Here is a 135,453-nt window from a genome sequence, read left to right as displayed (position 1 = left end):
GGCCGCTGTAAGGAGCCTGGGTTGTGCGCTGTAAACCCAGGGGGTGCCACTCACGTTCGTGCGGCTTGGGACACGCCCCTCGGGGCCAGGCAGTGCGCCACCTGCTCAGCCTCCCGGGCAGCCCTGCCGGCAAGGCCTTGTGCACCTGACACAGCAGGACCAGGGACCCCAGCGGAGGCTGCTTCCTGGGAGTAAGAGGTGTGTCCTACAGACACAGCCTTGTGTCCAAGGCCCAAGGGATTGTGGTCTTAGGACGTGCTGCTCCGTCTTTTACATAAAGGTTCAGAAGATTCACAAAGAAATGAAGGTTCAAAAGATAAATTTCTCCAAAGACCTTGGGGTTAGCCTCCCCGAGGCTGTTTCCCTGCCCATAACATAGAGTGAAACACCGCTCGTTTGTTTATCTCACAGGGTGACTGCGACCATTGAGTCCAGGATGAAACTGCTTTATGAACTGACCTTGACTGTAGACCCCTCCCCTCCCCCACCCTGCCTGGCCCTTCCTGCTTTCCGTAGGACCTGGATCTCAGCAAGGGCTCACGCAGACACAGATCTGGGGCCTTCTCTGAGGTCAGAGGCCAGAGGGTCCTTCACCAGACACAACCCTGCTCCCGCACACCAGCTGGGGGAGGTGGAGAGGCGTGAATTGGGGAGCCCCCACCCCAGTGGGACCCTGCCTCTGCCCCGGTAGGGTGACCCTGGAGGTCATCAGCCTCTGAGTCTCAGGCTTATTCAGGAAATGGGGATGCCAGTATCTCCCCACACGGGTGTGCTCCAGATTACATGGAATAAACCGGAATGCCGGCCTCAGTGAAACGGAAGGTCTAAGGGACACAGAAGTGTCAATTTCTCTGGATTTGTTCACCGAACTTGTTTGCTGGGTCTGGCTACAGTATTTTCCTTTTCTGAATACGATCTTATTAAATTAAGATTTAATTTTATGACCTTGGCTCTGATAAGGGAAATCTGTCACGTGAGTGCCACATTTCCCACGCATGACCCAGCATTCACCCCTCGGCCTTCTGAGACTGTGCTGTTCTTTGACAGGTGCCTGAGACAGGCCCAGCTCCATAATGACTTAACGAGAAACAGACGAGGCAGGAAAGTGGCTTCCTATCCAAATCCTACTGTGGGCAATGAATACACTTACCCTTTAGACAGCGATGTCCCCCCTCACAGACCCATTCTCTGCCCACTGAGCCGTCTCTTTATTTCCCCTTTTCCCTAAAATGTCCCTCTCTCGACTGCCGCGATTTGGTTCTTCCATGTGTCCCGCTCAGAAAAGAAAAGCTGCCACCACCCAAACAGCACACAGCCGTGACAAAGGACGAGGAACTCATCAGGAGAAATAATGAGAGCTCGCTTCCCGTCGGCCTTGGCAGTCCTGTCGCATTAGGTGGCCTCCGGCGTTGCGTGAGCTACAGCCTTCCTCCCCTGTTGGCTGGACGGCCCCATTGGAACTAAGCTTTCCCCTGGCACCTTGGCAGGAGGCTCGGTCCAGGGAACAGATCTAGGGTCAGTGTTTCCCGCTCTCCAAGTTCTAGTTGCCATAGCAGCCATCATGACCACAGGACAGGGCTGACAGGTTTTTTTAAGTTTATTATCTTAAACCGATTTTTTTGTTGACACCAATGATCTTGCTTGACATCCAAATCCCAATCGGACCCTGGGAGGACACTGTCTTTTCTGGACCAGCCTCTAAGGCAGAAGGTGAGACCCGCGGACCAGGGTCGCCGAAACGTAAGCTGCAGTAGCATGTCCGCAGGGTGCTCTGTGGAAGAACATGCAGCAGACTGAGTTTTCTTTGCTCCTGCGAGGACATGAGAAAAAAAAAACGAGGGACAGAAATAGAGAGAGAAGAGCTGGAAACGCGTGGAAGCAAGAACTCCGTGGGCAGCTGGCCCCTGAGGACAAACAGGAACATGAAGTGCTGTGAGCACCTCGGTGCTGCATCGACCTACTGGAAAGATCTGCCACAGCCACTGCTCTGTGTCCGGGTGGCTTTGAACTTTGAAGGAGGAGTTGAGAGTGGAAAGGGCTGCCCTCTTAGTTTGGGAAAAACAGCAAATATGAAGGCAGCAAAGCTAGAACAAATGATTTGGAAAGAAATCAATACCAAGGTAAGCATGAACATCAAGCTCTCGGGGAATTTTGCGAACAATTAGAGAAGGTTTGGGCCTCCACTATTATCAGCATTTCTAATCCACTGCCTCTGATTTTAAGGGGCAGAGACCCCAGCTGAATCTGGCTCACATTCCTTATAGCATTAATTCCTGGCCACAGGTCTTATTATCCCCATGTCAAATTGTGGGAAACAGAGACTCAGAGATATTACATGCCTTGTTTAAATCCACATGGCCAGAAAGTGTCTGTTTCATAGGTAAGGAAAGTGATATTTAAAAAGAGCTGTGTGGCCCTAGCCAGTTTGGCTCCGTGGATAGAGCATCGGCCTGCGGACCAAAGGATCCTGGGTTCGATTCCGGTCAAGGGCACATACCTTGACTACAGGCTCCTCCCAGCCCGAGCCCTGGTCAGGGCTCCTGCAGGAGGCAACCAATGGATGTGTTTCTTTCACATCGATGTTTCTCTGTCTTTCCCTCTCTCTTCCACTCTCTCTAAAAATCAATGGAAAAATATCCTTGGGTGAGGATTAAAAACTAATCCTATATAATAAAAAGGCTAATCCGCAAATTGTTCCCTCGACTGGGAGTTTCACAGGGAGTTGGATAGGGGGCGGGGCTGGCCAGCCAACCTCCCTCGTCAACCTCCCTCGTCAACCTCCCTCGTCAACCTCCCCCTCCAGCTGGCCGGCCCGATCAGCCTCGATTGGGGCAGGCCAGCCAGACCCCACCCGGGGCCTCTAGTAAATAAATAAAAAAGAGCTGTGTCTTATGCTGAAGAGAACAGGGAATGCAATTTGTTTTAATTTAAATTCTTTATTGCTTAAAGTATTACATATGTCTCCTTTTTCCCCCATTGACCTCTCCCCGGCTGCTCTCACCCCCAGCACATGCCCCGGTGCCCCCCCATCTGTGTTTATTGGTTATGCTCATATGCATGCATACAAGTCCTGTCGTTGATCTCTTACCCCCCCACTCCCCACCTTCCCTCATAGGTTGGACAGTCTGTTCGATGCTTCTATGACTCTGGATCTGTTTTAGTTAATCAGTTTATGTTGTTCATTATATTCCACAAATGAGTGAGATCATGTGATATTTATCTTTCTCTGACTGGCTTATTTCGCTTAGCATAATGCTCTCCAGTTCCATCCATGCTGTTGCAAATGGTAAGAATTTCTTCTTTTTTTTTTTTACAGCAGCGTAGTATTCCATTGTGTAGATGTACCACAGTTTTCTAATCCACTCATCTGCTGATGGGCACTTAGGCTGTTTCCAAATCTTAGTTATGGCGAATTGTGCTGCTATGAACATAGGGGTGCATATATCCTTTCTGATTGGTGTTTCTGGTTTCTTGGGATACATTCCTAGAAGTGGGATCACTGAGTCAAATGGGAGTTCCATTTTTAGTTTTTTGAGGAAACGCCATACCGTTTTCCACAGTGGCTGAACCAGTCTGCATTCAGAGAATACAAATTTATTAAAATAGATTTGATTTCTGAACTATTCCCCAAGTCACCCGAAAACCGCCCTTGGAAGGGGCCCTGAGAGAACAGACTGTCTCTTGCCCTCAGCATCCTTAGAACTCACCCCTGTATCTGGGGATAATAGATGCTCGTGGGGTTATGGCCTGGTAAAGCACCTGGAAGTGTTTAATGTGAAGAGAGGCACAAGGTGTGGGGTGGTAGTTTTCAATGAACCAATTAAACGTCTACAAAAATCTGCTATTGCAAGAAATGTGACCAGAGGCTGCGGACGCATAGGGGCAGAGTCTTGCCCTGAAGGACCCAGCGATGCAGGGAAGAAGGGGACAGTGCGCAGGATGGCCTGCTGGGTGTGTGAGCCCAAAGAGCTGGGCTTGGAGGAGGGAGGGCCCCTTGGCGAAGGGCAGCCGGATTTAGAGATAAAATAGAGTGAGGTCCAATTAGCAACCAGAAGGTGAATTGAGTGTCTGAGACAAAGGTATTGAAATCAGAGATGGCAGACAGATTGGCCTGGCAGAGCACCAGCAGCAAAAAAGGGCATACAATCGCTTCACACCCCAGACCCAAGCTTGCGAAGTTTGTTCTGTAGTTTCTGGGAAGACTGAGCAAGAGGGGCAAGATGACAGTGATATTCTGGGAAGGTTAACTGGTCTGAGGGGTCAGGAGCTGAGGGAACCGGAAGTGGGACTAGTCAGCAAATGTAATTAGTCAGGCCTGATGATGAGGGTGGGGCCGGGAAGATTCCACTGGGAAACACTGTTCACGCTTTGGTCTGGACTAGGTGGGGTCAGGGGTCAGGGAGGGGACTGCAAGGGAATGTAACAAAGCACTCAGATAGGAAAAACAAAACAAAGACTCTGGTTAAATATGGTTTATGCAAATGCTCTTTTTAAAAAAGAGCTTGAAGGAAAGTCCCTCCTTTGTTATATTTCCTCTGCATGAACCTATCCTTTTATTCTTAACATAGGATTGAGTCAAGGATATGGTCGAAATGGCTTTGGATTCTCCCAGGCAAGTGGCGGAGACTGTGATGGGAAAAGTCCCCAAACTAAGGGCTCCTAGAGATATTGGTTAAATCAGCTCAGGCCCTGCACTGAAGCAATCTGAGTTTAGTTTCAGAAACGCACCTCTGACAGGGACCCGTTGCAGACTGGAGATCCGTCTCCATGTGCTGGGAGCCTCTGAGAATGCCTGTCCAGTGGGCACTGCTGACAGTGCCACGTGGATTTAGAATTAACATGCAGAAGGCGCGTCTGATGATGCACGTGACTTGCACAATTGTGCTAGTAACTTCTTGAGCATTGTATGAATGCTCTGGGTCAGTGGTCGGCAAACTGCAGCTCGCAAGCCACATGCGGCTCTTTGGCCCCTTGAGTGTGGCTCTTCCCCAAAATACCACGGCCTGGGCGAGTCTATTTTGAAGAAGTGGCGTTAGAAGAAGTTTAAGTTTAAAAAATTTGGCTCTCAAAAGAAATTTCAATCTTTGTACTGTTGATATTTGGCTCTGTTGACTAATGAGTTTGCCGACCACTGTTCTGGGAAAATCTGTGTCTCTTTAGAAAGCATATACCCACATGAGTCTTTTCCAAACTTTTCTATAATGAGGAACACTCATTAAAGTTAAAAAATTGTAGGATAGTAGTTACTTTTGCTACCCACTGATTGAGAAAACACAGATGTATGTATGTGGTTAATTAAGGAAAAAATACTCCTTGCCTGGAGGGAAGTTAAGACTCAGAGGTTGGAAATCACTGCTTTTCTAACACTGCAATATCTTTAAAGAGCCCAGCTTTACAGATGACTTTCATCTTAATCAGATTGTATATTCACCACTAATTCCAGGCAAAAACACCTGTGCCTGATGTCATGGATGTACATACATATAACATTTCACTTAACAACAAACAATTCTACTACATGTGGAACATGTACAAAAAAGATCATAGGATAGGGCCTATTCAATAGGCTATAAAGCAAATTGATAACTTTCAAAGAACTAGAATGACACAGATCAAATTCTCTCCTATATAAGTTAATGATAAAAATTAACTTTAAAACTCCCTGTATGCTTAATATTTTTTAAACATTTAAATAACTCATAATTCAAATAAACACAAAATTTGAATTATTATAATTAAATGATATTTAAGATACTATGTCTCAGCAATTGTGGAGCACAGAAAAAGGAAATGTCTAGGGAGACATCATTTTAATGCTCATATTAGGAAAGCAAAGAAGGCTAAAATTAAACACTCAACTTCAGAAGTTAGAGAAAGAAATGATAAAATAAATCACAACAGAATAAAAAGAGGAAAATAATAAATTTAAGAGCAGAAATTAACATATATAAACAGAATAATAGAGGATTGAGAATAGATGAAGTGATTAAGGAAAAAGAAACATGGTTAAAAAATACAAAATTAGGAGCACAAAAAGCTATATCTAAAAATATCACAGATGATTTTTAAAAATTAAGATCATATTAAGAACAATTTAATAAAAATATATTTGGTAATAATAAAAATAAACAAATTTGCTGAAAAAAACTTTACTTGCCCAATTTACCCCTGAAGAAAGAGTAAGTCTGAATGGTCTCCTAGAGTCATTAAAGAATTTGAATTTAGAGTTAAATTCTATCAATTAAAAAAAAATAAGCCCAGATTTTTCTGAATATATTCAACAGTTTATAGAGCTATAAAATGAATCCTGATTCCCCAATTTTTCTCCAAGGCCAAAATATCCTTGATCCAAAACCAGAGAAAGACTTTGCACAAAAGAAAAATTATACTGCAATCTCATTTATCCTATCTAATAAAGGAGTAATATACAAATTGACTGTCACTCCAACACACAAGATGGCCACCCCCATGTGGACACAAGATCGCTGGCAGGGGAGGGCAGTTGGGGGCAATCAGGCCTGCAGGGTAGGGCAGTTAGGGGTGACCGGGCCTGCAGGGGAGGGCAGTTGGGGGGCCCTAGGCCTGCAGGGGAGGGCCTGGTGGGTTTGCACTTCTCCCCCATGTCATACTGCTCTAGGCTGAGCCACTTCCTCGGAGCAGGAGAGGGATCAGGGATGGGCATCTGGAAAAATCTCTGAGGTTAGAGGTCAGCACTTCCCCTTCCTGCTATTGAAGTGCAGGCCCAGGCTTTGCCAATCCCCCTCAGCCACAACCTCTCCAGCCCACAGGTCGGCCCTTTGGTGCGCCAGCCTGGGAATACCCCCAAGCCCTTTCCGAGGTCACCTCCTGAGAAAATTCTGGGGAAACCTGTGGGCCAGGGCCCTGATTCGTGCACCACCAGTAGCCACAGCAAATGCAAACAAACAAGACGCGGGCACCAGGGCGTGCTGGCATAAGGGGCGATAAATTTAGCTTTCAGCTTTGTAATGCTGTCAAGGAGCATGCCAACAAACTCGATTTTCCCCAGAAGTGGCTTGTTATTGCCAAGCATCCTGTTCATCTGATAAGAGAGGAGACCCGGTTTGTGTTCTGCCACACACCGGGTTACTGTGGATACTGGCTGAACAGCCATCCCGGGATGCCGGGGAGCGATGGGGCAGCATGAACTTGATAGTCCTTAGCTCCGAGTCTCTGACGCTGAATGAATGAAAAATACGCACACAGTATACACACTGGCATGCCTCGTTTATTCAGGGAGCTGGCCCTCCCCTTATCCCTTGGTCCCTGTATTTACTGGGTTTTAGAGAATAGTGAACTTGGAATTTTAAAGGCTTGAGCTTAAATCCAGGTCCTGAGTGTGTAGCTCCGTCTCATTTTCCATGGCTTTGAAATGAGAATACCACCGGCAGAAGGTCTCTCAGCTAACAGTATCCTTAAATTGCCCTTATGGACCCCCAATAGTCCAATCCTGAGAGGGTCTGATAAAGGGTTCCTTTGTAATTTTTATGAACTTCGAAGGATACTGTGGGGACCACAGGGCTCCCGCACTGCACTGTTTCAGGGACACCACTTACGTTGTAGTCCACATGAACGGTGCCCCTTGGATTCTGCAGAGCAGTGGCTCTGGATACTATTAAATGATATTTGTACAAAAATACCTCCTATTTATTTTTTAAATATATTTCTATTGATTTAGAGGGCAAGGGAGAGGGAGAGAGAAACATCAATGATGAGAGAGAATCATTGATCGGCTGCCTCCTGCAAGTCCTACACTGGGGGTCGAACCCACAACCCAGGCATGTGCCCTGACCTGGAATCTAACCATGACATTCTGGTTCATAGATCGACACTCAACACTGAGTCATGCCAGCTAGGCATACATACTATTTATTGATAAACTAACACAATTGTCTCAAATCCATATTACAACATTGCAAGAAGGGATTATCTCCATTTTATAGATGAAAAATCAGAGGCTCAGAAAAAATTCAATACCCCCACCGCACTCCAAATAACGGTCAATAACTGAGGATAAGGAAAGAAGGTTTGAAATCTGCCTGATTCTAAAACTCAAGGTTTTCCCACTATTTTGTCAGTATCCAATACCTTTGTAGTAAATGGGTATTTTTTCACCCATTCAACAGATACTTTTTAAATGCCAGTGATAATAATAGTCAACAACTATGGAACATACTCCGAACCAGGCTGAGGATACAATGGAGAAGATCAGCCTTGTCCCTGAATAGATGAAGGTTAGTGGCAAATAAGACAATAGCGAATACATTTGGGCTTAATATGCGACAGACCCTGTTCTATGTGCTTTATGTAATTTAATCCTCGCACCGAGCTGCTGAGGCAGGTGCTACCTGTGTCTATTCTACAGAAGCTGAGGAACAAGAGTAACTGGCTCAGGACTGCCCAGCTGGTCAGCGACGAAGCCGGAGGACAGCGCAGGGCATCTAGCTCCGGAGGTCAAGCACTCACCCTCTGGCAATGCCAACCTTGATCACGCCAACCATTATTTCGCGACTGCTGTGACCAACGCCACAAAGTAAAGGCATCGTGTTAAAGCATATAATATTGCACTTATTTATTTATACTCAAAGGGCATTAGTATCTCAGTTTTTATTCAGATCTACGTATGCCCTTACACAGAGAAAGAAGTCTAGGCATAGTATGCATGTGTGTTTGCATGTATGTACTTTTTAAAAAAAAATCAAATTCTTAACCACTATCATCTCTGAGTAGTAGGGTTTCAAGTGATTTTTAAAAGTGCATTCTTATTAAGGTGATTTGCATTTGCACTTGACCTTCATGTGTGCTCTTTTGGGGAGCCCTCCTGGCCCTCGTCTGCTCTTCGCAGGGCTGGCTCTGGGGGTGGGGGTGAGGAAGCAGTGGCAGATGGGACAGCCCAGGGACTGAGGGAACAAGTGTTCAGAACAAAAAAAGAGAAATCGGGAACTTCCATCCTAGAGCACATATTTATTTACTTTCAGACTATTTTCCCCTGGCGAGTATTAGACACTTTCCACTGTGTCTGATAGGAAACAGAGGTGCATTTCCCCTGCCGACCCCCTTCCCCTGTTTACCAGGGGCAGCTACATGCGTGTATCAGGTATTGGAGGCAGAGGTTGTCTTCTTAGAAGAAAAATACTGAATGCTCTGGTTCCATTGGCTGGACTCAAGGAATCAGCCCATGTTGCTGTCATCTGTGGAGAATACACCGATAACGTTAATAAACCTAGTGACCCAGCAAACCTCAATTCTGAACCTTTTACTCCAATTCCACCCCCACGCCCCTCGCCCCCCCCCCCCCCTCCGCCGCCTCCTGCCCCAATTTGCCCATTCTTGAAAATGACTGATCACTTCTTTTCTGGAAAGGCAAAACCATGATCAAGCCAGAATGCTACTCACTGTCCGAGCTTTTCTGAAGCCTGAAACACACACACAAAAGGGCGCATGTCCAGAATGTAGAGCTTGGTGCGTTTTCACCAACTAGACACATCCATGTAGCCAGCCGCCAGAGGAGCTCTCGCCAGCGCCCCCCTGACGCTCCCCTCAGCGCCTCTCCGGCCATGGCCTGACCCTCCGCCCAGGGCGGCCCCTGCTGATCTCTAACAGCTCAGACTGATGCCTCTGCTTTTGAACTTTAGCTATAGAGACTTTCCATGTCCTCCTTCGGGGCTCGTTGCTCCCAGCATGGTGTCTCTGAGACGCATCCATGTGGTGGTACAGAGGTTGTTCTCCATCCCCGCTCCATAGCAACCTACTGTGTGTGTACACGTTTTTATCAGGCATTCATTTTCAACACAGGAAGCTAAAAATACTCAGGTACTGATGTCAAGGCGTTCTTTTTCCAATTTCCTAACTCCCTCGAGTGGATTTTCCCAAGAGTTCTGCAGGGAAACTTTTACTATAGGAAGAAAGATGTTGGATTCCTGTTAAGTCTGGTTTGTTTAGATTTTTCCACAATGGGAGGTGGAATGCTGCCCGGGAAAGGCATCCACTGCTTATCTCCCACATTTACCAGTTGGTGTGACCGACTTCCTGTACAATCCCCTTGGTGCTTGAAGACAGGAAGAGACAAGAGACACTGCTGTCTCACCGCTCCCGTCCTGGTGCCCAAACCAAAGCTGGGGCCAGCCCCAATTGTGACCTCGTTTACCCTGGCCTCCGGGGCTGCCCCATTCTCCCAACCACCGTCTGCCTCTCCGATGGCTCACGAAGGAGCGTGTGGTTATGGCCCTCTTCTCCCTCAGCAGGTCCACACCACCGAGCAGTGATTTCGCTCCGTGGGTTGCAATGGTTTCTCCATCGCTTATCCACACAGCTGGGATCTTAGAGACAGCATGAATAAGGCCATTTTCCTAGGCTCTGACATGACCCCGTGTGCGCTTCTGTCTTTATAACAGAGATGCTTGGAGATGAAGTATCTCCTAAGGAGAGGAACATAAGATGACTGACCTAGGAAGACCCAGGGACCCCCGTGAGAATATGAATTTCCTCAGGCAGTGGGAGGCAACGTGCAGTTCCATACTCGTGTAGGGCTGCTGGCACCACCAGCATTCTTGGGCGGGATCATGTGGCTGCAACGGTGAGGTTGGTCCTGTGCATGGGAGGGAAGGAGCCCAAATTCTGTGCTTTCCCTCTGTGTCTCCCTTGACAGGTGTTTCTTGGTCGCATTGGGAAACTCAGCTTTTCTCATTCTTCAAAATATCAGTCCGATCCCATTTCTGAAGAATGGTTGTGGCTCTGGGTACCGAAGTGAGGCAACTTAGAGGAGAAAGCCAGACTGTGGCCAAGTCCTACTCAGTTGTAGGGCAGGGTAGAGCTCTGTGTCATTGATACTGTGGTTACTAAAAAGAAAATGAATTAAGTGATGGCACTGGAGATGAGATAGCTGCTGACATTTTCACTTACCCGACAGTCTTTCTAGAAATCCCGCAGCCTGACTCTCCAACTCTGGGGTTTTTTGGAAACTGAGCCAGCCCAGGGAGGAGAGCTTTGGAGGAGAAGCTTGTGACACTGCTGCCGACTGTGCCGAACACCAAGAACACCGCTTCACGCAGCCTGGTGCCCAGATCACATGTTCTCTGTGCGTGTTCAGAAGCATCCGTGGTTCCCCAGAGGCCCACGGAGGAACGTACGGTGACTGAGCTTTTGTTTTCGGTCAAATGGGGTCATGGTGACATGGAAAGCAGGGGGGCTTCGAAGTCAGACTCTGCGGCCTTGGATTTAAGAAGTGGCTCTAGCACGCCCTGGCTCTGCAGTCCTGCACAGGGCAGCTCACCTTGTTTAAGCATTAATTTGTCAAATGGCACTCACACAGCTTGAAATCAATATGTCATACTGGTAATTACCGATCTGAAGGGAGCTTCTCCCCCACATCAGGACTGTAAGGGTGGGGACCTGTGTCTGGCTCGTTGCTACATCCCGCCGTGCTTGGCAGTGTCTGGCACGTGCTCAGTACACATTTACCAAGTTGATAAGAAGCGCTTTAATTGAAAAAAGAACCTACTGGGGTTTTTATTAAAATTGCATTAAATCTATCCACCAATTCTAGGAGTATTTGTATTTTTAATGACTCATAAACATAATATATCTTTATATTTATTTTTCCTGTAATGTTTTCAATAACATTTTATACTTTTTTTTGCTATAAAGGCATTGCACATTTTTTGTTAGATTTATCCCTGGGTATCTGAGTTTTTTTTTAAATAAAAACATCACATTTTCTAATTCTTTGTGTTGACACTTAGAATTGCAATTTAATTTTGTATATTATTTATTGAGTTACATTAAAATTTTTTAATTAGTTCTATTTAATTTATCTGTAGATTGAGGTTTCTACTCAATCATATCATTTGCAAATTATAACTATTGTATTTCTTACTCTCCAATTCTTATGTCTTATTTTTCTCTTTTATCCCTTACCGCATTGTCTAGGACAACTAGTACACAAGAAGTAGAAATAGTGGATTCTGTTTTGTTCCTGATCTTAAAGGGATGTTTCTGGTGTTTCGCCATGAAGTTTATCATTATAAACATATAGGTTTTCTTTGTAGATACCATCCTTCACATTATGGAAGCTCCCTATCCTCCTAGTCTTTTTTTAATGGAGGTTGAATTTCATTGAACATACTTTGTGCGTTGAGAAGATTACATGTTTCCCTTCTTTAATCTGTTAATAGGGACAATTATATAACCGATTTTCTGATGTTAACCGTATTTTGCATTCCTGGGATAGGTGGGTCACGGTGCACTATGCAACCTCTTCGTTGTTTACATAGGTCACAGGGAGAAAAGTAAACTCAGGGAAGCTGAGTCACTTGTCCAAGGCCACACAGCCTGAGCTTTTGTAAAAAGCGGGTTATTGAAACCTTGTAGTTCTGAGAGATGTAGACTAGAAGTGGATTTGGCCTAGAAGGTGCTTAGATATTACCAGCGACCTCTGCATTCAGAGAGAAGCACTCTGCCCCTTGGGTAATGGCAGCTGGAACGAACCTTGCCTGGCAGCCCTGCTGTCTGGGACCCAAGGCTCCATTCAGGGTCATGCAGGTCCCCATCGCCTCTTTAGTAAATCCCCAGGGAGGACATTCCGCAGGACAGCCCCCTCTTATCAGGATCCAGGGCCACAGAATTATTTGAGGATTAAAAAATGAGACTTGATTTCATTTCTTTCAGCTAAGTGACTTTATGCAGTTGCTGTTTTCCATGCTTTGCTGTTATAATCTGTTGTTTGATATCACAGTGGGAATGTAAATGTATTTTAGTTAATGACCCATTTTGATAACCAAAATATTTGGATGTCAAATGTTCCAAAATACACATGGAATTTCTATTATTCCAGCTTCTATGTTCCACTAGCATTCCCCTCTTCGAATTTAACGGTTCCTAGCAATGTGGCCTCCAGCACAGAGTGACGAAACAAGCAAAGCACTTTTCTAACAACGAGCCACTGACCGCCTGTGCAGGGCAGGCAGCTAGACAGCCCAAGGGCAGCCCTGCGGGTGCCCTGAACCTCTGCCTTCTCATTTACTTCCCACCCGTGGAGCTGCCGCCTCCTGCGCCTCCCTGCTAGCCACTGCACCAGAGTCCCCCCGCCTGCAGTGTGGCAGGAGGCGACACTGAGGCACCTTTGGGCCAGGTGCTCATTTTCTGTGTTACTTCTCAGAACATAGCTCCATAGCAACCTAAGCCATTAGATTAGAGAAATTAGATTGTTGTTGTTGCTGTCAACCAGCGTAGCCAAGTTTCTTAAAATTGGCAAAGCTCGGTGTTCCCCCTGGTGGTCAGTGCACGTCATAGCGACCGGTCCTTCCGCTGTTTGGTCGATTTGCATATTAAGGTTTTATTATATAGGATAGCCAAGACATAGAAACAACCTAAGTGTCCATTGACGGATGAATGGATAACAAAAATGTGTGCACGCGTGCACATACACACACACACACACACACACACACATACACACACACAATGGATTACCATTCAGCCATCATAAAGAATAAAATCTTGCCATTGTGACAGCATGGATGGAGCTCGAAGGCATTATGCTTAATGAAAAAAGTCAGGAAGACAAATACCATATGATCTCACTGTATAAGGAGTTAGATTTTATAGGACCAGAAAATGAAATTAGGAACCTAGATTTTTAGTGTTCATTACTTTTTGTGTTACTGAAAACTGTAAAGGAGATTAGAGATACATGCTGAGGTGGCAGCCCTCAAACGTTCTCTACAGAAGGCGAGACCACAGTGTGACAGAATGGTTTATACTTTTAGGGGAGGTTCAGCACTAAGCCCCGCCCCCCTCCCAACCTTGGGGAGTTCACTGCTGAGGCCAGATGAGATGTAGGATGGCCCACACACAAGGACTTTCTCCTCATCCCCCTGGAGGCCACGCTCAGGGTGGGCTAGTCTCTTCCAGGAACTGAAGAGGATGTGCCAGCTTTCCCTCCCCCATGCCACCTGACATCAGTGGTCAGTGAGACCGGGGGTCCTGTGGGCAGGGGACATGCACCCCCCCCACCCCATCAGCCTGGCCTAGCTCAGGAGACTCACTCTGCATCACTACCCGGCACTATTTCTCACCAGGGTTTCTCCCAGGCAATGCCTTGTGGGGGATTTTCCTAGGCACATAGAGACATGGCTGTGTATGACCTCTTTCTGGCCAGAGGTCATGGCGATCCTCCACCAAGAAGAAGCTGAAGTTTCTTCCTAATTCTCAGCTGAAAAATGCAAATCTTAGCTCTTAGAGCCTCTCACGCCTCTTGCCCTCCTCCCTCTAAAACTTGACTATGCTGACTCTGCTATTCCGTGGCTCATCGTCCGCCCCACACCCGTGACTCTAATACCTGAGCAATTGAAGGGTATGGCCGAAGCAGACAGGGGCAAGATTTCTTCCTTTGTGGTGCCGGGTGTGGGGGCTAGTTCTGAAACTGCTCTCCCATGGGGAGACTTGGGCTCAAGAGAGAAAATGAGCCCTGCTCAAGTGGCTGAGCAGGAGCCCAGGATCCAGGCGGGCACTGGTTTGGTTCCCGGTCCTGAAACTGTTGTAATTTCCTAGGGACAGAAGGGTCTTTGTTCTAATGAGGCGACTCTGGTGGCTCCTGGATGGGGCTGGTCACCTGACAGGCCATGATGAGAAGCTTGGAATTTTCAGTCCCACCACAATCCTCCAGAGAGGAGGGAAGCTTGAAATGGAGTTAATAATCCATTAGGCCTATGTGATGAAGGCTCCATGAAAGTCCCGAGACCTTCCAGGTGGGTGAGCGGGTGAGCACATGGAGGTGTGGGGAGAGTGAAGCCCGAGCCCTTCGCACAGTCCCCTTCCGCCTAGATGCTCACCTGTACCTTCTATCACATTGTTTTTTTTAAAAAAATACATATTTCAGAGAGGAAGGGAGAGGGAGAAATCATTGACCGGCTGCCTCCTGCATGCTCCACACTAGGGATCGAGCCTGCAATCCGGGCATGTGCCCTGACCAGAATCAAACCCAGGACCTGTGAGTCCACAGGCCAATGCTCTATCCAGAGTCAAACCGGGTAGGGCTATCATACCCTTTTACAATGAGCTGGTAAACAGTAAGTAGTGTTTGTCTAAACCTTGTGAGCTGCCCTAGCAAATGAGCTGGACCTGAGGAGGGTCATGGAAACCTCTGACGTACAGCGGATGGGTCAGAAGCACAGGTGACAACCTGGACTTGAATGACCTCTGAAGTGGGGGCAGACTTACTGAGCCCTTACCCTGGGGCCTGAGCTCTCTCCGGGTGAATGGAGTCAGAACTGAGGTAAATGGTGGAACACCAGCTGGTGTCACGGGATGGCCTGGTGTGAGGAGCGCTGTGTGTCAGTGTGACAGGAGAAACCCAGGAGGACTGGGTTCCCCACACAGAACAACACTGAAACTCTCGGGTGCTTAACCCCTTCCTGTTGCTCTACCCTCACACCCAAGTTTTATTCCTAGTTAATACCTGTGGATGACAATCAGGGCCTATTCTCCTTCTCACATACTCTCCCTAACCTCTCCTCGTTGATAACTGTACTATGTGTACAAGGTTGCCAGAAATCTGGAAATACAAATGAATACATATGAATGGTTTGTTGATATTCTATTTCAGTACATTATAAATAACTAGAGGCCCGGTGCACAAAATTCATGTACTCAGGGGGGTCCCTCAGCCCAGCCTGCACCCTCTCACAGTCCGGGAGCCCTTGGAAGATGTCCGACTGACAGCTTAGGCTGCTCCCTGCAGGGAGCAGGTCTCAGCTGGCAGTCAGACATCCTTAGTGCTGCCGTGGAGGTGGGAGAGACTTCCGCCACTGCCGCTGCACTCACCAGCCGTCAGCCTGGCTCCGGGCTTCCTGCGTTGAGTGTATGTCCCTTGGTGGTCAGTGCGTGTCAGAGCGACCGGTTGTTCTGCCGTTTGGTCAATTTGCATATTAGCCTTTTATTATATAGGATAATTTTTACTTCTATTTGCCTTTCAGTATGCCATGAATCTTTTATAAGGAAACATATTACTTTTATATTTTCATTTTAGCAAAAAGCTTTCTTTTTTAAAAAATACATTTTTATTGATTTTAGAGGGAGAGAGAGAAACATCAATGATGAGAGAATCATTGATCAACTGCCTCCAGCATGACACACACTGGGAATTGAGTCTGCAACCCGGGTCTACGGCCTGACTGGGGATCGAACCACGACCTCCTGGTTCATAGGGTGACAATTTACCACTGAGCCACGCCAGCCTATGAAAATTTATTTTTATTAATTACATTGACAGAAGAGCTACAAAATTTATATTTTATTGCAATAACTCCAGCTATAGAAAGAGAACATCACTCATTAAGCACAGTTTAAGTATAAACAAGTCACCCAAATTAAAATCTCAAATAATGCTTTTTCCTGTCTCTTCTTGCAGGAAGGAAAGCAGATCCCCGGTGGCGATTGCGCCTCTTGGTCAGACACTTCACTTTCATCCAGGGCCAGGAGCACAGAGCTATTCAAGGGTTTGAAAATGGGACTCGACTTGATTACTTCCAGCCCAGTGATTTTATATGCGGCTCTTTTTCCGATTATTTATTTTATTACAATCTCTTGTTTCACGTCACAGCTGGAGTTCATATGTATTTCAATAAATTACGCATTTTGCTGACCAAAATAGTTACAAGAAAAGGAAGCAATTTTTAAGCGTATGTGTCCACTATTAAACCTAGTTTAAAATGACCTATCTGCTTACGGGATTCGCTCAGGGCCCCGGGCCAGGGGAAGGGCCCGGTCAGGCGCAAAGCCCTCCCTCCCCTTCCTTTTGGCTCTGATACTATCTGGGGCCTCAGGGTGTTGATTCTCACACCTCCCCCTGGACTCTCTCCTCTGAGGCCTCCCTCATTCAGTTCCCAGGGACACAACCCTCAGCCTCACCTGGCCCCTACCGGCGCTGGTTCAGACCTCTCCTGCCGTACAAGGCAAGGCTCTCAAAGGAGGTCAGACATTTCTGAGTCTGAATTTAGGAATCTATCATAGCGGCAAATTTTTTTTTTTAAAAAGGGAAAAATTCTATATTCTCCTGACCCATAAGAAATTCACTATAATTGAAAATATTACTCTCTTTAAAAAAAAAATAGTGTATGTGCAGTGTGTGTGAATGTGTGTGTGTATGTTCAGTGTGTGCGTGTGAGTGTATGTGCAGTGTGTGTACGAGTGTGTATGTGTAGTGTGTGTATGAGTGTGTGAGTATATGTGCAGTGTGTGTATGTGTGCAGTGTGTGTATGTGTGAGTATATGCGTTGTGTGTGTATGAGTTCAGTGTGTGTGTGAGTGTGTGTGCAGTGTGAGTGTATGTGCAGCATGTGTGTATGTGTGAGTGTGTGTGCAGTGTGTGTGAGTGTATGTGCAGTGTGTGTGTGAATATATGTGCAGTATGTGTATGTGTGCGGTGTGTGTATGTGTATGTGTGCAGTGTGTGTGAGTGTGTGTGCAGTGTGTGTGTGCAGTGTGTATGTGTGTGAGTGTATGTGCAGTGTGTGTGAGTGTATGTGCAGTGTGTGTATGTGTGCGGTGTGTGTATGTGTGCAGTGTGTGTGAGTGTGTGTGCAGTGTGTGTGTGCAGTGTGTATGTGTGTGAGTGCATGTGCAGTGTGTGTGAGTGTATGTGCAGTGTGTGTATGTGTGCGGTGTGTGTATGTGTGCAGTGTGTGTGAGTGTGTGTGCAGTGTGTGTGTGCAGTGTGTATGTGTGTGAGTGTATGTGCAGTGTGTGTGAGTGTATGTGCAGTGTGTGTATGTGTGCGGTGTGTGTATGTGTGCAGTGTGTGTGAGTGTGTGTGCAGTGTGTGTGTGTAGTACGTGTGTGTGTGTGCAGTGTGTGTGTGTGTGTGTGAGTGTGTGTATGTTGGGAGGCAGGATAGAATGCTTTAACCCCTGCAATTCCTCTGCTTAATCTGCTCAGTAACAGAATAGATGAGACGTCCCATCTGAGCCCTGACATCGATGTGGGATGTAGCTTGATTTTATTTCACTCTTGATTCATCTTTAATGAGCAGAGAATAAGCCACCGAAACCCAAGAGAAGGGTGTCAGGAGCACTTTCCAGTAAGCACTTTCTAATGAGTGTAATGATAAAGTCCAAATTTTAGTGTAGTGTTGTTTCCACTGAACTTGAATTTGAATCCTATCTTTTCCACTTATCAGCCCTGTCATCTCGAGCAAGGCATTCAACCCTCCAAGCCACAATTTCCCTTTTAATAAAAGGCGAGTGCTACTACTCTCCAAAGATGGATCAGCTGTGCCAACGGGATCTACCTCTTCAAGGTTCGGGAGGACTAAATGAGATGGAGCTTCTAAGATGCTTAGCACAGGGCCTGGCCCAAGAACAAGGGCTCAGTATAGAACGCGAGGGCTCAGCGCCGGCAGCTCATACAGTTCACACCTCTGCCTCGCTTCCTCTGAGGCTTGTCAATCGTCCGCTTGTGGTGCTCGTGTGTGAGCAGGCCACCATTGAGCTGTCTTTCTAGGGTTCTGGAGTAGGTGATAACCCTTCTGTGGTTATGGCAGCCTCTGGTAATCGAAGGGCCCCACACACAATATGCTTTGAAATAGTAAAAATACTTTTAATGAGAAAAACCACTTCCTAATTCCTCTGCCGAGCGTAGAGTATTTGCTGTGTGTTCTGTCCAACCACTGAGCCTTACAGAGAAGCCAGCTTTTCCATTCAGCCGAAGGGTCGTGTCCTCTACGAACCCTTTCCAGCCGCCTCTCCACCATCAGCCTGTTAGCTGGCCTCTCTCGGGCTCCCACAAGAACACGTGCATATGCTGCCTCCTCCATGCCGTTCACTGGCTTTCCAGGCCCGTCTCCCCACTGGTCTCTGAGCTCCCTCAGGCCAGGGGCGGGGTTTCCCTCATCTCTGTGTCTCCAGGTGATGGTACCAAGCAGGTCCCACAAACACCTGTAGGATGAGTAGAGGGATTCTTGGGTGGGGCTAAGTGTACATAAACATGGCAATTCAGAGTGTGTCCTGAGAATCCGACTCCTATGTGGGTGGGCAGTTGTGAAAGTTCATACTTACTGTCTGAGACCTTTGCCAAAATGACGAATTCCCTGGCCTTTCCTTCCCTTTCAAAAACTGGAGAGCAAAGATAGAGACAAGGAAGGCCTGATTGGAACACCACAGCCCAACATAAATAGAATTTCAGCAGGAAGGGCTAGCAGTTCCCCCAGCTTGTCTAAGATTCCCTCCAGAGCCCTGGGGGAGGGCTGGCAGCTTGGGCCACGTGGCCCAAAGGGCTCCTTTGCTCGGGAAGTTCGATAAGGCCACTTACGCTGTGGGGAGGTGGGATTTATCACACATGCCTCATCTCCATGTTGTGTCTATAGGTAAACATCTCCTTGTATATTGGGCTTTATTTTCAGTTGTAACTTGAGCATAAACATAATTTAAAACATCAGAAAGTTTGTGATATGTTATTATTATTTTTCATTTGAATTCTTTATTGTTGAAAGCATTACATATGTCTCCCTTTTCCCCCATTGACCTCTCCCCCACCACTCCCATCCCCATGATATATTATTGAATGAAAAAAGCATTGTACTGAATATACAATTTTATCCCAATTGCACTGATGACAGTATTATGGGTGATTTTTTTCCATTTTCTGTGTTTTTCTGAAAAAGTTTAAAAACAAGCATGTATTATATTAACAATAAGGGTGGAGACTATATATGTATTTTAAGTTCTAATGGGTCATCCTACAGCTTATGATGTAGAAAGTTCTGTAGTCTTCTCTGAGTAGAGGGACCAGCTGTGCAGGCGAGCCTCCCTGAGGACTTAGCTGCCTTCTGATTGACCGGATGACACATGGTGCCCGAAAGACACCTGGCGTCGTCTGGGTGCCCACCTCTCCAGCCTCCTGGACGCCCTCCAGCCACTGAGGCTGTCGGGAGGCTCCAGGCTGCTCCCCTTACTGGCCTAGAATGTTCTCCTGCCAGTGAAGTGATGTTGATGCTAACTAAGACTTCAGCTCTGAGGGCACCGTCAAGGGTCTTCCTCAGGGCAAGTTCCCATCATGCCCTTTCCTTGAGCACACCTTTTGCTTCCTGCGTTTATTGGTAAGATTTTTCTTTAATATCTTAATGCCCCCCACCCCCAAATAAAGCAGCCGTGAGCCCCATGATGGTTTTGCTCATTCCTGAATCCTTGGTGCTAGCACCTGCCTGGAGCCTTGAGGGACTTCAAGTATTTCCTGTGTCTAGACTGCACCACTGGGATAAGATAAACAGAGGGCAGAGGGAGGCGGGGGGAGACTTACGGTGCCCCCCAGAGCCATCAGGCCCATCAAGGAATCCGCAGTGTTCATGTCTGTTCTCTGTGAGATGCTGCCAGGGACTCACATGGGCAGCGCCCCTGCCCCGGGGATCTGTAGTCCACTCTGAAGACAGGAGAAAACCTATATGAACCAGATGACACATCTAAATAAATTTTGTTGGAATTGTAGGTTTCATGGCCACGTAACTGGAAACCACCTAAATGCTCTATGGAGATGTTGTAGTAAAATATAGAAATGTTTAAAAAAGTTTTAAAATGTCTAAAAAATGTTAAAAAGGTTTTAAAAGGTTTGAGTTAACTTTCTTGAAACTTAAAGTGTGATATTAAGGACACATTCCCCACTGCCCTGAAGCGTGTGTACCCCATAAGTAAGGATTTGAACTTTGATTACTGACTCAGAGTGACTTGCTAAGATAACCATATGTGTGGGTGATGTACTCTCCCTAGATAACTACATGTAACTCCTCGCCCTGTTTGAGATTAACATGTGTGTATTGACATAATTAATAGCCACCTGAACTGCTGCGGGTCCGAAACAGGCTTTAAAAATGGGTCCTGACCAGCCAACAGTGCTCGCCTGTCGAAACCACCACAAAACACGTCCTTTTGTCAGTCGGGCAAGCGACGCTGCTCCACGCTCCTCTCCCTGCCAGACCACGGAAGAACGGCTAGTACCTCCCGATGACTGAGCTCTCGGGTGAGGAACGCCAGCCCCCTCCATCTGGACTGGACCAGCCCAGCTGCCGGACCCCAGAGGACAGCACCACCGGGACCCCATTAAGCCTGTACCTGCAGCATCAGGAACTTGTGTGAGTAATAAAGTGCTGTGTGATTTGCAACTGCATATGTTTCATGTGGTGTAATTCCTCCGGCAGCTAATTGAATTGAATTATTTTGCGTACACTTAAAACTGAAATTAAAGCTTCTGGTCTTTTCGGTCCTAGGCCTGCCGTTGGTCCTGCTTGTGTAGAGCGGCCTCTTCGCTAGCAACTGCTTGAATGTCCCAACACCTGCCCAGTTGAAGTTCATCTCAAGGGACGCCTTGGATAACACCCCAGATCCTTTCCCGGGAGCTACTTGGGACAGGAGACCATAGCCAGATGAGCAAATGGTGTTCAGCCTGAACAGCTTTGAAACAAAGTCCAAGAGTAATTTCCTCCCCCTCCTATTCCCGGGATCTTTTCCTACTTCCCTTAACATTAAATATCCAACTTAAAACACAGTGAGTCCAGTTTTAGAACCTTCAGCCTACTCGCACCTTCCCTCACACCCAGCTGAGAAACTAGGAAAGGGAAAAGAGGCCGTGGAAAAGGGCTGGAGTTGAGAATGAGAGCAGAGGAAGTGGAGGCGAGTGGAGCAAAAGCACAGGGAAACTGGACCTCGCCCTCGGCGCCCTCCGCGAGCCAGGGATTGTTCTGTGCACTTGAAGTGCAAGCCCAGCTAGCTGTCCCAACACTTCTGTTGGTGACTGTGGGTGACTGGTTTCCTTGTTTATGAGTACGCTCAGGGAACTGAGTCATGGGGGTAACTGGCCCAGGTCACAGAGCTGGGGGCTGGTGGAGCCCAGCTGTCTGTCTCCTGGGGGTGGGAGGGTGGGTGCAGGCCTAACCGTGCATCACTGCCTCCAAGTCTCCTGCCCCCTCTCTCCTTCCTTCATCATCCCCTCCTTCACCAGGCTTTGTGTTTCTACCATGAAATCATGCCCTTCCTCTCGGCCCCACTTCCTCACTGCAGACGCAGCTCCCAGCTCCTTCAGGCCTCTTCGTCTCAGGCCTCCCTCCAGACCTCTCTCCCTCCAGGTTTAGTCCAGCCACGAGATGCCCTCAGACGAGCTGGAATGCTCCTGGGGGAGTGGAGGCAGCCCCACACTGCAAGCCAGGATTCCGAGAGGAGAAGCCGCAGGGACGGTTTTCTGACTTGACAGGAAATATTTGGTATTTGCTTGTGTTGTCAGATAGCAAGTCTGAAAAGTGACAGTGACAGCTGACACGGGCTGAGTGTCCTTAGCGGTTTCACCTGGGGCTCCAGCGGTAGCCGCTACCAGGATGGACTCATCCTCACCCAGCAGCTCTCAGGGAAAGTCTGTCACTGCCCTTCTGCTTCCCAGCCCAGTCAACGGAGGCAGTGGACGTTTCAGTCACTTGCCTAACGGAGAGCCACACTCAGCCAGGGAGGAGGCACACTCAGCCAGGGAGGAGGCACACTCAGCAGGGAGAAGGCACACTCAGCCAGGGAGGAGGCACACTCAGCACGAGGAGGCACACTCAGCCAGGGAGGAGACACACTCAGCCAGGGAGGAGGCACACTCAGCAGGGAGGAGGCACACTCAGCCAGGGAGGAGGCACACTCAGCCAGGGAGGAGGCACACTCAGCAGGGAGGAGGCACACTCAGGAGGGAGGAGGCACACTCAGCCAGGGAGGAGGCACACTCAGCCAGGGAGGAGGCACACTCAGCCAGGGAGGAGGCACACTCAGCAGGGAGAAGGCACACTCAGCCAGGGAGGAGGCACACTCAGCAGGGAGGAGGCACACTCAGCAGGGAGGAGGCACACTCAGGAGGGAGGAGGCACACTCAGTCAGGGAGGAGGCACACTCAGCAGGGAGGAGGCACACTCAGGAGGGAGGAGGCACACTCAGTCAGGGAGGAGACACACTCAGCAGGGGGGAGGCACACTCAGGAGGGAGGAGGCACACTCAGCAGGGAGGAGGCACACTCAGCAGAGAGGAGGCACACTCAGCAGGGAGGAGACACACTCAGGAGGGAGGAGGCACACTCAGTCAGGGAGGAGACACACTCAGCAGGGGGGAGGCACACTCAGCAGGGAGGAGGCACACTCAGGAGGGAGGAGGCACACTCAGCAGGGAGGAGGCACACTCAGGAGGGAGGAGGCACACCCAGTAGGGAGGAGGCACACTCAGCAGGGAGGAGGCTCACTCAGCAGGGAGGAGGCACACTCAGCCAGGGAGGAGGCACACTCAGCAGGGAGGAGGCACACTCAGCAGGGAGGAGGCACACTCAGCAGGGAGGAGGCACACTCGGCCAGGAGGAGGCACACTCGGCCAGGAGGAGGCACACTCAGCAGGGAGGAGGCACACTCAGGAGGGAGGAGGCACACCCAGTAGGGAGGAGGCACACTCAGCAGGGAGGAGGCACACTCAGCAGGGAGGAGACACACTCAGCAGGGAGGAGGCACACTCAGCAGGGAGGAGGCACACTCAGGAGGGAGGAGGCACACTCAGCAGGGAGGAGGCACACTCAGCAGGGAGGAGGCACACTCAGGAGGGAGGAGGCACACTCAGCAGGGAGGAGGCACACTCAGGAGGGAGGAGGCACACTCAGGAGGGAGGAGGCACACTCAGCAGGGAGGAGGCACACTCAGCAGGGAGGAGGCACACTCAGGAGGGAGGAGGCACACTCAGCAGGGAGGAGGCACACTCAGGAGGGAGGAGGCACACTCAGCAGGGAGGAGGCACACTCAGGAGGGAGGAGGCACACTCAGCAGGGAGGAGGCACACTCAGGAGGGAGGAGGCACACTCAGGAGGGAGGAGGCACACTCAGCAGGGAGGAGGCACACTCGGCCAGGAGGAGGCACACTCGGCCAGGAGGAGGCACACTCAGCAGGGAGGAGACACACTCAGGAGGGAGGAGGCACACTCAGCAGGCAGGAGGCACACTCAGGAGGGAGGAGGCACACTCAGCAGGGAGGAGGCACACTCAGCAGGGAGGAGGCACACTCGGCCAGGAGGAGGCACACTCGGCCAGGAGGAGGCACACTCAGCAGGGAGGAGACACACTCTGGAGGGAGGAGGCACACTCAGCAGGGAGGAGGCACACTCAGGAGGGAGGAGGCACACTCAGCAGGGAGGAGGCACACTCAGGAGGGAGGAGGCACACTCAGCAGGGAGGAGGCACACTCAGGAGGGAGGAGGCACACTCAGCAGGGAGGAGGCACACTCAGCACGAGGAGGCACACTCAGCAGGGAGGAGACACACTCAGGAGGGAGGAGGCACACTCAGCAGGGAGGAGGCACACTCAGGAGGGAGGAGGCACACTCAGCAGGGAGGAGGCACACTCAGCAGGGAGGAGACACACTCAGGAGGGAGGAGGCGCACTCAGGAGGGAGGAGGCACACTCAGCAGGGAGGAGGCACACTCAGGAGGGAGGAGGCACACTCAGCAGGGAGGAGGCACACTCAGCAGGGATGGACACACTCAGCAGGGAGGAGGCACACTCAGGAGGGAGGAGGCACACTCGGCCAGGAGGAGGCACACTCAGCAGGGAGGAGGCACACTCAGGAGGGAGGAGGCACACTCAGGAGGGAGGAGGCACACTCAGCAGGGAGGAGGCACACTCAGGAGGGAGGAGGCACACTCAGGAGGGAGGAGGCACACTCAGGAGGGAGGAGGCACACTCAGGAGGGAGGAGGCACACTCAGCAGGGAGGAGGCACACTCAGCAGGGAGGAGGCACACTCAGGAGGGAGGAGGCACACTCAGCAGGGATGGACACACTCAGGAGGGAGGAGACACACTCAGCAGGGAGGAGGCACACTCAGCAGGGAGGAGGCACACTCAGGAGGGAGGAGGCACACTCAGCAGGGAGGAGGCACACTCAGGAGGGAGGAGGCGCACTCATCAGGGAGGAGGCACACTCAGCCGGGAGGAGGCACACTCAGGAGGGAGGAGGCACACTCAGGAGGGAGGAGGCACACTCAGTCAGGGAGGAGGCACACTCAGGAGGGAGGAGGCACACTCAGCAGGGAGGAGGCACACTCAGGAGGGAGGAGGCACACTCAGGAGGGAGGAGGCACACTCAGGAGGGAGGAGGCACACTCAGGAGGGAGGAGGCACACTCAGCAGGGAGGAGGCACACTCAGCAGGGAGGAGGCACACTCAGGAGGGAGGAGGCACACTCAGCAGGGATGGACACACTCAGGAGGGAGGAGACACACTCAGCAGGGAGGAGGCACACTCAGCAGGGAGGAGGCACACTCAGGAGGGAGGAGGCACACTCAGCAGGGAGGAGGCACACTCAGGAGGGAGGAGGCGCACTCATCAGGGAGGAGGCACACTCAGCCGGGAGGAGGCACACTCAGGAGGGAGGAGGCACACTCAGCAGGGATGGACACACTCAGGAGGGAGGAGGCACACTCATCAGGGAGGAGGCACACTCGGCCAGGAGGAGGCACACTCGGCCAGGGAGGAGGCACACTCAGCAGGGAGGAGGCACACTCAGCAGGGAGGAGGCACACTCGGCCAGGGAAGAGGGCACACTCAGCCTGGGCAGTGTGGTCACAGTGCCCATCTCACGCTGCACTACACGCCTTCTACTCCCATGCGCCGACCCTTCCACGTTTACGTCTTTTCTGATTTAAGAGGCAGAAGTTCCTTCCTAATAATGACCCATGTCTCTGTTGTTTTTTTTAAATCCTCACCACAGGCTATTTTCCCATTGATTTTTGGGAGAACGGAAAAGAGAGGGAAAGACAGACAGAAACATCCAAGGGAGAGAGACACATCGACTGGTTGCCTCCTGCACAAGCCCCGACCAGGTCCTGGGCCAAGGAGGACCCTGCAATGAGGTACATGGCCTTGACTGGAATCGAACCCGGGACCCTTCAGTCCACAGGCCGACACTCTACCCACTGGGCCAAACAGGCCAGGGCCCCATGTCTGTTTCAGATTTCATTTGAAAACTGTTTCCAAGAATCTCCCCTGCCCACTGTGGCCAGAAATCCCTCCGTGGCCCTTTCCGTTCCTCCCCAGTCATTGCGCTGCTGTTTTTGCTCCCTCCCCAGAAGGCTGCTGGAAGAGAAGGCAGCGCCAGGACCTCACAATAAGTGGAAAATGGACACTTAGCCTTTACAGTCAAGATAAAGCTTGCTTTCCAAACAAGTGACCTTACGGCGGGGCTCATGTCATCATCAAAGGGGACCTGACCTGGGTGTGGGCGCTCTCCCTGCCTGCTCAGCGGGGATGCCCGGCAGTGAGTCACACCTGCCTGTCTCCAGAGCATCCCCCGTGGAAGTGGGACCCCCCGCCCCTCGGCCACTGCTCTGCCAGCCGCCAGCACTGCTCCTGGATTATCAGCTCTCACTCCGTGGGAAGGGCTGTGGTGGATTTCTGGCAAGTGAGTAGGAAGTTGCTGTTCTAAACAGCTGACACTGAGGGCAGGCAGCGAGACTATAAGAACAGGAGGCGACTGGGCTGGGCAGACAGCAGAACCAGCCCGGGTGCAGAGGAGATGGTAAGTCCGCGTCTCTCTCCTGCCGGCAGTGGGTGAGTTGCAGGGGTTCGGGGCTGAGTCGGACAGGTACCAGTTCAGGAAATGAGGAGCAGCAGCAGTCCCGCGGCTCTCTGTGGACTAGCCCTCAGAACTTGTGAGCGGTTCAAAGCCCGGCGTGGCCTGCCCCACCCTCCAGCACCCTCGGGAGCGGAGGTGATTTCCAGGTTCCCGTGAGGCTGGGGTTTCACCGAAGGTGGCACCATTAGGCGTGGCCCTGTCTGCCCCTGGGCTCCTGGCCTCTGGCGTCCAGGAGGGCTCACAGGCACTCCCTTGGGCCCTTCTCCATCCCGGGCCCTTCTCCAGGGATGCTCTCCTCTCTGGGTTGAACGCGAGGCTGAACACGTGCCTGGGGCACGCCTACGGCCGATGGGTTTCCATCCCCTGCCTCCTGTTTCTTTCTCTGAGCCCCAGGCGTCTGCTGGGACTGGTGGGGAGTCCACATGGTCTCCATTGCTGCCCTAAGTCTCAGTCCTGCCAGTGACTCAGTTTCCTCATCTGTGAAATGATTAAATAGTATTCTGCTCTATCGTGTCCTTATGGGGATGAAATGAGATTACGCTGAAAGCAAGTCGCTCTGAGCCTGGCCCGTAGCTACCGATAAGTAAAGGTTCCCCATCATTGTTAGGAGAAAGAGAAAATGCCTGGGTTTCGTGAGGCTTGGGTCCAGGGAAGCTCCGAGGAGAAAGGCCTTAACTCATTAACATTAGCCTAGACAAGGCACAGGGGGCTTCTACCCCAGATCACCAGGAGCACCTCCCACCGTCCCAGGGCACAGCCTCTTCCTCGGGGACGCCTCGTACCTGATTCACCCACCTCCCTGCTGCAACCGTAGTGCGTGCGCTTTGCTAATTCCTGTAACGAAGACGCTTTGGTGATTCCTGTAACGAGGACACTTTGGTGATTCGTGTACCGAGGACTCTGTGTCAGGAGACGGGTAGAGAACGATGAAGAGAAGAGGAAGGGGTTTCAGCCTGGCCTGAGCCTGAACCCCGATGACATAAGCACGTGGGTCACTCTTGTCTTATCTTTGGCATATCCTAGGCTTCCTGAATTGGCCAACTTGAATGAATGAGCAGCCATCCCTCTCTTCCTTCTATTCCCTTCGGGACCCTCCTCTGTTTCAGGGGAAGCTAATCTATTGGGGCTTGGTGTTCTTTGAGATTGGATGAAAGAAGGCCTCTTCCCAGGTAAAGTGAAAACATCCACAGAAACACCAGGCTCTGTGGAAAACCACGGAGGGGTCCCCAGCCTCCATGTGGGGCCCAGGTTGAGAGCCCCACCCTATCGCCATCCACGCTTTATGCTCAGAAACTCCTTGTGGCATCCTCAGCTGAGACGGGGATCTGCAATGACGTGCAGGGCCCCACACCCTGGAATTGTTTTAAATGTCACAAAGGCAGACCTCTCCCTGTGCTCTTTAACACGTTTACTTTCAGGGATTCAGGAACCTCAAACCCTGCGTGTAATTTGGCTCAAGTTCAGAGAGTGGCTTCAGTCAGCCCCTAGGAGCTGAGGAGAGGGTTAAGGTTTAGCAGTGGGGCGTTCTCAGGCCGGTAGGGCTCGGAGGTGGAGCTCTTGATGGAAACGTACAGGAAAATGGTGCTGATGTTAGCCAAGGTTCTAGGGGCTAAGGAGCAGGCCTGGATTCTTTTTCATTTATTCATTTTTAAAATATATTAAATATAAAATATATTAAATATGTTAAATATATTATTTTTTTAGAGAGAGAAGGGAGAGGGAGAGAGAGATAGAAGCACCGCTGGGAAAAATCCATCAGGTGCCTCCTGTCCGCCCCCTACTGGAGATGGAGCCCACAGCTGGGGCCTGTGTCCTGACAAGGAATCGAACTGACGACCTCGGTGCATGAGACAAGCTCAACCACTGAGCCACCCCAGCCGGGCTGGATTCTCTTCCATTTATACTTCTAACTATCTTAGGTCTGTGGCATCTGGTTCTTACTCTTCCTTCCGTTACTTGTTTTTCAAAATGCAACTAAATGGTTCATATTTTCCTGGGCTGGGTGCTGGCTATTAGCATGTCCAGCTTCAGAGGTCTGCGAGTGGGAGCTTATCGATCCCCCCGAGATCGCAAGGTCTTACTGTGTAACCGTCGGCGCTGAGAGAAGGCCCCGGACCTCACCTTAGAGCAGGGGTGGGGAAGGGCCAGCTCATGGACTCCCTTATAAAGTCCGTGAAATCATTGGGTCTGGCCCTGCCAAGGCATTAGGGGTGAGTAGTTAAATGTTTGACCAAAAATAGCAGGCTGATGTTTAAGTTGATAGTTTTGTATGGCCCTTGAGAGATGTTCTAAATGTCCATATGGCCCTTGGCAGAGAAAAGATTCCCTGCCCCTGGCCCAGAGGGTGGGCACAGGGTAGTTTCATAGACGGCACTCGCTCCGCTGTCTTCAAGGTGTCTAACTTCTCTGATAGAAAGGCAAAACAGAAATTTTATGACATCAAATACAAAACAATCCTTTATATTTGTGGGGAGATAACTCAGCCATTAGCCAAAAGACTTTTTAAAAAAATTAAGTATGTTACTTTCTTTTTAATGGCGCTATTTCATGCTGAGTAATGGTGACCAGTTGTCTAATTGAAATAGATGCTTTAATTCCTAGTGTTGATGTCCTGGTTTCCTCCGGTTCCTAGTTCTAATTTTCTGTTCAGCTTAGCGACCTCTTTTTTCACTGTGTTTCATTTTGTATTTTTTATGTGGGGCTGCTTACATCCGTGCACCACCACCACCGCCCAGAAATGTAGGGAAATACTATTCCATCGGCTGTGAAACCTGGACGCTGCCAACCAGCGGTATAGTCCTGCCTCCTCAGACCGCCACCTGTGCTCCCCGTTCGCACTCCCGCTGGCCCAGCCCCAGCCAGGCCTCTGTCACTCTCCCCGGGACTGTCACAGCAGCCTGATGCTTTTACAGCGCACCCTTCTGCTTCTCCTTCACCCCCACACCATGGTCAGATGCAGATGTTCAGGATGCTTCTCTGTCCAGAACCCTGGCCGTGGGAGTCCTTCTGCCACTGTCATTTCAGACTCACAAGGTCTGGTCCCTTCCAATTTCAACAGCAACCGGGCCACATCGCTGCCTCTCTGAAGCCCCAACCCCCCCACCTCCAGCTTATCATTGCACTAGAACGGAGTCTCATCCTGCTATTTTGGTTCCCAGGGTGAAACGTCACCAGCTTCATCTCACACCCTTCTCCCCCTTGCCGGTTCCATGCCAGCCACCCCGATGACTTCTTGTTTTCTGAACTCTCCACTCTTAGCGCCCACCCAGAGCCTTCACAATCACTTTCCTTCTGTCTTTAACGCGCTTCCTCCTGCGTCTTGCCGCTGGCTTCTTCTGGCCAATGTGTTCTTGGCTGCACGTCCCCGGCCCTGGCCTCCCTGTCTAACGTGACCACTGGGGACTCTGTCACATGACCCCACCTTCACTCCCTCCCTGTCACTTAGAGCTGCCTTCTACTTTTCCTGTTTCCTCGTTTAGCACTGTTGTATATTTACTGATGTTTGTTTCATTGTCTGTCTTCCTCAATAGGACATACATTCCACAAGGACAGGAATTACGTCTGTTTTTATCATTTTAACACCAGTGCCTTGAACAAAGGCTGACACATCATAGCACTTAATAAACCAACCGTTATGGAAGTGCGCAGTGGGAAAGAGCGCGGGCAGTGAGCGGGCGCTGCCTGGTGTGGGCGGAAGGGCGTGGTGGGGCAGCTCCTCGGGGGAGGTGTGTGGACCTGCGGAGGCACACACGGGAGGAGGGGGTGCTCTAGGCGTGAGGACGCAGAGAACACACAGCACATCCAGGAAACTACACGACGTTTTGTTGTGACTTCATTGCAGAATCTGTTGGCCGGGGGTGGGGGTGGGGGGGGGTCAATGGAGGGGTAATATCAGGAGCTGAGACTAGACCAGTGATTTTCCACCTTTTTCACCTCCTGGCACACATAAGCTAATTGCTGAAATTCTGAGGCACACCAAAAAAAAAAAATGTTTTTTTCACCAATATGACAAAAAATAGGTATAATTAAAAAAAATTTTTAAGTCCTAACTGGTTTGGCTCAGTGGATAGAGCGTCGGCCTGCGGACTGAAGGGTCCCAGGTTCGATTCTGGTCAAGGGCATGTACCTTGGTTGCGGGCACATTCCCAGGATGGCATGTGCAGGAGGCAGCTGATTGATGTCCCTCTCTCATCGATGTTTCTAACTCTCTATCCCTCTTCCTTCCTCTCTGTAAAAAATCAATAAAAATATATTTTAAAAAAATCTTTTTTAAAAATATATTTTTATTGATTTCAGAGAGGAAGGGAGAGGGGGAGAGAGATAGAAACATCAATGATGAGAGAGAATCACTGATCAGCTGCCTCCTACACACCCCACACTGGTGATCAAGCCCGAAACCCGGGCATGTGCCCTTGACCAGAATCAAACCTAGGACCCTTCAGTCTGCAGGCCGACACTCTGTCCACTGAGCCAAACCAGCTAGGGCAAAAATAGGTATAATTTTGAATCATGCACAGTGGACAGTTATTGTAGTGTTGGCTGTTGTCATTTTTTTAATTTGACAATCTAAGGGAAAAGAGGCAGTGCCCTGACTAAATAGCCAGGTATTGTCTCTTTTAAAAATCCTTGCAGCACACCAGTGGAGAAATGCTGGACTAGACAAATAAGGGAGGTCCTGTCTTAAAGGGTCCTGGTGTGTCATCTTGACAGTGGATGCTCTGCTCAGGGAGCAGGGCCAGCTGGTGGGTTGTAAGTGGTGAAGCAATGTGACCCGATGTTTGCTTTAGGAATACCATTCGGACTGCACACTAGAGGAAGGTGGGAGACGGGCAATCTTGAGGAGAGGCAAGGAGTTAGCAGATGAGTGTACTGGTCCAGGAGAGAAAGGGTGGTGTCTGAAGCAGTGCTATAGGGGTGAAGTGGAAATCTGGAGAATGGCCAGGTATCTCGTTACAAGGTACAATCAATAGGATCGATGTGAAAGGTTTGGACGAGGGGGAGATTCCCGGTCTTCCCTCCCTGGTCCCAAAGCCAATATTCAGGAACTCCAAGATGGAAAAGTGCCAGGCTTCTTATACGACCATAACCCCACCACCTGTGAGACTCGCCCTGATCTGAGTTATGTCTGCCCCACTATCTAGTCAGACTGTGGTCAACAGTGCGTGTGACACACACACACACACACACACACACACACACACACACACCATACACCCTGCAACACCCATCACTGGACCATGGGCTCTGCAGTTCAGAATTTCTACACAGGAGGGTTTTAGGTGGCAGTCTGGCTGGAGGAGCGATACAGCTTCAATGCTAAGCAAGTGCATACACGGTGTTTACGTTGGTGGGTGTGTTGCGGTGGGTTGAGGGGCACCCAGGTAGCAGCGAGGCTTGGCCCGTCACATGCTCTGTCATCTACCACAGCACAGCATGAATGTGGAGGCTGGAGGTGCATGAAGGTAAAAGAGTGAAGTGGTCAAGCTCTCGTTTCAAAGTCAGGCTCTGCTGCTGTCATTTCGAATCCATTGTGTTAGACTCTCCAATCTTTAATGTTTTCATGTGCAACACGATGGAGCTGGGCAAGAGGAGCATTTCTACAACTGACTTATCTACAAAGATTTTTAAAAATGTCAATGTGTTTGATGAGATCCCAACAGAAGGGAGCTCATGGAAAATGATACCGGCTATAGATCCAAGGGCAGGGCGATACAAACGGGTAGAAATATAATGTACGCATGCATGTCTGTTAAGCACTGGATGGTATTGTAGATGCATGCTGAAATGGCCACGCAGGAAGGCCAAACGTGGACCTATAAGCCACAGCCCAGCCCAGCACCATGGTGCTCACAGCCCACGGTGTGGATCAGACACTTTTCATGTGACTTCCCATTATCCCTGGGTGCGGCATACCAGTTCCTAAAGGGAGATTATTGCAAAATAATAATGACAGTGTTTTCTTTACAATCACATTACAAAATGTATTATCAAAGAAAAATATAAATAGCACGAAATAGTTACTCAATACATTTGCTTTGAATGAAGGGAAAAGCGACACGGCGTTGGTGTGGAGTCCAGCCAGGGTGGGACTCAGATGCAGAGTAGAGAGAAACAGGAAGTGGGGAGAGGGCTTGACCACCTCCTTAGTGGAGACGGGCAGGACGGGAACCCAGCATAACCGCTCTGAACGGGAGTGCACACGCGCACTGAGAGGATGCTTTCTCTTTTTGTTTCAGGCTCGCTGCCCGAGGGCCACCTGGAACTGGAGGTCTCGGGGTGTGGTCTTCATAGCCGCTCAGCTCCTCCGCCTCAGTGTCCTGCTCTCTGGTAACCTTTCTGCTAACCCTGCACGTGGCCCCGAGTGGTTAGGGTACCTTCTCCGAGTGGGAGAAATTAGGGATGGAAGCCAGTTGTGGTGAGGATGGGGAGCTGTCCAAGCCCAGATTCCTGGAAGGAAAAATGCACCCACCACCATCCCACTGCTCGGCAAGGACCAAGTTCCCCATCCATCAGCACAGTAGGCCCAGGCCCACGTTACTCTGACCGACACACAATTTCTTTAAAAAATATTTCCTTCTACTAGTAGGTCAAAGAAAAAGTTTATAGGATACAATATTAATAGATTCATCTTTATGCCAATGCAGTTGTAAAATATAGGGGTTTTTTTTGTTTGTTTTAAAATATTTTTTTTAATTGATTTCAGAGAGGAAGGAAGAGGGAGAGAGAGATAGAAACATCAATGATGAGAGAGAATCATTGATCAGCTGCCTCCTGCACACCCCCCATTAGGGATCGAGCCTGCAACCCGGTCATGTGCCCTGACCTGGAATCAAACCGTGACCTGCTGGTTCATAGAGCCATGCTCAACCACTGAGCCATGCCAGCTGGGCTCAAATACAGTTTTTAATAAACACTATGGAAGAAGGGGCCCACAAAGGCAAATTCCCTGGAGCTGGTGGAAGTCATAACACAGCCCTGGCAATCGCAGAACGAAGTCTTATGGCAAAACAATCAGCAAAGGTGTCAGGGAGGGAGGGGCTCTAAGAGCCTCCCGCGGGCAGCAGGGGAGGTTGAGGAGGAAGAAGACTTTATAAACAGGAAAGGGAGCCGTTTCCAGGCCTGATTGCTGATGGTCCACCTCTCCGCACGGGAACGGCCTCTGCTCGCTGCGCTCCACTGGCTGTGATAACACTGCACCTTCACACGCTTGAAGGGCACATTCTTTATTTCATTTCACATCACCAAGAATTCTTTCAAAGGCCTGTTTTAAAATTTGACAAGTGAGTAAGCAGAGATGGAGGAAGTAATTTATCAAAGAGAAACAGCCGCGAGCAGTGGAATGAGTGTAGGACTGCAAGCCAGGTCTGCTGTCTAACCTGCCGCTGCCCCAGCCTGTGGGCTTCACAGCAAGTACTTATTGAGCCTGTGAAGGCCCAAGCTCTAAGCTTGCTGTAAAGGAGCCAGAGCTCAAAAGAGAGCCCATCCGGATTCACATTCCACAGGTGTGGACCGGGTCATAGAAACAGACACTACAACACACAGCAACAGGGAGGCGGAGGCGGCGTGGAGGCAGGGGGGCCGGAGGGACAAGCACCACGCCTACCTGGGGGTCCCAGGAAGCCCGAGGGAGAGTGGAGCAGGCACAGGTGGACGGCAACCCGGGCAGCAGGCACAGCAGGTGCCGAGGCCTGGAAGCGGGAGTTCTGTTTGGCTCAGAAAGAAATGTGGTGGGTGAGGAGCGGGGCCAGCAGGCCGGCTCCGGGGCCTGACGCATCTTAGTTTCCATGAGAACAGCTGGGACCTGTAGATCTGAGGCTGTCACCCAGACCTTTCAAGTGTCATTTAATGTAAACTTGGCAAAAGTCTTGCCATGCCCCCTCCACTTACAAAAGGAGGCGATTAGATGACTTCTAAGGTCCCTTCCGATTCTGGTATCTTATGACCCCAAGAGGGCATTTTCCTATTGTGGCTTCATGCTCACTTTGAAGTGAAAGACGGAACCCACTCTTTCCCTAAAACAACCAGATTAGACATAAAGAGTCATGTTCGGGGCCCTGGTCCTCTGGTCAGAAACTCATCCAGCTCCACGGAACTGTGCTCATGCTCACGCCCCTGCGGCTGGAAACGCTGACTAACAGGCACTCCCTCTCCTTCCCGTAGAACTGATGAACCAGACAGAAGTGGCAGCGTGGACCTATCATATCAGCAGAAAGGCCCTCCCGTGGGATGCCTCCCGGGAATTCTGCCGGAAGTTTTTCACCGATCTAGTGGCCATCCAGAATAAAGATGAAATTGCTTACCTCAATGACGTCATTCCTTACTACAGCCATTACTACTGGATTGGGATCCGCAAGATCAATAACAAATGGACCTGGGTGGGGACCAATAAGACGCTCACCGAGGAGGCTGAGAACTGGGCCGACCACGAGCCCAACAACAAGAAGAACAACCAGGACTGCGTGGAGATTTACATCAAGAGCCCGTCGGCCCCCGGCAGGTGGAATGACGAGCCGTGCCTGAGGAGGAAGCGGCCGCTGTGCTACACAGGTAGGTCTCTGCTCCGAATCTGTCTGTTTAACAAAAATGCCTTCCCTGGTTCGCGGCTACAGCCACCGGGTCGGTACCATGGAGTCAGAGTCAGGGACGTGACACAGAGTAGACTGCCCATCAAGCAGCATCACCGAGCACCTGGGAGAATAGAAGACCCGGATGAGAGAGAACTGGACTTTTGAAACCAGAAGGGAGTTTGACTCTCATCCGGCCCACCCTTCTCATTGTGTAGCTGCTGGACCAGGCGCCCAGGAAGCTGCAGTGTCTACAACGCAGGCCCAGAGCTTTTGCATGCCGGGTCCTAGCGGAAGAGAGAGTGTAAACTGAGAGGGAACTCGGCCCTGCCCCTAGAGACCCCGCTGGACATCTGTATGTTCCGGCGTGGTTATTAGCTCACGTGCCATGAGGCCATTTCCTGTCGGTGGCATTTAGTCCTCACGAGACTCTTCAGTGCATCCCCCCATTCCTCTTGTTGGCTGACGAGGAACGTCCTGGAGCCATGAAGGGACCTGCCCCAGGTTCTAAGCCCCCCGATGCTGGAGCCGGCTTGAAACTCGTGCTGACTTCAGGGCTGTCGTTTTCGCCACATAGGCGCCAACTCTGTCCTGCATTCTCACGAGACGATCTGAGAACATGACCAAGGTGACAGGCGCTTTATTGGTTCCCCTCAATGACAGCATATCTTCAGGCCGGTGGGCTTTGGTGGGTGGGGAGGCCAGGAAAGAGGTGACTGAAGGTGAGATCCTGGGAGCATATTTGGTCCTCACTCTCCCACTTCCCGGCTAAGCAGACATGCACCAAAGCCTGGTCTTTCCCGATCTATGTGCTCAGTGCCAGGACTGGCTCCATCTTTCTGGGGTGGCTGCCCTCTGGAGGGGCCCCTCCTGCCCTGGAGCCCACTGCCCGGAGCAGGAGAGCCCTGGGCATGCTGAAGCTCCTCCCTTAATAAGCCATCTTACAGATGCCACATAGTGCTGAATATTTCTCATTTCTTTAGATTATAAACACCTCCCCCTAGAAGCCCTCAACAATAGGAACAGAATACACAGTCTAGAGCAGGGGTGGGCAAACTTTTTGACTTGAGGGCCACAATGGGTTCTTAAACTGGACCGGAGGGCCGGAACAAAGCATGGATGGAGTGTTTGTGTGAACTAATATAAATTCAAAGTAAAGGAGCGGAGGGGAGAGCAAGAGAACCGGATAGAACAGCCGGATCCGGCCCGCGGGCCGTAGTTTGCCCACGGCTGGCCTAGAGCATTCCCTCCACTTTCTCCCTCTCCTCACCCAAGCCTCCTAGCTGAGGGAAAATGTATCCATCTGCATTGTCATGTAGTCAGGTCCCATTTTATAAATAATTTATTTGTTATTAAATAAATTCATTAGCTGGTGAGCTAGTCTTCAAAGGCCAGGATGGACATTGCAGAATATTCCTCATGCACCTGCTCTCCCAGTCTGCTCCCTGCTGTCAGGGGGCTTACCTGTCCCCAGAGATCCCCGCCCGCGGCTGCCACTAGATGTTCCGATATGCCATGGCTCTCACTCCCCTCCCAACTGAGTCTGCAAGGCCGTCTTTTCCAGTAAAGGGTGCAGACAATTACAGGACTGGAAAGTGATTGAAAATTACTGGCATGAGTGTTGCCACCCCTGTGCCCTGCAACACTGGTGGGCATCACTGACTGGCACCATTTCACCCGAGTGCAGTTGGCTTCCATCTCCGCTACCACGGGCGGGCATTTTGCCATCACAGTGAAAAGGGTATAGGGAACCATCAGCTCCCTGTAGGAGGTAGATGAGGAACAGATATGTATACGGCAACAAGAAATTACGTTTGAATAATTCCATAAATGTCAGGATTTGTCAGACCTCAGAACAGGCTTGCAAAAAAAGATTGATTCATTGAATTGTCATTAATGTCTTTCCTGGGGTTCCCAAGGAGGAGAGAAGTTACTAACCGGGTGGAACCCCGGAGTGGAGTAGATACAGAACCGTGGCTGTTTTCTCATCCCTAGAGCTCGGAGAGCCTGGGGAGCCACAGTCAGAGCAAAGCGGTGCGCTCTGTGAGCACTGGGCTGCAGGCATTGCTCCTGCGAGGTCCCGGTTAGCAGGAGGGAGGGCGAGGATCACGCCTCCTCTACCAGCTACTGCTGCCTCCTGCACCTGCTCTTCACTTTGAACCCTTTCCAGTGCCTCAGTGCTGCGTCACCAAACTCTCCGGTTGTCATGGGAACTCCTGCAGAACTTTGCATGGCTCCTGACTTAGAGCATCTCAGAGTCGAGCGGAAACATAGAGATCACCTCGCACAGTCCTCGATGCGACCTATGGGTTTCCTCCTGTGGAAGGAGCCCAAAGTGGACCAACGTGTGGCCAGGGCTTAGTGCACAGCAAATTCCACCAGAACACAGTCAGCCACAGACCTTGCCCAGCGATGACCTCGTCAATAAAAACAGGAATGAAAACATTCTCAGCACTCTGGTGGCATCAGTTATACCAGTAACCCTCCGCCTACCGCAGGGCACACCCCTCGCAGAGCCTCCTGCAGGAAGGCCACGCAGGCCCTTCTCCGTCCGCCACCCAGGGTGCAGACTCAGTGAGGAGGCCGTGGGGTCAGCAGCTCTGCAGAGCCCATTCCCGGCCTGTTAGACCTGCAGAACAGCTGCTCGTAAAACTGTCTGCCCTTTACCCAGAGCAGGGCTGGGACGCCCCCCGTGGCTCCTCAGCTCCTTCACCCCGTGGTACTGGGCAGAGATTTGAAGTGGGCAAAAGGTGGAAGAGATGGGCAGGTTGGGCTCCGTGCAGGAACTTGCCTGAGGTCACAGGAAGGTCACCGGTAGGCAGCAGAGCCAGGACTGAGGTCATACGTGTGACTCCACGTGGTTCCCAGCCTCCGTGCCTGACGTCTGTCAGAGGTTCCGGATGAACACGGCACTCTGAGTGCCGCTGTCTGGGAAGCCACAAGCTGCTGGTAGCACACGGAGGAGCTTCTGTCTGCCCTTCTCTCTGTGGCTCCCTTTGTTGCTCTGTGTCCACCGGAAATGCAGCCTGTGCTGGAGCCACGTGGCTGCTCTCCCTCCCGGGGCCGTGGCATGGCCAGCGCAGTCTCACCTGAGAGGCTGTGGCCTGGAACAAAGATCCCGCTTTTCTCCACACTCTGACCCCTCTGTCCCTGCAGCCTCCTGCCAGGACGCGTCCTGCAGCCAGCAGGGGGAGTGCGTGGAGACCATCGGGAACTACACCTGCTCCTGCCACCCCGGGTTCTACGGACCAGAGTGTGAATACGGTGAGGCCCCGTTTTACCCACATTGGGGTCCTGGGCTTGTGCTTTCTCTACCACCTGTCCTTCCACCTGACTCAGGCTGCCCGAGACACACACTCTGGGTTAAAAACACTGCATCCATAGGGAGAACATCCTATATAATAAAAGCCTAATATGCCAAGTGTTCAGTTGTCCAGTTAGCTGTTCAACCAATCAAAGCATAATATGCTAATGACATCCCAAGGCCGCTCAACCACTCGCTATGATGTGCACTGACCACCAGGGGGCAGACACTTCAACATGTAGGTTAGCTTGCTACTGGGGTCCAGCTGATCGGGACTGAGCTGGACACACCCTAGAGCACTCCCGGGGTCCCTCCCTGGCTGGCCAACCTCTCGCATCTCTCCCTGCCCTGATCGTGCACCAGGTCCCTCAGCCTGGCCTGTGCCCTCTAGCAATCTGGGACCCCTCGGGGGATCTCAGAGAGCTGGTTTCAGCCCAATCCCTCAGGCCAGGTCGAGGGACCCCAGTGGTGCACGAATTCGTGGACCAGGCCTCTAGTTTGTCATAAAATCTCAAAAGGTAAAAGGGAAGCAAGACGAAGGTGAAGAGTGAAGAGTGAGTATTTCCCGAGATGCAGCCCACACAGAGGAGCACCAGGCTGGGCGAGGAGCCGGGGGACAGGGTTAGAGGGTTGTGCAAACAGCTCCGGCTCTCAGCAAGCCTGGCCTTGTCGTTAGCCTGTGATGGAAACCTGGACTTTTGTCCCCACAGTGAGGGAGTGCGGGGGCCTGGAGCTCCCTCCGCGTGTGCTCATGGACTGCAGCCACCCCCTCGGCAGCTTCTCGTTCACCTCCCGGTGCAGCTTCCACTGCGCCGAAGGCTACACGCTGGACGGGCCCCGCGAGCTGGAGTGCTTGGCCTCGGGAACCTGGATGAATAAGCCCCCACAGTGCGTAGGTGCGTGGACCCCATTCCTCCCATCCTCACGGACACCGGGAACTTCGAGGGGAGGAGGAGCTTTGTCCACCGCACAGCCCGGTAAAGAGCGAGGGCCCGCAGTGGATGTGGGGCTCTGGCTGGTGCTGTCACCCGTCAACCATGATTTTCATGGCTTGTGTCTGTCCAGTGAGATAATCAACTGAAGTCTGGGTTCTCAGACAAATCACTACACAGGGCCCTGTCTCCCGTTGTTAACGGCCAAGTGGACAGAGTACAATAAGGAGGACTTAGGGGATGAGTATTATTAATCTGATAATTTTGATTTGCTTCTCTAAAATAAAAAAAAAAGGGAAAATTAGGGTGTCTGGCTCTTTCCACACAGCTACTGAAAGTGCCCTCTAAGCCCCCAGTCCCCTCCCTGCCTGCCGCTTGGGGAGGCAGATGCACACTCGCCACCTGAGGAGACAATTCTGTGACGACCGGAAGTCCAAGCCCAGGTGAGGGTGGGCTTTACTCTGAAAAAGACCCAGGCACGCAGGACCAGCTGGAGATGAAACCGCCTGAGGCAGGAAGGGCGCGAGGAAGCCAGTCTCTCAGATCCCAGGTCTCCGGGTTAACTGCGCTCAGGAACTCGGCGGGCTGCACTCGGAGGCTGAGGTCTGATAGGACGGCTTACTGTGTCCGGAGGCAAAGCCCCCTCAGGACCCCTTTACGGGGCTGGATAATAGAGTCAGCAGTAAGCTGTGCACCCCAGCTTTTCCCTAAAAGTCCAGCCTGCTCTGTTTCCTCTTCCACAAGCAACGCCAGCAAATATTTCAAGGGCACCCTTGATGCACCCACACTGCCAGGCTCTGAGCTACACTATGAAGGACAGACTCCGGCCTCAGGGGGCCGCGCTCCGAGGGGCAGGGTAACAGTCCTGCGCGAACAGCAGGACCGGGGCTGTGGGAGCAGCTCCTGTCCCAGTGGTGGGCAGGGAGGTTCTTAAGGGAAGTGAGGTCTCGGCTGAGACCTGAAGGGCAGGTGAGTGGCCCAGGCAAGGAGGCCAGGCAGGTGTTCTGGGCAGGTTCCCTTTGGAAAGTGAGGATTGAGCTTCTGAACATCCTGACAACATGGGTGGAAAGATGCAGCATCTCTGGAGGGCTCCTCTGAGAAAAACCATCCATGGCCAGCTTCAGACCTAACGCTCTCCCTTCAGCCATCGCGTGCGAGCCCCCGGAGCGCCCCGCCCACGGAAGCGTGGACTGCTCTCCGTCCTCGAGGGCATTGCTGTACAACGCCACCTGCCGCTTCCGCTGTGCCGAGGGGTTCGAGCTGCACGGAGCGGACACAGTCCGGTGTGCCGACGCGGGACAGTGGACGGCGCCCGCCCCGCTCTGTCAAGGTACGGAGACATCGCAGCATCCCTCTGTGTCCCTCAGCCTCTTAAAGGCATCACCATCTGCATTTAGCATCTGCACTGTCATTCATTTATTCATCAGACAGTCGCAAAGAACCTACCAGGTGCCGAGCCCTCTGTGCTGGACCCTAGGGAGGAAATGGGAGCAAAGCCAGTCTCGGGGTTTGGTCATCACCGCATATTGTAAGAAAGGTTGGGCTGCATTGATTGACATGTGTGGGTGGGTGGGCGTGAAGGAGACGAAGCTGGGAGACAGGGATGGTGCCTGAGGAAGGACATGGGACAGCAGAAGAATAATGAAACATTCAGTCTAGTTCAGTCATTTCCTGCCAACAAGCTTTGGTCTCTCTGAGGCTCAGCATCTTCAGTAACATGGGGGTGCTGCTCTCTGCCTGGCCTACCTGTCTCAGCAGTGGTCGTGAATTAGTGTGTGTAAAGCAAGCTTAAAGCTGCTGAGAGCTTTACAAAGGTGGGTGCTGGGAACTCTGGGCAATTTATGTCAATTGTTGAGTCTGACTTAGAAATAGGCAGTGGTTTGAAATCAGTGTCTTAAAAAGAAATTTGCATACCTATGTCCATAGCACATTATTCATAATAGTTAGAATGTGGAAGCCACCCACGTGCCCATCAGCAGATGAATAGATAAACAAAATGTGGCATAAACATGCAATGGAATATTATTCAGCCTTCAAAAGGAGAAAATTCTGACATGTGCTACACCGTGAACAAACCTCAAGGACATTGTGCTGAGTGAGAGAAGCTGACCACAGGAGGACAAATATGCATGCGTCCACTTGTACGAGGTCATAGAGCAGTCAGAGTCGTGGACACAAGGCAAAGTGGCCATTGCCAGGGGCAGGGTGAAGGGGCCGTGGGCAGTTACTACGTGACGGGTGTGGAGTTTCAGTTCACGAGGACGAAAATTGTTGAGGAGATGGTGGTGGTTATGGTCTGCAGGAATGTGCTCAATACCGCTGAGCCGCACACTTAAAAATGGTTACGTGGTAAAGGGTAAATTTTATTTTATGTGTATTTTACCACAGGAGAAAATTGAAAGAAAAAGAGGCCGTGGGGGGATAGGGGGAGATGGCCGTGCACCGTGATGGGGGCGCAGGAGAGTCATGGGGTGCATTACAGGCAAAGACACGGGAGCCCTGGACGCGCTCCTGTCTTAGTGATTGCGGGAGCCACTCCTGTCTCCAGGCGGAAACCATCCAGAAGAGACAGCTGCGTATTTATTCTCTCACGCCTCCGAGAGGTGTCTCAGACCCCCGATGAGCGCCCAGTGTTTGCTGCCGCGACAGTCCGGTCTGCGTCTGGTGCAGAGCGTAATGGCATTACTACTGCCCATGACGGCTGCTGCCACTGCTATGGCTGCCACTACCAAAAACACCCAGGTGACATCCAGGGAGCACGCTAGTCTAACTCCCTGAGGTCGTTAAGTGATTGTCCCGGCTGTAAAGGCGAGACATAGCCTCTGCAGCGTCCACGTGTTCTCTCCGTCTGACCGTCTGCGTCATATGACTGAGACCACGGTGCAGAGGGCATGCAACTTATACTCTGCTTCTTCACTTAACATCACAGCGTCAGGCACCTCCCGTCTCTGTTCAAGGGGAAATACACCCTTTGTGGTGAGCCTCCATGTTCCTCCCACAGACACACCATCATTCATTTTCAGCCTCTGATCAGTGGCATTTATCTTTTTGTTTCCAATATTTTGCTCTTATAGCTAATGCCATGCTAAAACAATCTATGAACTGAGGTTTCGATGTGCGTGTTGATTGCATACTTAGCATAGATTCTTGGGTCCAAAGGTAAGATATTCTGAAACGTATGGATTCATATTGCTCAACCGGTTCACAATGGCCCTGCCTCCTCCTCAGCCCCCTCGCGATGAAAGGGCACTTTCTCACTCCCCAGGTTAAGTGCGCTCCATTCAGAGGCCCCTGTTCTTGGCAGGAACGTGGGCTAAGGGGCGGGGAGCGACGGGAACTTGTGTACTGCCATTTCAGTCCCTCACTCCGTCCCTTCCTCACCCTTAGCTCTGCAGTGCCAGGATCTTCCGGCTCCAGACCAGGCCCGGGTGAAGTGTGTCCACCCCTTTGGCGCCTCGAGGTACCAGTCCTCTTGCAGTTTCGCCTGTGCTGAAGGCTTCCTCCTGGTCGGGGCACCTGAGCTCCGGTGCCTGGCCACCGGGACCTGGAGCGCTGCACCCCCCGAGTGCCAAGGTAGGAGGCCCTTCCCACTCTTGGGCATGATGGATATTCTAGAGGCGGTAACTGTCTGGTGGCAGAAAGTTGAAATGGACTGGAAAACGCATGAACCTGCCGACTTGGAGCGCAGGCGCCGTGAGGGGCTGGGCAGGAGCACAGGGGCAGGACGCTGGGCGGTGGGCGATGGGATGGCCCTGCCTGCAGCTTACCAGGGCCTTCAGTAGGACTTGAGGCTGGGACCCGGAACCCGGTGAACTGTGCTCACTGGGCTAAAACCAGCATCTGGAGAGAAGGCCGGAGGCCACAAGCAGCTGAGGCCTCTGTCCAAGGCTGCACGGGACGGACGGAGCCTCCTGGTGGCATGTGGGGGGTGGGGCACAGGTCATATCAGGGTGGAGCAGGGAGGGGCAGAATATACCGGTGCTGGCTGCAACACCTTCCAGTTCTGTGTCAGATTGCAGAGATATGCGTAGGATAAAGTGGAGAGACAGAAAGAGGAAGAAACTCGTCTATAAATGCAAGGTTATGCAATTCTCAGCATGAAAAATGCACACTCAGCCTCAGCAGGCCCACCTGCGTGGGACCTGATAGGAGACGATGCCATCGTGTCTGTCCCTGCGTGACACACAGCGGGGTGTGACCATAGGTGTTTGGGACCTGAAGCGCAGACGGATGCTTTTCACACGCCCCTGCCCCTTTCCACTGAAGGTATAGATTTTTAGTTATATTTAGGGCAAGTACTGCTTTTCAAAAGCAATGTTTTCATTTATAAAAGCTACTGAAAATAAGAAAATAGAGAAACATTAAAAGTCTGCTCAAATACCCCCACCTTCAAACAGACACTGCGCATTCTTGTAGGAATTCCTACACACGTTCCCCACCCACTTTTCCCTCCATGTAATTAGTGTTTTTATGATGCGGCTACAGTTTTCACAATAAAATCAAACAGGTAAAAGGCTAGGTAACTCTTGTTCTTTGCCTTTGCCTTTGCACAAGCTTTCAACGTCTGATTGAAAGCAGGCGGATCTGGTGTTAATGGAGAGGAAACCACTTGCTATTCAGGTCACACACACGTGCACGCGTGCGCGCGCGCGCGCACACACACACACACACACACACACCACTGTTAGCGCAACAGTAAACAAATGACTGACTGAATGAATGAGTGAATGAATGAATGCACTTAGCAGCCTGGGGCCTTCACCCCCAGCACAGCGAGCACCACAAGGCCCTGGAGCCGGGCAGGGTACACAGTCTGAGCTGCGTCTGCAGAGACCAGGTGAGGCTGTGACCTTGCGCCCTCCACTCTCATCCTGGCCTCCTTGAGGCTGGACTCAGAGCCCAGGCAGCTTTGGGGAAGAGGGTCCTCAGAGTCCTTCCAGGCAACCCTGGGCTGTGCGGGCACGGGTTGCAGCTCATTGCCCCACCGTCCCGCGCGTGGGTGCGGCGCAGCAAGGGGGCTGGCATGCACCGCGGCTTCCTGTGACCTCCAGTCCCCTTCTGCTTTTGGTTCCTTGTTTACTCTGACCGAACTTTCTCCTCTTGAGCATCCAGTGAAATACCTAAGTGTGGGCGGGGCAGGAAGGCACCAGAGGCTTGCAATCCGCTAGCTGTTGCAATACCTCTTGAGAGTGTGTTATCTATTTCCCTTTTCAATGCCCCGCCCACCCGAGCCACCCTGGCTGCCACAGGCTCAGCCACAGAAGAGCTGGAAACGGGCTCCAGGGCACCAAGGCCTCCCTGTTTGTTCTTACAGATGACAGGCTGCTTGACTCTACTCCCCACCGCTTCCTCCCGCCCCGCCCCCGCCACACACACACCCTGAACACAGATGGGCTTTTCAAGTGGCAGAAAATAGCTAGGTTTTTTGATAAGTCCATCAGATTAAGGGGAACGTAGTTGAGAGGGAAAGGGATGAAGGGAAGAGAAAGCTGCAGAAAACGTTGTCGAAACTTTAAGCAGTTCAGGTCGGTGGCTGGAGAAGGGTCCTCCTGCAGCCGCACCGCCCCTGCCTGTGCTCCATAGCGTCCCCTGCTCAGTCGGGTCAAACAGTCTTCATCTTTCCAGTCAGCATGCTTCATCTGGGCTTGATCACTCACTACCTGGCAGAGGGATAACCCCACCAGCTAGTAACATTCACATACAGTGTTTTCACCTTTGACCCTTGTGAAAATCCTGGGACCCATGAAATGCCATTCTCCACATTTTTAAGGTAAAGATATTGAGGCTCAGAGAGGTTAAGTGACTTGTCCAAGCTCACAGAGCATGATCTCCAACCCAGCAAATCCCTAGCACCTCAAGCTCCACATGTATAAACTGTGGCAAAGCCCATGAAATCCAATTTACTTTCTTCTGCAAGTGAATAGGTAGAGTCGTTGGAGGCTGGCGCTGGAGGGGACTGGGGGGAGACCTTCTGCAGGTGGTCACATGAAGTGCCCACTGTGCGCCCGTGGTTTTCAAAGTTCGTTTTCATGCATGCTTTCATGAACTTGCTTCATATAACTGCTATTCCCTGCAAGGCAAGGGTTATTATTTTCCCATTCCATGGACGGAGCAACTGGGCTCAGAAGGTTTATTTCCCAGGGACACCTTGCTAGTGAGTAACAGCCAGGATTTGGGCCCAGAGGGTGTCCACCCCTTGGCTAGCAAAGGAAGCTTGAAGGGGAGGAGAGTACTTCAGCCCATTTTCCTCCTTCCAGTCGCTGTCCTTGTTTCGGGGTAAGGTTAGCAGGTCAGCTTCTGAGGAAAGTGCTCAGGAAGCAGCCGCTTCCGCTCCTGACCAGGGGCCGCCGAGATGACCACGCTGCTCTCTCTTCCAACAAAGCACCGCTCCCTCTCAATCACCAAACGCTGCCCTTATGTACTAAGGACACACACACTCACACTCACACACACACACACCCACACACACACACACTCTCACACTCACACACACACTCACACACACACTCACACTCACACACACTCACACTCACACTCACACACTCACACTCACACACTCACACACACTCACACATGCAGATTTTGGGTTGCTGAGTTCTAAAACAGCCTCTCTCTCCCCACTCTTGTCCTGGCAGCCATCACCTGCACGCCTCTGCGAAGCCCGCAGAACGGAACGATGACCTGTGTCAGCCCCCTGGGAGACGCCAGCTATAAGTCCACATGCCAGTTCACCTGCAACGAGGGGTTTTCGTTATCTGGACCAGAAAGGCTGGATTGCACCCCATATGGGCACTGGACAGGTTCCCCTCCAACCTGCGGAGGTAGGATCCCCAACCTGTTTTCTATGGCTTCCCTCTTGGGCAGAGCCATAGAATGAGGTTTATGTAAAACTGTCTTAAACTAAAGGAAACGCACTTTCCACAAAGCATGTTGATCTGGACCGAAGGCAGCTTCTCTCTCTCTCCCCGTAGGACAGTAACTTCAGTTGAACATTTAGTTTTATTAAGGCTCCTCGTGTCAGTATGGCATTCGATGTTTGCCGCAGTTCTGTGTTCCTCCCTTACAGCCTTTTCTACTGCACTCTCCGTTCCTCCCTTCCTGCGTTCACCCTTCCTGAGCACAGCTGAGCCCAGACGAGCTGCTGTCAGGGGTGGCATCGTTTCATCTCGCCCCTCGAGGAGCTCAGGGCCTGGCTACCATGCGCTCCTACCCCCCCCCCCACTTCTAATTGGATATACATTCCTCGAGGGCAGGCACTGCTCCTTCTTCATCTCTGTGCCCCCAGCAGCAACGAGACAGAGTGAAAGTGGGGCTGTGACAAATTCCTGTTGAATTGAAGCTGATCATTCCCTGATAAAATTTATTCAAGCACCAATCCTACTGAGAGCGAATCAGTGGAACCATCAAAGGCGGGGGCTGGATCTTACCAGCTTTTGGTTTCCCCCCAGACATCTGGCCGCAGCATTCTCTAAAACAGAAACGTACTCACTGATTAGTTCATAGGCCACGTTACTTTCGAAAGGCACGTTGTGCTGGTGGTTTTTCAGAGTGCTCAGTGATCATGAGGCCAGAGGGGCTAGTTGCCGCGTGTACCAGGTGCCAGCTGCCTCACAGGCATTGCCACAGCCAGCCCACCCAACGATCTTCACATGGCTACGTTCCCCCATCTTAGAGATGTAGACACTGAGGCCTGGGGAGAGAAAGGGCAGGCCAGGGGCACATCGCCAGGAAGTGTGGTGCCAGCATCTGAAGCCAGGCCCAGTCCTCCCACAGGGCTGGTGTTTTCCGCGCTGCACCACACTGCCCCCCCAGGGCCAGGGGCTCACACCTGGGGCCGTGGCCTATGAACTTGCTCTTTGCCATTCCTCAGGTTGCAGTTATGGCTGCTGAAGTGAACGTGAGAAACAGCAGTGCCTGGTGGCCAGATGAGAGGATGTGTTGATAGAAACTGATTATTAGCATTATATGAAAAACAGCTAAGATGTTATTTATTCTTTCTTGTGGAATGAGCACTAGATTAATATCCGAAGAGCTGCGTCCTCCGCCCTGGCAGTCACGTGCCATTTTAGAAGGTCCTGTCGCACCCTTAGGGGGCAGGGTTCTCCATTCGGAGAGGAGAGGTCAAGGTCATCTCCGGGTCTCTTCCCTGGCCAAGAGTCCTGCAGGTGAAAGGACGCCAAATGCCGCCACCTGCTGTTAAAGAGACACACGACAAGCGCCCGAGGATGCCGGAGCCTTCGTGGGCGACAGCGTTAGGACATCACTCATTCACTCATTTCTCATTCATTTATTCCATCAACATTTGTCTTGAGCTCTGTCTTCCCACATTCTATTTTCAGACCAAACAATAAAAAAAACCTTGTGAGAATTATCTCACTAAAGTTTTAAATCATATGTGCAACCGACATGGTTGTCAAATCTGTAATTTCTGAAGCCTGCCCGCTCCTCCCCACCCCCCGCCAGCCGTTTATCCACAAGAAGAGGCATTTGCCTTCCACCTGCGGCCCAGCCTGCCCAGGGCCGCCCTAGACCAACCCCGGCCTCCACAGCAGCTTCAGCTAACGGGGGTGGAGGTGGGGGCAGGGAGGACTAGAACTGTCACCTTGTGCTCGGGCTTTATAGCTGTGCTTCTACCTCATTCTTCAAATCTGCTCCGGAGACTTAGCAAACAGCCCCTCTCCTTTCCCCGTGCGCCCGAGTCCATGAACTGCTAACCCTCAGCACTGACCCAGGTCCCTGGTTTCCGCATGGTGTTGGCAGCATCCTAGGGCACCTCCGAGGGGCCGGGCCACCCTGCAAGCAGGGGCGGCGACGGGGGAGTCCTGTCTCCTTCGCAGAGTGCGATGCGAGAGGTCATTTCTGAGGGGTTCCGCAGGAACTCCTCTTTGGTTGGAACCCTGGGCCCTCCGGGGCGTGGCTCTGCCTGCATTGCCGCCTCCTCCCTGCCTTTGCCCTCCAGCCCTGACTCCTTTGAATGCACCTGCTCCCATGACGAGTCATCTTCCCTTTCCTGCTAGATGGAGATCTAACCCCACAGACCACACCTCCCCGTGGGCCCCACAGTTCACACAGCAGGGTCTCAAGTGGGGCTCAGTGAGCATTTGCCAAGGGGACGGATACATGAGACTTCGATTGACGAACCATTTGCATCAGGACTGCGTTTATACATGACTGCAGTCGCACATTTCTCTGAGTCCTGTGTCTTTCTCCCCATTGAATCCTCGCACATAAGATTATCATTGAGCAACACATGTTGGGTTACTGGCGAACTGAGTGACTATTCTTTCTTTAAACGCAAGGCTGTTCTGAAAGAAATGCCTTCACCAGCGGAGGCTCATTTTGCTTAGCATCTTTGCTTAAAAACCAGCACCGCCTCTTGAAATGCTATGCCCAGCAAAGACCTCTGGCTGCCATGATCGGCAGCGGCTGCCAAGAGGCTGTGTTTGGCTGGACCCCGAGAACCGGGGGGGTTTTCAGGGGAAACAGAAGGGAACGCGGGCAGTGTGAGCGAGAGCCAGGGGCAGGAAGCTCGAGGCCCGTTCAGGGAATTCCCAGGATTGATGGAGCTTGGCCAGGAGGCTCTGAGCTGTCTGGGCCTGGAGCGGTGGAATAAAGAAACAGCCGGGATCCAAATGGAGGAGAGCGGTGAGGACAGAGGTGCTCACTGCAGTGGTAGGTGCAGTGGAGAGGAGGCCGGGTGTCTGGGAGGAAGCAGTCTTGGCAGGAGGTAGGCCAGGGGTGAGGCCCTGGACCACATCCATGAGCAGAGGGCAGTGGGAGCCCCGAGGGCCCTGGGGACTCTGGAGGAGAAGGTGCACAGAGAAGAGGAGGAGGCTGTGCCTTCTGGAGTGGGACTGCTTCATTTTTGTGACTTCTGCCCACCCCTCTCTGTGAGCCACCCCCTTCCGCCTGCCCCTGGGGCAGATGACGGTCATGTTTGCTGGGATGCCTGCCGCCTAGCCAAACTCCTGACAGCGTAGGTGCTCAGTAAATGTCTGCTGAATGCATGAAGGAAGGAATTGGCGCAAAGCAAAGCTTCCAAATGAACGGGAAGATTTTGATATTCTCCATTTGCTTCTCCAGCCACCAGGTGTCCAGAATTATTCGCCCCAGAGTGGGGCAGCCTGGACTGTTCGGACACTCGCGGAGAATTCAGTGTCGGCTCCACCTGCCATTTCTCCTGCCGCGGGGGCTTTAAGCTGCAGGGGTCCAGCAGTGTGCAGTGCACAGCGTCTGGGAGGTGGACAGCACCTCCGCCCACCTGCCAAGGTAACAGGGGCACCTGCCCTGGGGCATCCCTCTGCAAGCCTCTTCCACAACAGTACCAAGTGCATGGCCCTCACCGGGCAACAGCCACACATTTATTACTATTATTGTTGTTGTTGTTGTTATTATTATTATTATTATTATTAAAGCCCTACTTCTTGTTATGAAACAGAGCCCAGGGAACACAGACTCATTATCTAAATGTATCAGGAGTGACAGGACTTTTTAAATATTTTGATACAAGAGATACTGATTCGTAAGCAGAAATTGTCCTCCGTGATTCTGGCCTTTCTCTAAGATTTTTATTGGGTCGGTGGGTGGGTCTGCTGCTTTGCCAGGAGAGGGTAGGGGTGGAGGAACTGAAGTGCAGAGGCCGGTTTTCTGCCAGGTGCCATGTTAGCGACGAAGCCGGCGGCACCCTTCACGCCTCACACTCCATGCTGACCTCAGGCCGGAGGACTGTCCACCTCCTGACAAAGCCCATGCACATTTGGCTTCCTTCTACGTCCCCTAGATCTCCACACCAACTCTCCTGCGTTAAATTCTTTTTATTATTGTTGGCAATATTACATGTCTCCCCCATTTTCCCCTTACCCCCTCCTCCCAGCCCCACCCCACCCCACCCCACAGTTGTTCGGTTAATATCAGTGACAGTAACCTCCCAGTTTCTTCTAGAAGGATTCCCTCTCCAAGGGCACTTGCAAATTCTCCTCTTCCCCTAGTTTTCCATACCGGTGAATACCGGCTCCCTGAACTTGCAAATTCTCTCCTCCACCTGGTTTCCATGCCTATGGTACCAGCTTCCCTGCACTGCCGGAGGCGCTATTGCTAGAGCCGCCTGCCTCTGTGTGAAAGGAGGGAAGGCAGTTATCCCAGGACAGTCCGCCTACGACGCTCTCTAAGTGCGCCCATGTCCTCCCAGGCGCAGCGCCGGCGCCCCCTGCAGAGGTGCGCTGCCCAGCCCTCATCGCCCCGGGGCAGGGAGACATGTCCTGCAGACACCCTCTGGCAGCCTTTGGGTTGAATACCACCTGTCACTTCGAATGCGACGCGGGGTTTGAGCTCCGGGGAGAGGCTGCTCTGCGGTGCGCACGGTCAGGACGGTGGACAGCAGCGACCCCGACTTGCAGAGGTGAGTGAGGGCCGGCTGCTCAGACTCCGGTGCTTTGGGGCCCCCAGCCACTCAGGGCACCCGCCTGCCACAACCCCTCCAGCCCCAGCGGCCACTTTGAGTGCCTGCTCCTCCATGAAGTCCACGCCAATCCCAAGCGGCAGTCGCATGCGGCAAACGCATCACTTGCCCCTTCCCTTCGCCTCACGCTGAAGCCCTGGCACGCAGAGACCTAACGGGGAAACGCTGTAAACGTCCAAAAGTGTGTGAGAGCAACGAGCACGCTGGCGTCACCCCAGCTCCGCGAGGGCTGCAATACAAGCTTCGGTTCTGGTGGCGAGGGGACAGCGGACATTCCACATTCTCATGACTTGCACCTAAAAAAGAAGACAGCCATGCGTGACCCCCCGCGGGGCGGCCGCCTGTGCAGGAGACATGGTCTCTCCCACTTTGTCTTCCCCACAAAGCACGGCCCAGCCCAGCGCTTGGCGGTGTTGCTACTTCGCGGTGTTTATCTGAATTAAATTTAATTTCTCGAGCTCTAGCTTCCTGTCCACAAATGAAGGTGAATGACTCGAAGGTTCTGGAAAACTAGTTTAACGAGAGTGGCAGTCTCCACTCTTCCAAACCTGAGTCCAGCCATGTTGAATCTGTGAGATATTTCCATCATGTTTAACATCTAACAGCACCTACTGACATGCCAGCTAATTGTCAACTGGAGTGATGATAACATTTAGGACAGCAGCATCTTTGAGAAGCAAGATTGTATAAGTGGTGCTTTTGTAGGCCAGGCTGCCCGATCCCTCAGCAGGTGTTTCTTGGAGGCCACTCTGTGCCCACCTAATTCATTGACTGGCACCTTCCCAACGGGTGTCTCGGTCTGTGAGCTGTTGGAAGAGCTGATGCGGATGTTGGGAGCGGCTCGTCTCCTCCCTGACCTTTCCTATTCTCTCTCACCTCTGGCCCTGTCGGCCAGGTGACATGAAGTCACCGTCTCGCTTCCCCTCCTGCGCCATGACTGTTGTCCCTGTTCCTTCCTTCAGCTGTGCAGTGCTCCGAGCTGCACACCGACGAGCCGGTGCTGATGAACTGCTCCAGCCCCTGGGGCAATTTCCGCTATGGCGCCACCTGCACCTTCCACTGTCCCGAGGGCCGGTCGCTCAATGGCTCGGCGGCAGCAGCCTGCGGACCCAACGGCCAGTGGTCAGCGGCCACGCCCACCTGCGATGGTACGTCTTCCTGTAGTTTCAGGAGCCACGCGGATGTGGAAAATAACCAAATCCGTGCTCTTCTCTGTGTTTCTGGCAGAGGTCTCGCTTTCCATCACGGGGTTTTCCCTGCATTTGATAAGCGTTTCACAATGAATCAAGCCTTCGCAGAGCAGTGGGGGTCAGAAGCAACGGCTCTCCTTCTGCAGAGCTCAGATCTGTGAAATGAATCCTCTGGTTGCTTTACAATCTGGGGAGGTAATACATCTTGAAGCTTCAAAATGTTTTAAACGGGAGGTGATTATATGCAGATTCCTCACATATCTCAGAGGAACTTTGTTTATCACACACCTCTAAAAACTGAAGATACTACAGACCTCCTTAATGAAGCCCCATCTGTTTTTAAGGGTTATTCCACCCACCATCTTTCTTTCTCTCTTTTTTTTTTTTTTCATCTACAGCTTGTCATGACTTTTTTTTTCCCCGTAACTATATTTTTTATTGCAACAAAAATTACCCAGGGTTTATTTTATTTGCCCAAACTTCCATTCCTTGGGTCTACCATGTGGCCACTTAATTCCTTTTAGTCCACCCTTGCCCTGACTCCTTTGGAAATTGCGTTGGACACTAGAGCCTTGGGGGTAAAATGTGGTTTTATGCCTCCCAGGTTACCAGCGCTGCCAGGGCCTCTGGTCCTCTGGTGATCCCACCGGATCGCACCTCTCAGGTCCCGGGTCCCCCCTGGGAGGATAGTCTTTGGCGCATTGCACCCTAAGTCTGTGTGTGTGTGCTTGCTTGCAGCGGGGCCGCTGACCGTGCAGGAAGCCCTGACATACTTGGGTGGAGCAGTGGCCTCCACGACAGGCTTGGTGATGGGCGGCACGCTCCTGGCTCTGCTCAGGAGGCGTTGCAGACGGAAAGGTAACTGGGAGGGAGGCGGTCCTTCACTTCCACTTTCCTGAGATGTGGGGAGGGCAGGGGACCACAGCTGCAGCAGCGCCTGTGTGAGAACACCTGCATTAGAAGAAACCGTGACCTTGAGGACTGACTGCCCTCAGTTCTCTTTATAAAAATGAAGACGTTATAAAAGCACAGGTCCTCGGGTAAGGAGATCTGGACATGGGGTTGGAAATCTGAACTTTTCAACACCCACCCTCTTTGGCACTTGGGGGCCCCTGGTCCAGGGAACCTCAGTTATCACCAAAACTAAACGAAATGGTGTCTCGCTTCTCTCCTTCATCCCCTCCACCATTCTTTCATGCCTCCGTCATTTATTGACCAACTGTGTTAGGTGGTGGGACCCTCACTTCTGGTCCCTGAGATGGAGGGATGTGTGATCCAGTAGTGGAAATAGGCAAGTGAGATCCGTGTTAACGCTGAAGGGCAGGACTGGGTTAGGACACGGTTACAACCCGAGTGCTACAGGGACACAGACAGAGGGGTCCCAACCAGCCGGGTAGCTCAGAACGGCTCTTTGCAGCTTAACTTTGACGAATAGGAGGGATTTGCTGGGGGGTGCAGGGGCAGAAGCAGTTCCTGGAGGAAAGATCTGGAAGGACCTAGAGGTGAGGCAGGTGGGGAAGTGCTACGCTCAGCAGTGCAGGGCGCCCGACCCCAAGAGGCTCATGGAGGAAGCGAGAAAGGAAGCTGGAGGCATGAAGAGCCGCCCTGCTCATGCCTTGGTATGAAAAGATGTATGTTCGCATGGACATGTGTGGAGCTAATGCCGGGTTTAAGCAGGGAAGGGACCAGAACGGATGGGGACCCTACAAGGGAAAACGTGTTTATCAGGGTGCCAATGGGGATAAAAGAAGGGGCCATTTCTTCAGGGTCAGCACATCCGTCCTCTGTCTGGCCCACATGCTTAGCCTGTCCCTAAGTTCAGAAACCCCTTTGGATAAGCTTATGGGGCTCCTCACCATTCCTCAGGGAAAGTGACCAGGGGCATCAGAGGGGCCGGGACTGTGCAGAGCCAGGTAAGAAAGTGTCTCTGTCAAAAGCACCTGCCGGAGTTCTCCTGGCGTTAGGGAGTCCCCCTGGAGTTAGGGAGTCCCCCTGGAGTTAGGGAGTCCCCCTGGAGTTAGGGAGTCCCCCTGGAGTTAGGGAGTCCCCCTGGAGTTAGGGAGTCCCCTTGGAGTTAGGGAGTCCCGGCTCCTACCCTTCCCTGCTCAGGGCAGGACCACTTGGTCCCTGCTCTATGCCCCTCGGTCACAAAGCCACCATGGCCCTGAGGCTGGCTGTGTAGTGCTCTCCTCTGAGTGGCGAGCGGGACAACAGACAAGGAGTAACACTGTTTAAAAACCAAAGGTCTTCCCCGCCCCCCCGTCTCTCCGTGCAGCATTGGCGCTTGCTTAACCAAACTTAGAAGGCAGACGCAAGAGCTCCTGAGACCGCTCCTTGCTATGTTGGAACCACACCCTTCCTGTATTTTCCCCAAGTTCTTTCCTTAGTTTAGAGACATTTCCAGGGAGCCTCTGGACCAGGGACAGGGCCAGCAGCACCCATCCTCCAGTGTCTTTAATAAGAAATACATGTATTTGTGAGGATGGGGGCTTTCCCTTATGTGACCGATTGGATGTTAAACGTCCTAGGATTCTGTGGTCAATTTCAGGACAGTGCTCTGTCCCTCCCCTGCAAATTCATTATCACATTAGAGGCTCAGTGATGCCTGGTAATAAATATACTTGTTCTTCACTTGACCTGATACTTGAAAACTCTGTTAGCCACGAGATGCTCCCATCGATAGGATGGCTGCCGTGTTTTAAGTTCCCACTATCATGGTTCATGGTTTAGGTTAGGACAGAAGGCCCTTGATCACTTACGTTACCACGGAGGGAGACCGCCGCTGTTGCGTTGGGATGGGTTTCTTTATGTAATTAACTTGCCCAAGTGTAGGCTGAGGGGTTGTGACACAGGATGAGTGACAAGGGCCTCAAGTGCCAAAGAAATGGGTTTTGAGAACCAGTGGTCTCAACCACAACCAAAACCAGCCAAGAGGCAGGCACCGGACCCAGGAGGGGAGGCTGCTACTGCAAGGGCAGAGGGGAAAGGTGAGAGGTGAGAGGTGAGAGGACTCTGGAGTTACATGACAGGTGTAGGCCCTGCCTCTCAGGGAAGCTTTTCCCTTTAATGAGTCACCTGAAAATCAGTCTACCTACCGACTCCCCCAATAACTCCCATCCTGGATGGCCTTTCTCCTGTACCTGTTTCCTCTTTTAACCAATCACTGGTGTCTTCTTGCTTATTTCAGATGATGGGAAAGACCTTTTGAACCCTCACAGGTAAGGTGGAACTGTTTTATGATTGAGTTCATTTTTCTAGTCTGACTTTTTAATTCGCCATAACATGTCAGAATGATTATACATAACACACCTTTCTTGCAACACAATGAAATGCACAGATAATATATCCTAACTACACATGTTTTAAAAACCAGTAAGTACCCTAATTATAGAATCAATAAAAATAGGAGGGAAAGTGATTTATTGTAGAAATAAAAGGCTAAAGCTGGGGCACTACACTGGTAGATCCCATGAGCTCATCAGAGGCACCTTCCGGTAGAACCACTAGGAAGGCAACAGCCAGAGAGGACGACTGACAGGAAGGTTGTAACAGTGACTCAAAAAGCCCCAGAGGTGTTGCCAACCTGAGTGATAAGTGATGAACGATTGGTAGAACCTTTGGAAAACCTGTTAAAATCTTCCTTCAATTCACAAGGCAGTTGCATTTTAGAAGATGCAAAAAAGCAACACACACAAAACACAGTATTTATATGTAAAGCAGTGAGGTTCTGGGCTCGGAGATTTTTTCACCTGCATGAATACTGAGTAGATACTCTAAAGTCGTACGGAGCGTAGGACAGTTGTCTTGTGTCCGTGCATATTAGGATATCGGCAGCTGGGTCCCTGCCGCCAATGTCCACAGAACTCTTGATCATTATGAACATTAAAAAGCGCCTGTAGGGGGCAGTGCTACCACACCTGGAACACTCCTGTGGGGATCTGATGGTCAGGTATCAAGACAGGGGTTTTGTGAGGACTTCCTCTCACCAAGAACAATCTGCAGCCCTGTAGGGGCCGTAGCAGGCACTCAGCACCCAAGGCATCAACAACAGCTGCACCTGGGTATGAAAGGCGCTGGTAAGGGGCATCTAGGAAATCCTGTTGGCGTTTCTTCTTTCCCTTTTAAAGCAGAATCCCAGGGGTGGGCGGTAACCCTCGTCTGGAGAAACTATGTTCTGGACTGTGGTCGTGGGCTAAGCACCACGTGGCAGGTCATCTCTGTGTTTCTGTTCTTTAGCCACCTGGGGACATACGGAGTTTTTACAAATGCTGCCTTTGACCCGAGCCCGTAAGGTAAGTTACTAATGATGACATGTTTTATTTAATTATTTATTTGTTTGTTTGTTTATTTATTTTTAAAATATATTTTTATTGGTTACAGAGAAAGAATGGGGGAGGGAGAAACAATGATGAGAGAGAATCATTGATTGGCTGCCTCCTGCAAGCCGCCTATTGGGGATCAAACCCCTAATCTGGGCATGTGCCCTGACTAGGAATCTAACCGTGACCTCCTGGTTCATAGGTCACCGCTCAACCACTGAGCCACACTGGCCAGGCATAAAGGAAACAGAACAATAAGGTGAAGGGGAAGATTTTAAAATTTGACTTTGTACAATCATGAGTTAAATTTTAAGTATGTAGTATATTTTCAAGCCATGAAGGAAACTGTGTTGGCATAGGGGACAGGCATGACAGTAGAATGACAATAGAAAGAGCGTTCATATGGGGACTTTCACACACACACACACACACACACACACCCCAGGGTGACACGGTCTAGTGACACTTATTTCAGGATGGATGGCATTCCCTTCAGTGACTCGTAGGTGACATTAACGTTGTGGCTTGAGAACCAGACGTCTTGACCACTGGAAAAATTTTACAAACTTTTATGGAGCCAATGCCCTCATGGCCTGCTGGGAAAACGAAAATAGCCCGACACGTCTCTCCCAAACAGCTCAGGGAGTAGTGGAGTCTAAGAAAAGTAGCCTAGATGGCAGAAAATCTGGCCTCCAGAAAGATTATATTGGGCCTTGGGGAATAGATATGAAGAGACTTTCTTTCCTTTATTTATTTAAAAAAGGAAATGTCATTAATTTCTGTTGGGTCTTTTTCAGAGACCTGTCCTCTCTTGGTGACCTCACTCCACCTCAGAAGATGCTGTTGTTGAACATCGGGCTTCCTGGAGACTTGACGGACTGGAGCGCACCGCTGCAGTTTTCTGTAAATGCTTGTGAAGAAAGGACAAGGCCTTTCCTTTCGATTAGCTCTGGACCAGAGCAGAAGAAACGGACTCTCCGTGCACCGCCTTCCTGCCCCCCTCTCCGGGCCGAGTGCTGCTGCCAGGGTCCGCGGCTCTGCCCGCTGTCACTAGAAATACTAATTAGCCAAAGCCCGGAGCCTCTGAGCCACCAGAGGACCAGACTGCGGAGAAAGAAGAATGGCTCCTCAGTTCTGGACTGGAGGAAGGCCTCCTGGACTTCTGGAAGGAGGCGGCGTCTCTGCCTGGAGGGATTTCTGTAAGGCCTCCGGGTCCCCGGGGCGGTGTTTATGACCCACTTAGACTCCTGCTGCAGAGGCGTCCAGAGGCTGCAAACGACTGAGAACCAGGACAGGAAGGCACCTGTCACTGTGCTGGTCCCTCCAAGGTCACTCTCCTCCAAAGATCAATATTCAAAGGTGTCATTAAAAGGACCCCCCCAAATGCCATGTTATAGTATCTGATGTTTTGTTCAATAGGGTCTGTGTCCATCACTTTGTTTACATTGATATAACGAACAGCTTTACTGCTGGACCCTTCCATCAGCCGGCAATTATATGTCGCACCACCTTCCCACAGGGAGAAAACCGGAGAAGCACAGAGTCTTCATCACATGCTTTCCTGGGCGCTGTCCTAGGGTAGGATGGATGTTTCACACATTCTTTACATTTTTTATTGTCCTAGCCATTTGGCTCAGTGGATAGAATGTCGGCCTGTGGACTGAAGGGTCCCGGGTTTGATTCCTGTCAAGGGCACATGCCTGGGTTGTGGGCTTGATCCCCAGTAGGGGACATGCAGGAAGCCGCTGATCAATGATTCTCTCTCATCATTGATGTTTTTATCTCTCCCTCTGCCTCCCTTTCTCTGAAATCAATATATATATAAATCACAGGTTTGATAAATAGGCTGTTGAAAGTTACACAGTGTTATCTGGAGCTAATCAAACACAGCTGTCTTGCCTCTGTGACTGTGAGGCAATAGCAGGCCATGCAGACTGAATGACACAGACAAACATGCCAATAAAAATGGTGAAACAATCTAACCAAAGGTCACAAAACTTTTGCAAGAATTTTGATAGGAACCTTGGGGTTGAGGGACACCATGCTTTTAAAGGTTCCCGCATATGCTGTCAATAGTATCTCTGACTGCCAATCACTAGGCGAGGTCTCACGGGACCATTATCAGCCCTGTCTCCGGAGTCAGAGTCTACACTCTGTGAAAGCTCCCCAGGGAATCTGGATGGGTTCCCAGCTGATATTATAGATACAGGGGTGTCTTGCTCATGAAGAGCTTCTGACCTAGTTGGCGAGACAGCTGACACCCACCCAAAGTACTAGAGGGTAACCAACATGATATGCATGTGAAGAGCGCTGGAGGAGTTCACAAAATGGAAAAGCCCATTCGAGCCCAGAATCAAGGCGACAGTAGAACTCTGAATGGACTTTAAGAGAGTGGGGGGAACGGGCATTCTATGTTATAGAATAATATCAGCCAAGGGGCAAGGGCAGAGGGTCGTGTGTAGGGGGTGAAGTGTTGAAGAGCTTGGCTTCATCGTGATCTCACACAAGGTGCCCATGACAGTTTATTGACAAATCCTAAGGCAGGGGCTTAGGAGGCACATAGGTTCAGGGAACTTGGGACAAGCCATCATGATGCTTCAGACAATATAATTCTCTGATTTTCTATCAATAGCAAACAAGACCTTAAGGCAGAGTGAAAACAGACAGGTGGCAGAAACATAAGGGACTCTGGAGGCGGGAAAAATACAACCCTGATAATGAACACTGCTCAGTGCTTTTCCACTGCCAGGAGTGACACACGTTACAGTATTCTTTTATCCTCCCAACGACACTATCAGGGAAAGCTGTTACCATCTCCCCTACTGGGCAGATGGCAAATCTGAGCAGCAAAGAGGATGAGGAACGCATCCAAGACAGCTTGTGAGTGGGACTGAAACCTGGTCCACTGGTACACACACACACACACACACGCACACACGCACGCACGCACGCACCGGTGAAGCCCTCCTCTCTGTTGCTGCCTTCAGCGGCCACAGCCCCGGTCAAAACAGAACTGAGTGCGGGCAGAAGTCCAGTAAGTGGTCCAGGCCAACAGGCAGGTCTTGGTCTTGTGCTCGCTCATCCCCTTGCTTCCTCACCTGCTGAAGATACATCCCTGTGCCCAGGCACAGTGCACACGCCCTTTCCTCCTGCCGGAGAGGGCTGTGCTTAAAGGTGGTAGGTCCCATGGCACTGGGAACTGCAGAGGGGCTGGCAAGAGTGAACTTTGCCCCAGGCAGTGTTGTGGGGGTGCTGAGGGCTCCGCTCCGCAGCTTAGCAGCTGGAAGTGCAGGGAGCCCTTTGCCTGTGGGGTATGCATCCCTGGGCACGGCCCCACCTGCTGGAGCCTCTGCGCTCTGCGCTGGCTTCACCTGTAGTGAAACAGTCACCGATCTGGTGCCTCCTCTTGTCTCCCGGGGCAGTGACCTCCCAACCCCTCTTCCTGGAAGGGCACAGGAGGCGGGACAGCCGGAGGCTGCTGCTGAGGTGCCTGGAGAAGCTGCAGGAGGACACTGCCACCCACAGCCTCCGGAGCTCACTGCAGCGGGGACAGTGGACGCCCAGCCCCAGCGGTTCAGAGCGCGGCTGAGCGAGCCCTGCCCAGGTCCTGGGGCGCTGAGGGCAGGAGCAGGAAAGAGCCATGTCCCCAGGCTGCCTCTGCCTCTGGGTCCTGCTGGTCATGGGCTCCAGCTGGGCAGGCTGGGGGGCCACGGGGGCCGAGGCTGCGCGGCTGAGGCAGTTCTATGTTGCTGCGCAGGGCATCAGCTGGAACTACCGCCCGGAACCCACAAACCCCAGGTAAGGCCGGGGTGGCGTCCGCGGGCGTCGGTGGGAGCTTACTCTACTCCTCTTAGGCAGCTGTTCCCTTTGCTGATCCTGCCTGGAGAATGAGGATATAGAAAAGATGCAGTTTGATTGGCTAGCTAGATGCTGCTTTCAAGTTAGTATGATTGATTGTTGGTTTAATGTATTGATTGGTTCAAAAGCACCAGCACCCACCCCCTTGCTAGCTCTCTACAAACTCCTGTTCTGGAATTTTAGCGGTCTAGTATTGTTATGGAACTCCTAATTGCATAGCATTTATTCCATTCTCCACATCGCTTCATCTTCTAAAACTAAACCTTGTACTTCATTATACGCAGGTTATTCATTAACGACTGCCATCATTTTGTTGTTTTCTCATAAATGACTTTCAAAACATCATTAGTCCCTAAAAATGCAACGTTTTTATTCTTTCTTCCTCACTTAATCTTGGCAATTTGAGTGGGATCCCTATGAGAAGGCAGAGATGCAGCTAAGAGGAGGTTTAAATAATAAAATATCTTTGAGTCAGAAACTACTTTTCCCAATCGAAAGGCTAAAAATAAAATTTCCCAGAAATGAGACAAATTGCAGGATCTACTCAATATTTCCTGGGGTTATATTTTCACTTGTTTTAATGGTAAACCTCTTCGTGTGACTCAATTTTTTAAACTTAACATCACACTTTGATTGCGAAAGACATTTCCCCTTTTACAATTACAAAACGATCTACCAAGAGATATTGTACTCTTTTCAGTCTTTTCGTGTATAACTTTAACGCTTTTAAAGTTTCCTTCCTAAGGTTTATTTTGGAGGGCATTACATAGTCTCTTGGTCTTGTAATAAGAAATCCCTCTTTTTTAAAAAATATAAATAATCTTAGATATTTCATTTCAAGGTGATAATCAAAGTCCCACGCACACTGTGTGGAACTGCCATGAACTAAAACCCCCAGGGAAATAAGTCTTTCCAACACGAATCTCTCCTGCACGTGGGAACACTGACTGGCTGCTGGCTTTCCTGTGGCCGCTGTGCTATGCTGGCAAGTGTGGTGTTTCTTCCTTTGCTAATGCTGAAAGCTGGGGGCAGGGCCACACGGGTCAAAAGTCGGATTCACGTGGTGAGTCCACAGGGAGCCACGGTTGTCGTCCCACCCTCTTGCTCTGCGGCTGAGTTCCCAGGATTCTGGGAAGAGTCATCCTCCTGGTATCAACTATTGAATCCAAACCAGAGAGGGATAACCCAGACCAATGTTCCATATTGAACCTCAAATCATGTCATTTCTCGCTAGTACTTTCCTGTGGAAAATCTGTATATCTGGCTGCTTAAATCAAGAACTTGTTCTAAATTGTCCTACACCAAGAGCTAACTGATACTATAAGGAAATCAACATTTGGCAGTCAATTCTACCCCTTGCCAAAGTCTATTTTAGCACAAAGCGAAGAGCTTTCCCTTTAGTTCATCTAAAATTAGCAGAGCAATGCCTTTAGAGGTTAAATGTGTCTATTATTCTTGCTGCAGGCCTGAAATGAATGTTTCTAAAAATTCCCTTAAGAAAACTTGTTCAGTCATTACATGCATGTAGTCACAGATATTTTTAAAATGTATATATAGCCCTAGCTGGTTTGGCTCAGTGGATAGAGCGTCGGCCTGCAGACTGAAGGGCCCCGGGTTTGATTCTGGTCAAGAGCACATGCCTAGATTGTGGGCTTGATCCCCAGTGTGGGGTGTGCAGGAGGCAGCCGATCAATGATTCTCTCTCATCATTGATATTTCTCTCTCTCTCTCCCTCTTTCTTCCTCTCTGAAATCAATAAAAATAAAAATAAAAATGCATATATATTCATCATGCATATTTGAATTCGTATCATCTCTAACTTTCTGTTCTGACAGATTATTTTCCAGGAGTCATTCAACTTTTTCAAAATCAAAATAAATATGCCTCAGTATGCTCACACAACATATACAGTCAAATATGTTAGAAAACACATCTATTCAACTTATTCCACATAAAAAACTGATTTTTCCTAGTAGAGCTTTTACGCCATCATCTATATTCTTGTATTTAGAGATCTGGGTTGGGGCAGGAGGATTAATTTTTAATTTTACTAACAATAAACCAAATAAATAAAAATTGAATCCCACATTAGGGATAAAATCAACATATAGAATCCTTGGGCTCTAAGAACTCTAGAGGTCGTTTAGTTCATTTTCAACTTCCCTGTCCTCACCTTCTGCTCCCCCCACACCCTGAGCACCCATATTCCTAGTGTCCAGTTCCTATTCCACTGAGAACCCACTGCTTCCATAGCTGCTCATTCCAAAAGCACTTACTCATTCTGCCCCCAAACATTAACACAGTTCTTATATCTCACAAAAAATGACAAGGATTACTACAATTACAGATTTTTCTGTTTGCTGGGGAAACCTGAAGGCTAAACACCAACTTTTATTACCGTTTAAATTATTACTAGCTAACTCTAAGTCCTTTGCTGGTAACAACTTATTTAATTCTCTAACAATTCTGAGAGGAAGATTTTACTATTATTCTCATCTCACATTTGTGGCAACTGAGGAACAAATGGGTTTAGTAAGCTATTCAAGGTTACACAGTTAATAACACCACATGGTTTAAACACAGACACTCTGACTCGCCCATCCGCCCAGCCACTGTAACATCCAGAGGTCACGGCAGCTGGGGACGGTGTCCCACATATGCCCTGACTGTGGCTGGGCCACTGTCTCTAGGTTAGAAAGCTTGACAAAGCCAATCTGGTCAGCTGGTTTGGACATTTTAAGAAATGTCCCCCAATTCTCTTCTCTTTACTTTTATCTTTGAGTTTGAGACGAGGATAGAATGATGTGTCCATCCTTAGGGACCCAAAAGAAGAAGACTGGAAAGTATCCCAGGAATCTCCTTGCTCCCTCTGTAAATTCTTTACCAGGAGCACAATGGTTCCACCTTTTCTGAATCTTGGCTCTACCACTTGTCCATGGACAAGTTACTTAAACTTCCTGAGAGTTAGTTTGCTCATTTGTTTGTTCCCAGTGTGAATCCAGGGCTTTTACTCGATTACCACAGCCAACTTCTCAACCAGAAGTAGGACCCACCAAATCAGTTCTTTACAGCGTTGCTCATAGCTTACCTCTGTATTTGATTGACCAGCTAAAAACAGTCCACATATTTACTCATAAAAGATTTGATCATTTTTTAATCATTTAAACTCTAAACCTGAAGTTTGGGTGCACATGACCATCTTGGGTTCTTCTTTAGAAAATTGGTTCTGAGTAACAGGATTAGTTAGGCCAGGCTTAATGTGTGACAGAATGAGGATCACTGCAGAATATTCTTGAAGAGACCAGCAGTTATTGTTATCAGTGTCATTTATTGTTCATATTCATAAAACCATGGGTTTCTGAAATATAATTAAAAATACTATTGTTCCCAGGACATGAGAGATTTCTTTCTTTCTTTCCTTTTTTCTTTTGAATGTGAGTAGATGTCAGACATACATTTTAAATTGATTTTTTTGTATTTTATTTCCAGTTTGAATCCTTTTGCAACAACGTTTAAGAAAATTGTCTACAGAGAGTATGAAGCATATTTTCAGAAAGAAAAACCACGATCTAAAACTTCAGGTAAGCATGAAACGCATACTAGTATTCTCTAATTTAAAGATAAATCTCTTTGATATTATCTATATCTAAAATTTCCATTTAGTGATATTTTATAGAAATGTGTGTTTTTGTTGTTTTTAACCAGTATAGGCTACATAATTTGTGGAGCCCAGGGCAAAATGGAAATGAAATTCACCTTATTGAGAATTTCAAAACAGGGTCAGTGAAGAATTGAGGCAAGCCAGGCCCTGTGTGATTTCACAGGCCAGAGTCACACGCCCAGGAAGCCAGCTGTTTTTAACATCGATCAAGAAGCTGAAGAGGTCTTTTAAGTGTTTGAATTTGTATTCATTCATCTGACTTAGCACATGCTCTGGGCCGGGCCTTGGGTGCTGTGGGTGCTGTGGGTGCCACAGGGACAAGACAGGCGGCCCAGGCTGAGGGTGCGATGAACCTGAGCCAAGGGTCCCTTCCTCCCTCTGGCTCCCTGCACTCATTCAAAGGAACTGCAAGTGGCTGTTCTGGATTCTTCCGCGTCTGTCTTTCCCAGCTTCTGTTTTATTTAGTGTGCTGTACACAATAGCTGTCACTTTTAAAGAAAAGTCCCGTCTTCCTTATTTCTTCTTTAATCAAAGAAAGCAGGTCGAATGGGTTGGGGTCTGAAATATGGCACCATATTTTCACAGGAACGACAGAGGTCAGCAAGCGAGAACTTCCTCCAGTTGGGTCCCTGGTCACTGATTCACTCAGCCTTCCCCCAACCAGCGAGACCTGCACTCTGCCCCTCCCCCAACCAGCGAGACCTGCACTCTGCCCCTCCCCCAACCAGCGAGACCTGCACTCTGTCCCAGACTCACTCTTCTGCCTCTCTATCATCCCACTCTCCCCCGCCTCCTCCGATCTCCCTTTATCTGCACTCTTTCCTGGACTGGAGCCTTCCCCATTAACAGTAAAACCAAACACAGCTATGTTCAGATTAACTTTCATCTGGAACAACACTCCCCTCACTCTGCTTCACTCCCCTTCCTCTCCCCTCTCCTTCACGACCAATCACCGTCTGAACGGCCCACTTCATTCCTATGGGGTCATTTCCTCTCCCTGCGCTCCCTCCCTCACCTGCTCTCAGGGAGCCCGCTAGAATTACTCTCAGAAGAGGCCCTATGGCTGCGACGATGCCAGAGCCAATGGTTTCTTTCCAGGTCTTTCCCGACTTGACATTTCTAGGACGTTTCATGCTCCCCTCTGGGAACTCTCTACCTCCTTTCCCGGGGGCACTCAGAGATAACGCCTTCCTGAAACTTGGCCTCACCTGGGAGGACAGACAGGGTAGTTCTGAAGGGAATAAGAGGTTGGAGGATATTTTGGAGTTTTATAAAGAAGAACTCAGTGACTTCAAATATCTAAGTGCCCAAAGGAAGAATCCAATAGAAAAGGAGCAGATAAAGTCATCTGACAGACGGAGTTAGACTCAGAAGAAACAGGACGTGGTTAGCTGCGGTAGGAGACACACTGCCTTCCCGGGGCAGGAAGGGTCCTCGTCGAGTTGAGTTTGTAGCCGTGGGCAGGAGGGTCAAAGCTCTCCTAGCCTCTGCCGCAAGTCAACTCATGTCCGTAACTCTAGCTCCAACCTTAGCACACACTTAAGAACTTTTTAATTAAATTAAATTATAGATGGGTAAAGGGAAAGCGAGCCAGGAAACATTAATGAGTGGAAGAGAGAGGGAAAGGCAGAGAAATATCAATGTGAGAGAAACACATCAATTGGTTGCCTCCTGCACACGCCCTGACCAGGGCCTGGGCTGGGGAGGAGCCTGCAGCCGAGGTGCGTGCCCTTGACCAGAATCAAACACAGGACCCTTCGGTCCGCAGGTTGATGCTCTATCCACTGAGCCAAACCGGCTAGGGCAGGGGATGACATCTTATTAATCTTTGGATCCCGGGTGCAGTGATACAGGAGGCAAATCTGGTGTACAGGGAAAGCCTCAGATACTGAATGAGGAAATCGGGGTTTGAACACTGCCCTTGACTGGTGACCTTCCCCTCCCAGCCTCGTTCTGCCATTCGTACCCCCCCCCCCCCCCCGTTTCCACTCGTCAGGTGGGTGTGACTCTAGCTGAGCCTGAATGGAAACCGCCCTGGACCCCACTCCGCAGCAGGAGCCAGACCCAGCTGCAGGACTGGAGGGCTGAAGACCGATGCCTGCTGCGTGGACAGGGAGGGAGGGGCTGGGCCATTTCAGGAATGCTGCTTGCGTGTTTGAATGGCTAATTTTGAGTCTTTGCACCATTTCAAGAAAAATTATGACATGTTTGTCCCTGAAGGTTTTTAAAGAGCTGCAACTGTTGGCTACCTGTTTTCTGTAATGCGTTATTCACCTGAGAGCTGGGGGTGGATTAGCTGACCTCCTGGGGCCCTCCCCAAGGCCCCAACTGCAGGAAGTTGGCACAAGCTGTGCTACTTTCCTGGGCCCCCAGCTTGGCTTGGGCCCTGGGGAGGGGGAGGGAAAGGTTTCAGGGCATCTGGCCGACGGAGGAGCTGAGCAGCAGCTCAGGAACATTCGGCCACGTGTTTGCCATCATGCATGAAGGCGTTTGAATTGCCTTGATGAAAACATGCCTTTGTTTTGCCCTGATTCTGAAGAAGCAGAAGGGCGGCTAAATAAATACTCCGGACTGGTCACTGCAGTTGGTGGTCTCATTAAGTTAAACAGCTTATAAGACTTACTCTGGGCATCTGGTATTTGCAGCCATGAGATGCCAACAAGCAGATCAACCAAGCAAGGCCACCATGGCAACAAAATGCAGGCCAGTGTGAGAGCGGAGTCTGCCCCCTATGGGCCTCAGGGGCATCCCGGCCGGTGGGAGCAGCCAGCGGAGCTTTGTTGGGAGCTGGGTCTGAGCGTAGCAGCCAGAAGAGAGGGGTCAGCCGGGGTCAGAGTGGCCAGGAGTCAAGACTGGTGTAGACTGTTCCAGGAAAGGGGGTCTGAGCCCTCCCTGGGGAAGGTGGTAGAGGAAGCTTTGGTCCAGGAGTCCAGAGACCTGCATGTCAGCCCCAGTGATGCCGCCGAATCACTGACTGGCCCTGGGCAAGCCATCCTCCCGCGCCCGTGGCAAGCTCCGTGAAGCCAGGGAGGGCACCTGTGTTGCTCAGCATTGCAAGTCTGACCAGGATAACGTGGGCGCTCAATTACTACTTATTGAACGAACGAATGAATGAGTGAATGCGAGGGGGGAGGTGGTTACAAGCTCAGGATCCCGTCAGACAGGTTTCACTTTACCCACGGCTCTGCCCCTAACTAGCTGTATCGGGGGGCAAGCTAGGGAAGCAGAAGCAGGGGGAACCCCGGAGGCCCAGTTTCCTGGCCCGTAAAAGGAGGATCTTACCATCTACCTTAAAGATGTGTGGGAGGGTTCACGGGAGGACGTACACGCGTGACTGTTCTGGGGGGACAGTGGGTGGAACCCGCGATCAGCACCATCCCTGCTGCCAGTGGATACGGGTGAGCTCCGTGGCGCTGACGCCTGCTGTCCCCGTGATGCCTAAGGCTTGGAAGTGGGGGCAGTCCACTCCTGCCACTTGTTGAAATGAGGCAGTGGTGACGGGCTCTCTAGGACGTGGGTATCACGCAGGAGCACATGCTCAGAGGCAGGGCCCCGACTCACCTGCAGAGGCCGGGCTCACCGGGCTAAGCTGGTCCTTGGGAACCTGGGCCCAGGGGAGTCTGCAGGGGCCCAAGGACTGCAACTTGGGAAGCTCTAGACTCTGATCCTCAAAACTCGGAGCAGATGTCCCGTGCCCTCACCCCCACACAGGGCTGGTCCTCCAGCCTCTGCCCGCAGCATTCTGCCCGTAGCTCAGCAGTAGCTCCTACCCGCCGTCCATCTCCAACTGGCTGTGGCTCCTTGAGGACAGGACCTGGCACAGCCCCGCATGTAGGAAGGGACACTTCTCTCTGAGCTTCTGCACCTGACCCGCTGTCCCGCTGTGTTCCCGTAGATGTAGCTGATTATTTACCCAGTTGCTCAGATCAGAAGCCTCGGGTCATCCTGGCTTCTCTCTCTCTCATGCCACATCCAACCAGTCAGTGGGTGCTGCTGGCTCCGCCTCCAGAATTCAGAGCCCACCTCTTCTCGCCACTTCTCAGGCCCCAGGTGCTGTTGCCTCCTCTGTGTCACCAAGTCCTGCTTCCACTCTTGTCACCACACAGCAGCAGGGGTGAACTGTTTGTCTGGTTTTTCCCTTTTTCTTTTTTAGGATGAACTTTTAAAACACGTCAGACCCCACCTCCCTGCTGCACAAAGCTGCCGTGACTTCCCGTTTCACTTAGAAGAAAACCCAAGGTCCTTGCTGTGACCATAGGGCCTTAAGGGCCCTGCCCCCACCATCACCTCTCACTCTGCCCAGGCTGGATTGTTTGTTTTCTGTTTTTGTTTGTTTGTTTGTTTACTGTTCTTTGAAAACATCAAGCTCACTCTTGCCTCCAAGACTTTGAACTTGTCCGAGAACTGTGTGGTTTGCTCCCTCACTTCCCTTAGGACCTCTAACGTAGCCAGTCACCCTCCCTCATACCACCCTGGACAATTGAAAATTAACATCTGCCCTAGCCTGTTTGGCTCAGTAAATAGAGCATCGGCCCACAGGCTGGAGGGTCCTGGGTTCGATTCCGGTCAAGGGCACATACCTCAGTTGCAGCCCTGATCAGGAGGCAACCAATCGATGTGTTTCTCTCACATCCATGTTTCTCTCTGTCTTTCCCCCTCCCTTCCACTCTCTCTAAAAATAGGTAAATAAATAATGACCAAAGACGTAGGTCGTCTCTAAGGAATGACAGTGGGTCAGAATTGGGGGACACAGTGAGAACGACGCTCCTACTCCTTGGCTTGCTTCGAGCCAAGCCAAGCATTTCTCCCTCCCTCCCTGTCCTTCGCTGGCTGCACGCAAAGCTGAGCTTAAGAGGCAGTAAAGCCTTACAGATGGAAGATAAGCAGGTCAACCTCAGCACCTGAGGGCTGACCGCAGTCACTCATGGGATTCTCTGCATGGTGTGTGCGTGTGTGTGCGCGTGTGTGTCCGTGTGTGTGCATGTGTGCGTGGGTGTGCGTGACAGCTCTGTCTTTTGTAATCCTGACATAGTTATCTTTGCTTCCCTAGGACTTCTTGGGCCTACTTTATATGCTGAAGTTGGAGACATCATGAAAGTTCACTTTAAAAATAAGGCAGACAAGCCCTTAAGCATCCATCCTCAAGGGATTAAGTACAGTAAAGCCTCAGAAGGTAAGAGGAGTTTCCTATCCCTCTGACAGGAGGAAAGGTACAAGCCTTTCACACCAGTGTCGAGCACTGAAAACCATTTCATTGGCCACATGTCACAGAACTCCCTGCAGCTGGTGAATAGAGAAGTGATCGCTCTGTAAGAGTCAGGGGGAATGAAAGCGTTCTGGCATCATCTAGACCTCAGTGCTTTGAAGGTTCTAGTTCTTTACTGTTTGGGTGGGCCAATTCCCTGCTCTCTGAACCCCAGTACGCTCACCTGCACAGTGAGAGTGCTCACACGCACATTGCAAGACGGTGTAAGGCGGGTCCGCAGGCTTCTCTGTAGAGATCAGAAAGCACATATGTGTGGCTTTGCGGGCCAGGCAATCTCTGCTGCACCACTCAACTCTCCCTTTCAGCACAAAAGCAGCCAAAGGCACTATCTGTGTGTAAGTGCAAGACCACGGCCGCACCTCAATAAAACTTTATTTACAAAGAAAAGGGAGCTGGCTGGATTTGGCTCACGAGCCATCATTTGAAATAGTGACATAGACTAGCCTGGCACACAGATGACACTTAAGTAGTGTTAAAATTTTGGACATAGTGAAGTGGTTGAGAACATCAGCTTTGAAGGCGGACTTAGGTTCAAATTCCACCGTATGTTTCTGGCTAAATGATCTTGGCATCCCTGAACCTCAGTTTTCTCATCTATGAAGTGGGAATGGTTACACCCTCTCCTAAGATTGCTTTGAGGATTAGATGGGATCGTTTAGGTATTGTACAAAATAAACATGGTTCCGGGAACCTGGTAAACCCTCCATAAAGGATGTCAATGATGATAATGCTGACAGTGACAGTGAAGATCATGAGGATGATGAAGATAAAAGTGACATCAGCCACAGGATAGTAAGTACCTGTTGTTGCTATTGTTCTGATTATTTCCATTATGCTTATGTTCAGACCACAACAAGCAGAATAGAGTTCTGCTAGAAACTGATATAAGAAAATTGTGTCCATGTTGTAATAGATGTTAGTATAATAATGCAAATATAACTTCAGACCTTTCTCTTTTCACAAATCTTCTTTCTCCCATATGTTCCAACCACCATACGTTTGAAGAGAGAAATTGAGCAGGAGAGTGGTGTACAGGGCAGGGTCTGGAGTTAGACTGCCTGGTGTAAATCCTGGCTCAGACACTAACAGTGATTTTGGGAAAGTTACTTAACCTCTTTGTGCCTCATCTTTCTCATCTGTAAAATGGGAATAATAATCAAGACTTCTTTTCTGTTGTCGTCAATCCTCACTCAGGGATGTTTTTCCATTGCTTCTTCAGAGAGAGTGAAAGGGAGGGAAGGAGAAAGAGAGAGAGAGACACACACACATCCATTGGTTGCCTCTTGCACATGCCCCGACTGGGGGTGGGAGGGAACCCGCAACCCAGGTACATGCCCTTGACCGGGAATCGAACCCACAACCCTTTGGTGCTCAGGCTGACACTCTAACCACTGAGCCACTGGCCAGGGCATGACTTCTTCATATAGGTTTGTTCTCATGAAATCTTAGCACAACACCTAGCATATAATAAACACTTGATAAATATCTATGATGGTAAAGGTAATTTTTCAATCAAAATTTGTTCAAATGATGTCAATATCTCAATTAAAATTTTTTAAATGTGTCCAAATAATTTAATATTTAGATGACAATGTATGGATTAGAAAGTGACTTTTACATTTACTATTTTAGTGTAAATTATTGTCAAACTCATTCCTACTAAGGGATACATGACTGCTAACAGGTCAATGAACTACTCTCCCTGGGCATATGTGCATGAGCACATACTCTGGTTTGAGGAAAAACAATGCAGCCTTAACTGTGAGATGTCAGGCACCTTAAAGAGCCAGTTTGGCAGGACTCTGGGTGAGGTAGCCTGGGTAGGAGTCTCCTATGGCCCCCAGATCATATGATGTCATAGAACAACCACTTAACCTACTTATGAGGCTTCCAGATGGCAGTGTCAGGAATTCAGCACCGTGGGGCCAGGAGGGAGAGCCCTCAAAATGTCCCATGAATGTCCCGTTTCAGATGTGGGAGGAGGTAAGTGCTGTGGACTTTGTATTCCAAGCTGGGCTGTTTGCACGGGAAACGAACCTTGCAACACCGTCCCTCTTCCTTTCTGTTTATTTGTCCCTACCACCCCCCACAGCCAGCTGTCATTTGTGAGCAGAGGTTTAAAATGCGCCCACCACTTCCACCGGTCACCTGATCATTGCCCCGGTGCCATGTCTCTCAGGAAGTAAAGACAGTTTGGTGGGAAAGTCACATCTTGCCTGGGAAATGAGATGCAAATCTAGCCCACAGAGAAAGAGTGCCCTTCCTGGCAAAAGGCAAGCCTACCTGTTGTTGTGTCCTCTTCCCTAAAGTAAAACATCTTCCTCACATCTGGCCCTCACCCCCCGAGCCTCCCGCTATGGTTTGAACGATTGTTTCAGGGGTGGAGATGAACTACGTGCTGAGCCAGCTCCATGAGAATCCGGGTTTCTTTATCTCAGAGGTAGATGTTTGAGAGATGGATGGTGGGAGGTTGAGACGAGTAAAAGGCTTAAGAGAGGACTCAGTCTTTGTCCTTGTGGCTGCTTGATCTAACCAGAATCAAAGCAACCGCTAGAACAATCCTTATCTGGGAGCTAATCCTTGAGCCCCACCTGGGATTTGGAAACCTACTCTCATCAGCTGGAAGGGAAGGACGGCCACGGGAAGAATGCCGGCTTTAGCGCCAGGATGGCCTCGCTTGGAACCCTAAGTAAACGTGGGCAACTTCCTTTACCACAAACCCTCGGTTTCATATCTATACAATGGGAATCGCAACTCCTTCCCTCTAAGGTTGTCGCCAAGGATTAGTCAGAATCAAAGTAAAGTGCCAGGCACGGTGGGCACGCAATAAAGCTAGCTGCTGTCGCGGGGGCTCGTCCGTGGATATGCATATGCGGGCATTGCATTTTGTTCCCCGAAGCTTAGACTGAACGAAGGCTTTGGCCCGGATAGTGTCATCTACCTGAATGAAATAAAATGCTCCCATCGAATTCAGATGCCAAAATGAACTAAACTTCCCCAGAAAACCTCAGCTATCCCGAGCACATTTTGAATAATGGCAGTTTCCAGGTAGTTTGAGGTTTACTTCAAGTGTCTAAGATATTTTCTTTTCATTACTTTGGGTATGAATCTTTCTAAATGGTATACTTCCCCAGGCCTTTCTGAAACAGAGGATGGCAGTCTGTTCGAGGCTTCTGTGTCTCTGGACCTATTTTTGTTCATCAGTTTATGTTGTTCATTAGATTTCACATATGAATCAGATCATGTGATACTTATCTTTCTCTGACTGGCTTATTTCACTTAGCATAATGCTTTCCTGGGCTGGGGGTGGGGGCAGGCTGGGAGAGGACAATGGGGGAAAAAGGGGACATATGTAATACTTTCAACAATCTCTCTCTATAAAAGCCTAATATACAAATTGTCCCTGTGGGAGTTCGACCAGGAGACAGATCACTTGTTACGATGTGCGCTGACCACCAGGGCGTGGCACAGAATGAAGAAAGGCCCAGCTGCCAGGAAGGGAGGTCCTGGCCCGCAGCCAGAAGGAAGGCCCTGGCCAGCTGCCAGAAGGCCCCAATCGGCCCTGATCGCCGGCCAGGCCTAGGGACCCTACCCGTGCATGAATTTCGTGCACCAGGCTCTAGTAAAGAATAAAAAATAAATAAAATAATAAAACAGAGGATGAGAAGCAAAATTCGAGTCCCTCTCTAAACCATTCCTTCCAGTCCGCTGTGAGATCTTACAGACATTCACAGATGTTAGAACTGTGTGCAGTCTGTGTCAGCAGACTCTACACGACAGCTGTGTTATCTGTCTGCGGTATGACTTGCAGGTGAAGACCCTGAGCTTTCATGCGTGGGTTTTGTACATCGTTTTGTAACCAGAGTTGTCCAGGAGCCTGTTTCTGGACATTCTTTCTGTGGCTGTCATTTGAATTCTTGGCTGGAAGTCTGGGTGCTGGACAGGAAATGTGTGCACGTCTCACCCATGCCTGTCATCCATGAATTGGTAGCATCTGACATAAAGGCTAAGTTGTAGCTTGGTGTTACTCAACTGGTCCCAGTGGCACCCCCTCCCCAGGTGTGTCTGAGAGCACCCCAGTAGCATGTGGGGCAGGGATGAGAAACCCCTGAGAGAACAGGATGGACTAGCCATGATTTGAAAATGCTTACAAGATCATTTCCTTTAGAGATGTACTTAACAGGAGTATGTTTTAAACTGCAATCACAACTGTACCTACGTATTTTAAAACTTTCTGTCACTAAAAGACTTGTTTCTCTTTTTAAAAAAAATATATTTTTTTATTGATTTCGGAGAGGAAGGATGAGGGAGAGAGAGATGGAAACATCAATGATGAGAGAGAATCATTGATGGGCTGCCTCCTGCACACCCCCTACTGGGGATCAAGCTCACAACCCGGGCATGTGCCCTTGACCAGAATCGAACCCAGAGCCCTTCAATCTGCAGGTCAACGCTCTATCTGCTGAGCCAAACTGGCTAGGGCTGTCACTAAAAGATTTTTGACTTGAGGCTAAAATTTCAGAAACTCTCTGACTAGCATTTGGTGACTATTGTTTGATCGTAATGCTGCCCCTTTGAGCCCATTTTGTTGTTCACGAAGACCTTTGGAATTCTTTGTGCAATTACCTTTAAGAGTTTGTTTCAGAGTCAGTCGTATCCTCTTACTTTATTTATATTCTCATATGTTAAATGTGGGAGTTGCAATGTAAGTACTATAGTACAAAAGCCTATAACATTCTGCTTTCTCCTGGTAACCCAACTCTGTGAATAAAAAATTGAAAAATAAAATTTCCACCAGGGATTGTTTTTTGCATTTAAGTGTTGCCAGATTCTCTATAGGAAAACAGTAAATGGTCCAATGTTTGACATAATATAAGCAATTACATTTTTCACTTTTTATCCGAATATTTTTGCCTAATCTAGAAACTTCCCTGAGTATATAAGTACCTGAAACAAATTGTAATGGCTAATAGAACGGTTCTCATCAATCTCAGACTTGCAAACTCCCCTTCAGCGGAGAGCTGCACGCGCTGTGCACTGGGCCAGGCTCGTTAGAAACAACAGCATCCAGTTTTCCCTTTGCCTCGATGAAAGCTTCTAAGGGCACCTTCTGGCCCTGGCTGGTTTGGCTCAGTGGATAGAGCGTCGGCCTGCCTACTGAAGGGTCCCAGGTTTGATTAAGGTCAAGGGCACATGCCCGGTTTGTGGCCTTGATCCCCACTAGGGGGCGTGCAGGAGGCAGCTGGTCGATTCTCATCATGGATGTTTCTATCTCGCCCTCTCCCTTCCTCTCTGAAATCAATAAAAATGTATTTAAATAAGTAAATAAAATAAAAGCACCTTTTGAATATTCAAAGACACACTGAAGCATTCACTCGGTTTACTAAATGGAGAGGAAAAGGGCTGTTCAAAAAATTAACAAGGGCGGATTTCATGGCCAACCACCCAAATGGACGACCAAAGGGGCTCTTTATGTAACTTCACTTTCCCAAACGTGTACGCCCCATTTTACATTTGGAAAAAAATACTGAGAGCCCTTTGGCAAATAGTTCATCATGACAAGAGTAAACAAATTGCCAAGCTGACTAAGGACTGAGCAGGAAGTGAGCAGGACTGAGTAAATATAAAGGGAAGGGCCACCCTTGTGGAAAGAATTTAGTCCAGTGAGAAGCTGAACAAGGACTTTTTGTGCTTTAGACAATGGTCTTTCCTGTCCATTCCTCTTCTTTTCAGTTAAGACTTTTCACTTACTTTGATTGCAAAGTTAAAATTAGTTTTTCCAAAAATATATTTCATAAATGCTTCCCCAAAATAGCTGTTTATATTTTACACCTCATATTATGTAGTTTGCAAACTTGAAGATAAAATACGCCTGCTTTGTTCTAGATTAAAGATAAAGTAAAATACTTTGAAGTGAAAAGAAGAAAAGCATTGATAAAATTATCCCCAAACTATCTCACTAATAATCCTCATTCAGTATAATTACTCCATGTATAAATCTTTACTGTTCACTATTTGGGTCTAGATGTCCAAAATTCACCTTTGAGTGAATTGTTTATTCAATTATTTGAAGTTTATCTTATATTTAATTAATATATGAATATGAAATTCTCAGTAATTTACTTTGGTCAACTAGATGAACATTTATAAACCACTATGTGTTCCAATAAACCTGGATATGAAACCCTGATCATTTAAAAATAAGTTTGCTGTCATTTGAAACTCAGTCATGCTGCTATGACTAGCACATGTAATAGCCTCTTAGGTAACTCTTAGATATTTATATTGGTAGATTCTCATTACATATGAACAATATGTTCTAATTGTGGTGTCTCCCCTGGAAGAATTCTAGAGGTGAAATTTTTAGCAACAAGGGTGCCAGCATGCACCCTATTATTAGCTGGGTTGTGAATCCTTCAAGGTCTCAGGCTGTCTTCTTTAGATTTGTGCCCTGGTGCCTGGCACAGAGCCTAGAACATAAATGGCGATGATGATGGTGGTGGTGATGATGGTGATGACATGATTATGATGGTGGTGATGATGGTGGTGGGGATGGTGATGATGATTGTGGTGATGGTGGTGATGATGGTGATGGTGATGATGATTGTGGTGGTGGTGGTGGTGGTGGTGATAGTGATGGTGATGATGGTGGTGGTGATGATGATTGTGGTGGTGATGGTGATGGTGGTGGTGATGGTGATGATGGTGGTGGTAATGGTGATGATGGTGATGGTGATGATGATTGTGGTGGTGGTGGTGGTGATGATAGTGATGGTGATGATGGTGGTGGTGGTGATGATAGTGATGGTGATGATGGTGGTGGTGGTGATGATGGTGATGATGATATTGTGGTGGTGGTGATGATGGTGATGATGATGGTGGTGGCAATGGTGATGATGGTGATGATGATGGTGGTGGTGATGGTGATGATGGTGGTGGTGATGATGATGATGGTGATGATGGTGGTGGTGGTGATGGTGATGATGGTGATGATAATGATAATATTGTGGTGGTGGTGATGATGGTGATATGGTGATGATGTTGATGATGGTGATGGTGACAATGATGATTGTAGTGGTGATGGTGATGTTGATGGTGATAATGATGATGATGATGATGATGAGTACTGAACTAAACTGAGGACCTGAGAACTGGATTAGAAAGTGGAGACTATGTGTTATTTTCCCCTTGCTCTGAAATTTATTAATCTTACTGGTGATTGTGAGTAATTACCTAATCTTATTACCAGTTTTTACCTGTTTTAAAATAAATATATCACCACTTTTAATCTTTCTCCCATGTGTTAAGAGAACTCAAGAGCACTTAAGATATGTCTTATCAGAAGTGAAACATAAAGAAAGAGGCCATATCAATTGTAAAATGGCTGCGAAAGGAAATAACCCAAACACTGAGGTGTATTACCACAGGCAGCCACACATCTAGGTGCCAGACATTTTGAATGTATTTTCTGGTCTTCATACCCATCAAAAATTATAATATTACTAGAACAAAGAGTATGTTATGTAATAATGAATGAGAAAACTGGGGCTGAAAGGGAGGCTAAGAAACTTTCCTAAGTTCATGCAGTTAGCAAGTGGTACAACCAAAAATGACAGTTCTGACTGCAAAACTCCTGGGCTTTCTCTTAAATTAAGCAGGAGAAAATATCATTAATCATGTAATCCCACAAATATTTAACTAAAATCGTGATGAATGCTGTTTTATATATATAATATATAATGCTGTTATGTGTATATATACTCATAGCATAATCACAGATGATATACAAACAAATACACATCTATATTGTGAGATATATAATCAGAGATCAGGGAATGAGTAAGCTGACATTAAAGCTGATATCTGAAGAATGAGCATGCCTTTATCCAAAGAAAGAGAGGAAGAACTTCAAATGTTCTCTCTCACCCTCCACAGAATACCACGTTTTGTCCTTTTGAGAGCTTGTGAAGGCAATGGAAAGAATGCCATTTTCTACTATAGGCATTCCCTGCACTGCTTTAACAGTTGAATCACTGGATGCATCGTGTCCATAAATATTCTTTCTTAACCTCATGAGGCCACGAAGCATGACGCACTGACTAAGGGCTGACAGCCGGGTTCGAGACGGACCCTGTGGACATCTCGCCACACGTGTTCCCGTCAATAGACAAGTCTGCCCTGAGAGGGCAGCTTCCCTTATCAACCCTGTTTGTGCTTTGCTACAAAAGCTGTTTTGCAACTTTCCAGAGATAATCCTTCCTGCTTATCAGCAGAGACTCTTCCTCATAAATGCTTTTTTTCCTGTTTGATTTAGACTGAAATGATATTATTACTCACAGGAAGTCATTTGAGCTTTTAACATTTCTCAGCCCCTGATAATTTTACACTCAAATCCTTCTTATCAACAGAGTGAACGTTCAGTCTACAATAAAGATTGGTTATCGATGTCATAGTATCTTTTGGGAAAAAGGAAAGATACAACAAAATCCCAGTGAAGCTTTTTACTAGTACAAGGGTCACAAACTCAGATATTCTGGCAGCCAGGAGGGTAACTCGGTGAGAAATAAGTCTAGTAGGCACTGTTGATCAGAGAGCTGTGTCCTATCTGAAGGGTCATCAGGACTCAGGACCAGGCCAATTCTATGCAGGCGTTAGGTCAGTGTCACCAGATGTCCAGGTTTCGTTTGTTTGTGTGTGTGTTTTTTAAGAGAAACTAGCAATCCAGATTCTTACATAATATCTCATGTTGTTAATGTTGGCATTGAACTTGTTTTAACACCATGCAATTCCAATGAAATGTACCCATGAGTGACTTGATTACCTTGGTTCTAGCTGTGGGACCTTAAATCCTGAGAGTTCAATACACAGTCTTCGAGCTCTTGTCCGTGCCAGGTACTGTGATGGGCACCAGAGATTCTAGACAAATGCAACCCAGCACCTGCCTTTGAGGACCTCGCTTGGGTCACATGTGCAGGAGGCAAATAATTATTATCTAGAAGGATAAAATGAAGTTAACCATGGAATATCACATATATTCAATTAAAAATCGTGACAAGTATTGTAAAAAAATGTGCATAGCGCAGTGAGAGATCAGGGAAGCAATAGACATCAAGCATGAGCACACACTTATCCAAGGAAGAAAGGGAAGAAGAGCACCCTGGGCAGAGGGAATATTGTCTGCAAAGACCCTGAGGGAGGAGGGAGCTTTGTGCATCAGTCCAGGGAACTAAAGGGGCCCGAGGGACTGATACACTATGCACGGGGGAAAGAGTCACACATAATAGAATGGAGAGAGAAGTAGGGATAGATCACTGTCAGGATTTTAAGCAGGAACATGGCAAAGTAAGATCTGGGATCTTAGGGATCATTCTGTCTACAGAGTAGGAAACAAAGCAAGGCTAACAAGCCAATAGTGGAGATAATCAGGAATCATGAAAAATACTCAATCCAGCCCTGGTTGGGTGGCTCAATTGGTTGGAGTGTCATCTGTACACTAAAAAGGTTGTGGGGTTGATTCCAGGTCAGGGCACATACCTAGGTTGCAGGTTCAATCCTCAGGTGGGGCATGTATGGGAAGCAATGGATCGATATTTCTCTCTCACATCTCTCTTTTCCTCCCTTTCCCTCTCTTCCTCCCTCCCTTCCTCTCTCTCTAAAATCAATAAAAACATATCCTTGGGTAAGGAATAAAAAAATACTCAACCCAAGGATAATCAAGAAAGAAGAGAAGAAGGAACAAAGACCAGATGGACAAATACCCAAGCATATAAATAATTATATTAAAAACAAATAGGAAGAACAATACACTACGAGACAGATTGTAAGGCTGGATAAAAAGCAACACCCAAATGTATGCTGAACTCAAGCAATCCACTTTAAATTAAAGACAAGATAGGTAAAACAATAAAGGATAAAAAAGATATACCATACTAACACTACTCAAGCACAAGGGCGTATACATAATGTATTATTCCATTTTTATGACATTATTGGAAAACAGAATACAGTGACAGAAAGCAAATCAGTGGTTATCTGGGTGCGGAGGGCGGGGACAGCATTGACCAGGAATGCACAGGAGGCAGGGGTTTTGGAGTATAGCAATGTCTTGTACCTTGATTTTGTATAGGACTGAACACATTTGTCAAACCTCAGCAGATATACTTAGACTTGGTGCCTTTTATTGTATATAATTTGTAACTCAAGAAAGATGGTGAAAGGAAGGAAGGAATAAAAAGGAGAAGAAAATAAACAGGGAAAGGGTAGGAAAAAAATAAAGCATTTTTGTTTTCAAAGAGTACAGTCACTTCAGTAAGAGTAGTTTCCATTGGCCCTTTACCCCATCATATAAAACATTTTAGGGTTGGTTTTTTACCCAATTGTCTGCCCACACACACACACTCTGAAGGTCTCACCTTCCACCTCAAGGAATTTATCAAGCTCTTGTACCAAAGATAGCTGTATCCCAAAGGGAAATTCTGGTACCAGTTGATGATGGTGAAACTTTCACCCAATCAAATGAGGAATGCCTCAAGCCGGGGAAGCTGCCCATCCCACTTGGCTGTCTATGATGCTGACCTCTCCCCTTCCTGACCTCACTTGCTCCATCTCTAGCCACATCTTCCTTCTGTTGTTGAAAGCCACACCCAACCCTCTGCAATTCTTTTAATCTTCAGACTCTCAGTTCCCTCTCTTCAATAAGGAAGACCATTTCTACATCCTCCCCCTCTCCCACCAGCAGAGAAGAATGAGTGGCATCTAAGTGTTAATGGCGGGTGTTTGGGTACACAAAGGACCAAAGCAAGACCTCTAAATTTCAGAGGGTAGACACATTTCATACTATAAGGACAACTAGACTGCCTATGGGAGCCAGACTCTAAGACTCTACGGAAGGACTTGGGACAACCAGGTGGTGGAGATGTGACAAAGTGATAAGACAGGGCTGAGGGTGGCAGCAGTTGTAAAGAAGAAAAGAAAAACTTACAGATCAAAACAAAACAATATATAAACATCCCTGCATCTAGCTACATCCCATGCTAACAGGCGGTTAAATGGAAGATGTCTCATCAAGCACCACAAGAAGATATAACCCATTCTCATATTGTGAAATGATTCGCTGATCAGAGATGATTCGATTCTCTGATTACATTTGAATAATAATTATTTAGAGACCCTGGAAAATTAACGTACTAAACCTTAAATAATGTAATAGTAACATTTCTTATTCACTTCAGATCACATGGACTCAAAGCCTTACTAATTACATAGACACGGAAGGGGATGCAATGTGAATCTTTTCAAACAACGGACGCTCATTGTAGAAAGGCACAGATATCTCTATAGAGGCCTCACGTTCCTCCAGCTTGAGAGTGATGGCACAGCGAGCCTCACGCTCTGCCCAGGTGTTCTCATGACCCTTCCTTCTCCAGGTGCCTCCTACCCTGACCACACGTTCCCTGCAGAGAAGCTGGATGATGCTGTAGCTCCTGGCCATGAATATACCTACGAGTGGACCATCAGTGAGGACAGTGGGCCCACACCCGATGACCCGCCATGCCTCACGTACATCTACTACTCCTATGAAAATCTGATACAGGACTTCAACTCTGGGCTGATTGGACCTCTGCTTATTTGTAAGAAAGGTAAAAAAAATCAACAATAGCAAAGCTGTTGGAGTGGTAAGGAGTACTATACTGGAAAGGCTTGGGGGAATCCTGGAACCTCTCAGCAAATCGAGTAGAGTGGGGTGGGTGGGAAGCAGACCACTATTGGACATTGGCATCGGAGGGTCTGGAGTCCTCCTCTGGTTCTTCCAATTCCTCCTCCATCTCAGTCCTGGAGCCTCTCTGAGGAGGAGGAATTGGGAGTTGGTTCTGAGGCACACCCGTGTGGTCTGTGTATTTACCTCAAGGCCAAGTCTTTCTGCAAGTGTACAGCAGCCTGCCCTCTGCTGATAGCACTGGGGAAGAGCTTTGCCTAACGTGTCCGAGGTTTGGGTTGGTAATTTGGTCTACAAACACACAAAACTCTAGCTTCCTTTCTTATAGAGTGGAACCCTTTGGGCAGCAGGTTGCAAATACACTCAAGTGATTTTTATAAGAAATTGCATCGTCTAGGCTTCTAGGAGCAAGCTTGGATTTTCATTTTACCTGAAAAGAATTCAGCTCATCTTTCATGAAAACCAACGATCACACGAACTGCACTGTGGGAAATAATGGGATGAACTCGCCATCTGTCTGCACAGACACACATACCATCCCTACATCAATTCCTAATCATTTATTCACTACACAAATACATGTGTTCCTTGCCTGGTCTACAGAGGATACTGGGATGGCACACAAAAAGTTAAAACTTATAAAAAGCTCTTCTTTCATTTTACTTTCAGTTGCATTTTGTCCTTATATGAAAATTCAACTTCACCCTCTCAACCAGTTCTCTGGTGAGCCATTCCATGAACAGCAAGGTGGCTGGACGAAACTTGGAGAGCTGAGCTTTTACCAACCGAGCTCTGGTACCCGTGTATTGGTCTACTGACACAGGAGGAAATGATACTTTTGCCAAAACCTTGACAGTCACCAAATGTTTCCTCTCTATGCCAGGTCAAATTTACCTTTAAAGCCCCATTCCTCAAGGCTATGAGGCACCAGAGAAAACGGTTAATGTGGCAGCAAGATTTTAATAAGCCCCAATCATCATTGTTTGATAAATATGCTATTTATTTATATTTTTTATTTGCATTGATTTTTAGAGAGAGAGGAAGGGAGAGAAGGGAGAGAGAGGAGGGAGAGAGAAACATCAATGTGAGAGCTTAACATTGATCGGTTGCCTCCTGCACGTCCCCTACTGGGGATTGAGCCTGCAACCCAGGCATGTGCACTGACTGGAATCAAACCAGCAACCTTTCGGGGCATGGATGATGCCCAACAACTGAGCCACACCAGCCAGGGCAAGATGCTATTTTTAAAACAAGAATTTCTCCGAGTTGACATCACTAAGATTGGTTGCTTGCCTTCAGCTCTGCTACCTAGGAACAGCAAATGAGAGTTTTCTACCTGGGATGCTATTGTCAAGCAAGTCTTTTCTTTCCCAGGCACCCTCACTGAGGATGGGAGTCAGAAGATGTTTGACAAGCAGCAGGTGCTCATGTTTGCTGTGTTTGATGAAAGCAAGAGCTGGAGCCGGTCATCATCCGTCATGTACACAGTCAACGGCTATGTGAACGGGACGATGCCAGGTACCGAGCGGGGTGTGCTCTTCCCAACACCACTAGACGCGTTAGTGCCTTAGGCCTGCTGCTGTCCTCCAGCACTAAGGAACGTGACGGTACCCACTACTTTCAACTCTTAGTCAGGAAGGTAAGGTGATCTAGCTCAGTGGTCCTCAAGGTTTTATCATCTTTTTAAAAAATATTTTTATTGATTTCAGAGAGGAAGGGAGAGGGATAGAGAGATAGAAACATCAATGATGAGAGAGAATCATTGATCGGCTGCCTCCTGCACGCCCCCTACTGGGGATTGAGTCCACAACCCGGGCCTGTGCCCTTGACCGGAATCGAACACGGGACTCTTCAGTCCGAAGGCCGACGCTCTATCCACTGAGTCAAACCAGCTAGTACAACAGGCAAACTGGAAGTTACCTAAGGGAAGGGGTGTGCAGTATATTGGATGGAGTGCTCTGAGCAGGTTTCACCTGGGCCTGCACTTCCAGGAAGGCCTCCAGGATATCAGCTCAGTCTCCTTCGGTGGGTTCTGTGGCCCCTTCTGCACAGTGACCCTGCCTTCAGCCACAGAGGAAGCCTTGCAGGACGGATGTTCAAGGTCAAGCCCTGGCAGAAAGGGTCATCAGGGAGAAGTCTGTAATGATATGGTAAAGATGAGCAGGAGATTAGGAGAAATACCAGCCTACAGAAATACTTCTAGCACTTCTAATGGTGATTGATGAGTGCTACTCAAAGGCATATAGCATCTTTCTCTTTCCATCATAGCAACTGCTGAGAGAAAAGGACTGACTCCCACCTACACCACTTTTACTTCTAGCTGATAGAAATGCTTAGAACCAAAGATCCCAAGGGAAAAGCAAAAAAAAAATGAAAATATTACTTTATTAAATTTCTCACGGGTCCTTCTCTATATCTGAAAAATCAGCAATGGCTTCACTTACCTCCAACCAAACTTGTCACGAGTTGAGGTCTGGACATTGCTTTAAATTGTTCTATTTCATTTGACTGCGTCTCCGCCTGGGCTGTCACAAACACACCCCATGACTCTCGGCTTGGATTCAGCGTCCGAACGCAGTTAACTGGGGCTACCTCGCTCATTCACTACCTCAGTGCGGTCCTTGGCAGTTAGTTGTCGAGATGAGCTAACTTACACAAACAGATTAACATCTCTCCTGGGACAGACGGTAGTTAAGACTTTTTTTTACGTGTAAAATAGTATGCCCAGTACTATGGGCCTTCGAGGGGCGTGTTCCAAGGAGAAGCTGTATCTGTGTCCTGGCCGAGTGAATCGTCTGTTAAATATGCAGAAGCCCCCAGAAGCAAACCATAGGCACAAAAATAAAAATAATAACTTGATCAGGGCATGGAGTATATGGATTTATCGTTGAAAAAGACAGACTCGTTGGGGTACAGAGGGGCACGGAAGGGAAATGGCGTTAGTAGAAACAGAGACGTTAATGCTTGTAAACAGCCTCGGGAAGCATATAAACTGAGTAACAGTGGTAAATGCTAATACGGATGTACTGAATGCTCAGGTCGATATGAGCGTTTCTTTGGGGTGCTAAATGCTCCCACCAAAGCCTACCTTTCAGCTTCATTCTCAGGGTCTAGCTTCTTGTTCTCATCATGATGTCAGAATGCCTGTCTTATTGTAATGGTCCCCCAAAAAGACAAGCCCTCAGCACCTCTGTGGGTGAGAGCCTGACCCTCAGCCCCGCGATCTCACCTCTATGGTAGCACTTGCTGCACCGTGGTGTGAGTGCTTGTATCTAGTGATTATGGATCTGGAACTTAAAACCCGGGCCAAGGAGAGAAGGCAGGGTTGGAATCTCCCACACAGCAAAGGAGCCTTTTCCCAGTTGCTTGGGGGCAAAGAAGGAGCAGACTCAGCCTTTGCACTCAGTCTCATGACTCCGCCCATGAAATGCTCCCAGGGGCCCCGCACTGAGGAGTTGTCCTCTGCGTTTTAAGGAGAGCCTGTGACCCACAGAGTAATTCATGGCAGTCTCATTAAAGCAATCAACAAGGGGTACGGGTGCAATTGGCAATCCTTAACCACCTTCACACTCTTCCCTCAGGCAGAGCTTGCCCCTCTCTCTATCCCACTGAGACGATTAGGCTCCGAACGCAGCCCTCATGGAGACTGGCGACTCCCTCCAGCTGAGCCCAGATTGGTTCTAGGTGACCAGCTGCCAGGCTTGCCCAGGACTGTCCCGGTTCTAACAATGAAAGCCCTGCATCCGGGGAAACCCCTCAGTCCTGGGAACCCAGGGTGGTGGCCACCTACTTGGTTCCCTCCTCGGCCTAGTCCCTTAGCAATCCGTCTCTGAACTAATGCCCCTCTGGGCTCTGCCCTTACTTCTGTAGTATCCCTCACCGCAATGAGTGGCAACTGCTTGCTGGCCCTTCTCTCGGATGTCTCCGTTTCTAGGGCAGGCACTACAGCTGGAGGGTCTGTTCCTCAGAACCTTGCACAATATCAGGTACTCAATCCATTTGGGGTGAAGAGGTTCTTACCACAGAGTGCTGACTGCCTGGCTTTGTCCCCCATCTCTCCTCCTCTTGCAGATATAGCTGTTTGTGCCCACGACCACATCAGCTGGCATCTGATCGGCATGAGCTCTGGACCAGAACTGTTCTCCATTCACTTCAATGGCCAGGTCCTGGAGCAGAACCATCACAAGGTCTCAGCCGTGACCCTCGTCAGTGCCACGTCCACTACTACAAACATGACGATGGGTCCGGAGGGGAAGTGGATCATCTCTTCTCTCATCCCCAAACACTTTAAAGGCAAGAAACACTCCCAACAGTCTTGCTTATGAATGTAGGATCCTTCTTCCCAGGTGCTAACTCCCTCCTTATCCTTTGCCTTCTTAAGCCACCCACACTCCAGACATTCCTGCCTTGGTCCCTGGGAGGAGAACTTACATTCTCCACTTAGATTTACAGCCTTACTTGGGGATGGAGGAAGGGGAGGAATTGACAAAGACTTTTTTAAATGAAGCAAAAGCTGAAGAGGTCTCTACTTCTTGAAAGGAAAAGGGAGGAAGGAGAGAAATGCCCACAGAGATGTTCTTTCTTGTGGTGTTTAGTGTGTAGCTAAAAGAAAAGATCTGGATGCCAGAACAAGGCAAACATGCATATGTATAGAAGTGCCCAGTTACAGAAAGTGTAGAAGTTTTAACATGAAGAGACTTTGCTTTAGAACAAAATGAGCACAAAGAGGAACCCAGTGAGTGTACACTGAATGGCTCAAACATAAAACCTAAGCAGCTGAGGAATGAGCTTGAAAGAATACCAGGGAACTCTGGTGGGGGAAGATCAGCCCAGGTTGTTCCATGGTCCCACGTAAACAAAATACTCATTGTTCCTTCACATGTGGTTTCTTTAAAACTATTGGGAGGAGGTTTCCCGTAAACAGAGACTAAATTATAAGTAAACTAGAAGCCCGGTGCATGAAATTCATGCATGGGGGAGGGGTCCTCAGCCCAGCCTGCACCCTCTCCAATCCGGGATATCCCTCTCACAATCTGGGACCACTGGCTCCTAACTGCTCACCTGCCTGCCTGCCTGATCACACATAACTGCCCCCCCTGCTGGCCTGGTCACCCCCAACTCCCCCAGCTGGCCTGGTTGCCCTTTAGGCCCCCCCCCACCAGCCTGGTCACCCCTTACTTCACCCCCTGCTGGCGTGGTTGCCCCCAACTGCCCCCCGCCAACCTGGTCACCCCTCACTCCCCCCCCCCACCAGTCTGGTCGCCTCCAACTGCACCCCCTGCTGGCCTGGTCTCCCCACACAGCCTGCTGCTCAGTCATTTGGTCGCCCCTCACTAACCCCCCTGCTGGCCTGGTTGCCCCACACTGCCTGTTCAGTCATTCGTTCAGTGGTTTCGGATGCGATGGTTGCTTAGCCTTTTATATATATGGATGATATTAGTATGGAAAATCATTTTGTTACCAAAATAATATGTACAAGCAAAACACATAAGAAAGAGGATTGGGACCATTTCATTTTATAAAAAAGATTTTTTATTGATTTTTAGAGAGAGAGGAAGGGAAAAGGACAGAGAAAAACATCGATGTGAGAGGGAAACATTGATGAGCTGCCTCCTGCACACCCCCAACTGGGCATCGAACCTGCAACCTGGGCATGTTCCCTGACCAGGAATCGACCCTTTCAGTGCAGGGGACAATGCCCAACCAACTAAGCCACGCTGGCCAGAGCTCGGGTACTGTGGTATTTTTTTTGCACTGACCAGTCAAAATTATATTTGAACTAATGAAATTGTCAACCAAGTGATCATAAAACAACAAAGCTACCATTGTTGAGGTTAATTGCTTTTGTATTAACTTATTTAACTTTTAACAATTTCATACAGTATTACTGTATTCTTTTGATTTTACAAATAAAGGGGCAGATGACAGGAAAAAGGAGAAATCAACAAGATGTAAGTCATAGGGTCTTCAGGGTCTGGAAGCCACAGATGTTCTGCTCTGGAAGAAGCAAAGGCAATCTTCCCCAGATTCCCGCCCCCCCCCCCCCACGGCCCAGCCCGCCCCTCTCTCCAGTATCAGTTAACCCTTCCGCTGTTGAAAAGTTACACAGTTTGGTTAGCCTTAGTTCCTTCTCCCCAATTCTTTCACTGTCTCTATGTACTAATTCAGCTGGGATGCAGGCTCACATCAACATTGAGAACTGTGCAAAGAAGATGCGGAGTCATAAGACACTAACACTGGAGCAGCGGCGGCACATGAAGAGATGGGAATACTTCATCGCTGCGGAGGAAGTCATCTGGGACTATGCACCCTTCATTCCAGTGAACATGAACAAGTGAGTTTGGGGGGTTCTGACCACTGTGCAAAGGTTCAGGCATGTTCCATAGGGTCCTGGGTGTGCAGGTGAGGTGTCAGGAGTTGACAGCTCTCAAGGGATTACATGTTTTGGATTCCATTCAGGTCTTGTTCAAAATCAATCTGGAATTACCCCAAACTCACCAAAGGGGAAATAATAATAATAATCCTATATAATAAAGAGGTAATATGCAAACTGGCCATCACTCTAACACACAAGATGGCCACCCCCATGTGGATACAAGATGGCCACCACAAGATGGCCAGCAGGGGAGGGCAGTTGGGAGGAACCAGGCCTCCAAGGGAGGGCAGTTGGGGGTGATCAGGTCAGCAGGGGAGGGCAGTTGGGAGGGACCAGGCCTCCAAGGGAGGGCAGTTGGGGGCGATCAGGCCAGCAGGGGAGGGCAGTTAGGGGTGACTGGGCTGGCAGAGGAGGGCAGTTGGGGGCAACCAGGCCTGCAGGTGAGGACAGTTAGGGGGGGACCAAGGCCTGTAGGGGAGGGCAGTTGGAGGGGACCAGGCCTGCAGGGGAAGGCAGTTAGGGGCAATCAGGCTGGCAGGGGAGCAGTTAGGTGTCGATCGGGCTGGCAGGGGAGGGGTTAGGAGGTGATCAGGCTGGCAGGCAGGCAGGCAAGCAGTTGGGAGTAAGCAGTCCTGGATTGTGAGAGGGATGTCCGACTGCCCGTTTAGGCCCATTCCCATTGGAATCGGGCCTAAACGGGCAATCGGACATCCCTCGTGGGGTCCCAGATTGGAGAGGGTACAGGCTGGGCTGAGGAACACCCCCCCTCCCGTGCACAAATTTTGTGCACTGGGCCTCTAGTAATAATAATAATAGCAGCTACCACTTGTTGAATGTTTGCTATTGCCAAGTACTGTGTTAAATCCTTTCTAAGAGTTTCACTTTATCTCTAGAAGTGAGAGACAGCTTATTTATTAAGTAGAGTAGGAAATAGGTCAAAGATATTAAGAAATCTGGAAATTCAAAATAGCTCTGAAACATCTGAAAAAATACTCAGGCTCACTCACAGTGAGGGAAATGCACATTAAAGTTCTCTGAAATACTGTTTTCCATCCAGCGGACTCACAGTGCAGGTGACATAATCTCCTGGCAAGGCTGTGGGAGACAAGCACTGCCATTTTGCTGGTGGAAGAGTAAACTGGAAGAGCCATCTAGAGGATAATCTGGCATTTGTGTCAAAATTATAAATGCCTACACCCTTTGGCCTGGCAATCTCACCCTCGGAATTTACTATAGAGATATACCATTCACAGAGAAAATGTTGTACATACAGGATAGTCACTGCTACCCTTTTAGTAGTAGCAAAAGATTGGAAACAACCCAAAATCTCCATCAATAGGAAATTGGTTTAATAAATTATGGGATATCCAGACATGGAATACCATGCATCTGTTTTAAAATGACGCAAACATGCTTTATGTACCAGTATAAAAAAGTTCTCCATTGTTAAATTGTTAAATTAAAAAGCCAGGGGAGCAAGATGGCAGAATAGGAGGTCCCCCACCCATCTCCCCGACAGCAACAATAGTTGTCAGCCATCCACAAACAAAAGTTCCTTTGTGAGAGCTTTGAAATCCAGGTAGAAACTCACAAAATCCCAAGGGAAGCTAATTCCAAGTTGAGTCATGCGCAGGTGGTAGGTTTGCTGATTATGGCCCAGGTTACAAGCCTAGAAGCAGCCTCATCCTCTTATGGACTCAGCCACAGCCCTTGCTACAACATCGTTTAACAAGGGACTCAGGAGGAGTCACACTTGTCCATGACCCTGGAGGCTGGCCTGCAGACCTTGGTCCCAGTGCAGATCTTGAAGTGGCCCTGTAGCCCAGCTCCAACTCTCCCCCCTGCAGTCCAGAAGCAGTCCTGCCCATCAGGGACCTACCCAGGGACATGATGGGAGCCCTCCCAAGGACCAGATGGGAGCCATACCCATCTACACACCTGGTAACAGGCCTACCATTTGCAAACTCCACTGAGGACCTTAAATTTAGGCCATTATTCCAGCACCAGCTCTACTGACTAAGGTCCTGGAGGCAGTCCCATCTTCCACGGACCAGATAGGACCTATACCCATCTGAGCTCTTGGTAAAGGCTTGCCCACCAGCAGCCATGTGACTTGATCCAACCTCACTTGACTGTGATCCTAAAAGAATCCCATCAGTCAGGAGACCTGTCGGGAGGAGGTCTTTGCCTGCCAAATTCAGTCTGTAAAGGCTGGAAGAGGGTGTCTGATTCTTCAAATGCACAGACAACAGCCCAAGGCAATACAAACCACAAAGAATCAGGCAAATATGACACCACTAAAGGAAACTAATACAGCTTCAGGAACCAACCTCAAAGAATTAAAGATCTATGAAGTGCCTGACAAATAAATAATGTAAAATACTCATCTTAAAGAACCTCAGTGCAGTGCAAGAGAACACAGATAGGCAACTAAACAAAATCAGGAAAACAATGCAAGAACAGAATGAGAAGTCTAATAAGCCATACAAATAACCAAACAGAAATCTTGGAACTGAAGAATATAATAACAGAACTGAAAAAATCAATAGAGGGCTTTAATGCCAGATTCAATCATGCAGAAGAAAGATTCAGCAAACTCAGAGACAGGTAATTTGGAATTATCCACTTAGAGGAACAAGGAGAAAAATGAATGAAAAAGAATGAGGAAAGCTTACAGGAATTATAGAATAACATCAAAAGAACTAACATGTGCACTGTAAGAGTCTGAAGCAAAAGAAGAGAAAAGGGCAGAAAGCTTCTTTAAAAATAATGGTTGAAAACTTCCCAAATTTTGGGAAGGATGTGCATAAAGATTATCTGGAATTGTACACATTAATAGAAGTGAATACTCAGAAAATGCAGAGAGAGGTAGAGAGGTAGGGTTGAGAGGATACAGTATGTGAGTGAGAGTTTTCACTAATCAAAATCGTTTGAATGTATTTGCTTTAAAAAAAATCAAAAAAGGAATTGATCAAGATTATATAATAACTGACAGAACTAAGATAGGGATCCGGGACTCTCTGGCAACAGTCAGTGCTGTTTATTATGCAAAATAAATGGATGAAATGGATAAATTCTCTCATGGAGCTTCTGCTTTTACGGAGGTATTTTAAGGTAATAAAGAGAATCAAGGAGTGAAGTGGTTCTTGTTGCTGCTTCCTGATCATTTATCGCAGAACTGCAGAAGCTGGGTGATGGTGGTGGCTTTTCAGTTGGCACCTAGACTGAGTGGGTGGTAGACAGGATAGACCAGCAGCACAGAGCCATGTCTAACAAACATAGTAAAAACTGCCCTAACCGGTTTGGCTCAGTGGATAGAGCATCGGCCTGTGGACTGAAGTGTCCCAGGTTCAATTCTGGTCAGGGGCATGTACCTTGGTTGTGGGCACATCCCCAGTTGGGGGTGTGCAGGAGGCAGTTGATTGATGTTTCTCTCATTGATGTTTCTAATTCTCTATCCCTCTCCCTTACTCTCTGTAAGAAAAAAAAAAATCAATAAAATATATTTTTTTAAAAAGATAGTAAAAACTTCTTGGAGTGAGGAAGTACTTTTAGAGATTGAGAAATACCTGGAAAGCCAACCAGAGTACCATAAATTAAATGATAGGAAAGACGTGAGAAAAATCTGTAGCATATCCTGTCCTTTCATCCAGGTAGATCTTTCCTCAAAGACATCTAAGGTCTGCTCTAGTAACCAAAGGGACAGGAAGATCTAAAAAGCTGCTTCTAACCATGATTATGACTTTATTGATGGATCAGAGGATTCCAGTTTTCCAACTAGATGGAAGATATCAGGACTTTGCAAATCATATTAGGAGCTGGTTTTGTTTTTTTAGCTAATCCAAGAGCAGAACTTCTAAACACAAGGGTTTCCCCATCCTACTGGGGTCTCTACTTGAGAAAATGGTTAATTTTTTACTATTTCATTTCACTTTAAGAAAATACAGATCTCTGCACTTGGATAATTTCTCCAACCAAATTGGAAAACATTATAAGAAGGTTGTGTACAAACAGTACCAAGATGAGACCTTCACCAAACGCCTGGAGGAGTCCAGAAACAACGAAGACGGGATCTTGGGCCCTATAATCAGAGCCCAGGTCAGAGACACGCTCAAAGTAAGTAACAGAAATGTAGGCCCATGTGAAAGAAATTAAGTAACAAAAGACATTATAAGTACTGGCTGTTTATTTTTTTAAAGGTGTCCATGTAATTTTTAATTCAAATGCAACTTTTCATTTTTATTTTGTATTTGCACTTATTTATAGCTTACCCCATAATACAAAGAATCTGAGATAGTTTATCAAATTATAAAAGAACAAAATAGTCAATGTAATTGGGGTGAATAATATTGGGGACAAAGAAAAGAAAACCAAGGATAAGGTAAGTATAATGAAGCACCTACCATATGGTCTTATAAGGTTGTTTGCAAATTTTGTCCTGAGCTTTCTAGCAGCCAAAGTAAAAAGGGAAATATGTTAGGGCCAGATTCACAGTAGTCAAAAAAGAAGCACAGTGACCAGAGAAGAATTTCTCCCATGGATCCTTGAAAAGAGGGTGCTATGTGATGCAGTGGATAGATTCCTTGATAAAATTCCTACAATTGGTACAATAAATAAAAATATTGTAGAGCTGTGCCGCACCAGCACAGCCAAGGGTGAACCTGAGTGGGGGCAGTGAAGGATTGAGAAAAGACAGACAAGAGAATGAAAGCTGGGTCTCAGTGGGACGCTGCTTCTCTGATGGAGAGACAGTGCCAGCGCCCACAAGCCGTGTCTTTATTTTATAGCCAGATTTCCAAGAGGCAAAGTAAGGGTGTGGTCAAGATGTTTACAACGTTCTCCTGAATTTCGATCCTACTCAATTACATGCACCTGATCAAGCTTTGTTTACTTGCAGCCTATATCACTTAGGCACGTGGGGCCACATGTTCGGACCATAGGTTCAAGCTTACAACTACAGCTGTTGGCTATAATTGTGCTGGGAGGGCTCTGCCCTCCAAGCTGGGACTTGCACGTGGCCGTGAGAAGACTGTGCCCTCTCATTAGTCCGAGGCTTGAACCTGTCCAAACACTGTAGCTGCTCTCCACATAAAGCCTTATAAGTGTTTCTCATTATAGCTAAGAATATCACAGTAAATACCATTGAGAAAAAAATTCTTCATTGTGGTTTTGGTATATAGTTCTCTGAAGTCTGGTCTCTGATAAAGACACACTCAAAGCCTTATATATTTGTCATGAGGACAGAATGTTGTTCAGATAGTTTTCCTTTAATGCTATGACACGTCATCAAGCTTTTAAAATATATATTTTTATTGATTTCAGAGAGGAAGGAGGAGAGAGAGGTAGAAATATCAATGATGAGAGAGAATCATTGATCGGCTGCCTCCAGCACGCCCATATTGGGGATTGAGCCCACAACCCAAGCATGTACCCTGACCGGAATTGAACCATGACCTCCTGGCTCAGAGGTGGATTCTTAACCACTGAGCAATGCCGGCCGGGTTCATCAAGCTTTTTATAAGCACGAGAAGCAGAGAATTGAAGGTGACAATCTTTGGCAAGATTCTAGAATGCAGATTATCTACAGATGGAGCATGACCCAAATGCTTTGGCAATCAACCAAAGATATAATCAAGGTTCTCTTTTGAAGATTAAGGAGCCTAACCAGGATTCCTGTGTGGACAATGCTCCTAAAATGATGCCCAGTGCTTACCAAGACCATACTTCACTGCTGCATGGGCGGAGCTAGGAGGGCATCTGCAGACAAGGCCAATTCTGTTCATTTGAAAATTACCAAAGGACCAGAAGTGTCCTCCCTCTGTTGCTTTCCCTTCCCCCACCTCTGACCTCTCCAAGGTGCTCTTAGGGAGAATAAATACACTTTATTGGAAATTGAGGATCCGGCTCTTAGCCATGCCCTCAGGACACGGCTTCAAGGACGGGGGTTCTGGGAGACCTGGCCTGCTGGAGAAGGAGGTCATGGTGTAGAGAAGAGGAGGAGCAGAAAATGGAAACAGATGGGGTCTGAGCTGAAAGGAGAAGGGAAGGAGATGGGGACCAGCTCGGAGGGGGTGGTGTACTGTGAGGAAATGTCACTTCTAAGGTCAGACTACTGTGTGAGGCGAAACTCTCTCAAATGCTTCTGTCAGGTGATGGAGAGATTGCCGATCAGGTAAACGGAACAAGATTGCATGCATGCACACACCATCCAACAAGTGAGCATGCAAAGTTAACATCCTATATTAGTGCTCATGATCAACCTTAAGTCCCGAATAATGAATATGAGTTAACTTTGTAGATCACGTTCAAAAATATGGCCAGCCGCGCCTACAGCATTTACCCTCATGGCGTGACCTTCTCTCCTTTTGAAGACGAAGTCAACTCTTCCTCCGCCTCAGGTTTGAATCTTTCACTTCTACCAAATGAAGCTATTGACCTCTGAGAAGCTATCATATTTTTCTACTGTCCCTCTCGATCAGTAGTAAACCTTGTGCAGTCAGGTAGTATCCATACATGGGCAGGGATCCTAAAAGCTACAAGGAAACCCTGCTCATCTCAGGGGTTTACTTACTCTTCAGCAAGCATGTCAAACTCGCGGCCCACGGGCCACATTCAGCCCACAATGAATATTTTTGTGGCCAAGCCAATATAACGGTATGTAAGAAATGTTTTAATAAAAATTTCATAATTTAATTTTTACAATATCCTGTTATACATAATTATTAATAATGAACTACAACATTCGCTAATGACTGATTACTATAATCGTGTTGCATTAATTTCCCTTACGCGCCTTATGCAAAAGCGCACCATATCTCTCCACTAATACTAGCTGTAAATATTTTAGCAGCTGATTGCCATGTCATTAGTCTTGTACTGACTTGTTTGGTGTGCACAACAGGAAATATTTCGCTTTTGGAGAACAAGAAAAACAGGTTTATTTGTGTTACACTTATTAATTTGTGCAGTTATTCAGTGTCTGGTAAGTTAATATTCAAGAAAAATATTAATTTTTATTAAAATGTTCTATTATTTTATGTTAACGATAACTCATTTATTTCAGCCCTTTGTATTCGGCATGTCTCTATATAAATAAATCTACATTTCTATGAAAAATTGAAGCTTTTGTTTTTTGCTGCCACATAAACTTAATCCTTGTTTATTTGGCCCGTGTTAGCCTTTGAGTTTGACATGCTTGCCCTACCTCATCCTTTATTAGTGCCACAGCGGCCTCTAGGGGAGCAAGACCTGATGACTACATGCTATCCAGGGTTCTATTAAATGGATCTTAATATAAAAAGAATATTCCTTTCCCAATATTAATTGCTTGCAATGAAAGCTCCATTGTATCACTCATTCATTCTCATAAAATAATTTTGAAAATGAAAATCATTCTGACTATATTTTCTTTCAGGCAGTAACACCATGATCAGAGCAGTTCAACCAGGGGAAACCTACACTTATAAATGGAATATTCTGGAGTCTGATGAGCCCACAGATAATGACGCCCAGTGCTTAACAAGACCGTACTACAGTGATGTGGACATCACAAGGGACATTGCGTCTGGTCTCATAGGGCTACTCCTGATTTGTAAGAGCAGATCCCTGGACACGCGAGGCATACAGGTATTTTGTTCTTGGCGTACCCATTCAGAAATTCCAGGCATGTCTTCTGGCTGGAACAGACTAGGTCTCCTTGCTAAACAATAGAACTTTTCTGGAACAGAAAACATTAAATGAAGTAGTCCTCTGGAGTGTGACTATGATGGCATTTACTCCTTTGGGAACTTTTTGTCTTGTCAATTTTCACCCGGACTCTCACTGCAGAAGGCAAGTCTACAGTGTGAAGCCAACCTTTGTTCTAGTTTCAAAGTCCAGGTCTGTGTGTTATTGTCTGTGTGCTGAGCAAGTCTCTTAGCCTCTCTTAGTTTCTTCCTTGTATGAGATTGGTAATACCCATCCTAAAAATTACAGGTTGTTTTGGGGCTCAGGGAGGTCGCACCTGGCAGGAGTGTAAGGCTCTGTACCGATCCTTGTTGTCTGTAGAGATCTGCACTAGAAAGAGATAAGATACACGGGAGACATAGCTTCTGGGGAGACTGTGCCTCAACAATGGTCCATCTCTAGTGAGACTGAACTAGACAAAGACGTGGATCTTCTGACCTGATCTTCACTGTAAAAGAGTCTCACATTATTAAGCTCCATTAAATTCACAATTAGGCTAAGCTATAATTTTTAAAAAGGGTCTCATCCAAGGCATACAAAATAAATATATGCCTAGGAAAATCAGAAATGAGCATTAGGAAGACCCTAATTTATTGAACCTGGAAAGGAAACACGTAGGGAGAGGTATGAAGCTTTCCTACTGCAACCTCCTGCTTTATCCTTTGCAATGGTTCATAGCACACCCCGTCAGCAGATCAGTCCGGTAGAAAGGTGTTCCGTCACAGAGATAAACAGAATTACAGTTGCCATGACAAATGGGATTTTTCTATTCAGATATTTTAGTCTCTGAATTTCCTCATCTGCTCTGTTTGCTTTTGCGTAATACCTTTGGCTCTAACGAGGGCTTTGCACACAAGGGGCTCTCACCAAGGCCTAAATGCGTAGCTTCCGTGGCCCCGAGGACTGTGCCCTGGGGTGTCTGAAGCTGTGGGTTTCTGGCTGGGATGTTAGAACACAGCGCTTTTCCCTGCAGAGAGCAGCAGACATCGAGCAGCAGGCCGTGTTTGCTGTGTTTGATGAGAACAAGAGCTGGTACATTGAGGACAACATCAACAAGTTTTGTGAGAATCCAGAGGAGGTGAACCGTGATGACCCTAAGTTTTATGAGTCAAACATCATGAGCAGTAAGTAGAGCACACTCTCCTCTCTGTCCACCAACTTCTCACTCACATGGTCGAAATGTGGCTGTGCCTAGAGGCAGACGTGGATGAGAACCGACTCACATCTCAGCTTCACCTTCATCCAGGGATTTGGTGATGAAATTACATAAAGGGCATAAAGGGGGACATCATGGCAACCTTTTTATAGCAAGAGGTCAAAAGCTTGTTATCCTTACATGTCTTCTTGGTCTCCTGTTCCGTGTGTGTGTGTGTGTGTGTGTGTGTGTGTGTACCTGTGCGCGTGCTCTGGGCAGAGAAGAACAGGTGAGGGATGGGGGTGGTAAAGGAAGGGGCTACACACCTTGGCCTGTGGTATTTGGGATGCAAAATAGACATTCTGGGTGCAAGGTGTTCTATGTCCAGGGCAGAAACAAGGTAAGTAACTCAAAACTCGATTTTCAAATCACACTAAAAAGGTTAGTGTGTATGGCAGTGGTTCTCAACCTTTCTAATTGTAATGTAAATATCTGTGTTTTCTGATGGTCTTAGGCGACCCTGCTAGCGGTTCTCAACCTGTGGGTCGCGACCCACAGGTTGAGAACCACTGCTGTAGAGCCTAAGACCATCGGAAAACACAGATATTTACATTACAATTCATAACAGTAGCAAAATTACAGTTATGAAGTAGCAATGAAAATAATTTTATGGTTGGGTGTCACCACAACATGAGGAACTGTATTAAAGGGTCGCAGCATTAGAAAGGTTGAGAACCACTGGTGTATGGGGAGCCAGGAGTTTTGCAAAGTCTTTCTGTGGGAGGGGTTTGAAGTGTGCAGCAAGACGCTCAGAACAGTAGGTATTCCCTGAGCCACGTGCCGTAGTTTTAAGTTCAGAGCCACTGCTGTGGGGAGTCTGGGTTTGATCTTGTAGTCACATGGTAGACCTGGTAAAGCTGATCTCAGGTAATCACTGCTTTGATGCAACCAAATTAACGTTGGGACATGTGTTTTAGGTATTATACACGTGCCCTCTTGCTGGCATAGGCCTGGCATTCTAACCGATTCGACTCTTTCAGCCATCAACGGCTTCGTGCCCGACAGCATCTCCACACTCGGATTCTGCTTTGATGACACCATCCAGTGGCACTTCTGCAGCATGGGCATCCAGGATGATTTTCTGACCATTCACTTCACTGGGCACTCCTTTGTCTATGGAAAGAGGCACGAGGACACCTTGACGCTCTTTCCCATGCGTGGGGAATCGGTGACCGTCACGATGGATAATGTGGGTAAGAGCCTGGCGTGGGGCAGGGACTCCTGGTCCCTAGGTCTGCCGCAGCTCTCCAGGCTCAGGTCCTGGGCTCAGCTCTTGGATCCCTTGCAGGCTTCCTTTTCGATACTTGTCATGATTTCAGTTTGGGGAAATAATGGCCTCAGTGGGTCCAGCCCTTTAATGTGGGTTTCGTTCATCCTTTTCTGTAAGTGAGAAGTAAAGGCACGCATCCACAGAAGACACGGCATGACTTTGAGGATGAAGTGTGAACATTCAGTCTCAAAAGACATTTCTTTTATCAAAATGCCCTTTCCAGTTTTATAAGACAGCCATCTGTGCCAGGGTTAGTGATCATCAGGTATAGTGCCTAGGCCTCAGACATGGCACAGCACCCTGGAAAGTACATGGGCTTTGGAGTTCATCAGCCTTGGGTTCAAATCCTGCCCGGCCATGCAACACTGGTGTAACCTTGGGCAACGGACCTGATCTCATTGAGGCTCAGTTTATTCATCTGAAAAACAAAACAAAACACACCCACACAGAACAACAGCAGCTAACAGAGTTGCTTTGGTCATCTATACTAATAAAAGCCTAGGTGGCCCTCGCACCACGTCCTCACATCATCACAAGATGGCCACCACAAGATGGCTGCCATATGATGAAGGCCCCCACATCATCACAAGATGGCCGCCACAAGATGGTCATCACAAGATGGCTGCCACAAGATGGCCGGCAGAGGAGGGCAGTTGGGGGCGAACAGGCCAGCAGGTGAGGGTAGTTGGGGGCAACCAGGCTGGCAGGGGAGGGCAGTTGGGGGTGATCAGGCCAGCAGGGGAGCAGTTAGGCGTCAATCAGGCTGGCAGGGGAGCAGTTAGGGGTTGATCAGGCTGGCAGGCAGAAGTAGTTAAGGGCAATTAGGCAGGCAGGGAGGTGGGTGATTAGGATCCAGCAGTCCCCGATTGTGAGAGGGATGTTCGAATGCCGGTTTAGTCCTGATCCCCGTGGGCCGGGCCTAAACTGGCAGTCGGACATCCCCTGAGGGGTCCCAGATTGGAGAGGGTGCAGGCTAGGCTGAGGGACACCCCCCCTCCATGCAAGAATTTTGTGCATCGGGCCTCTAGTTAATTATAATATGTGCCAAGTGTCCAGCACTCAGTAGATGCTCAGCAAGTGGTAACTGTTGGACACTTCCCAGGAAATCTTCAGTGTGCCGGCAAATCACACCATTTCAAAGAGATTCAAAATTTCCCTGGACCCAGGTGAATTATTGGTCACTTGAAAATACCTAAATATCTCTTATTTCTGGGGGTAGATATCACCATCCTCCCCCAACTACAATTCTCAAACAAGATATGCAGCTAACAAGATGGATATGATTAAAATTCATTTATTCTCAATTCATCCCTTTTAAAATGTATTCTGAAATAGTGACTCTCAAACTATCTGCACTAAGACGATTTTTTCTCCCTGCTCTCTGCTGACCAATACTTTTGGTCTATATTCTGTTAAACAAGGTAAGTGCATTGATCACATGCTTAGATGTCACAGCAATGTCAAATTGCTCAAAAGTGTCCTAAGTACCTGACTCTCCATTTTCCTGCTTGTGGCTCTGTGGACCCGTAACCAACAGTTCGCAGGACAGCAGAGGTCCACAGGCCACACTTGAGTATCCCTGGCCAAAGTTTGTTGGAAATTATCTGCCACAATAAATGCTAGGGATTTTACTAGTTGTACCGGTTAATAATGCGGATTTTTTTCAATAGATGGAGTTACACATATGTTGATATATATGCGATATGATATGTATGCTATTTTGTTGTATTGACAGCAAGCTTCAAAACTTCATATGTCAAATTTTCTGGAAGTGTTAACATCATAGATATTTTTACACTTAAAAATATTGAATTTCGTGCCAAAAAAAAAGAGCATTTGTGGGAAGTTTTAATTCATTACTTTATTTTGAAGAAAAGTGCTGCTGAGAGTTATCGTATACTTTGGGAAGCTTATAGTGAACATGCTCCATCTCAAGATACTTGTGAATGCTGGTTTAAACGCTCTAAAAGTGATGATTTCGATGTGAAAGACAAAGAAAGTCCAGGTCAACCAAAAAAGTTTGAAGACCAACAATTACAAGCATTATTGGATGAAGATGCATGTCAAACTCAAAAACAACTTGCAGAAAGATTAAACGTTGCTCAGCAAAACAATTTCCGGTCATTTACAAGCAACGGGAAAGATTTTAAAGGAAGGAAAATGGGTGCCACATCAACTGAACGAAAGACAAATGGAAAACCAAAAAGTCATCAGTAAAATGTTGCTTCAATGGCACAAAAGAAAGTCTTTTTTGCGTCGAATTGTGACTGGTGATGAAAAGTGGATTTATTTTGAGAATCCCAAATGCACAAAATCATGGGTTGATCCAGGTCAACTGTCAACATTGACTGCAAGGCCAAATCGCTTCTGCGTTTGGTGGGATCAGGAAGATGTGCTGTATTATGAGCTTCTAAAACCAGATGAAACCATTAATACTGATTGCTACTGACAACAAATAATCAATTTGAACCATGCTTTGATCGTGAAACGACCAGAATGGTCCAGAAGACACGGCAAAGTAATTTTGCTTCATGATGACGCACCATCACACACTTCAAAACCAGTTAAAGACACGTTAAAAGATCTTGCCTGAGAAGTATTAACCCACCTGCTGTATTCACCAGACCTTGCTCCTTCAGCTTACCACTTGTTCTGATCGATGGCACACACACTTTCTGAGCAGCACTTCAAAATGAACAAAGAAGTTGAAAATTGGGTTTCTGTATGCTTTGCCTCAAAACAAGAAAAGTTCTATTGGGACGGTATCCACAAATTACCTGAAAGATGGGGGCATGTGTAGCTAGCAATGGATATTACTTTGAATAAAGCACTTTTGATGTTTCTCTTGAAATTATTGCATTTTCTTTTATTACAAAATCTACTATTATTAACTGGTACACCTCGTATGTCTTTTTCTGGACTTAAAGCTCTCTATTCTGTCTGTCTTGCTTCTCTAGGAACTTGGATGTTAACTACCATGAATTCTAATCCAAGAAGCAAAAACCTAAGGCTGAGATTCAGGGATGTTAAGTGTATCCGGAGTGAAGAAGAAGATGAATATGAAATATACGAACCTCTACCATCTACATCCATGACTACACGGAAAATGCGAGAGTTTTCGGAAAACCAAGGTGAAGCTAATTCTGCTGAATACGATTACCAGGATCAACTGGCTTTATCATTTGGAATTAGGTCATTCAGAAATTCATCACTGAATCAGGAGGAAGATGAGTTCAATCTTACTGCCCTAGCCCTGGAGAACAGCTCTGAATTCATTCCTCCAAGTACTGATACAGCTGTTGATTCAAATTCTTCTTCCCCAAGTGACATTAGCAGGCTCATTGACAATAAATTTGCAGAACCTAACAAAACCCTTCCTCACCCTGAAACCACCACAGCTGGTCCCCAGGTGGGGCCCGGCTTAGAAAAGAACTCAGTTCTCAGCCCTTCCACAGCAGAGCATTCCAGCCCTTATTCTGAAGACCCTATAGAGGATCCTCTACAGTCAAAGGTCACAGGGACAAGCCTCCTACCGCTTGGTGCAGAAGGATTCAGAAGCCAAGGACATGCTCAACCTAAGAGATTCGAGGCAAGGCACAGGTTCTCCCAGATGAAATTTCTAGGACATAAAACCAGGGGACATTTAAGCCAAGGCAACTCTTCTTCCATAATGGGGCCCTGGAAGGACCTTCCCAGTGATCTGTTACTTTTAAAACACAAGACTCTATCGAAGATTTTGAATGGGAAATGGCATTTGGTTTCTGAAAAAGGTAGCTATGAAATAATCCCAGAGGCTGATGAAGACATGGCGGTTAATAAGCTGTGGAACGGCCCCCAGAATGCCTCAAAGACATGGGGAGAACACGTCCCTCTTACCAACAAGCATGGAAAGCAAGGTGGCCACCCTAAGTTTTCTGGAATTAAGCATAAATTTCTACAAACAAGACCTGGAGGAAATAGTAGCGTGAAGAACAGCACTTTTCTCATTCGGACACGAAAAAAGAAGCCTGCACACCACGCTCCTCTCTCTCCAAGGAGCTTTCCCGGAAGAGAGGGCAACCTCACCCTTTCACATGTCCTTCCCAAGGCCAATGAGACGACTCTTCCCACAGACCTGGCTCAGACATTGCCCCGTGGGAATCTTAGCCTGGCAGCCTCACTTCCTGACCATAATCACAGTCCCCCAGACAGCACTGGTCAGACAAGCTTCTCGCCAGATGTGTATCAGACAATGCCCCCGGAACAGCTCTACCAAACGTTTCCAAGTCAAAACTCTGATCAAACACAGTTCCCTACAGGCCCCAGTCATGCAGCTTCTCCAGAGCCTGGCCAGATGCCTGACTATGATGGAGGAACCCAGTCCTTCCCTACCGACACTGGACAAGTGTCCCCTTCCTTAGAACATGAAGTCTGGCAGACAACCACCCCTCCAGAACTTAGTCAGATGACCCTTCCCCCTGACCTCGGCCAGACGACTCTTCCCCCTGACCTCGGCCAGACGACCCTTCCCCCTGACCTCGGCCAGACAACCCTTCCCCCTGACCTCGGCCAGACGACCCTTCTCCCTGACCTCGGCCAGACGACCCTTCCCCCTGACCTCGTCCAGACGACCCTTCCCCCTGACCTCGGCCAGACGACCCTTTCCCCTGACCTCGGCCAGACGACCCTTCCCCCTGACCTTGGCCAGACGACCCTTCCCCCTGACCTCGGCCAGACGACCCTTCCCCCTGACCTCGTCCAGACGACCCTTCCCCCTGACCTCGGCCAGACGACCCTTTCCCCTGACCTCGGCCAGACGACCCTTCCCCCTGACCTTGGCCAGACGACCCTTCCCCCTGACCTCGGCCAGACGACCCTTTCCCCTGACCTCGGCCAGACGACCCTTCCCCCTGACCTTGGCCAGACGACCCTTCCCCCTGACCTTGGCCAGACGACCCTTTCCCCTGACCTTGGCCAGACGACCCTTTCCCCTGACCTTGGCCAGACGACCCTTTCCCCTGACCTGGGCCAGGAGACTCTCTCTCCAGACTTCAGCCATGCAACTCTCTCTCCAGACATCACTCAGACAGGCCTTCCTCCTGATCTCAGGCAGACATCACCTCCTCCAGACCTTGCTCAAACAGCCTACACTTCCGAATTCAGTCCATCCTCGCCTCTTCCAGAATTTGATCATACTTTCCCTTATTCAGACTTTGGTCAGATGCCATCTCCGCAGCCATCTCCTCCACTCTACAACACCTTTATAACAAGCGAGTTGAATCCAGCAGTTGTGTTTGGCTTCAGTGGAGAAAATGGAGAGTACATTGAGATCATACCGAGGAAGAAACAAGAGAGCAGTGAAGAAGTTGCTCGTGAAATGGACCTTGTGGCCTACGATGACCCTTACCAAACTGATGTTAGGATAGACATCACTTCCTCCAGAAATCCGGACCACATTGCAGCATCGTACCTTCGCAGCAGCCACGGGAACAGAAAATATTACTACATTGCCGCAGAAGAAATATCCTGGGATTATGCAAAATACGCACAAAGGTTTGGCCAGTGTTTTCATCTCTTCTCGTTTTTCCACTACTGCCAGAAAAGTAATTTCAACAGCCCAAGGAGATAATTCTGGGAAAACGAGTTAAGCATAATTTTGTTCCCCTGCTGCAGCTCGGTGCCAGGTAACCTGTGAGGCACTGGGAATAAAACCATGAGCTAACTAGGCACAATCCCTACCTCATGGGGCTTTTCCTCTAGTGGCAGGTCAGATACTAATAGACAATCGCACAAATAAGTGATGCATAATTTACTGAATATACTATAGAAATGCTATAACGCTATAGGCTTCTACTATATGCACTATAATACTACTATAGAAACTGAGGAATGCCATACAGAGATCTGACCTAGTTTAAAGGCTCATGGGAGGACTTACCTAAGACATAATATCTGAGCTGGCAGCTGGATAGCTACTGGCTTGTGTTTTTAGTCATTTATATTTTCATTCATTTGCTCATCAAATATGTGTTAAATACCTTCTCTATGCTAGATGCTATATTCAGAAACAGAGGCCATTTCCTAAATTCTTTGAATGGTCTTTCATTTGTTCTTCTAAACAAATACTATCATTATCATCTCAGTGAAATGGATAACAAAGACACCGATGAGGTTCCAGAGGACACCATATACAAGAAAGTAGTTTTTCGAAAGTACCTGGACGGCACTTTCACCAAACGGGACCCTCGGGGAGAGTCTGAAGAGCATCTTGGCATTCTTGGTCCTGTTATTCGAGCTGAGGTGGATGACGTTATCCAAGTAAGTCATTGGCACCAGCACCAGAGGGTTGTAAGGGCGATGGTGGCAGGAGAGAGCGATGGTGATTTAGTTATTTTCCTTTTAAAAAAATATATATTTTTATTGATTTCAGAGAGGAAGGGAGTGGGAGAGAGAGAAACATCAATGATGAGAGAGAATCATTGATCGGCTGCCTCCAGCACGCCCCCTAGTGGGGGATCGGGCACACAACCAGGCACGTGCCCTACTGAGAATCCAACTGTGGCATCCTGGTTCATAGGTCAATGCTCAACCCCTGAGCCACACTGGCCAGGTGGATTTACTTATTTTCCAAAATTAATAAATAATGACATTTCTTCTCAAAGACAGTTGCCAAGTATTTGGCAATCCCCGAGAAACAAATAATCTTATGATTCTATTTCTCCCTCTGCTAAGCTCCTGCTTATTCTATAAGCACTATTCCGTTTCCCCTAGGAAACTTCCTTTAATTCCCTCGACCCTTTCTAAACATTCAGCTGAGTTGCCCCTCCCAGGCACTTCTCTCCAACCCGTTCACATGTGATGTACGACACCTTTTGTCCCCAGAGTTTAACGTGAATTCACATGTGCAGTCTCTTCACCAGCAGGCAGGACGCTTCTTGTGACAGAAGCCAAGCCTCACGACCTTCAGCCCCGGAGCCCCTCTCAGCAGCACTGCAGCCGTAGATAAGGTCAATCATTTTGCTCTGAGCGAGGACCAAGCATGGTTTGGTATTTCTGGGGGAAACCGCTTGGGCCCCATCTCGCAGGGTGAGCGTGGAAGTTAGAGGAAATAATGTACCTAAGTTCGGTGGCAACTGGCATTTTGTTAAGCTGAAGTGTGTTGTGGATCATTGTTTTTCTCTAGGTTCGTTTTAAAAATTTAGCATCCAGACCATATTCTCTTCATGCCCATGGGCTTTTCTATGAAAAGTCGTCGGAGGGAAAGAATTATGAAGATGAGTCTCCTGAGTGGTTTCAGGAAGACAATGCTGTTCAGCCGAACAGCAGCTACACCTACGTGTGGCACGCCACCGGGAGAGCAGGGCCGGAGAACCCCGGCTCTGCCTGCCGGGCCTGGGCCTACTACTCAGCGGTGAACACGGTAGGCACAGCATCAAAGTGCTGTCATTCCCCTAACTTATAACCCGTCTGCTAAACGGAAGGTGACGATTATTTCTTGGTTTCTTTTGGATGTTTTACTTTTATTTCTTTAAAATTGATTTCAGAGAGGAAGGGAGAGGGAGAGAGAAATAGAAACGTCAGTGATGGGAGAGAATCACTGATTGGCTGCCTCCTGCAGGCCCCCTAAGGGGGATCAAGCCTGCAACCCAGGCATGTGCCCTTGACCAGAATCAAACCTGAGACCCTTCCATCTGCAGGCCGACGCTCTATCCACTGAGCCAAACCAGCTAGGGCAGAAGGTTATTTCTGGCTAAATGTTTGTCTTGCTATCGGTGAGGAAGGTGTAAGGATGGTGGCCAACACCCCACGGCTACCACAGCAGGGACCTCCCTGCAGACCTACAGAGATGATGGTGAGAGAGAAAGGTGTGCTCAGTGAACAGAGTGAGGGGTACTGAGGGGGCTGGCCCAGTCAGAGGGACTGCCTTGATAGAGGAAGGCATTTATTTGCAATTTCCTGGGGTGAGTATTAGCTTTCTTCTCCTCCTTCTCTGTGGACGAACTGCAACATCAAGACCCTTCCTTCTTGGGATGGTAGGGAGAGCACCGGCCGCGATTTCAGTTCCTACCCTGTCCCCCACTGCGTGGCCCTGGGCAAGTTACTCGACCTCTGTCAGCCTCGGTTTCCAAAGTTAAAAATGAGATAGCAACAGGACATCGCACAGAGTTGGCCATATTTGTTTAAAAAGTGAGTTCTTTTTACCATGTAGGATTGTTGTGAGAATTGTATAAGGGGCTGTAGGCAAAATATTTAATATAGTAGTAAGTGCTCGATAAATAGCATTTGTTATAGCATCAATATTTTATTACCATTATCATGATTACCATGTCCAGATAAACGACTAAGCAAAGGAAGGGGATACGAGTGCCATAGAATTAGATGGGTAAGACCCAGCTTTATGAAGCCACTCATTTATACTCTTCACAGTCAGGCCTCTAAGAAGGTTCCCTCTTCCACGTGATCAATGATCGATCACCGGAAGAGCAGGGAGAATGCCGAGAGGGTGTGTGCTCCATTCCTCCCGCTGTCTTTCAGGAACGGGACATCCACTCGGGCCTGATAGGCCCGCTCCTGATCTGCCGGAGAGGAACCCTGTACAAGGACAGCGGGATGCCCATGGACAGGAGGGAGTTGGTCTTGCTTTTCATGGTCTTTGATGAAAAGAAGAGCTGGTACTACGACAAGAAACCCCAAAGTTCCTGGAGACGTGGATCCTCGGAAGTAAAAGCCTCCCACAAGTTTCACGGTATTTTCCTCTGATTTGATCTGATCTGGGAGCTCTGGGTGACAGGGACACCTGCCCTTAGGTCTCCACAAGATTAGGCAGGAGATGCTTCTGAGGAACCACGAGCGACCACTAAACCAGGTCCCTACACGTCTCGGAGGGCAGGGGGCCCAGCAGGTGACACTCCAGATGAAGAAACGCGGGAGGGTCTGAAAGAGGCTTGGCGCAGCTGGGAAGCAGACCCAAACCCCCAGCAATGCGCCAGCACGCCTCAGATAAACATACACTGACGAGGACTTAGCATTATTCTGCAATTTAAGTGCTTAATAGACTGTTTCCTGACCTTTAAAGGAAAATTATGTCTATAGGAGAAGCACCCACGTGTGCTTTCTAAAATAACAGCTTTAGTATTCAGCAGCGCCCGGTGGCACCAAACACACGTGAATAAAACAGGCAGCCAAATGCTCTCAGCTCCTCTCCCTCCAACAGCTCACTGGCTTGGCTCCTGAGATTCCACAGCGGTGCCTTTCATTTTAGAAGAATAAACAAGAACAACAACAAATACTTCCATCACTTTAGTCCCAGTTAAATGCAGGGTAGCACTAAGCTTTATCATTGATATGTGGTAGTATTTTTAAGGTGATCCGATGTGCCAGGTGCTTTACACACACACACACACACACACACTCACACGCACACACTCACACGCACACACACACACACCACTGAGGCAAGAGTGGGTAAGTCTCAGAACCCTGGACATCTAAGCTGGGAGGGGACAGAGCAGCTGTCGTTTGAATGAGAGAACCAACATGAATCACTGCGGCTGTGGGTGCTGCAGAGATGAATCCGACCTCCTAATTTGGCCTGGTTCTGTCTCTGACTTTAGGGGGCCTGAGAGTGGCATGCTGCACACCCCCTTACTTACTCTCTTTCCTCTAAACACTGGAGTCCCCTTATCTGGCCACATCAGCCTTTTCTATTAGCAGCAAAGGAGAATTCAAACTGTAAATGGAAAGGCTGCAGGGGTAAAGCACAGGACAGGCCGTGGGAAGTCTGGGGAAGGGAAGGTAAAGTTCTGGGAGAGGAGCGGGCCCCCACGCCCGCTGCAGGCTGACATAGGAGCTGCTGGAGAGGGAGACCTCCCAGGCCCTCACGGCCTCTCTCCTGTGTACACAGATTCTAATGGGCTGCGACCCTCTGTCCTTTCAGCCATCAATGGGATGATCTACAACCTGCCTGGCCTGCGAATGTACGAGCAGGAGTGGGTGAGGTTGCACCTGCTGAACTTGGGCGGCTCCCGGGACATCCACGTGGTTCACTTCCACGGCCAGACCCTGCTGGAAAACGGCACTCAGCAGCACCAGCTCGGCGTCTGGCCCCTGCTGCCTGGTAAACATCTGGGCCTGAAAAGAGGTCGTGGCTAAACCACGGCCAGAGGAGGCCACCCAGCATCCCTAAGTCCACCTCAGCCCCCCTCGGCATTTACTGCTGAGGGTTGAGCATGGGCTCTGCGTGGATCCTGGCAAAGCCACACGCCAGTGCTGCACACGGGGTGTGAAAAGCCAGCGAGTGCTCGCACCGCTTGCCGACTGGCTCACAGTGTGGCCCGACTCCGTTCAGCAGAGAAACCATGTCCCGTTCAGGCGCTCCCCAGCCGCTGCATGCCCCGCGGTGGGCTTACAGGCGGAGTGAACCCCGTGGGGCTCAGGCAGCGTGTGGGAGGGAGAGGAGACGTTTGCAGGGCTGCAGAGAGGGGTGGGGGGGTCTTGATTTCTGGAATTCTACTCCTCACTCTATCACCCTATCTTTGGGCAAGTGACTATAGGGTTCTTCATCTCAAACTGACTCATGAGGCTGTTTGGAGAAAAAAAATTCTTTTTTTAAATGATTATAAAAGCTAAAGAATAACAGGGGTATTTAGAGCTTTTTGTGTGCAGAATAATAAGGTTTAAACAAACTAATCACCTAAAAAGATTCTTATGTGCAAATGCGTTGTTTGTAGGTGTGTGTGTGTGTGTGTGTGTGTGTAGGTATGTGTATGTGTGTGTGTGTAGGTGTGTGTGTGTAGGTATGTGGGTATGTGTGTGTATGTGTGTGTGTAGGTATGTGTGTGTAGGTATGTATGTAGGTGTGTGTATGTGTGTGTGGGCATGTATGCGTGTAGGTATGTGTGTGTAGGTGTGTGTGTGTAGGCATGTGTGTAGGTATGTGTGTACAGGTATGTGTATGTGTGTGTAGGCGTGTGTAGGCATGTGCGTATGTATGTGTGTATAGGTATGTATGTGTGTGTAGGTGTGTGTGTAGGTATGTGTGTGTAGTTATGTGTGTATGTGTGTTTAGGTATGTGTGTGTGTGGGTATGTGTGTAGGTGTGTGTGTATAGGTATGTGTGTGTGTGTAGGTATGTGTGTGTGCAGGTGTCTGTGTAGGTGTGTGTGTGAGAGGGCTGATGCCACTGATTCTCAGCTGTGGTGGGCACAGGGAACCCAGGAAGCCAGCAAAGTGGCCGGTGTGGAAGCAGAGGTTCTGCACGCTTCTGGGAAGCTCGGGGAGGCGTCCCGGGCAGGACTCGGGCTGGGGAAGCTGCCCTGTGAGTCAGCCTCCGGTGAAAGCACCAACGTCCCCATGGGCCCGTTTTGGCTAAGGATCTGGAAAGGGAGAGTTCTCGTTTGCTTTCAACGTGCCCGTGACTCACTAATAAAGCCCATTCTATTGAGATCAGGGACAGAGGGGATTGCGTCAAACACACTCCTTACTTGTTACCAGGGAGACCCAGCCAGCCGGCCGCCCAGGAGCCCAGGAGAAGCCCTGAGAAGCTGGGGTGGGCTGGCCATCTGCATCTCAAGCCTAAGTATCTCGTCCCAGAGGGGAAGGCTGGACATCTCTTTAGGGTTTGAGGGGGGTGGCCATCAGCCTTTCATTTTTACTCACAATCTTGTTCAAGGGGCCATCAGCTTTTCATTTTCACTCACTGCCTGGGAAATGGCATAGTGGTAGCTGGCAGGATTGAAGGACTACCTGGCAGTAGGTAATAGCCAATGCGAGCAGGGATAAGCAGAGGTTCAGAAACTCATTCTTCCTGTGTGTTCTGAAGCAAGTTATGCATGCTCCACCCACATATGTAAACTTTATCGAACATTTGAAATGTGGAGATGTCTTATTTTAATTTTCTCATATGAAAAAAGAAAAGCTAGTGGGATGAAGAGAGGGAAAGGAAAGATGGACAAGTGTTTGGGACCCAGTGATGGGTCACTCAAGTTTGTTCTGATCCTTAGGACCGTGAAGCTGTGTTATGTGTGGGTTAACTCATAACATTCTGTTCAGATAAATGAAAGCTTCTTTCTAGTAAGGGATGCTGGAGATTTTTTTAAGTTCTGGGTGATTTATCTGTCCGTTTGTGTGTGTGTGTGTGTGTTGTTTTGACCTGTTGGTTACACCTCTAGTCCTGCCTAGAAATGAATGGATAACTCTTTAGTTCTATTCTAAAGCTCCCTGGGATGCAGTGATATTAGGATCCTTTGATCGCTGCCTAATAGTAACCTGTTAATCTTCGAGTGTGTAATGCTGTCCTTCACTCTCTATTGTAGGTTCATTTAAAACTCTTGAAATGAAGGCATCCAAACCTGGCTGGTGGCTCCTAGACACGGAGGTCGGAGAAAACCAGAGAGCAGGGATGCAAACGCCATTTCTCATCATAGACAGAGGTATCAGCCAAGAGCCGTGCGACCCTTTAAGCAGGAGAGTCCTGTTGCTAGAATATTGCTGATGTTTAGACAGGAAATATTCAACTCAGAACTCTGATATGACAAAGGCACAATCTGTCTGTGGCTCTAGTGCTTTGGCCATGGTCTGATTATACTGCAAGCATCAGTCATCCAGGAAACTTAAACCAAATGGTTTGGCCCAAAGGCATTCCTCCCAGTTCGGGAGCCAACATACAGCATTCTCCTTCATGATGTGTGACCCCTGAGGGCAAGTGCATGTAAGAAATCCTCCAGGCTCCTCGCACCGAGGAGGAAAAGATATGAGAAGCTCAACAATCCCCAAGAGAGTCCCTGGACTTGGCATCCCAGGACTTGAGACAAATTTCCTTCTGTCTGTCCGGCCAGCCAGCCAGCATGGATCAAGCACCCGCTGAGTACCAAGCACGGTGTCAACATCCAGATAGTTCAGTGGTTGGCGTTCCCTTAGCTGGTATTCCTTCCCAGGGATGCAATCAGGACCTAAATAACCCTGCGGGCTAGGACTTAATGTTGTAAAGTGGTTTATTTTAAGATATAAGCAGATGGAAGTTGGTTTAAAAACAAATTGCATTTCAGGATTTCAGTTGTTTTCGGATAGGGGGTCACTGTTTCTATTAAAGTACCAGTCTCATTAGTACACTTACCATTGTGGGATCGGATGCATTTCAGTCAGTGCTATGCAAGGTAGGTAACGATATCTAATTACTGACCCGGGTATAATCTCTAGCCATAGAGGTATATGTTGTTAAATGTATTTTCTCAGCAAACGTTATTCATTATCCTGTTTTTTTGTAGAATGTAAGATGCCACTGGGACTAAGCACAGGCATGATAGCTGATACACAGATCAAGGCATCGGAGTTCCTGGGTAAGCAGCAGCAGCGTAGCCTGTGAGGGGTGCCTCCCCGTGTTATGAAGGATGCAGCCTGCACAGCCACGCATGCCAGCCGGGCCTGGGGGATCTGGGGCATTGCTCCTCTCCAGGCTTTCCTCTACCGCAACGTAGCACAGCAGCTCCATTTGGGGTGCTTCTCGGTAAAGGAAGGAGCGCCGTGGCAGGAGCTAAAACCTATTGGCACTCCCTTACTGCCGCCACCCCCTCTGGTGTATGATGTTCCCAAAGAGTCCCTCCCAGGAAAGACCAAGAGTGTGGCCCCTCTCCATAGGCAGTCTGATCCCTCAGCAGGCTGGGCAAGAGGACACAGCTTGCTCTTACGACCATGTGCCCTTTTCCAAGACTCTCTCCATTCATTCCCATTCTGGCTTGGATCACACATGCTATTCCAGCCAGATTCACGGGACCTCTTCGGGCACGTGTTAGAGTCCCAATTAATAGGACCCTTTGCTGTGCCCACCACTCATCTATTCAAGAAACTTTGTTGATCCCCCACTGCGTGTCATGAACTCCTCTTAACTGTCCTCACTGCTCAGAGCCCTTCCCACGATCAAGGCGTCAATTGCAAGGGACCGTGAGGCTCCCATAAATCCCTCCCATGTCTTCCTGGTAGGCAGGCACACTCAACAGCGGCCACAGTAATTTACATAACTGAGAGGAGATAAACATGACCTGTATCCAGGAAAGGGGGTGGGTGGCAGGTGACAGCTGACCGAGCACAGACCTGAAGCCAAGCTTTCGTCATCCTGAGCTAAGTCGGGAAGTGAGCCTGTGCCACCTGCCTGGTCTTCTAACTGCCCAAGAAGGTCCTTCGGGATCTGGTTTTCCACTGGGACTGAACTCACTTGAGACATTTCTAAGTGTGTGTGTGTTTTTTTAAATTCAGAATACATTTTTTCTTCCTTTGGATTTAGGTTATTGGGAGCCCAAATTAGCAAGATTAAACAATGGTGGATCATATAATGCATGGATGACAGAAAAAAGTTCAGAATTTGACTCTAAACCTTGGATCCAGGTATGACATTTATCTGATAATATTTACTGTTATCTATATATATAAAAGCCTAATATGCAAATTGTCCCCTCGGGAGTTCAACTGGGAGACCAAGAGTTCCATAGATGTACGCTGACCACGAGGGGGTGGCGTGGAATGAAGGAAGGCCCTGGCTGGCAGCCAGAAGGCCCTGATTGGCCCTGACCACTGGCCAGGTCTAGGGACCCTACCCATGCACAAATTTCGTGCACTGGGCCTCTAGTTGTAATAATAAAAGTGACACTGATTTAATAACTTCTTGTTGTTCCTTTGCAATGTTGTTAGGGGAAATAGCAATTACTAGGTGCCAGGTAATATTCTAAATAGATAACATCCTTAAAATGAACCCTATGAGGTTGGTTCTAGTAACATCCCATTTTACAGATGAAAAAACTGAGGCACAGAGGGGTTAACTAACTTCCCTGTGTCATGCACAGCTTGGTAGTGGTTGAGCAGGGATTTAGGTCCTCTGTGCTCAAAAACAGACTGCATTTTATTAGTTTGCTAAGTAAAACCTGAGGTGTTGGCTCTTTAGTTCTGAAGAAAGCTGGTTGGTTGCTCAATGAATTAAGGTGGCGTGTGACTTGTGGACAAGGACAGTTCCGTTCAGTGGCTTTGCTATGTTGCAGGTGGACATGCAAAGGGAAGTCCTGTTCACAGGCATTCAGTCCCAAGGCGCCAAACACTACCTGAAGTCCTACTACACCGCTGAGTTCCACGTGGCCTACAGCTCCGACCAGACCAACTGGCAGATTTTCAAAGGGAACAGCACAAGGAATGTGATGGTCTGTGTGCACGTCTCTTTCAGAGTCTTCATACGCATCCGATGGTCACTATGACTGTGACCATAACTCTTTGCTTTTGTAAAAGTACTTTTCTAGGCATTAGAAACACGAAAGGCTTTCTTGGGGCCTAATGAAGGAAAGTGGTAAAATGATGGGTCTGTATATTACAAATTAAAGGGATAAGCCTGACTTCTGAAATTTCAAAACTCCACAAAACTTTTTAAAAATCACTTTATCATCAAAGGAAATACTAGACTTTTCAGAGTGGCAGATGGTGTACGGCAGCGTAGGGTATCTATCTGATCTAGTGCCTTAAGGGGCTCACGCTAAAAATATGCCATCAGGAGTTCTGATGTTACTAATTTTTTTCCAATTTTCTATATTCTCTATAACTAACTTTCTATATTATCGCTTAGCTATTTCTAGGATAGATAAGAAAAATCCTAAATGATGGTTCTTACTAATCAGTATCAGAGAACATAGATTTCAGTGAGAGTCTCTAACTTAAAGAATGTTACATGTAGATTCATGAGGGATATCGGTATGTAGTTTTATTTTTGTACTGTCTTTTCTGGTTTTGATATCAGAGTAACACTAGCTTCACAAGCTAAATTGGGAAGCATGCTCTTCTTTCCTATTTTGTGGAAAAGATTGTCTAGAATTGGTGTTAGTTCCTTAACCATTTGGCAGAATTCACCAGTGAAACCATGTGCGCCTGAAGATTTCTCTTCCAGAAGTTTTAAGATTACAAATTAAATTTCTTCAGCAGTTACAGGCTTTTCAAATTGTCTATTTTATAGTGGGTGAGTTGGAGTAGTGTTTTTTCAATGAGTGGATCCATTTCCTCTAAGTTGCTAGATTCGTGTCTGCAGTTGCTCGTATGTCCCTTATCATCCTTCTGACGTCTGCAAGGTCAGTGGTGAGACTGCCTGCTCACGTCTGGTGCTGGTCATTTGCGTCTCTTCTCCTTCCGCTTTGTTAGTCTTGTTAGAGATTTGCCTTTTTTAACATCTGTTCAAAGAACTGGCTCTTTGCTTCATTACTCTTATCTACCGTATTTCTGTTTTCTGTCTTGCTTAATTAGTTGCTTAGACTTCCCCTATCTCTGTTTCGGCTGCATATCTCTGATGCCGCTCCGGCAGGGGAAGCGGATGGGGCACCACCTCCTACTGCCAGGGGGTCCAGCGCAGGTTGCCCACCTGACAGGGACTCCTCCTCTTTGCTGCTGGTGGGATGAGATGCTCTCCATGGACACTGCAGCGGTGGGAGCCCTGGTAGGAGCTGGGCCCCCACCTGGCCTCCGACACACCCCAGTGAGGGTGCGAGGTGCCTCATCACAGTTCACGCCCGTGGAAGTCAAGGCTCTGCGCTTGGCCCTCGCTGCTGTACGAGGAGAGGCCGTAGTTGTATCTGTGGAGCTGAGCTTGCCGGGGGGCAATGACCGTCTGAAAGAGCTCTGTCTTGCCGGGCTGCCCTCCTTGGTTCTGAGGCTGGAGAAAGCAGGGCTGTGCTGGGGCTGTTTCTGTCCGTGCTCATGGGTGTTTTCCGGTTGCTGGCTGCTTCTCTTCCAAGTCTGGGGTCTGCGGGGCAAAACGGAACCCAGGGGGCCCATGACCATGTTGTTCCTAGAATTCTAGCCAGTCCGCCTCCTCTCCCCCTCCAGAGTGTTCTTGTGTTTCTAGTTGTACTTACCAGGAGGAATGGGGAAAAGGACACCCATACCATTTTCCTAAAGTGGAAGTATCCTTAAATATTTTTAAAGACCATATTGCTTTAGTTCTGGCCACATGAAAACTAAATGTCACAATATTAAATTACACCACAATTTTACTATAAAATCACTTCACAGAGAATGTTTGCATAACTAAGCTTGTCTCTTTTCCTCTAGTATTTTGATGGCAACTCCGACGCCTCTTCAGTCAAAGAAAATCGGTTTGATCCACCGATTGTGGCAAGATACATTCGGGTCTATCCAACCAGATTCTACCACAGACCCGCCCTGCGCTTGGAGCTGCAAGGCTGCGAGGTTAACGGTGAGGAACCGCGATGCGTGACTGTCTCACCGCCGCTCAGAGTCCAGGTCAGGGGGTGCGGGAAGAGGGGAAGGACTTTTAGTTCTCTTCAGTCAAGCAGGCTCCTGAAACAGAGGGGAAGCAGAGGTTCCACTCAGGTAAACGCTCATGGTGACTCAGTGGGACACAGGTTCTCCCGGCCGGGGGGCGGGGGCCATTCAGTGAGCAGCACCTGGCCAGCACGGTCTCCGCCCTGACCCTGAGGGAGGGTCCCAGGTGAGAATGACCTCCCGCAGCCCAGCCCGTTTCCCATAGAACTGAGATTCAAACTAGCCTGGCGCTTCCGAAGTCCTCGGGGACACTAGTGTAGTATCAGTATCTGGCCACGTCCCTGGCGTGCATCAGAGTCCAATGAGTGGTTTTGGGATCTACGTCTGCTTCCCCACTTCCTGAAACCTTGACCAGGCTCTGTTGTTTCACATCCCGTGTAGGTACCCAGGCCTTTTCTATGTTAAGCTGCTGTTTTTCAGAGGATGTAATGTGACCTGTGGTACAATGAGATGTCGGGAACCACGTGGCCATAATAAAATTCTACCATGTAGAACGATGTCTGAGAGTCATAATAACTATTCTCCTTCTCTGTCTCTTCAAGTGGTGCTTTCCAAAAATTGTTCACTGCAAAACACATACAGAAAGTAATACTGACTTGGCCTGGGTAATAGAATAAAGTAGCTGACCCAGGGCTTGGCTGACCCAGACCCCGCCTGGCGACTCACGACTAAGGGGAGGGAGAGCCCAGTATATAGGCACACCTGAAACGCTGTGGCACACCTGTTGGGAAGCTGCAGCGCCTTCTCTCGGGGTGGAGGGAAGAGCTACGCTCATGGTGGAGAATGTAGCTGAACCTTGGAATCAGCTTCTTATCCAAGCAGGCAATGTTACATATACTCTTGATATTCACCAGGGATGCGGATATGAGCATTGTGCCAGTGCCCAGATAGCAGGGGCCTGTACCATCTCCCATGAAATACAGCTTTCGTACGGGCGGCGGCACTCCTCGGAACAGCTCCATAAATCCTTGTTTTCCTCCCACATGGCGTCTGATGTAAGCGGTAATTTGATCAGCTCGTAGAATCAAGCTGACTCCCTAAAATGGGACCGTCAGCTCTGTTCATCCATACGGCTGATTGTTGTGATGGCTGCTTTTACTGGTACTCTGAGGAACAGTATTCCTTCTCTCCTCTGCACACAAAACGGGGGACAGGGAGTGCTGGTGGTGCGTACTAATCCCATTCCTTTTCTCTCAACAGGATGCTCCACCCCTCTGGGTATGGAAAGTGGGAAGATAGAAAACACGCAAATCACAGCCTCCTCCTTTAAAAAGTCCTGGTGGGGAGATTACTGGGAACCCTTCCGCGCCCGCCTGAATGCCCAGGGCCGTGTGAATGCCTGGCAGGCCAAGGTGAGTATCCCTGTCAACACGGTTCTCTCAGCTTCCAGAAGAAAACAAAGGAACATGGGGGCCTGGGAAGCCAGACAGCGCCCCTGTTTCTGCAGGTTGTGATCTGGGCCCGAGGACTAGCATGCCTGTTGACTTGAGAGCTTTCCTCTAACGCTGACTCACAGAGAAGTTATTCATCATCTTTGCAGTTTGTCTAATCTTAATTTAGGCCAGAGGTGGGCAAAGGCCAGGTAATAAATATTTTGGGCTTTGTGAGCCATACTACATTTCCTGTCAAAACTACTCATCTTTCATTGTAACAGGAAAGCAACCATAAACATTATCATGGCTGTGTTCCAATAAAACTTTATTTACAAAAACAGGCGGTGGGTCAGATTTGGCCTTGGGCTGGAATTTGCAAATCCTTTTTGAGACAACTTACATTAGCAATAAGTGATTTAGATTTCCAACATCTTCTCTTCCTTTCCCCCAGCATGCCCCAATTTAGCAATATTTTTCATTTTCTTAAGAGTGCCATTAAAATTCTTTTGTTTCAATTTTTCTGAGAACTTTGTGACATTCCTTTAGACCAAGCATGTCAAACTCACAGCCACGTGCCTCAAGGCATACGGCCCACCAGCTGCAGTTTGAAATGCTTACTTTAGACAACTGGCCGCATAGTAAAATGCTGCAAAACCAGGGATGTAAAACAGCAATCTGAGTTGGAGAAACAGCTTTCATATTGCCCCTGATATTACCCACACAGTAAGTCAGGTGACAGTTTTAGGGTAACTTAATAACTGACTCACTTTTATTGCTCTCTTCAACTGACCTGATATATCAGAATGACATCGGAAATTAGAACAATCCCATCAACCAATTTAATCCAAGTTCCCTATTTTCTCTCCTCCTAATTCCCTCCCTTAAGGTACCCACACTGCAATTCCTTGGACAGGCAAGCCTCGGATGGCGGCTGCCCAGCTGCCCAGGGCCGCCCGAGGCTTGTGCTGATCGCTGGGTCACCTCCCGCCCTTGAGGGCTCCCATACTGTGAGAGGAGGCAGGCCTGTCTGGGGACCCCCCCCCTCCAGTGCATGAATTTTCATGCACTGGGCTTCTAGTAAAATAATAAAGTTAATAACGTCACATTACATTTTATTTATGTAATTTTTAAAATCATAAAAATAAGAGTAAAAGGTTAAAAAGAGAGAGGAAGAAAGGTGTTTCCCAGATGACCCTTTAGATCTGTTTATGGCATAACCTTGTCCCCCCCACCCCCTCCATGGTACAGCCTTTTAAAAAAAAAACTTGCTCCAAATACAATTTGCTCTTAGTCTTTGTGAAATGATAAAAGCTCCAAAGAGGAAATGCTAATTTTAATGTTCAATGCTGCCATTTTAAATCTGGAATTCTAGGTCACAATTATTTGTTTCACTTAGCCTGTTAGCATGAAATGTGTTTATAGGGTCTCTTTAGAGAGGATGAAAATCTAAGCTAGACATATGTAGGCATGCATGCAGCTGGAAGGGGCTCTACCCCTTCTATGCCTATAAAAAAAGTTATGCCTAGAAAACCCCTCTAGCTACTTATATTCTGCATCACGAGTACCACCTTGGTTTGAAGACACACTACGATTTCACCAAATGCCACTAAAGGGTATAACAGAATTAATAAAAATTATCCAATATGATACTTTTAATCCAATTAATTTTCTCTAAAGATATATAAGGAATATGACTATATACATATGCATGTGTATACATATGTGCATACAGGCATGCACATATGAGTGATGTTGAGACAAATAGATCAATATTCATTATTTCATTATTTCATATAGAACCGAGTGAGACTACGGGGCTTGATAAATCTCCCAGAATTGGAAATTCATCTCAGATTACTCTAAAACTCAGTGTGTCCTCCGATCCTCCTCCTCCACATGCATAGCCCCAAGCATGTAACTAGGCATTGCCTCTGGCCAGAGGCAGGACAGTTGCTGTGCACACCAAGCCCTAGGCGTAGCTTTATCAGGTCTCTCAAATATTTTATGTATTTGAAGTATCTGAGAAGAAGAAATTGGACTATGTGTCCTATTGGGCATTAGCAACGGAAAGGAAAGTGGGCTTTTCTAAAATAAATACAGGATGCTATTCTCTTCTTCCCAGGTAGCCCTTCAGTAATCAGTAACATCATCATAGCATTTAAACCAACTTGCTTACCAGAATAACACTTAAAGGTAATTTATCGGTTTAATATTTTTCCCAGGTCAATTTCATTTACTCGTTTATTTAACCAATATTTGATGAACACCAACTGTGTGCCCTGCTCTGTGGTAAGTGCATAGAAACAAAACTCATCAGTCCCTGTACTCAAAGATGAAGGGATACAAAGATGGACCCAGATCATGACTGCATGTGTGAACGACTCCGGAAGAAGTTAGCATACGTGCTATAGCAACAAGCAAAGGAACAGGGAAGGCTTCAAGGAGACAGGGAGTCGTAAGGGATGAGACAGAAAAGAAACGCGTGGAGCTCTGGCATTTCTGAGTGACTTGGTCTAAAAAAGCAAAGGTCTGGCATCTGTCTTACCCATGTGTTCTCCTCATGTTCACAGGCAAACAACAACAAACAGTGGTTACAAATCGATCTGCTCAAAATCAAGAAGATAACTGCGATTGTTACACAGGGTTGCAAGTCCCTCTCCTCTGAAATGTACGTGAAGAGCTACGCCGTCCACTACAGTGACCAGGGCGTGGAATGGAAACCTTACAGGCAGAAATCCTCCATGGTGGACAAGGTACAGGGCGGTGTCGGGGCAAAGAGGAAGCCGTTAGAAAACTGTGCTGTGATGAGAATGGTACCTTGCATTTGCAAATAGCTCTTTGCACTGGACAAATATGCACTGGCATGGCCCTCCTCTACACCCTAGCTCTGCAGGAACCTGGTCTTGGGACAGGGACCATGCACATTACCTCTCTGCTTTGACTGAGCCACCTGTGAAGCAGTGAGAACAAAACTCCAGGGTCTGGTGTGAAGAGAGAGATGGAGCGTGGGCTGCTGTTGACTTAAACACTTATTTCCCACACTCCTGGGGGCTGGGTCCCAATCAGGGTTCGGGCCCTGTCGCGTTCTGGTAAGAGCCTCTTCCTGTTATGTCCTCATGTGGCCTTCCTTATTGAGTCCACACAGATAGAGCTCCCAGGCCTCCTCCCCGCTTCATTATGTGTATTAATTCCATTTAATTTAATCCTAGTTACCTCCCAAAGGTCCCACCTCCTAATACCATCCCACTTATCCTGTATAATAAAAGGGCAATATGCAAATCGACTGAACGGCAGAATGACTGGTCACTATGACACACACTGACCACCAGGGGGCAGACACTCAACACAGGAGCTGCCCCCTGGTGGTCAGTGCACTCCTACAGGGGGAGTGCTGCTCAGCCAGAAGCCCTAAGCTGGGCTCATGGCTGGCGAGCGCAGTGGTGGTGGCGGGAGCCACTCCCACCTCTGTGGCAGTGCTAAAGATGTCCGACTGCCAGCTTACTCTCCATGGGGAGCAGGCCTAAGCTGTCAGTCAGACATCCCCTGAGGGATCCTGGACTGCAAAAGGGTGCAAGCTGGGCTGAGGGACCCCGCCCCCCCAAGTGCACAATTTCGTGCACTGGGCCTCTAGTTTGATATAAAGTATCAAAGTTTATATGTGACTTTTGGGAGGACACAAACATGCAGTCCATAGAGGGGTCCAGAAACTACCACTGCATTAGCACTGCCTTGGAGATGCTTGTTATTCGTGACTGATCACACACCCGTGGCCATAAGATAACCCGCCCCTGGGTTGGTTGTTTCTTTGGTCTGGTTTGGTTTATTTCTCACTGTACCAGGATGTCCTCCTAGCAGGATAAGCATCATTGTCAGAAACAAACCGTGGTTTAGCTTCTGCTGCGAGTGAGTCACGGGGAACTTGCTGGGGATGCAAAAAAACAAGCAAAAACAAAACAAAACAAAAAACAACACAAAAATGGAGCAGGGACACAGTTTAGCTGGACTATAAAAGGAGGACTATGAACGCATGGCTGCATTTTATTTTAAATATTAATAAGAGCTAACCATGTATTGGTGCCACTATCTGTCCCTTATTAGGCACTTGTTATATGTTTACATGGTTTTGTTAATTCTGACAACTTCTATAAGGTAACATTTTATTACCCCCATTTTGCCAATGAGGAATCGAGAATCAGAAAACGTAACTGGCTCTGAGTCACTTGGCGGCAAAGGGCCCGAGGGCAGAGCCGGGCTTGTAGCTGCCCCATGCACCCATCAAACGTTTTCTCTCCCCTCAACTTGATCACTGGGGGGCAGAATTCCTAACGAGGCCCGTCTGGAGCGGGATTTCATCGAGGGTCATCTCTGTGTTAATGTTGTCTGTGTTCTTGGATGCCTTCGGTTTGAACAAAAATAATTTTTAAATTAACTGTAAGATGTGTATACTCATTGTACTAGCATTAAGGATTTTCTCATCTTTTGCTTTCAGATTTTTGAAGGGAATAGTAATATCAAAGGGCATGTGAAGAACTTTTTCAACCCTCCAATCATTTCCAGGTTTATCCGTATCATTCCGAAAACGTGGAATCAAAGCATTGCCCTTCGCCTGGAGCTCTTCGGCTGTGATATTTACTAGAATTGAATATTCAAAGAGACAGGAAGGACTCTTAAACACATCAATCCACTTAGAGTGGGCAATGTGTTTTATAACTATGTTAAAGTCTCTGTTAGAGAATAAAATTTTATATGTGAAATTTTTATAAATGTAACTCCTGGCTACCATTAATTGAGATGAAAGCTGTTATTTTTTGCATTAATTTGAATGTAAATGGGAAAATATCAAGAACCAACAAGAAAATGGCTTATCTTTCACAATGATTAAATATGCTCTATAAAGCAATATTCTATTCAAGTAGTTAACATGCTTCACCAGAGTTCTTTTTAACCCTGAACATATTAATAAAAGATATTAATTTTTAAAACCACACCTGGGTAGCTGTCACTCCTACATTTTTCTTTAAAAAACACACACAATGGCCCAGCCAGCGTGGCTCAGTTGTTGAACATCGACCTATGATCCAGGAGGTCATGGCTAGATTCCCCATCAAGGGCACATGCCTGGGTTGTGGGCTAGATCCCCAGTGTGGGGCATGCAGGAGGCAGCCAATCAATGATTCTTTCTCATCGTTGATGTTTCTCTCTCTCCCTGTTGTACCCATATGACAGTGGTTTTTCTGACTCCCCCCCCCAACCCCCCACCACGAGGAAAACTCAAGTAAGCATGTTCTCAGCAGTCCCGCTGGCCTTGTGAATCTGACCTGCTCTCCCTTGAGCTGATGGCACAATACGAATGTTCAGCATCAGGGATCACTAGACATAGAACTTGGAACTTTGACTTCATTCCAGCTGACATTACATGGCACTGTTTCAAACAAAGGCTCACCTAAGGGACAGCTGGTACCCACTGGCCCAATGCAGCTATTCCTGTCAGTCCTGGCCTCTGGCCAAATTAATGCTCTGTGGTCAATCTGTTGAAGTTCTTAGTAATTTTTTAACAATGAGTCTGACATTTGCACTTTGCAATAGGTCCTTCTTCTGTAGAAATGGGTGGGATCTCTTCTTATCTACAGAGGTATAATAGAGGCAAGGAGATCATGCCGAGTAGCAGGTAAGGGGAGAGATGAGAATGGAGCAGAGACCCAGCTTCATTACCCACTGCATAAAAAGAAAGGGCCATGAAGTGTCAATCCCCTGCCTGGGGCCATTGCTAGTTTGAGTCAGAGGTGAAACTGGAAACAAGATGATCAGACTCCCAGACTTTCCTTCAGTCTGGTTTCTGTTCCATAAAATGGAAATGATAATGATAACGATTATGATTCATCCTCCCCAGACAGGTGGACATGAATATTAATAGGAACTACTAATTGATATGAAAATTACTTTGGAGATCAATAAAATGTTTGGGTTTTACCTGATTTGTGTAGAAATGTTAAAACCGCTTTTATTTTGAAATAAAACCATATATTTTTATTCCTCTCTTTGAAGTCATTTAGATGAAATTACAACTTGTGGCCTCTCACTGACATAACATGCTCCACTCTTTGTTATGTAATAACTGGTTGCTATGGGAAAGAAATTAGTGACTCACAGTGGAGTCATGACTTGAAAAAAGAAACAAACAGATACAACCTGAGCATTATTCATCACTGGGAATGAGAGTCGGGAAAGAGAGGCTATGAGTGTATCATAGATGCAAAGCGTCAGAGGAAACACGGCATTAGTTCTCCGGGATTTTTTCAAGTTGTTAAGAGAAATTACAAACTTTGTGACACTTTTTAGAATAACTGAATAATCACTGTCTTTTGAGTTCAGAACCATTTGGGCAAACTCAGCAAAGCACCATGATGGGCATTGTGGGGGAGAGAATAAAAGAATCAATAAAACACACCACTCTGGCTCTTCAAACACTTGTTGCCTCATTGGTTGGATAGAGAACACAAGCTTAGGAAGCGAACACACACTGTGGGAAGATTTCTCCCTGAGGAGTCAGTGGTAAGAAGTCAATAAAGGAGTAACCCTGGTGGGATGGAGTCAGCCTGTGGAAACTTGTGGAGGAGGTGATTTGACCCAGACCTGGAACACACTGGGCATATATTAAGGATATCTTGGCAGAGCCCCAAAGAATCGGGCTGGGAGAAAGGTCAATGAAGACCAGAGAAGTACAAGAGCTTTATACTTAGATTCAGGTCCCTGTAAGCTTTTCCTGACATGCCCACCCATTCTCCCTACTGCCTTGGTACACAATCTGACACTGTGGAGGAGGTACCCAACTATATCCCTCCCTCTCCCACCCCCACACCATGCCCGTAAGTCCAGTCTGTTTGCAAGGTCAAAAGAAATAAAAACAGCAGCTACCTGGAAGGACCCGGGGATCTGACGGTGAGGTAAGAGAAACATACAGATACAAAACGTGTCCCTAATCTGCCAACTGTGAATGATAGATGGTGGAGACCAGACTAAAGTGAGCTTTATTGGTAATATGATGGATGCACACTGGCTCGCTCAGGTTGACAGGATCAGACATGCTGATCAGAGGGAATGCAGGAGGGAGAAAGTGGGTAAAAGTGTGCCCCGTGTGGGAAACTGACTCATTGAGATATGGGACAGTCATGCAGGTATATCTGGATAATGACAAGATGTTGGAGTGCTGATGTGATTGTTCTATTTTGTTGTGTTTTTCCACTGGCCCACATCTGAGCCACTCAAATTCATCTGCACGTTCATATTTTACATTTAGGGCAGCTTCTCAATGTTGCAAGAATGATGTACAGATGCTTTCATACATTCCCCTGCTTTTTTTGGCAAGAAATTTGGTAATGGGTTTGCCTGTCCTATTGATCTCACTGTTCCTCCTTGTTGACAGAGAGGCTTTCGGGAAGTCTGGAATCTGGCAGTGATTCCACAGATGTGACAGATGGCGTAAAACTTTCATTTTCTGAGGAGACAGTGACAAAAGCTACATTTCTATGTAGTGCTTAGAATAGTCCTTGGCACAGAGTAAGTGATAGGTATTGATTGTTACTAATGTTAACATGATTAATAACAACAATAGCATAAATAGGCATACTATAAAATCAACATAATGGCATTCATTATTATGAACAGTTGTAATTCATTTCTGCTGTATTCAACACCACTCATTACTTTTTTAAATTGTGGTAAAATATACATAACAAAAATGGTCGAAATGGCAAGTTTTACAAGTGTACAGCTTGGTGGTGTTAGGCATGTTGACACAGCTGTGCAAACATCATTAATTTTTTTTTATATATTTTTATTGATTTCAGAGAGGAAGGGAGAGGGAGATAGAAACATCAATGATGAGAGAGAATCATTGATCGGCTGCCTCCTGTATGCCCCCTACTGGGGACCGAGCCCACAACCCAGGCATGTGCCCTTGACTGGAATCGAACCCAGGACCCTTCAGTCTGCAGGCCTACGCTCTATCCACTGAGCTGAACCAGCTTGGCCATCATCATTACCTTTTAGAGCCGCTCTATTTCCTACCTGTAACTCCATGCTTTTCCCTCTAGGTGGAGAGTATGATTCAATTGCACACTCAGCCAGAGGTCGGAGACTTTCACGCAGAGGCCAGGCTTTAATTATCCAGGCTAAACGAAGAATTGAACAGTTGCATTGACTTCAGTGGGTTTAACTGACCTAATTATGTTTTTCTCTACAGTGGAGGCTGGAAATTTTTTTTTTTTTATTTTATTGATATTTCACAGAGAGGAAGGGAGAGGGATAGAGAGCTAGAAACATCGATGAGAGAGAAACATCGATCAGCTGCCTCCTGCACACCTCCCACTGGGGATGTGCCCGCAACCAAGGTACATGCCCTTGACCGGAATCGAACCCGGGACCTTTCAGTCCGCAGGCCAACGCTCCATCCACCGAGCCAAACCGGTTTCGGCTGGAAATTTTTTAATAGTAGATGCAGACATTATCATTACATCCTGAGTCCACAGTCCTAGAATGTGATCCAGAAATTATTGTAAATTATCCACAGACAAATTGGATAATGTAAAACAGTATTAAGTAGAAATTTACTCAACGAGAAAATTTAATTGTTTGCCAATTGGTTTAAGGAGGCTTAAAACAGGGAAAAGTAGGCCCAGCCGGTATGGCTCAGTGGTTGAGTGTCGACCTATGAACCAGGCAGGAGGTCATGGTTCGATTCCTGGTCAGGGCACATTCCCAGGTTGCAGGCTTGATCCCCAGTGTAGGCCTGTAGGAGGCAGCCAATCAAGGATTCTCTCTCATCATTGATGTTTCTATCTCACTCTCCCTCTTCCCTTCCTCTCTGAAATCAATAAAAAATAAACAAACAAAAACAGGGAGACGTAGATAAATTGCTAGAGTCTAAATGGGAAAGAATGGTCAGCATGCTAGATTGTAGGACTGTTTAGATTCACACATAGACTGTGAAGACGGGACTTTTCAGCAATGTACCATATAGGTCTTTAAAAACTGCTAGCTGGTGATAAGAGTGTGGTTTGATATAGTCAGGTTATTACAAATGTTCTCTGCCCCCTTAGCAGCTAATATTCTAAAGCAAAGGTTCTCCTACTTCTTCAGGTGGCAAAGTAATTGGAATGCACCATGCTCTTAGCAAAACATTAACACATCACAATTATATATATATCTTACCTAATAATAGAGAAACATGTAAATTGACTGTACCTCTGCTATGCCCACAGCCAATCAGAGTGAGTATGCAAATTAACCCAACAAAGACAGAGGTTAATTTGCATATATACCTGGGTCCCTGGAACCTCCTGGGCATCCAGGTCACTCCCAGCAGGCCATCGGAGGGGCCGAGTATGCGATCAGATGGGCGGGGTGGGGGGGAAAGGGGGCGCTTCCCAAAAACTAAAGCCTGGGGCTTGGGAAGGGGCGGAGCTTGCGACCAAACACAGACCATCCAGAAGTCAGCTCTGTGTTGCCCAGATGCAGCCTGGTGACCCAACACTGACTGCTCAGGTGGCTGAGACCCAGAAAGTGAGTCAGGGTCTGATCTGCAGCCTCAGTGGAAGCTGTTGATCAGTGTACTTACCTTTCTCTTTCTCTCCCTCTTTCTTTCTGATCTTGGCCAGCAGCCAGGCTTTTCTTTCTCTCCCAGCCTCTGCAGGGGCTGCTGTTAAGCCCCGCCTCTTTGATCAGGCCAGAGATAGGCCTGGAGATGCTGACTGGCATAGGAACCAGCCAATCAGAACCAAAGGTGGGTGCTGTGGGGAACCAATGGCTGCCTAGGAGGCGGAGCTTCTGACACTGACTGGCATAGGAACTGACCAATGAGAACCAAAGGTGGGTGCTGTGGGGAGCCAATGGCTGTTTAGGAAGCAGAGCTTTTGATGCTGGCATAGGAACCGACCATTCAGAACTATATTACAAAGCCACTGTTCTTAAAACAGCCTGGTACTGGCAAAAGAACAGACATACAGATCAATGGAATAGAATAGAGAACCCAGAAATTGACCCAAACCACTATGCCCAATTATTTGACAAAGGAGGCATGAACATAAAATGGAGTCAAGACAGTCTCTTCAACTAATGGTATTGGGAAAATTGGACAGACACATGCAAAAAAATGAAACTAGACCACCAACTTACACCATACACAAAAATAAACTCAAAATGGATAAAGGACTTAAACATAAGACAAGAAACCATAAAAATACTAGAGGAATCCATAGGCAGAGAAATCTCAGACATGCTGAAGCAGTTTCTTCACCAATACTGCTCCTAGGGCAATGGAAGCTAAAGAGAAAATAAACAAATGGGACTACATCAAAATAAAAAGCTTTTGCATGGCAAAAGAAACCATCAACAAAACAACAAGAAAGCCCACTGCATGGGAAAGCATATTTTCCAATGTCATCACCGATAAGGGTTTAATCTCCAACATTTACAGGGAACTCATACAACTTAACAAAAGGAAGATAAACAATCCAATCAAAAAATGGGCAACAGACCTAAATAGATACTTTTTGAAAGAAGACAGAAGGAAGGCCAAGAGACATATGAAAACATGCTCAAAGTCACTAATTATCCGAGAAATGCAAATCAAAACGACAATGCGGTATCATCTCACACCTGTCAGAATGGCTATCATCAACAAATCAACAAATGACAAGTGCTGGCGAGGATGCGGAGAAAAAGGAAATCTTTTGCACTGCTGGTGGGAATGCAGACTGGTGCAGCCACTGTGGAGAACAGTATGTAGTTTCCTCAGAAAACTAAAAATGGAACTCCCATTTGACCCTGCAATCCCACTCCTAGGAATATACCCCAAGAGGCTAGAAACACCAATCAGAAAGGATATATGCACCCCTATGTTCATAGCAGCACAATTCACCATAGCTAAGATTTGGAAACAACCTAAGTTCCCATCAGCAGATGAGTGGATTAAAAAACTGTGGTACATCTACACAATGGAATACTACGCTGCTGTATAAAAAAAGGAATTCTTAACATTTGCAACAGCATGGATGGAACTGGAGAGCATTATGCTAAGTGAAATAAGCCAGTCAGAGAAAGATAAATACCACATGATCTCACTCATTTATGAAATATAATGAACAACATAAACTGATGAACAGGGACAGATCCAGAGACAGAGAAGCATTGATCAGACTGCCAAACCTCAGAGGGAAGGTAGGGGAGGGTGGGGGTAAGGAGGAGAGATCAACCAAAGGACTTGTATACATGCATATAAGCCTAACCAATGGACACGAACACCAGGGCAGTGAGGGCATGAGTGTGGGGTGGGTATTAGGGGGTTAATGGAGGGATGAGGACACATATGTAATACCTTAATCAATAAAGAAATTAAAAAAATAAAATATAAAAAATAAAAAAGAAGAATACTCGTATTAAACACATCAACATTGTGCGTACAGACATAATATGATTCTTATTTATAACTAGTGGCCTGGTGCACAGATTCATGCGCATTGAGAGGGAAATACTTAGAAGAAATATTTTAATACCAGAGGCTTGATGCATGAAGATTCATGCAAGAATGGGCCTTTCTTCCCCTGGCTGCTGGCACAACCTTTGCTCCGGCCCGAGCCGCCTTTCTGCCTTCCCACGCTGCCCAGAGGCCCGGAGCACCTGGGGCGGCGTGGAACGCCTGTGTCATTGCCATGGTGATGATGCAAGTGTCCTGCCCAGCCCCCGGCCACTCAGCACCTGCGTATGCAAATTAGCCCACCATCTTTGTTGGGTTAATTTGCATACTCACTTATGATTGGCTGGTGAGTGACGCAAAGGTATCATCAATTTGCATCTTACTCTTTTATTAGTGTAGAGATTGCTAATTGCCCTTTCTCCCTCAGTGCCTGGGAGCCAGGCGGCAGCCCCGCCCCCCACCACCACTGCTGGTCACTGTCTGCAGAGTGATTGGTGGAGCAATTGGGCCCGTGCTTGCACCTGCCTTGGCCTGGCAGTGCCTGCTCACCTGCTCCATCATCCCGCCATGGACCCGCTCTCGTAGGGGCCCATCGGGGCCAGCAGTGCCTCCACTGCTGCCTGCTGCCAGCACTGCATCACAAATGCCCGCCATGTTCTGTGCCACTCCGTGGTGGTCAGCGCACGTCATAGCGAGCAGTCAAACTCCCAGTCGAGGGGACAATTTGCATATTAGGCTTTTATTATATAGGACTAGAGGCCTGGTGCACAAATTTGTGCACAGGTGGGGTTCAGCCGGCCCGCCCTGATGGGGGCTGATTAGGCTGGGCTGGCTGGGGAGAGGGGCCTCAGGCGGTTGGCCCACTGGCCCTGCCCCCTGGTCAAACTCCTGGTCCAGCTCCCAGCCGAGGATTTATTATGTAGGATTTATTTCATTGTGTAAAGATTAATCACTTCAAATCATCCTCTTTCCTGAATATGAATATAACATGTTTGGCATATTTCAATTCAGTTAAACAAATATTCACCATTACTCATTTATAGCAAAACAAGTGCCTGGCAAATGAAGAGTCCTCAAGGAATAATAGACTTATCTACAAATGTCTACGTATTAAGGCCTGGTTTGAGCAATTACATATTAATTTCTTCTTAACAGTTAGCTCCTTAATACTTTATGGTTTGCCATCATGTTAAGGCTCAGTACAATAGATTCTAAACAAATAGTTTCCCCAGAATTTGAAATCGTTTGGACCCTAGCCTGGATTTTGAAACATAAATAATGCTATAAGCTCCATGGACAAGGTGTTTGCTTTAAGAAGGTGGCATTTATCAAGATTAAAGCTTTGCCAATAAACCAGGTTTATATTTAACTACCTCTCCCCATTCTCCTCTCCATCACACACCCTGTTCCCTAACACTTCACTAATTGTACTTTCTCAATACTCACAAGATGCACGTTTTTTCTCTCTTTTTCTTATTAAGAGAACTTCTTTAAAAGTATTGTGTGTTTTTTTATTACCTACTAGACACATCTTAGCCCCCTTTTAAAGTGCTGGCCTACTTAAACCTAAAACCACGCTTTAAAAAACACCCTTTCTACTCATCTACTCCTCTGCTGATGGGCACTTGGGCTGTTTCCAAATCTTAGCTATTATAAATAGCATTGCTATGAATATAGGGATTCATATATTCTTTCTGATGGGTGTTGCGGGTTTCTTAGAATATAGTCCTAGAAGTGGAATTGCTGGTCAAATGGGAGTTACACTTTTAATTTTTTGAGAAAACTCCATACTGTTTTCCACAGTGGCTGCACCAGGCTGCATTCCCACCAGCAGTGTACTAAGATTCCCTTTTCTCCACATCCTTGCCAATACTTGTCATTTCTTGATTTGTTGATGACAGCCATTCTGACAGCTGCGAGGTGTTACCTCATTGTTGTTTTAATTTTCATCTTTCTGATGATTAGTGATATTGAGCACTTTTTCGTATGTCTCTTGGCCCTTTGTATGTCCTCTTTGGAGAAATGTCCTCTGCCCATTTTTTGATTGGATTGTCTTCCTTTTTTGACTTGTATGAGTACTTTATATATTTTGGAAATTAACTTCTTATCAGATGTATCATTGGCAAATATGTTCTCCCATAGAGTGGGCTCCCTTTTTGTTTTGTTGGTTTCTTTTGCTGTGCAGAGGCCTTTTATTTTGATGTAGTCTCATTGGTTTATTTTCCCCTTAGTTTCCTTGGCCCTAGGAGATGTATCCATAAACATATTGCTATGAGAAATGTCTGAGATTCTGCTGTCTATGGTTTCTTCTAATATTTTTCTGATTTCATGAGTTACATATAAGTCTTTTATCCATTTTGAGTTTATTCTTGTGTATGGTGTAAGTTGTGGTCTAGTTTCATTTTTTTTTTGCATGTACCTGTCCAATTTTCCCAACACCATTTACTGAAGAGACTTTCTTTACTCCTTTACTCCATTGTATGCTTTGCCTCCTTTGTCAAATATTAACTGAGTGTAATGGCTTGGGTCAGTTTCTGGGTTCTCTCTTCTGTTCCACTGATCTGTATCCCATGGTACATTTACACAATGGAATACTATGAGGCTGTAAAAAAGATATCTCACCATTTGCAACAGCATGGAGGGACTTGGAGAGTATTGTGCTAAGCAAAGTAAGCCAATCAGAAAAAAATAAGTCTTACAGGATCTCACTTATATATGGAAGCTAATGAACAAAATAAACTGATGAAGAAAATAGAACCAGGGATATAGAAGCATGGAACAGACTGTCAAATCTCAGAGAGAAGGCAGGAGTGAGGGGAGAGGGGAGAGGTTAACCTGGGAACTTATCTATTTATATAAAAGGCTAATATGCTAAGTGCCCGACCACCCAGGTAATGATGTCATGTAGCAACACATGGCTTCCTCTCCCTAGCGACCAGCCTCCTTGCAGTTTCTTCAGCCAAGGAACACAAATTGCTTTACAGCCAGGTGGAATCCTATTTTCTTTTCATTAGCCAGAAAACGGAGATTTAGAAAGCTTAGAAACTTGACCTGGCTAAAAAGAAGTAAGAAATGGTGGATCTTGAAAATGACTTCAGGTTTTCTCACTGTGCAGAATATAGTCAAACACTGCTGCAGTTAAATATTTTACCCTTTGTTCTCCCTGTGTGATCCTATATAATAAAGAGGTAATATACAAATTGACCATCATGCCCTCACACAAGATGGCTGCCCCCATGTGGTCACAAGATGGCTGCCACAAGATGGCCAGCAGGGGAGGGCAGTTAGGGGTGACCAGGCCTGCAGGGGAGGGCAGTTAGGGGTGACCAGGCCTGCAGGGGAGGGCAGTTGGGGGTGACCAGGCCTATAGGGGAGGGCAGTTGGGGGCAACCAGGCCAGCAGGGGAGGGCATTAGGGGCAATCAGGCTGGCAGGGGAGTGGTTTGAGGCAATCAGGCAGGCAGGCAGGTGAGCGGTTGGGAGCTAGCAGTCCCAGATTGTGAGAGGGATGTCTAACTGCCAGTTTAGGCCCGATCCCCGTGGGAGACTGGAGAGGGTGCAGGCTGGGCTGAGGGACACTCCCTCTCCAGTGCATGAATTTCGTGCACCGGGCCTCTAGTCTACAATAATAATGTACTTCATGTTAATATTTACTGCTGTGTTGCTGACAATTATCTGAAAGAGAAGTTGGGGTGCTTCACTGGGCTGGAAAAAGTTTAGCTAAATAAGAAAGCAGGTCTAATTAAGCAAGTTTATCCTTTATCTATAAAAGGCTAAGTTGACTTGCACATGCATGATACATATAAAACTCTCACTGGTGCCAATCGCACATGTGTATTTTCATCTCACTCATTGTCGATCATGAATTTGGTTGACACTTCTATTATAGAGAAATGGTGAATAGCGATATTAAAATATTTCTTCTAATTAATTTCTTTTCAGTGTGCACAAATTCATGCACTAGGCCACTAGTATGCATATATGCATAGCCCATGGACACAGACAATAGTGTGGTGAAGGCCTGGGAGGGGCAGGTGCGGGTGGAGGGGGTCAATGAAAAAAAATCAAAGGGGACACCTGTAATACTTTCAACAATAAAGATAAATATTTAAAAAATAAACAGTATAAAATGTATTAAGTAAAAGATAAAAGACAAAGTGTATTATCTGTTCTTTCCCTAAAAAATAAAAATAAATAAAATAAAATAAACATGCTTTTTAATGATGTACTGCAGTTTCTTTCAAGCTAAGTTTGTATAAATGTGGAGGGATGTCAAATTTGATGGCTGGAGTGACAGGCTTCTGGCTGATTTCCTAAATCCTCCTCCTACCCCTTAATTTTCTCTCCCTGACCTTCAGTCTGCCTCAGCCTTTGGACTGTCAAAGATCTGTTAGTAAACATTAGCAGCATTTCCTTTCTCCTCTCTTCTGTCTTTTTAATTTCCCCTTTTTCCTTTTTCCAGATAAAATGACCTTTTTGTCACGTCTCTTTCTCCTTTGTCTCTCTATGGAAGCTTGGATTCCATTTCATTTCACCGTCAGTCGTGAGCTAATATCTCCTCAGTCAGTTCCTGTATTGGCTGCTTATAAAGTGCCAGGCACTGTTCTAGGTACTGAAGAGAACAAGAGACCAATCCCTCCTCTAATGGCGTTTACTGCATATTGAGAGACACATACAGTAAACAATAAGAACAACACATTAGATGTCAGACAGTGTCCAGAGGCAAAAATACATTCGAGGAAGGAATATGGTGTTTGTGGACAGGAGCAGGTCAATAATGTTAAATGGCATGGCCAGGGAAGGCCCTGGAGTAGAAGGTGACATTTAAGCAAAGACTAGGAGGAGGAGAGTCAGTAAATGGCACAGGTGTATGGGAGAAGGAATTAGCAGGCAGACAGAATAGTGAGTGCTAACACCTGTAAAATCATGCAGGGGTTGATCCGGGAACAGCAAGCAGACCAGCAGCTGAAACCCACTGAGCAGGGGTGGTGGTGGAGGGAGCTGGGAGGGTGAGGTGGTGAGAAGCGGGGAGACCAGCAGCTGAAACCCACTGAGCAGGGGTGGTGGTGGAGGGAGCTGGGAGGGTGAGGTGGTGAGAAGCGGTGGGGGTGGTGTGGGAGACAGCGCGCCCTTGGCAAGCCCTGGGACTTGTTTCCTCAATGAGATGGGAAGTTGCTGAGGAGTTTTGAACAGAAAAGTGATATGTGAGGTATGCTTTAAATGGATCTTTCCGGCTGCTGGATTGAGGACAGATGGTAGGGGAGCATGGATAGTCACAGGCAGACCACTTTAAACACAACCACAGATAGCCAGATTCAGGGATGGTGGTAGCAATAAAGGTGGTGGGATTCTGGATGTATGCAAATCAACAAAATTTGCTGCTGGATTGGGCAGTGTTCAGCATAACAGCTGTATGTCCAAACAGTGGGGAATCGTCCCCAGAGAAGCGTGGGCAGTGTTTTTTGACAGCCCTGCATTGACTAAAGCAGTGGTTCTCAACCTTCCTAATGCCACGACCCTTTAATACAGTTCCTCATGTTGTGACCCACAGGTTGAGAACCGCTAGCAGGGTCTCCTAAGACCATCGGAAAACACAGATATTTACATTATGATTTATTAACAGTAGCAAAATTACAGTTATGAAGTAGCAACGAAAATAATTTTATGGTCGGGGGTCACCACAACATGAGGAACTGTATTAAAGGGTCGCGGCATTAGAAAGGCTGAGAACCACTGGAAAGGATCCTGTCTTTGTGTGCTGATCGGTTGTTAACTGATCACTTTGCACTCCACTGGACTTCAGCTGCCAATTCCTGTGAGTGTGACCTGAACCTTGTCATCTCTCAGAGCAGGTGCACCTGTTAAACCCAGCCAGCCAGAAAGTCCTGTGGCTCTCATAACCCTCACCCACCCATCGAGGCCTGCTGTTACCTCAACCCCGTTGTCTCCCGCCTCCAGCTCCCTCATGGCTTCCCTCCCACGGCTCATCCTTGCAAACCCGCAGAATACTCTGGTCTCTGACCTTCTGTCCCTCACCCATGTCCTGAGAAACCCTCAGCTGTGGCACAGCCAGGCTGTGGCCCAGAGGCAGGCGGGCTGAGCTGGGCAGTCTCCATGCACATGCCAGTCACTCCCACATAAGCTAGTCTTGACTTTCATACGCTATGGCAGAACCCGTCCCATCCCTGTTTACCCTTTTCTCAGTACATTCCTAACCTCCTAGCACGCAGGAGAAGTAGATAACATCAAGGAATACTTTCAGTGTTACTCACACTCCTACCCAGAGCCTGGGCACCCACATTTCCATCCACCGGCCCTTCTTCCCGAGGGAAAAGGAGGGCTCCCAGGCCAGACCTGGCCTTTCACTTCTAGGTCCCAGGAGCTCCCCACCTCAGAGGCCTGTTTCAAAGAACCCTGAATCTCATCCTGGTAGTTATACAAGCGTATATATTTGAAGTATACACTTAAAATGGGTGAGTTTCACTGGATGAAAATTATACCTCAATAAAATTAAGATTTTTTTTAAAAAACACACCCGAATCTCTCCTCTTCTGAACACTCCAACCTCTGACAAAACAAAAGCTCCATTTGAAAGTGTAATCTGTATTTGCTACCTGCACAAACATTGAAGAGTTCCTACTATGATCCCTAGTAGGTTCTCCCCTAAGTGGGAAGCTGACCCACTATGGCACTTAGAGAATAATAGAACTTATTTATTAGATCAATGTTGTGCCAAGCACCGTGCGTGGCATTTGTCATATCTAACTTCATGTAATCCTCCCAACTCCCTAAGAAGTAATTATTATTACCTACATTTCACTTGGAAAGACTGAGCCTTAGAAGGCTGCCAAAGGGACAGCGGGGGGCAGGACCCTAAACCCGGGTCTGTCCAATGCACCTCACCACTAAGTCTTCATGTAGGCCAGGGAATGAGGGTTCAGGTAGTGTAGGTATGGAGAGAGAACAGATCAGAGCAATCAGCTGCTCAGAAGGTCTATGCGTTTCTCCAGGCTGTGTGAAGCCCCTGTCCTCATTGTCCTTATTCCTGAGGACACATCGGAGTGCTGCCAAACAAACTCTCCCGCCCCAGAATAATTAAGGCCCAGAGTCCTTAGTGGACCACCAGACACAGTACTCTGAATCTGTAGGTCCTCTCTTATATTTCAAAGTAGAAAGAGCTTTTGCCCTGAAACATAGGGAGAGAGTTAGACAAGGTGAAGTTAGAAATACAAATCGATACGCGTTACAGGTAAAAGCAGGTATAAATTGTTCTTCTTAAAGGAAATGTATATTCTGATACAGATTTCCAGTGTAGATGCAATAGCCTCATATTGGACAAAGATGCCATCTAGGGCTTTCATAGCTAGAGAGGAGAAGCCAATGTCTGGCTTCAAATCTTCAAAGACAGGCTGACTCTCTGGTTGGGGACTAATACAGCGGGTGACTTTAAGTTGAAGAGTGCTCATTTACCATTCTGAAAATCCTGGGGCCCTAAGAATTAGGTTAAATCTACTCAGCCTGCTTGGGACAACAAGGCCGGGATGACAGCACATCTATTTACAGCATGGTTTACTGAATATTTGAATCTGACCACTGAGACCTACTGCTCAGAAAAAAGATTCCTTTCAACATATTGACAATGCACCTGGTCACCCAAAAGCTCTGAAGGAGATGTACAAGATCAATGCTGTTTTCATGCCTATTAACACAGCGTCCATTCTGCAGCCCACGATCACAGAGTAATTTCATTATTTAAGAAATACATTTCATAAGGCTTTACCTGCCAGAGCTAGTAATTCCTCTGATGGATTGGGGCAAAGTAACTTGAAAACTTTCTGGAAAGGATTCACCATTCTAGA

General features: G+C 48.0%; 2 protein-coding genes across 6 annotated transcripts; both read left to right on the top strand.

The window, feature by feature from the left end:
* Nucleotides 1-26,494: 26,494 nt before the first annotated feature.
* On the top strand, nucleotides 26,495-57,788 carry SELP (selectin P). Its single transcript, XM_080649065.1, has 15 exons — nucleotides 26,495-26,575; nucleotides 32,869-32,959; nucleotides 34,793-35,179; nucleotides 38,353-38,460; nucleotides 39,211-39,396; nucleotides 40,577-40,762; nucleotides 42,820-43,005; nucleotides 46,068-46,253; nucleotides 49,516-49,701; nucleotides 50,621-50,830; nucleotides 51,853-52,038; nucleotides 52,819-52,938; nucleotides 55,268-55,298; nucleotides 56,317-56,372; nucleotides 57,197-57,788. The coding sequence occupies exons 1-14, from the start codon at nucleotides 26,573-26,575 to the stop codon at nucleotides 56,369-56,371; spliced, it is 2,121 nt and encodes a 706-aa protein (XP_080505191.1). The 5' UTR covers nucleotides 26,495-26,572; the 3' UTR covers nucleotide 56,372; nucleotides 57,197-57,788.
* Nucleotides 57,789-59,848: 2,060 nt separating this feature from the next.
* Nucleotides 59,849-122,546, top strand: F5 (coagulation factor V). Of its 5 annotated transcripts, XM_080649063.1 has the most exons (26): nucleotides 59,849-60,197; nucleotides 63,747-63,838; nucleotides 68,969-69,091; nucleotides 80,611-80,823; nucleotides 82,275-82,418; nucleotides 84,972-85,193; nucleotides 87,069-87,234; nucleotides 91,215-91,392; nucleotides 93,575-93,674; nucleotides 94,691-94,902; nucleotides 95,975-96,125; nucleotides 97,177-97,389; nucleotides 100,424-100,597; nucleotides 102,656-102,998; nucleotides 103,589-103,763; nucleotides 104,629-104,865; nucleotides 105,981-106,191; nucleotides 107,383-107,562; nucleotides 109,760-109,876; nucleotides 110,711-110,782; nucleotides 111,724-111,824; nucleotides 112,472-112,627; nucleotides 114,516-114,660; nucleotides 115,950-116,101; nucleotides 118,693-118,875; nucleotides 120,612-122,546. In XM_080649063.1, exons 1-26 carry the CDS (start codon nucleotides 60,040-60,042, stop codon nucleotides 120,756-120,758), a joined length of 4,365 nt encoding a protein of 1,454 aa, XP_080505189.1. In that variant the 5' UTR covers nucleotides 59,849-60,039; the 3' UTR covers nucleotides 120,759-122,546. The 5 variants fall into 5 exon arrangements, with proteins under 5 accessions (XP_080505189.1, XP_080505187.1, XP_080505190.1 ...); XM_080649061.1 differs by having other exon boundaries at nucleotides 91,224-91,392; nucleotides 100,424-102,998; XM_080649064.1 differs by lacking the exon at nucleotides 100,424-100,597.
* The last annotated feature ends 12,907 nt before the right edge of the window (nucleotides 122,547-135,453 follow it).

This window comes from Plecotus auritus (genome assembly GCF_963455305.1).
Source record: "Plecotus auritus genome assembly, chromosome: 12".
Taxonomy (NCBI): domain Eukaryota; kingdom Metazoa; phylum Chordata; class Mammalia; order Chiroptera; family Vespertilionidae; genus Plecotus; species Plecotus auritus.
Note: the sequence above shows the minus strand (reverse complement) of the source record. Positions and strands in the feature narration are given on the sequence as shown.

Bases quoted from the DNA above. Each gene is read 5' to 3' on its own strand.
- SELP (XM_080649065.1), top strand. The intron at 49,702-50,620 runs GTAACAGGGGCA...ATGTCCTCCCAG, and splicing joins ACCTCCGCCCACCTGCCAAG to GCGCAGCGCCGGCGCCCCCT. The intron at 50,831-51,852 runs GTGAGTGAGGGC...TCCTTCCTTCAG, and splicing joins AGCGACCCCGACTTGCAGAG to CTGTGCAGTGCTCCGAGCTG.
- F5 (XM_080649060.1), top strand. From the start codon at position 60,040: ATGTCCCCAGGCTGCCTCTGCCTCTGGGTCCTGCTGGTCATGGGCTCC. The intron at 110,783-111,723 runs GTAAGCAGCAGC...CTTTGGATTTAG, and splicing joins CAAGGCATCGGAGTTCCTGG to GTTATTGGGAGCCCAAATTA. The intron at 111,825-112,471 runs GTATGACATTTA...GCTATGTTGCAG, and splicing joins ACTCTAAACCTTGGATCCAG to GTGGACATGCAAAGGGAAGT.